General features: G+C 36.1%; 4 protein-coding genes, 1 long non-coding RNA gene and 1 pseudogene across 13 annotated transcripts; 3 read left to right on the top strand and 3 right to left on the bottom strand.

The window, feature by feature from the left end:
• Nucleotides 1–6,725: 6,725 nt before the first annotated feature.
• LOC127877251 (uncharacterized) lies at nt 6,726–10,041 on the bottom strand (annotated as a pseudogene).
• Nucleotides 10,042–15,094: 5,053 nt separating this feature from the next.
• On the bottom strand, nt 15,095–18,521 carry LOC127877253 (uncharacterized). Its single transcript, XM_052422934.1, has 2 exons — nt 18,362–18,521; nt 15,095–16,940 (listed from the first exon to the last, which is right to left on the bottom strand). The coding sequence occupies exon 2, from the start codon at nt 16,936–16,938 to the stop codon at nt 15,940–15,942; it is 999 nt and encodes a 332-aa protein (XP_052278894.1). The 5' UTR covers nt 16,939–16,940; nt 18,362–18,521; the 3' UTR covers nt 15,095–15,939.
• A 1,493-nt stretch (nt 18,522–20,014) lies between these two features.
• On the bottom strand, nt 20,015–36,858 carry LOC127877250 (paramyosin-like). 2 transcript variants are annotated; one of them, XM_052422932.1, is made up of 12 exons: nt 36,701–36,858; nt 35,743–35,869; nt 33,483–33,659; nt 33,098–33,175; nt 31,933–32,111; nt 30,091–30,202; nt 29,753–29,832; nt 29,188–29,308; nt 28,480–28,621; nt 27,620–27,785; nt 27,127–27,187; nt 20,015–20,325 (listed from the first exon to the last, which is right to left on the bottom strand). In XM_052422932.1, exons 1-12 carry the CDS (start codon nt 36,731–36,733, stop codon nt 20,165–20,167), a joined length of 1,437 nt encoding a protein of 478 aa, XP_052278892.1. In that variant the 5' UTR covers nt 36,734–36,858; the 3' UTR covers nt 20,015–20,164. The 2 variants fall into 2 exon arrangements, with proteins under 2 accessions (XP_052278892.1, XP_052278893.1); XM_052422933.1 differs by having other exon boundaries at nt 32,017–32,111.
• LOC127877249 (phosphopentomutase-like) lies at nt 36,818–80,344 on the top strand. 5 transcript variants are annotated; one of them, XR_008048326.1, is made up of 19 exons: nt 36,818–37,241; nt 41,469–41,568; nt 42,066–42,133; nt 50,394–50,482; nt 51,798–51,882; nt 52,980–53,063; nt 54,757–54,780; nt 55,896–56,065; nt 56,679–56,802; nt 58,936–59,001; nt 60,739–60,833; nt 66,847–66,941; nt 68,240–68,322; nt 70,433–70,656; nt 71,293–71,395; nt 72,707–72,793; nt 74,013–74,146; nt 77,454–78,950; nt 79,265–80,344. XR_008048326.1 is itself a non-coding variant. In XM_052422931.1 (18 exons), exons 1-18 carry the CDS (start codon nt 37,188–37,190, stop codon nt 77,557–77,559), a joined length of 1,791 nt encoding a protein of 596 aa, XP_052278891.1. In that variant the 5' UTR covers nt 36,818–37,187; the 3' UTR covers nt 77,560–80,344. The 5 variants fall into 5 exon arrangements, 1 of the variants encoding a protein (XP_052278891.1); XR_008048325.1 differs by having other exon boundaries at nt 79,108–80,344; XR_008048324.1 differs by having other exon boundaries at nt 77,454–79,107.
• Nucleotides 43,831–45,915, top strand: LOC127877254 (uncharacterized). Of its 2 annotated transcripts, none has more exons than XR_008048328.1 (3): nt 43,831–43,901; nt 44,676–44,718; nt 45,880–45,915. It is a non-coding gene; the product is annotated as an uncharacterized LOC127877254 (long non-coding RNA). The 2 variants fall into 2 exon arrangements; XR_008048327.1 differs by lacking the exon at nt 45,880–45,915 and adding an exon at nt 45,192–45,227.
• A 38,222-nt stretch (nt 80,345–118,566) lies between the features above and the next one.
• On the top strand, nt 118,567–131,481 carry LOC127879660 (uncharacterized). Of its 3 annotated transcripts, XM_052426634.1 has the most exons (8): nt 118,567–118,744; nt 121,992–122,290; nt 123,609–123,793; nt 125,126–125,380; nt 125,607–126,426; nt 126,935–127,127; nt 127,454–127,508; nt 129,204–131,481. In XM_052426634.1, exons 3-8 carry the CDS (start codon nt 123,634–123,636, stop codon nt 129,458–129,460), a joined length of 1,740 nt encoding a protein of 579 aa, XP_052282594.1. In that variant the 5' UTR covers nt 118,567–118,744; nt 121,992–122,290; nt 123,609–123,633; the 3' UTR covers nt 129,461–131,481. The 3 variants fall into 3 exon arrangements, with proteins under 3 accessions (XP_052282594.1, XP_052282593.1, XP_052282595.1); XM_052426633.1 differs by lacking the exon at nt 121,992–122,290; XM_052426635.1 differs by lacking the exons at nt 121,992–122,290; nt 123,609–123,793.
• The last annotated feature ends 4,718 nt before the right edge of the window (nt 131,482–136,199 follow it).

Genomic DNA, 136,199 nt, shown 5'->3' with positions numbered 1-136,199 from the left:
AAAATTTCGTTGGAACCAAACACGTTGGTGGTAGCAACAGCATAACTAGACCATTAGAATAATAGTGCGTTGTTTAAGGGATGCAAAAGATCGACTGATACAACGGAATCTATCATGACTCTGTATGATATGAATAGGAATCGCATGAATATAATTGGTTGATAATGCCACTTCCACGCATTAGTTATCTCGATCATAAGTGTAAGATATATCAATCCCATAATTTATTACGTCGTTCCCTCGAGTCAGCTTCGTCTATTTACCACTAATATGATACTTGTTCCCAAGAATGTATAAGTCGTTCACATACGTAAGTTATCTCGTTCTCGCAACTTCTTATCACAGCTCATCTCTTAAATCATTTCATGTATTGAAACGTTTTGAAAGATATCCATAATAGGAAATACGAAGATTTGATACATTTTGTTCAATATCTCAGACGGTGCATCGCTTCGCGTGTGTGACAGCGACATGTTGTACACATTCAAAAAATATAATTGCTCAACCAAACAAGCGAGAGTATTCGTCTTTGTGAAATGGTTTTATTGTCTGTATTTGATCAGGTTGTCTTGTTTATCTATGCGATCCAATAAACTACCGTGCGAAGACGAAAACATTGTTGCAACGTTGTAATTGTTTAAATATTACAAAGACTTAAGTTTATATAATTCAAGGCAGTATTGGCACGCAGGTGTGTTATAATTACATATACCAAAACATACTCGTTTCAATATATAGATTTTAAGAAGAAAAACACGGTAGTGAAAATCCTGTAAACATAAAAAGTAGAAACGGTGATCTAAAACATCTCAATTTACAATAGTTAGATTGAGCATGAGCGCAACCTCCTGTTATTAGCGCCAAATCCATTACATGAGCTCGTCTTTTAAAAAAATGAAAAATATGTCCAAGGTCGACCAAAAACACATTGTTTGTTAAGGCTTCAAGTTGTATATTTTGAAAGCATCTGTTTTTGTCATTACTGATAAAATAGGTTGGTTGCAATTTATGTGCATGAAAAGCATTTCTGAATCGTCACTGAATCGCACTTATTTATTATCGAAACCTTGGGAAAGTAAAATAAGCTTGAATGGTAATTCATCTCAAAAAAGAGGCGGCGCCTGTGATCTATGGCTGTGTAAGTGATCCGAGTGAGTTTATGCACAGAATTATGTTGTATGATCAGCTTAGCAGGCTACGGTTGTTAAACCTTTAATTGCCAGTTAAGACAAACTCTGTTACTGAAGAACTTTACATCATTATTGTTAAATCAATTTTATTATCAAACATTTTCAAATTGTAGGAGCATACAAATTAACAGGTATTGAAAAGTTTACAAGTAATTCACATACATAAATTGATTGCAAAAATCAACGGCGATTAACTTAAAAGGCCCTAGTCTTGAGCAACCAGGCCCTGTATTGGGAGAAAAGTCATGCAGGGTATGACTTCGTTACAAACGTCATGTCGTGTTCTTTGACGGGAACATGGGAATGATACTAGTAAAATTGGAAAAATAAACTCTTTTTTTAGAAAGAATATTTAATTGTGTAAATTTTTTGTTAAAAATTTCCGAATGATAAAAAGCACAATATATTTTATATGACCCGGTTAGGGAACATTGAATGTGTTTCTATAAACATTAATTTTTGATTGGTTTTGGTCAATGTGATTTTTTATCGCATTTTTTATAATGTTTAAGTTTTAGTTCACAGAGTTAGCACTGTACCTTCTCGCCTTCCCCGAAAAAAAGACCTCCTCCAAAAAAAACAACAACAACATGTTATTGAACAATTTATCGGATATCTTAACAGTTTGTGTTATTTACTTAATGTGAGATATTTTAATGCGTTACCTCTGAACATATAATCATATTTTATATTTGTATTGTACATGAACTATTATGTTATGACACAGTGAACTGTATTAAAATGAATACTATAATAATAAAAATACCATCGTATTTATAAGTCTCGTTGTTGTTTATGAATGCTGTTGTATGATAATTGTACCTAAACTGCGTTTCAGGTACAAATTTAAACACGTCGTAGACAAAAACACCTATTGTTTATACCGATGTTTCGTGTATTTGATCATTTTGATCATTGGATGTAATATATTCCATCAAAAAAATTATTTTTTTATTTTTTTTTAAATTAATTGCCATAAACAAAAACGCTTTCCAAAATTGTAAAAATTATATTTTGTTTATGCCATTTGTAAAAAACACAGTATTTTCTATGTTTATGGGCGGCCATTTTGACGGCCAGCTTGGATTTGGACCCTTTATGAACAAAAAGCATCTTTAACTCAAGACACTGGAGAGCATCAACAGCATATTTAAATAAAACCTTCCAATCTTGCACCGTGAGCCCCTGTTTCAACTAGTGCTTAATGTTAGAGATTGTGATGCCCGTTGTTGATTAATGATCTTTTTTTCTTTATTGTACTATTACCGGTAAAAGAAATGTATTTTATGTTTAAAAGCAGCGTGCATTCTCTTATAACTATATACACAGATTCACAAACAGAAACGTATAAAGTTAAAAATGTTAGTATATCTAAAAATATATCATCGTGTACATTAGGCATATTTTTTCATATGTGTCATCTACCCCACCATATTTACTTGTTTCTTTTATATCACAATTATGGCCATATTCCCATTAAATAGTATATTATTGTATTCCTCAGTCTCGTAGTTGTGTTAACATGTAGTTAGGGTGATAATTATATCTAAACTTCTTTGCAGGCACAAACTGAAACATGTCATTCTAAACAAAAACATGGTTTTTACCCATAAAGTCATTTTTTCATTACATGTATAATATTACAACTTTTCTAAATAAAATAATTTGTTTGCGATTGTTTAAATTAAAAGGCTTACCAAAATCGTGGAAAATATGTTGTTTGTGTCATTTGTTAAAAAAGTATTTGCTAGGTTTTTGGTCTGTCATCTTGGATTTAGATCCCGTGGGCAGAAAATCGTTCGTTATAACAAACTTTTCCTTGACCTAATGACAAGGGTAAAATTTAATCAGCATATTAAAAACCACCTTCAAATCATGCACCGTTGGCCTCCCTTCTTTGTATGTATTGATGTGTTAAGTGACAGATAACTCTCTCAGATAACCCTAGTAAAGCATTGATGGTTTCTTTCTCTTAAAGTAGCTTTCACATACTAAATAAGAACAGAAAGCTTCCATAAGCTTGTTATGATAGCGTAGGCAGACTGTCGCGAGGATAGCTACCAATTCTCAAGCAGTGAATAATAAGTAGTCTACATTTAAAGAAACATCTGTTTTAGTGACACTATGTGATTTATCACTTCCCTCCCAGCAAGTTAATCTAAAAATACTAACCACTAACATACAATCAACTTTATAATATTTTATAGTTTTACTTGTGAATCAATAGTTATTATATGCCGCATTATGACTGCTAAGTTAAATACATACTTTTTTAAATAACGCAAAATGCGGTTATACGCCAGGGGGTAATGACTTATAATCAGCACAAACTGGAGGCCACTATGCCTTTTGAAATAAGCATACCGTAAATGTGTGTGTTGGTTAGGAATAAAAAAAGATAATTATGATTAACGTTTGTTACTTGTTTAAGTCCGATCCAGTATTGTCGTATATTCTTAGAAATTATCATGAAAAGCAAGAGATTTTCTTCTCTTAGATGATTATTCACATACAAAAAATAGTTGTTTTTTATTGTAAACCCAGAATATTTTTTCGACCAAACATGGGATGGAGCCCGGGCTCTCCTGATACCAATGGAGACGCCCTATCGCGTCACTATAAATGCTGATTGATTGTAGCAAGACAATATTGGTGCTCCTAATACATCATCATTCATGTTTGTAATTTAATGTGTTCAATCTAATGTTCGAGGAGATTGCATTGCGAATTGTATATGGTGTCCGCGATGTTCACGGCTCTTGCATTGTTTTCAAGATCTGGTAATTACCAGTCTCATTTAGCCTTAGACTTTCGATGCAATCGAACTAAAACAAATCTTAAACTAGTGTTTTAATACTAATGTTTATAGATTATATGACTGTGCATATTTTGTCCTTGTTAGTCTTGCCTCGGGAATTTGTTTTCTGCTTCACTCTTTGGTCATTTTGTTGCTTGTAATTAATAAAATAACACATGCCATGATAAGGTTTCCCTCCTATTAAGGCAGCTGTATTTTCATCTATTTATTAGAACAATGTCCGTTGGTCGAAATTATCCTGGCGATTAAATGATTAAATTAGACATTTAAAGAAAATTAACTTAAAAGTCTTCTATAAAAAGATAATCCACTTGAGCGGACTAGGACCTTATTGGCCCACTTGTTATTTTATGAAAATTATCAGTGTATTGCCAGCATTTAAACACAAATAACAGAAACATCCAAAATTAACCCGTCGTTACAAACGCTTTATAATTGTCTTAATGTTAACTGTTGGTTCCACATAACCCGAGCTTTATTAATATTTTAATTCTAGGTCCATAGCGTAATACAGTGTTTGAAAAATGTCCATACCATAATGGGACTTAAACCGTCACAAACATAAGCAAGAATACGGTTTTAGTTTCAAACGATAGGGAATACATTGCTAATTCAAGGTATGTTATATATTCCAAGTCGACTCGATGATTAATACATTTTATATACTAGTAAAAAGTACTTTCTACATTTCACCACTATTTCAAAATAATCAATGCAGTTCATTAAGTAAGACGTCACACACGATCAAAGTGACATTGTGCGCTATCAATACGGCAGATAGCCAGATACATAGAGTAAAATCATAAAACTATGTGTATATGTGCAACAAATTGAAGATAATAAATTATCATTCATGATACAGGAAATTAAATCATTTCAAAATATGTGAATGTTACAAGAAAACCATTCTCATAAAGTAGTTCATCAGTTATCACAACCAGAATACTTTACTTCTACTTTACTTTAGACTTTAACGTTGTGATAAATACAGTCTCCGCGGCCAAGTTGCAGTTAATGCGTGGAGAGGTCTCATGTTAAACGTTCACACAGGCTTTATCTGGTGTGGATGGCTGCTTACCATCAACTTGTTAGATCAAAGGGCACCGCATGAGTTCAAGTCAACTTCGCTCAAAATAGGAGATGAATAAATAGTTAAACGTTCATCAGTTTAGGAATTAGGTGTTAAAGTTGAATGCGTTCATCGCAATGATGATACAATAGTAAACAGTCATTCTAAACGTGTTCGTGCACTCGATTAATTTATGTTTTCTTTTAAACGGTTGCAAGCAAAACCCGACCCGTAAAATCCGGGCTTTTAAAAGTATTATACAAGCATCCTATTACAAATAATAAGACAAATTTAACAACATGGTGTTGTTTGATATAGTTATATGCTCTTTAAAAAATACATTCCTCAACTTGGTTCGCATTCTTAAGGTCGTGTAAGCGTTCATAAAAAGATATTATTTAAAAATATTAAGACTAATTAGAGATCTAGTTCCACAAGTGACGTAAAAAATATCCCGGACGCAATGTTTTTTTTATTATGAATAATTAGTTCAAGTGAATATATTTAAAGCGTCTGTAATGCAAAACAATGCAGTTACTGACTCTTGTACAGGTAGTTAAACGAAACACATATACAGTTAGTCAAGTAACATAGAGAATAACAGGTCACTGCAATATCGTTATGTTATGTATCAAGTGAGGCTTAAAAAACGGCGAGGCTTGCAGAACGGTTATTTAATTTGTACCGTAACCTTTTGAGAAATATGTCCTACTTTCCAACATTGACTGATGTAGACCCTGTTGAGGTGCTGTAATAATTACATGGGGCACTTTTATATAAGGCATTTATCAATGTGGTGGTATGACAAAACGAAATACAAATTGGTTATCTACTCAAATGCGGTGTGCCTTATGTTGATAAAACGCTTATATCGCACCATTTCAAATAGTGAACTGATAGCTGGATAGGATTGAAAACATTTTCTTAAAGGCATTGCTTGACGATTTTGCAGTAAATGAATTGAATTCATTCTAATTGAAATTCAACAATGCATAAAACAGCAAACAATGTTTGTTCTACAGACCGATTACAGATAACAATGTAGTGCGAATGCTCGCGATACCAAAAGTGATCCATGTTTGTTGAACTTTTTTTTTCAAAATAAAAAGTCTGTATAAAAACATGCGTCAAATTATATATATGTTTCGTACACATTTTGAGTTTTAAGATTTAAAAAAATTCTTAAAGAAAAATTAAAGATAATACGTTAAGCATTTGTTATTTTCTCTGGATGGTAATTAATTTTGCACACATTTCACGTTTTGATACATATGGAAATAAAGGGGACGTTCCCTTTTAAGAAATTGTACTGTGAAAACATACTATATGCATTTGAACTTTAAACCTTAGCACCAAACAGAGCTACGTTTTACACATGCTGTAGCTGGGAAAACAAACTTATAAAGGTACTTAAAATTGTTGAATGCGTTCATATGTTAAAGAAGACTTTAAGCCTGTATAGCAGTCTTTTATATACTGCGGCCACGCAAAGCAGTATTGATGATTTATGATATTGATATAGTTAGTACATTGTGGCTATGAAAGGCGTATTTATGTACCTTGTACTTGTACTTTTACATCGTAGATATTGTCTTCTCCCACGTGTACATTGTTTGTTAGTAAAACTAAAGATAATTAAAAACATTCATTAATGTTTTGTCAACTGTATTAAAATCAAGCGATTACATTATGAGTTCTTAAAAATCATTGAAATTACCGTATGTTTTACAATAATCATTAAAATTAAACATTACATGTTAGAAATGAAAACAAGTTTGAAAACGTAAATCGTTTTATATATGTATATTAAAAAAATTAGAATGTGCATTTACAAATAAATAATTGTATACACGATTATACTATTGTATACGTATCTGTTTGTGAGGATGCATGGGACATAAGTAAACAATAATCCCTTTTCATAACTTTTGGGAGGAATATATTAATCGAACTAAGATGACATAGTTTTCTGTAATATAACAAGTATTAAGTGGAAACTTAAAAGCTCAAAGTTGCCCCTCGTAGATGAATGCATACCATATAACAAAACTCAAAAACGTTTTCATAAGAGTACAAGATTGAAATATATTCATGGAACACGAAAGATGCACTATGTATCACAAAGTGTCTCAAAACTCTGGTAACACTTTGTATTCAAAGTACTTTTTTTATGTATTTCACTTGCTGAATCATCCACGGCCCGTATTTTTCCACTTTATGTTCCGGCCCTTGTCCAGTAGCAAGCGACATGAAATTCACCCCAATGTCGCCGTCATAAGACGGTTCAAAAAAGAAAGGCACGGAGTACCGGTCGACTCCAATATCAAGTACACGGTGGCGAGTGGCCTTGAACCTCCCGCCCATCATGCGGGAGAATACGTCCCCAATGTTCATGACGAAACTGCCGGGTCGCGGTTCCGGGGCACTCCACTTCCCATCCGCCGTTAACACCTCCAGTCCCGTGTAGTGGAAAGTGTACAACATTGTGAGGAAGTTGGAGTCCGAGTGTTCCGGCGTGGTGATGATCTTACCGTCTTCAATCTTTGCATTTGCCGGTGGAGCGTCGTTCCAGGGAGGGTAATGCATTAAACGGAAAGTTGTGACTGGTCGGTCAGCGAATATGGGATCGAATGAGTGTTCGTCTATTCCCAGGCCGACTGCTGCTAGTCGCAAAACATCAAGACTGGCGTTGTGTAAGATCTCGTAATAGTTCTGCAACAACTCCTTGAATGGAAATGACCCATTCTCTTTTGGCCAAACAGACGGCTCATAAAACCAGTTTCCGGTCTGGACAGTAGGGTCATTAGGGTCATTAGGGTCAATGTCCCGCCCAAACTCGAAGCCCTCCTTGCGACTGGGATCGCCTTCCACAACCGGGAAATAGCCGCGGTATACGTTCTGGTTTTCCGGTTTCCAATGTTTTCTCATCAGCGACTCTTTTACCTCCTTTGGCTGACCGAAGAACCACTTGCAGCACTCCATCAATTTGTCGAAATCGATGCCATGGATGTTGTCAACGTAGAGAAAGCCGATGTTTTCCAGTGCGTCGACCACCTGAGCTGCCACCGCCTGCTGGTCAACCTTGGCCTTGTCTAGGTCAATGATCGGCAGACGGAACTCCGCAGTCTCTTCACTAATCTCTGAAACTAAACCATTGTTAGCATAAAATTTATAAATGTGCGTATTTCTTAGTGCACAAATGCCTTAATCTTGATTTAAATTGTTCTTTTTTTGCTATTTTTTGCAGCTCTTTTGATCGGTTAAATTCCTTTCATCGATTCGTCCTAGTCGGTTTTAATTAACGCTGGTTTTAATAATATTTTATCTTTTTTCAGTATTAAGTGCCCTGCTCATGTATTGTCATAACAATCGCTCACGTGCCTTACATAAAGACAAACATGCGGTTACAATGATTTCTTTCCTGGTCATTGTTCTTTAGTTTAATTGTCCGTTCATTTAAAATGCAATAATGCAGTATGTTTCTAATGCGCAATAGCCTTAGAATGAAGGCTCTTTATGTAAGGACGGCTTGACGGACTACCTGGTCAAGTGTTCTTCCCCCCTTCTTTGTACTTTGGGTTTTATAGAGAAATTATTGTATTCAGTGTTAAAATATTGAACTTACTCATAAAATGTTTCAAGTTATCATTCGTGAGAATCACAGCAGTAGTTGCAACCAGCAACGCCAACACAACAAACAGGAATGTCTTGTGAACGGAACTGTTTGACGAGTCTGGGTTTGTCACTGGCGACTTGTCTATTTTGGTATAATTGTCCTGTCGTTGCTTCTTCATTTGCTGTGATTTTAACGTTTTACTAGAATCAGCATTTTCTATGTTCTTGACTCCTTTGTTGGAATAATTCCGTACTTTTTTGGATCCCATTTGACTGCCTTATCTACAATTAAATTGTCTATGTTATGCCATATTAATCTAGTATTAATTTAAAATGTATCTAGGTAATCCGGATGCAAAGCTACCCAAAATGACACTTATATGCGTTCAATTCAACATGACGTAAATATAGTAATACCTGTTTAAATATAAAGCTTTGCTTAACTTTATTTAGGACAAAACGATTCCAGTGAAATAAGTGATATACATGTGTAAAATGTTTCCATTGACAAGATCACGTGACCGAGATGCGACCAGGCCATCGTTTTAGTTTTATAGAGAAGAAATACCTCGTTTACTATTGATACCGTAATTACTCTTAGTTTTCGGACACTTATTTTTTTCTGAAAATATAGATACGAAAAATAAATATATATAAAACATACAGGTGTCCGAAAATTTAGACACAAAATAAAGGTGTCCGAAAAATATAAGTATATTGCAATAAAAGCAATAAATAAATGTACAATGATTTTATTGTGATTTACTCTTCTTTTTTTTGCTTAACGAAAATAAATACAACTTCACAGCTTTTCTAACTCTTGCCTGAAATGATATAGAACAAAAAGGTAAACACATATAGTAGTCTGCTTCCTTAATAAGACGAAACTGTTTCAAATGCTGTTGGTTCAATCCATTGTTTTCTACCGATATCCAATGTTATTTACGCGAATGTAATGGTCCATTGCACTCAGGCATGCATCTTCCAGGTTTTATGACCTTAATCCGGTTGTAAAAATCCATGATCGAAGTGTCACAATATGAGTGGAAACAGGGCTGAAGTATGTAAAATAGCGCTGTAACTGTCCGAAAATTAAGAGAAATGAATGTTGGACGAACACCCGTATGTCCGAAAATTAAAAGTCACAAAAAATAATTATATTTGCCAAAAAAGACGGTGTCCGAAAACTTACGGTAATTACGGTACTCATTATTCCTTGTACATCATCCACTTTGATCGTGTTTACATCGATATAACTTTCGAATTGTATATTATAGATCAGGCGCCCTGCATTTACATTTCGATAGACCGAATAAAACAACGTAAATATTATATTTGTGAGTTATTAGGCATTAAGTTTAGAATAATTACTGCTAAACGTACGTCCTTCCAAAGGGTACGAACTTTCCCTCCGAATTTCACAATTTAGTTGCCGTGTGCTTTAATCTCCCATCATTATATGCTCTTACATTTGAATGAATGTAGTGTAACCGTCTCGCTACAGATTGCTTCCTTTTCATATCTGGCCGCAATGTAAGGCTCTTGTGTATTGGTCAATATAATCAGCTCTTAAATTTGATATAGCGTTAACCTTACACCATTTATTATATATTCGTCGGATAAAAAGTAATTGTGTTTATAACAAATATCAGCTTTACACTTACTACGACTATAAACACTGCCAGTGGAAATTTTTTCAGTAGAATGTTAGTCTTTTTGAGGGAAAATTTTCTGAGAGTGGAATTCTACGTAAAGGGAAACCTTTGCCAGTGGAATCCTTTGTTAGTTTAGCCCTTTGTGACGGTATCTTTTAATAAAAGGAATCCTATGTTTAGGGAATCTATTGGCATGGGAATCATTTGTTAGAGGAATCCTTCTAAAGTGAATCCTTTGTGAGGGGAAACGTATGTGAGGGAATCCTCAATTCGAGGTATTGGTTATCAGGGTAATCAATTGCCAGAAGAATCCTTATTCATGAAAATATTTGTCAAGTGAATTCCTTATAAGGAGCATCAGTTTTCCGAGGAATCCTTTTTGTTTTTGTCAAGGAGAATATTGTATTAGGGGATGAATCATTTTTGAAGTGAATCAATTGATAGCGGCTTTTGTCATGGGGATCGTTTGTCAGGGGAATCCTTTGTTACGGAAATATTTTATCAGGAAAATCCGTGGTCAGTATTTTCAGGGCAATCATTTGTCAGGGAAATGTTTTTTCATTGGGAATATTTTGTCAAGAGAAAAATAATTTATTTGATGAAACCATTTGAAGCGGAATCGTTTGTCAGAGGTATTTTTGTCAAACATGCGTTTTCCAAAAAAATGCTTTTGATGGGAACTCCTTTAGAGGAGAATCTTTTGTCTGAGGAGACTAGTGTAAGTGACATCCTTTGTCAGAAGAATCCATTTTCAGATCATTCCTTTTACAGAAAAAAATATTTGTTTGTGAAATCCTCGTGTAGGGCATTTTTTTTTGTCAATGAAAACAGCTGTAAAAGAAATCTTCTATCAATGTTATCCATTGATAACTGTAGCCTTTGTAAGTTGAACCTGTTGTTAGGTGTGTCTATTGTCAGCGAAATTCTTATTCAACGAGATAATAAGTCAGGTCATTAATTGTCACTAGAATACTTTGTAAGGGTAATCCTTTTTCTGGGGTATCAGGACAATCCATTATCGGCGTAAATCTTGATAGATTATTATCAGGGAGTTCTTTATCAGCGGAATCTTTTGACAGATAAATCCTTTGGGATAACTGTATCAATCTAATCTTTAGCAAGTGAAGCCATTTGTCGAGAACATCCTTTCCCATGGCAGTCATTTTTGTCATTGCAATACTTTGTCATATGAGTCATTTGTCAGGGTTCTATTTTTTTAGTGGAATCCTATCTTATGGGAGAACTTTGTCAAGGAAAATTTTTGTTAAGGGAATCTATTGTCAGTGGAGTGTTAATCTATAAAATCCTTCGAACTTATACTCATTTAGCAATTTATTCTTTTGTTATTGGAAACCTTAACAGTATAGTCCTTTGTCAGTTGAGTCCTCGGTTATAGGATTTTTTTTTATAAAGGGTGTCGTTTATCAAGGGTTCACTTTTCGCGGAATCTAAAGCAGGGTCATAATTTGATAGTGGAAATTTTTGTAAGTTGAGTTATTTATCAATGGAATCCTTTGATAGTTGAGTTATTTATCAATGGAATCCTTTGTAAGTGAGTTATTTATCAATGGAATCCTTTGTAAGTTGAGTTATTTATTAATGGAATCTTTTGTAAGTTGAGTTACACAATGTATTTATCAATTTAATCCTTTGTAAGTTGAGTTATTTATCAATGGAATCCTTTTTGAGTTAAGTCCTTTGTCTGGGAAGTCATTTCTCTCGAGAATTCTTTGCTATGGGATTCTTTGTCAATGGAATCATTTGTAAGGAGTAGTCCATATCAATGGAATCCTTTAGAAACGGATTCATTTGTGAGGGGAATCAAGAGCATCTTTTCGTTAACGAAATGTCGTGTTCAAGCAATAACATGTGAAGGGAATCATTTGTAATGGAAATCGGTTTTCAGATGAGTCGAGGAGACTTTTGTCACTGTAATCCTCTTTTTATGTAATCCGTTGTGAGCGGATTCCTTAATCAAGTGATTATTTTTTACAGGAATCCTTAGTAAGTATAATATTTTATTCAGGGTAATCCGTTTTAAGTGTTATCTTGTTTTGCAATTGTGTGTCAGCGTAATCGTATGTCAGAAATATATTGTCAAATCAAGGCCCTGCAAGTGAGGAAAGTTTACTTATGGATGGTATTATAAGCTATGTGAACATGTATATAAAATGTCATGGCCACTATTGCACAAATAGTTTTACAAAAGCATTGTAGTTAATCACATGAGACATCACATGTACGATCTACGTGCCAAAGAAACCATTTGTGCTATAAGTTTAACACAAATATACGCTAGATTGCTAGTGCCTACGTGCAATCATGCAACAAATAAAATATAAATACGTTATAACTCGTGATCAAATGTAAATCGGCGCACTAGTGACATGTGATAATGAAAACATGGTCAAAATATACCTCATGATTTATCACCAACTGAATACGTAATCATGATTGAGTATCTATGTGCTTAACAACAACACTGCGATACGCACAGGTACCGAAGCGTAGTAGTTGGGCGTTCGTCAACTGAGCGAGTGGTCAAAGGTTCGAGTTCGGCACGAATATGACTCTGGTAAAGACAGCTCATCACCTTGAGCTTGGTGAAGTCGATCTGTAGCTATTAAGGTGACATTATATTAAATAAGTGAGTCATGTAGGACTGTACTTGCGTAGTTTATCATAGTTTACTTGAATGAATGTTTTACACTTTAGACAATTGTTCTGATTTTATCTTTTACATTAATAGGGCGTGAATAGGCGTTCACTACTTATTCTTGAAGACCATAGTTAACAATTGCACTGAAAACAGCCGGAAAAAAGGTGCAAAAACACTCGATGTTGATTTGTGTCACGTTTTTTCCTGGTATGTACATTACATATCTTTTATATTGCTTAAATCGATTTAGCTTAGAATGCCCTTTCTATGTGCAAAATATTGCATTTATCTTCGCTTAAATTGTCGCTTTTTAATTGAATTTATAGGGAAAATATTTAGTATATTGTGACCTAAAGGATCTTAGTTGCTGTACTATGATCTCCCTTGGCAGACAAAGACCAATGAAGACCGAAGTTTACATAGGGCCAACCATTTGATTATGATATTGTAGGGCGTACTATCATTTGTTTACTCTGTCATATGTTTAGTCACTTAAACAGGTATTAATATCATATTTTATCTAATAATGATACGTTTCAGAAGCTTGAATGCTTACGCAAAGTCTAATAACTTTATTCATTACAGAGATATTAATACAGGTTACAGTATTGAATTGAGTTACTCTCGATATGTTATTCTTTACCCGACCTGTGTGCAGGGTAAACATCGGTGTTCATTAAAATCACTGTTACGTTTTAAGATTAGAGACTTCAGCGAATTTGGGTTACAATCAACTAAAAAACATTTGGAAAAACAATGTTGGTTTTCATTCTATACATAGATGGTGACGTCACTACGTTTTTGTCAGAAAGACCGGTGTGTACACAATGTGTTGGTTTTTGATACGTGGCAATAATTTAACGGGGTACTTACGTATTACATGCCATACCTTTTTCATATCTTGATAGCGTTCAACTTAGAATGTTTTTTAAGAAAATTAATGGTTATGGGGGTCTTTATGAAAATGTATGGTTATTAGGTTCCGTACCTTTATGAAAGGTGAAGTTGTGGCTAAAGTTGAAGGTTTGCTTTAACATTAAATAACATAGAGATTGGAATTGCACAGTGTGATCTACATAAGGATCAACAATAAAATCCGAGTAAACCAACTGTTAGGACCTGTTTCTAGTGAGTATTAACTGACTAAGTTATCCATTTACCTTCCTGACAAGCACCACGAATGTATGGCATAAATCAAAAGTCAAAATGTTTTTAGTAATGGTGTCTCATAAGTCAAAATTAAATGTTACTTAGATATGTTTTTGTCAAGAGACAGGCCGAAATTGATTTGATATGACGTTAGAAAAATTGGCCAAAACTGTATAGTTGGCACATCGATTATTTCTGTTCAAACACAAGTTTTCATTCACCTGATCGGTTTACTTAAGAGATATGCTCAGTGATAGCAATTAACATAATTATCATCACATATTAATTGCCAAAAAAAGCTTATAGAAAGGAGCCAACATGTACTATGAGACATAGATTTATTAAGTTTATAAATATCAATCAGTTCACATTGATATATTAAAAATAATATATATAATTAATGTTATTAAACATGTTTTCTAACGCCAAATGATTGAATCTGTGCTTTAGTTTTGATGACATGATACTAATTCGCATAATAGTGAGATCAAATATAATTGGTCATGTTAATAAATTGTCAAATCCTTTCAAAAGAACAAAGGAAAGATAAGCATGTTAGACTTTGATCAGGTGGTCTAAGGTTCGAACCACAATGGAAGCATATTATCAATTGAGTGCACGCTTTTTCCACACCCGTAAGAGAGCTATGATATAAAGTACCATTAAACGACTCTCAAATACCGTACGGGACGATAGCATATTTGAACTTTGTTTGATGTCAATTTCGTTATCATCTACAATATGACTCAATCAGTTTTATACAAACACCGACTGTATCGTACTTTTCAAACAGCAATATCAACAGCTCAAATACACTTCTCCATAAGTTTGTAATAAAAGTCATTTATAGCTTCAGACGAAAATCCAACAAGGCATAAAACATGTTGAACAACGTTTTTTGATTTTCATAATAAGAATAACGCTGAAATATGTGCGTGGTATTTTTATATAGTTTATTATTCACCATAATTTATACTGATGTAATATGGTTGAATACAAATATAGGTCAGGTTTATATTTCGAGGGCGCTGGAAAAATAGTAATAACACCTGCTGTTGCAGTATTAATACTAGAAGTAGTTGCAGCCGCAGTCAACGTGGTAATACTTACAATGCCATAATTACAGAGGCACTTGGTAATGCTTTGCATTCGTTTTAATTGTTCAGTAACACAAAATATATCAGTAAATAATCAGCCTGTAAAATACATGAGCCAGCCACTTCAGTATTGTTGATATAGTAAAGTCTAACAAGTTAAGTAAACCAGCGTTTAATAAGATATAGCACGTGTACATGAATACGTTGGTCGTAACTTGTGATTTATCTCGCTGAAATGTACATATACAGTTTGCGATATTTCTCAATACACACTTTCGTTTATTGGCGGTAAATATAATTTTAAAATGTAATTTGCACTTTGTATTTCATTTTAAACCATCGTTATTGTCATATGTAATACAACTAACACAACTATTACAAAAAATGTTAATTGTTGATACAATTTGTAGAAGTATAATGTTTAATGCATTTTCTTTTACAATCATTTATTTAATAAAATGATATGACAAAAATGATTATATACATATTAAAATGTCTTACATTTCTTTATAAGTGAATGTATGTTAGAATGTATGCAACATCACTAAACACTAAAATGTATTCATAGAGTACACATTTGGAAGATGTATATTCTTTGATGGTATTGCATTGCTCTTTATTAAAAGTAACATATTGAAATTTAGTAATTGAACACGAAAGTTGCAGCATGTATCGCCAAGCAACATCTCAAAACTCTGGTAACACTTTGTATTCAAAGTACTTTTTGATATATTTCACTTGCTGAATCATCCATGGTCCGTATTTTTCCACTTTATGTTCCGGCCCTTGGCCCGTGGCCAGTGTCATGAAATTCACCCCAATGTCGCCGTCATACGACGGCTCAAAAAAGAAAGGCACGGAGTACCGGTCGACTCCAATGTCTATAACGCGATGGCGAGTGGCCTTGAACCTCCCGCCCATCATGCGGGAGAAGACGTCCCCAATGTTCATGACGAAGCTACCGGGTCGCGGTTCCGGAGCACTCCACTTCCCATCCGCCGTTAACACCTCCAGCCCCGTATAGTGGAACGTGTACAACATTGTAAGGAAGTTGGAGTCAGTGTGGTCCGGTGTGGTTACGATCTTACCGTCTTCAATCTTTGCGTTTTCCGGCGGAACGCCGTTCCAGGGAGGGTAATGCATAATACGGAAAGTTGTGACTGGTCGGTCAGCGAATATGGGATCGAATGAGTGCTCGTCGATCCCCAGACCGACTGCTGCTAGTCGCAAAACATCCAGACTGGCGTTGTGTAAGATCTCGTAACAGTTCAGCAAAATCTCCTTGAACGGAAATGACCCATCCTCTTTTGGCCAAACAGACGGCTCATAAAACCAGTTTCCTGGCTGGACAGTCGGGTCATTAGGGTCAATGTCTCGCCCAAACTCGAACCCCTCCTTGCGACTAGGCTCGCCTTCGACCACAGGGAAATATCCGCGATAGACGTTCTTGTTTTCCGGTTTCCAATGCTTTCTCATCAGCGACTCTCTCGCCTCCTTTGTCTGACCGAAGAACCACGTGCAACACTCCATCAACTTGTCAAAATCGATACCGTGGATGTTGTCGACGTATAGGAAGCCTATGTTTTCCAGTGCGTCGACCACCTGAGCTGCCACCGCCTGCTTGTCGACCTTGGCCTTGTCAAGGTCAATGATCGGTAGGCGGAACTCCGCAGTCTCTTCGCTCATTTCTGAAAATTGAACATGACAGGCATACAATTTCGAGGTGTGCACTTTCCGTGGTGTACGTCTGAAGTTCAGCATATCTCAATTTTGAAATATATGTTATAAAATTTAATTATGTCTATTCCACTGAAACACCGTATGCTACCCATGGTTTTAAACTCTTCGTACACTAATGCTCATACTCGACAAACGTCACCGTCTGTCATAATCAGAAACTTAACGATATTTTTTGTTATTTAATGCTAGGTTTCTTATTTTAATCGTACGATAGAAACGATTTCTGTAAAGTATCATTCTAACAATGTCCATGGACTAGTGTGTCAATCCGCCCGTTAGCTGTGTGTGCGGGGCCATGATTTATCTGTCCGAACGCGATGTATTTACTGTCTTTGTCACTACATCTCGGAACAAAATTTGTATCGTATTGATGCTATCGTCGTGTACGTTAATTCATATACGTAATCTTGCACACGAACACATACATATCGCATGTTTACACCGGCATCATGGGTTAACACATACATATCGCATGTTTACACCGGCATCATGGGTTAACACATACATTTCGCATGTTTACACCGGCATCATGGGTTAACACATACATATCGCATGTTTACACCGGCATCATGGGTTAACACAAACATACCGCATGTTTACACCGGCATCGTGGGTTAACACATACATATCGCGTGTTTACACCGGCATCGTGGGTTTACACATACATATCGCATGTTTACACCGGCATCATGGGTTAACACATACATATCGCATGTTTACACCGGCATCATGGGTTAACACATGCATATCGCATGTTTACACCGGCATCATGGGTTAACACATGCATATCGCATGTTTACACCGGCATCATGGGTTAACTATTGATCACAAGCTTGATCTAATAACTCTTTAACAGAAGATGCCACATTATTATAGTTAACCGATACACCTTTAAAATGTTCTTGACTGTGTCTTTCATAATGATATGTTATTTGTAATTCAAAATAAAATAACCCAAGGTATTTGACAAAAGCAAGTGCGCTTTTGCTCTAACCGATTTATAAAGTTGCATCACCTGGAACAAAACCTTTTAAAAACATTTCTTTCAATTATTTGACCAAATTAACCTAAAAAAATAGAGATGAAATTAAACAAATACACGTAAGAAAATTCTTTCACGGTTGACATTATTATAGAAGGCTCTTCGTTGCTTCCATTTAACAGCTATCTCAAGTTCAGTATAATATATAACGATCAATACACTTCACATCTTAAAATCACACATATTCATGGAAATAGCGACAAAAGATTCAAAAGGTTAAAATTCAGAACGCACAAAATGCATTTACATTTTAGGCGTTAAATGCATTAACAACAACATTATGAATATATAATTACTCAACTGTGCTATTGGGTAAAGAATACTTACTGATGAACGTGCGTCGATCCTCTAAGTACAACCTTTCCCACGTAATTTCTCAACTTATGTGTCGTCTACTCCAACCCGAGAAGTACGACTGAATCTTACATCGGTATTGGTTTATGTAAACAGCTCTTCGATTGGTCGACGTTAAATCCGTGATTCAACGATAACATTATTCGTTATACAGTTTCTTTAGTGGTAATTATTATAATCATTTTGTTACAATTATCACTACCACCACCACTACTAGCGCAACTACCATTTATATGACCAATGCTAAACTACTTCTACTACTACTACTACTACTACTACTACTACTACTACTACTACTACTACTACTACTACTACAACTACTACTTCTACTACTACTACTACTGCTACTACTACTACTACTACTACTACTACTACTACTACTACTACTACTACTACTACTGCTACTACTTCTACTACTACTATTACTACTACTACTACTACTACTACTACTACTACTACTACTACTACTATACTACTACTACTACTACTACTACTACTACTACTACTACTACTACTTCTACTAGATCTACTACTACTACTACTATTACTACTACAACAAGTACTACTACGACTATTACTATTACTACTACTACTACTACTACTACTACTACTACTACTACTACTAATACTATTACTACTACTACTACTACTACTACTACTACTCTCTACTACTACTACTACTACTACTAATACTACTACTACTACTACTACTACACTACTTCTACTAATTATTATTACTACTAATACTACTACTACTACACTACTACAATACTACTACTACTACTACTATTTACTACTCCTACTACAACTACTACTACTACTACTATACTACTACTACTACTATACTACTAATTATTAGCTACTTAGCTACTAACTACCACTACGACTGACTACTACTTCTACGACTACTACTTACTATTACTACTACTACTAACTACTACGACTACTACTACTACTACTTCTACTACGTCTACACTACTACTTATACTACTAATACTATTACTACTACTACAACTACTACTACTACCGATGCTGACCGTACTTCAATTACAAGTAGTAGTGGAAGTAAAGGTAGTTCTAGTAGCACTGGTGGTGATGGTTGCGTTGGTGTTAGTGGTGGGCGGTGGTGGTGGCTGTGGAAGGGGTGATTGTCGTAGTAGTTTTAATAGAAGTTTAATTTAACATTTTATTAAGTGTCCTTAATAAAGCTAAGAACATTATCCAAATCAGTGTCAGTTAGTGATTTTGAAAACAAAATGCATGTTCCATAGCGCTGTGTGTGGAAGCAAATGTTAGATTGAGCACGAATCTAGTGTCTAGGCTTAATAAAAATTTGCATACAAGATACGCCAGTTTTACATTTATCCGTAGTAATATATTAACGCTCGCCATTTGTTGAATTTTCCCTGTAACATATCGGTTGCCGTCACCATGGTCACTTGCTTAATATTCAAAAGCTCGGTTCATTGCAAGGTCGTTCTTTTGGTCACGTTGGCGTCTGTAATATCACGGGTTCGTAAATACCTTCAGGTTCAATTTTATCTATAATTTGGAATATGAAATTGTCAGAGAAATGGAAATTACGTTGAGGTCGAATTCATGCCAATAGGATACAAGAAATCAATCGAGTATTTGTAATTTAATTGTCGTAAGTTATATAGAAATATTGTTTACACATATAATAATACAGTATATTTACTTTAAAATAAATTTACAATATATAAAAATCTATTTTTATGAAAGAACGGTACAATGAAACCAAACAATCGATCATAATTATTTTCGTCGTTTCATAAAGTTGGCTTGATTGAATTGTCGCATGGAGCCCGAGGCTGCCAGTCTAAAGCCGGTGTTAAACCTCTGCGATGCTGTGCGCGAGATTCCACCTACGCGCTTCCGTAGTTTGTTGATGAATGACGCCTCTGGTGATTGCTCGCCTGAAATCGATATTATAAGCATAGGAAAAGGGTGCTTATGTAGAAACTTTGCATGTAGGTTTTTCGTCGTCAATGTAAGAATTTTCCCCAAAAGGTTCGCCATAGTTTGATACGAATATCCGCTCATCTCAATATGTCTTAGGTTCGTGTCCGTGAAGAGGAATATCATTTTTATGATTGTTAAGTGCAGACACTTACATTTTCGAAATTAGGGCCCTCGTGGTGACAGTTTTGCAAAAATAGTATGATCACACGCCGGGTATGCGAATACTTCGTTGACGGATGGCACTTCACTAACAGAGAACAACAAAAGCCACGCGCGAGAGGTGAGTTCTTCAGCTTTTTTGTATTTATGATCTGTTTATTTGGTTTTTAGACACAGAACATTGTTTGGGTGATTAATGGTTTAGCACTTCGTATTGCGAAGAAAGAAATTCGCGGAAAAACGGTGAATTATTAAAAAAAACGATAAAATTCCATCGATAATCAGCATGAATTGAATGATCAGTACATATTTTAACAAAATAAACATACTTGAAAATAAATCAAGAACGTGCTTACTATTCGAAATAAAAGATCAATATATCCAGTAATGTTACAACATGTTACATTTTAGTTTACTAATGTATATGAGAAAATTCAAATGTTTTAAGAGTCGCATGCACATTTTTCATCTGCACTTCGTTTACCGATCATCTAAAAAACAATGGCACTTCCCCGACATCTAGACACTTTTTTACAGATATAACACACTCGTTTTTTGTGAATCAAAAATGCAGAATTCGCTGTGGAATACTGTTAAAGTAAGCAGGCAATAAATAAAAATATATGTACTTAGTACGCAAATAAAAAACGAATTACCGAAGCATGTTCTTATCCCTTTAAAATATGATTATGATTTGGTACAAATGTGAAAGATAAATGTTAAACAAATTGGATATGTCTAATGAGTAAAATCTATATGACCATATATATTTTAAATTACGTTCTAAACGGTTGATCTAAAGCATTTATCTTTATGTCCAAATGAAGGTACTAAGGCGATTTACTTATATATTAGATAGCATGTCATGAATAATCACTCTGCTTAAACTGCCTCTCAGAGATTAATATCAGCAGCGATGGAGGTCCGAAATTCTATTGGAACTTTTTGAATCAATGCCAGTAAACGAAAATAGCAATAAAAGAACGGGCGGGGTCGATTTAATCACACGACAGTGGTGTAAAAAGTTATGCATACCCGTCTTTGTTTTAAATATAAACACAACACATGCTGCATATGAAGTTACATATTAGTGACAGAATTATTTATTACAGGATGAGTGAATCGGAGCTGGCCCGGCATGGCCCATGTTCAAACTTGGCCTAGACACCATCTTAATACAACTTCTTACCAAGTTTGGCAAATATTGGATGAACACTACTTGAATTAGAGAGCGGACACCATGCTGAATGTTTAAAACGCACTAAGTGACCCCGTGACCTAGTTTTTGACCCGTCATGACCAATACGGACCGACTGACAGACAGACCGACAGGCAGACAAGTTCTATCCTAAATAGCACCCTAAACTTCGTTTGTGGGGGTATACTAAGTACTGACTCCATAATATGACATTTAAACATTTTATGTACGCATTCCTTTTTTCCAAAATCAGTTGTTTTTACGATTTAATTTTACCCGTGTTTCTTTAAACTCAACCAATACAGTGATTTAGGGTCAGGTGAATCGCACTTCGAGCAAACGTTAGCGTTGCGTAAAGGGAAGTGCTGCCTATAAGCAGGGCTCAAAATTAATGGAGTTTTACCATTCTCTTTTTAATTTTGTTGCTACGCATAGGTATCGTCTTGATGATGCGATTCAAATAAGCACAACCGACATAGGATTTTATGAAGAACAAATGTGTATTTGCCTCATCAAGACCCCTTCACTACCGTTATCTAGAGCCCTGCTATAAGTAAAATTAAACACGATTGTGTTGATCCGCATTATCCGTTGTATTTGTATTTCTCTGAATCTCAAGTTACCAATAAAAAACAAGTTCATTATGTACACATTTATATAATAATAAATATTATCTTATTTGAAAATTGCAATTATAATAAACATAGTAAAAATTAATAGTAATGTGATTTTTGAAAATTATATTTTCAAAATGTTTCGTATGTATAGCCGTAATATAAATAAATGAATTAAAGGTAGAAGATAAAACTCAGTTATTAGAGTGCCCGCTTTGTTGAAAGTCTCCGTAATCTGAAGTGCCCTTTATCGGTAAACAAAGTGCCTGCAACTTTATGTATGCCACCTATAGACGAGTTAACGCGTGACGTCACACGCACCTGCAAAGTTTAGACTCCGCCCACTGGTTGGCAAAAAGAGGTGGAATTCATATAAGCGCATATAGAGAAGGTTGACATAATCATCGTTTTTATTGATAATCATGAACTGTATCAAATATAATTTTACTATTTATGTCTGAATAAAACATAAGCATGCGTTGAAATTCATTTTTGGAACGATTATATTGTTGTTATTATTTGTTTTTACTAAAAACGAGCTCTTGAGTGGAACACTATCTACGGGCTCGGTATGTGGTTACCACAAAAATCTCTACTAAACGCATCTTCACGTCCATTTTAGATACACAATTTCAGAAATGGAAATTATTTTAGAATAAATTAAATTTAATGAAAGAACACAAATAAGGATGAAAACAAACAACAAATAGATCGCTTTTTGTTCGCAACATATAGTAACTGATTTTAGCCCTAATATATCTGTACCAATTTACCTTGATACACAGCAAATAAATTCATAAATCTAATTGTTTTATTTAATTGTGCATACCAATTTTGACACTTTTGTTTCAGCATTTCTAACCGTGTTTAATTGCACCGTTGTTCGTCACAAGCATATTATCTCGTTATGATCGGAGACTGCCCAGACAATTACACAGAAAACATGCCGGTGTCATAAACATAGGGACCTATTCTTTAATTGGGTCCCTGCATAGACCACATGTGGCAGACTTTATGATACCTCCATGTCATCTCTTGGCATATTTAGCAGTCATATTGAGCAAGCCAAATATTAAAGCCAAAATACATAACATTTGCTTTAATAAATAATTTAATATATTAAAAAAAGAAGATATTTGTCCGAAACGGATTAACAGGAACATGTGTTTCTATATGTTAGCCAGTTTAATCATAATAATACAGTGCTTTATAACTTTAAATTTAAAATATTGTGCAATATTACTGCTACACAATTGATGTATTTAACGCGGGTACCGGCAAATGTAAACTCGGCAATTTAGTGTAAAGATTGTACGTTCTTGCAGTGCACGTAACACCATCATGAAACCAAGCAATCACAATGGATAAACAATATATGCGTTAAAAAAAAATATATTTATCATAAAATGCTAGATTGTTACATGTATCACTCCTTATTACTTGTTAAGAGATTTCAATATACATGCAAAGACAGTTCAATTTGCACAAGATGCAGGTTTTATTTCCATTTGTATATTAAAATTTATTAATATTGTAATTCAATGGAAACGAAACGAAAATTCAATCCATGGAAAAGAAAATTACCACAACATTTAACGATTGTAATGTATTCCGTTCTTATGGCTTTGTTTTATAATTGATTAAATGCGCCTCTTATAATACACTTTCGATCGCTGATGAACAATAACAATATCCACACCGTTTATATTTATAATCAAATTAATATATGTTTTATAAGTTTTGAAATATCATTTTTTAAAGTCTTACTGTACAAAAGAATACGGCTAATTTATTGTTTTGTTGTGTGGTATTGTCAGTATTTAGTCTTCCGACCACGTTTACTCTGATGCTAATAACAAATTTGTATTTTATAAAGAGGAAATTATATATATGAAAATACATTTGTTGGTACTAAATATGCTATATTTGCACTATTGTTTAAAAGTTGTAATGTTTATTTCGGATTTTTTATCGTTTAATTGACTAAACAAAAGCCCTTTATACATGTTTTACGTGACTGTAACCAGTGTTTTTGCCAACCAATCAGTGCGCATGCGCGGAAAATCCCGAATGTAAACAATTACAATTAACATGCACTATCTGTGTTTATATTTCATTGAATACTATCAAAATTTCAGTATGTGAAGCACAGTGATTACTCTACATGCTGGAATAGCAAACAATTTCTTGCAATAATTCTAAGTAGTTTTATTTTGTTAAAATGTTTACCGTTCATCCAGTTTATGCTGTTTTCCGATCGAATTTTCTATTTTTTGGGCAAAACTGTACCATTCTTCCGTGAAATTGTGTATTCCCAATACAGAAGGATACACCATTTATCAACTCGACCATGTGTCTTGTCTTAAAAACTAATCTTTAGAATATAACTTTAAATAAAACAGAGGAACTTACCTCTCGCGCGTGGCGTTTGTTGTTCTCTGTTAGTGAAGTGCCATCCGTCAACGAAGTATTCGCATACCCGGCGTGTGATCAGTGTCATGCGAAAATGGATCCAATGTCATATTCAATCTTGCAGTCTGCGCAGGAGCTACGGGTAACAGGGTAACTCTTGCCCAGACTGCGCGGCTTCGCAGGTTAGTCTTGAGCTACGTTGGGGGCATTTGGCATAAAACCAATTAAAGCATGACGCGTGTCATATTCTTTGTTTTAATTGTATTATTCTATGATTTTTATCATTAACCCATTTATGCATAGCGTCTAGAAAAAAGGCCTTGGCAAACAGCGGAGACCCAGATGAGAAGCCGCATGATGCGGCGTCTCATCAGGGTGTGCGCTGTTTGCTTAAAGGAATTTCTGTAAGAAATATTCTAAATATAGAAATAAGTATACTAGTAATCCCTAATTCTTTTAATAAATTGGTCCAATTTTGAAGGATGGGAGAGTCCACTAGGCATAAATGGGTTAACAGTAATTGGCATTCCCATCGTTTCATCACTGGAAGTACCTTTAAAATTTCAAATGAATAAAACCGTTTGTTATTATCCAGTAGTGCGTTCAGTTACAGCGAACGTTCGCCAATGATGGTTCGTTTGCGATTCGGTCTTATTGAACGATAAGTTCGGCGCGAACGTTTCAAGATGGCGGCTCCCAGAAAATTGATTGCGATGTTGATGGCGGAAATCGCTAATAACACAGAAAGTACTTATCTAACAGATATTTCAAAAATAATAAAACATATAATAATTTGATTATAATTATAAGTGGTGTGGATGCGATAGTGTTATGTTTCATTAGCGATCAAAATTTAGTGTAAGAGGTGCATTGAATCAGTTATAAAACAAAGCCCTAAAATAGCGCAATACATTACAATCTTCAAATGTAGTTGTAATTTTCTTTTACATTGAATGAATTTTCGTTTCGTTTACATTTAATGAAAATATTAATAAATTTTAGCATTCAAATGGAAAAAAAACACCTGCATATTTTGCGAATTGAACTGTCTTTGAATGCACATCTATATTGAAAACTCTTTTGTAGTGATAATGAGGGATACAAATCTGGCATTTTATTATACCATAATCTATACATTTATTTTACCCAAGTATTTTATATCCGTATTATGATCAAACGCGATTGCTTGTTTTCACGATGATGTTTCGAACACTGCAAAAACGCACGATCTTTACACGTTATTACATCGGAGTTTACATTTGCAGGTACCCGTTAAATACGATAATTGTGTAGCAGTAAATTTTTACAATATTTTAAATGTATTTCATTATAAAACACTTAAGTGTTATGTTTAAACTGGTTAATATACATACTTAATAGTTCCTGTTAATCCATTTCGGACAAATGTACGCCTATTTTTTAAATATGTTCAAATGTTTTATTAAAGCAACTGTTAAGTGTTTGGCTTAATATGCCAAGAGATGACACGGAGGTATCATAAATTGTGTTTAATGACCAGACACATGTGGTTAATGACCCCATACTGAGTCATACAAATATAGGTCCCTGGGTTTATGACACCCTGTTTTCTTAGTAATTGTCTGGACGGTATCCGATCATATCGAGATAATCGGTTTGTGATGAAGGGGCAATTAAACAATGGGTGGTTAAACATGCTGAAATAAGGAGTGTCAAAATAAGTGTGAACAATTAAATAAAAACATTTACATGTATCAAGAGGATTTAGTTTATCTGCAACAAGGTAAGTTTTTACGGACATATAGGTTCAAATAGTTTCTTTATGTTGATTACATAAAATCAATCAATTTGTTGTTTGTTTTCGTCCTTATTTGTGTTCATTCATTGGATTCTATTTAATCTGAAAGAATTTCAATTGCTGAGTATTTTGTTGTTCTTAAAAAGGGTCGCGAATATGATTGAAATCTTATCACGATGCGGATCATCAAACGCAAACAAAAGCAGAATGGCCGCAGTGTTGACGGCCAAAATTTGAGGCTGCGCAAACGCGACGTCATTATCGGAATCCCCAAAACCTCCTATACACTTTGTTTATTGTTCAATTCATTTTTGTACTACAAAAAAAGGAAACAATATCGAAGTTACACTGAACAAATACAACATATTTATTTGTCCGCCATCTTGGTTTCGCTAGCGAACTATAGCGAACTACCTCCCAAGAGGGTTCGCTTCGGTTCGCGAACGTTCGCGGCGAACCGAGCGTTCAGTAGCGAACGTTCGCGACCGTTCGCGAACTATAGCGAACGTTCGCTGTAACTGAACGCACTACAGTATTGAAGTGGCACTCTGACTTTTAAGAAGTTCTTATGTTTTCTGTACAGACGTCTACTCACTTAGCTCCCGTTGTGTCGGAACATCTGGGGGAACTTCCGGCTCCGTCTCGGGACTTGGCTCCTGCAGAGAGCACCATAGCTAGTCTCTATTCCTGATCATTTCACGAGAAATCGTCGAATAACGATTATAGAAAATATAAAATTGACAGCCAGTCCGGTGTTTCAATATAAGATGCCAATATTTTAACGAAAATCCTGTTATATCTTATAATAAATGCATGTAAAAAAACGCTCCAAACAGAACAACCTTCAGCACCTTTGTCAACTTTTATATTATAAAAACAATTCCTTATATAAATAACGCGAAAAATACACTATATATTGTATAACTAGCAAATTACGTTCATAGTTAAAACGTAATATATACAAGTCTGGTAATCGGCTGTTCATTTGTGACAATGCTGTATATATTTGAATTATGGCTGAACATATGTCTGCAGTTCAATTTTAATTAGACTTAGCCCCATGATATAGATTTAATACTTAATTTTACCTCTTGATTAGTTTCGCGCTCCTGAGGATGCTCCTCATCACCGCCCTGTGTGACGTCATCAATGACGTCATCAGTGGAAGCGCGCTGCCCAACGGCGGACTCGAGATGCTCCGTATCGGCCTCTTCGTCGGACATACCAACCACCAAATGTGTCGCCTTGGTGCATCTGACACAACATGGATACATTATAAATGTAAAAGACTTGTTATAGTAGACTGAAATGCCATGTAAATAGTCATACAAAAACAGTAGTCAAAAACAACATCCACTTTACAAAGACGCTAATTAACTCAGTAACAGAGCATAGTTTTAAACTGTTCCATCGTTACGAATTTTTTAAATAACGGGGAATGAAAATTTCGTTAATAATTTCTTAGTATTAAAAAAGAACAGAAAACAAAGCACGTGTTTCCTAATTATTACTTCGCCAAATAAACAAAGTATGACACATTTCATCTCGAAGCAAATACATAAATATGACACATTTCACCATTATGAAACGGTAGAAACATGCAATCAAAACAATTAACCCATGAACCTTTGTTTATTAGTGGAATTTGAAACAGCTAATTTATTATTGCAACAATATGAAACGCAAATTAGCAAACTATGTTATTTCATCGAGACTGATTTATGCGCCGCGGGAGTATATAGTATATATTGTAATCATACATGTTTTTATTAAAATGAACGCCAAATAAAAATGCACTACCTTATATGTTTTTTTGAACAAAGAAATCGGATGATTTCTTTTGTTTAATCGTATTTAATTAAGCTCGATCGTGGAGCTAGACGTGCCATTCAACACACATCTACAAGTACAGCAATAATGCACGTGTATTTATTATGTTCTCGCTTACCTGTGAAGCAGGCGACCATGGTGCACTTGTTCGTCTGTCAGATCAGTGTCGCTTGTCGCGCGCGGCAGACGTTCATTCATAATGTCCGGTAGGTCGCTGTAGGCTGCGGCGGGACGGAGCATGTTGCCTTGATCCTCAGTACCTGGTGTAGATAGTGCATTATTTCAGCCGCTCTCTGGGAAAACTGGGCTTTATGTATGTGCGTACAGTACAATCCCGTATTAGCCTGTGCAGTCAGCACATACTAATCAGGGACAACACTTTCCGCATACACTTGAGTTCCCGTTCGTATAGAACTCTTTTAAACAAAAAAAAACGGTATGTTGTTCATGATTAGCCTCATGATGACAGCACGGGCTAATCAAGACGACACTTTACTCACATGCATAATTGCCAAGTTTTCCCAGAACGTGACTGATTTTGGTAATAATTTGGATATGTTTTATGAATGTATTTACCTTCCCATTTCAAGAAATATGAACACACTATTGTGTTTGAATATGTTCTCTTCTTAAAATAAGTTTTTGAAAAGATAGATGAAATGAACAAAAACCAACTACCATAATCTCAAGTCCGTTGTGCATATATACAGAGTGGCAAAATACATGTATATGTTAATGTTATGATGAATCATATACATATAGTTATTAGAATGTGATTGTGGTTGCGTCGCGGTGTTGATTTTATCGAGCTGCTCGTGTCAGTCACCTGTGATCTCCTCTAGCAAGTTCTCAAGGTCGAGACAGCGCCTCCAGAGGTCCCTCTTCTCCCGGGTCAGCTGCCCTATCTCAAACTCCATGTCTCGCTCCTGCAGGCGCGCCTCCATCAGCTGAACAAGCACATAGCGTCACGCCATCAAGTCATTTACAGTGATAAGTGGTCAAAATAATAAAATGAGCTACATTTAGCTTTGCTCTAACCGCGGTCTAAATTAGTTCAATAGTTCATACAATAGTTCGGCACACAATATAAACGGTCTGTCATCATTGGCGTGATTTTTTCGGAGATGCATTAAAAAAGCCAACTTTACTTCCGCGGTGACGCTAATCACAAGAAAAAAGCATTATCGACATAAGAAGACGCCAGTGATTACAAGCCGGGGTAATAATGTGTATCGAATAAATGAGCATTACCTATTGAATTATTTAAGTCAGCGGGGTGGTTACAACCGGCAAGTAACATCAAATATATTTTTTACTATTCTATTGATATTTTACTTAAAAAATCGTCTAAACTTTACTCCTAACAACATCGAAATAAAGTGATGTCAAACCTTAGAAAGAAGCAGTTTTTGCTCCATTTGGTTGTCATGGTAACTGATCATCCTCTGTACAAGAGACCTAAACTCCGCGTCTGAAAGCACAAACATTTCCATAATATAGGCGTTGCTAAAGTAAGTACGGGTTATCGCGGATTTTCTTATTCGGTTCGCAAACTCAAGTAAGTTTACATTTAACGCCGTCGGTTATAAATTGTATGCAGTCTGTATAATATGTGTAAAAGGTTGTTTGTAAAAAGAGTAGACGATTGATCAAGAAAAAACTGCTTTTCATCAAGTTTTCCTCTACAGAGCTTGATTTCTTGTTTATTCAAATTTGTTTATACGCCTACCGGAGTTGGAGCCTGCACACCTGGCCAACTTGAGCTCGTGCAGATGTTCCAACATGGCCTCGTGCTTTAAGACCTCCTCGTTTGTCTGCAGCGTCTCCGCCTTGATCTCGTGCTGTCACGTGCAATCATCAAGACGTAAGCAAAAGTATTCTCAATTTGATTGATTATACATGGACAAAATGCTGTTATTGTTACAGAAACGCGGCTTTATTTATTCGTACATTGTAGTTGAATATTTGCTATCTTTGCAATAATGTCACGTTACGCACGACCATACACTAATAATCGCTTTCGAATATTGTTCTTTAGAGACTAACGGGGTCATAATTCTTTTTGGGGGCATACATATATGGTTATAAGCGAATTCCGGCTAATTTGGACGATGTATTGATAACTTATTGATGATGTAAATATATTATATACAATGTTTATACCAACGTCATGTCGCCTTTGACATAAATACATTATACACAATGTTGATACCTACTTCATGACCCCTTGACACAAATAATCAATAAATAACTCAATCTAAAACGCTCTATCCCATATGATTATAACTACAGCTAACGCTACATGCCAGTCCCCATTGTGTGTCGCACTCGGCCAGGGTGTCGGCGAGTTGCAATCCCATACGATCATAACTACAGCTCACGCTACACGCTAGTCTCTATTGTGTAACGCACTTGGCCAGGGTGTCGGCGAGCTGCCGTCCCATATGATCATAACTACAGCTAACGCTACATGCCAGTACCCACTGTGTGTCGCACTCGGCCAGGTTGTCGGCGAGTTGCTGTCCCATATGATCATAACTACAGTTAACGCTACATGCCAGTACCCATTGTGTGTCGCACTTGGCCAAGGTGTCGGCGAGCTGCCGTCCAATATGAGCATAACTACAGCTAACGCTACATGCCACTACCCATTGTGTGTCGCATCGGCCAGGGTGTCGGCGAGCTGCCAACCCATATGATCATAACTACAGCTAACGCTACATGCCAGTACCCATTGTGTGTCTCGCACTCGGCAAGAGTGTCGGCGAGCTGTCATCCATATGATCATAAATACAGCTAACGCTACATACCAGTACCTATTTTGTGTCGCACTCGGCCAGGTGTCGGCGAGCTCCGTCCCATATGATCATAACTACAGCTAACGCTACATGCAAGTACCGAGTGTGTGTCGCACTCGGCCAAAGTCTCGGCGAGCTGCCATCCCATATGAACATAACTACAGCTAACGCTACACGCCAGTACCCATTGTATGCCGCACTCGGCCAGAGTGTCGGCGAGCTGCCGTCCCATATGAACATAACTACAGCTAACGCTACATACCAGTACCCATTGTGTGTCGCACTCGGTCAGAGTGTCGGCGAGCTGCCGTCCCATATGATCATAACTACAGCTAACGCTACATGCCAGTACCCATTGTGTGTCGCACTCGACCAGGGTGTCGGCGAGCTGCCGTCCCATATGATCATAACTACGGCTAACGCAACATGCCAGTTCCCATTGTGTGTCGCAGTCTGCCAGGGTGTCGGCGAGCTGCCGTCCAATATGATCATAACTACAGCTAACGCTACATACCAGTACCCATTGTGTGTCGCACTCGGTCAGGGTGTCGGCGACATGCCGTACCATATGATTATAACTACAGCTAACGCTACATGTCAGTTCCCATTGTGTGTCGCGCTCGGCCAGTGTGTCGGCGAGCTGCCGTCCCAGTATGATCATAACTACAGCTAACTCTACATGCCAGTACCCATTGTGTGTCGCACTCGGCCAGGGTGTCGGCGAGCTGCCGTCCTATATGATCATAACTAGAGCTAACTCTACATGCCAGTACCCATTGTGTGTCGCATTCGGCCAGGGTGTCGGCGAGCTGCCGTCCTATATGATCATAACTACAGCTAACTCTACATGCCAGTACCCATTGTGTGTCGCACTCGGCTAGGGTGTCGGCGAGCTGCCGGTGGAGGCTGGCTAGTGTCTCCATCCGCTCATCGAGGTCCGCCTCCACGAACCCTGCAACCAACATGGCGGAACTAAGGGCCCGTGTATACTAAGCTACTTAGGGAAAACTCCCTGAAAGGGGCCTTTTAACAGATTTTGGCATTTTTTTAACTTATTCATTAAATGCTTTATATTGATAAATGTAAACATTGGATCGTAAAAGCTCCAGTAAAAAAAATCAAGAATAAAATTAAAAAAAGGAAAAGAACATTGCCCGGAGCAGGTTACGAACCAGTGACCACTGGAGTCCTGCCAGAGTCCTGAAGTAAAAACACTTTAGCCTACTGAGCTATTCCGCCGAGTACACATACTTGCCGTATTTTATACCTTATATAAGCAATCTTCGTAGTTTCACAAAATTTAACGACAAAAAACAGAACTCTCCAAATTATTCAATCGTTTCGCGTTGCAACACTTTATAATTTTTAGGTTTTAAAATCGTCAAAAGATGCATTTAATGGCTATATTAGACCATGATAAATGTTCAGTATTACTGTTTCCTCACAAATATCATAACTAAAACGAAAATGTGCGAATCTGAAACAACTTTTTTCAATTTTGTCAATTTACCAAAGCGTGAAAAAATCCCTTTAAAATGTCTTAAGTAAATGTTGCTTGAATGGCTTTAATGGTTGGTGTGTTTTTTCATTAGGAAAGCAGAAAACGTTTGTTTTCACATAGAAAAATGGTGCATGGAATACAATGTATACAAAACATTTTCATTGGTCATTGGTAAATAATTAAAGTTTCAATTAGTACCGGGATGAATACATTAGTACTGGTTAAAACTTGGTTTAGTGGAGGCATCTTAATAAACTTGTAGTTTTGTAAGCGACCATAAAATTAAATTATTCCAATGATGATTGCAGTGACATGCAATCAATGAATCTAATTGGTTTTCGGTAGCAGATCAACAGTTTAAATAGCAACGTTAAACATTTTCTATTTCATGGTTTGAGCTACCTAACAAGTAGCAGTGACATATTTAAAAAAGGCACCTGTCAAGCGCTGTTCCATCTCCAGGTCCTTTGCGGTCACGTGCACCTCGTGACCTCCGACCTCGAGTTCAAGACGCTCTGAAAACAAAGACAGTTGGTACCAGGAAGGTGTACACTACGGTTAGGAAAACATGAATGGTTTTCTGTTTAGCGAAAGAGAAAAATGAATGGGATTTTATTATTTACAAAAGACATGCATTACATGGTTATTTTTGTTAATGTTTTGCATTTTTATACAAGAGCTAGTCCGATCCAGGCATTGTTAAACCAAACATGCATTGTATTTTTGTTTCTCGGTTGATTGATCGTCTTTGTTTTTCTTTCTTATAATAGATAATAATAGACGATTATAAAATTCCCAAAATATCAATGGTTTTAAACCCACCGTTTTCATTTATTAGATCTTCGAGTTCCTTGCTGTACGCGTCGATTGCGCTCTTGTCGTCGTGCAAAATGCTTTCAGTCGTCTCCGCGCGCCTGATCAGGTCGTCGATCTGTTCCGACAGACGCTCGGATAAAGTCGTCGTGGTATCGAGCTTCGACTGGCGCGCGTTCTTAAGGTCTGGGACAAATGTTAATTAGAATAATCAGGGACGTATAGGTCCTTGAAAATTAGTGTCTTATTTCATGATTGTCGTATATCGAACCCAAAATGGAAAAAAAAATAATAAGGAGTTTTTGTGTGTAATTCATATTAATAGACACAAATATGGTAAATTATGAAAAATCTGTCGATTATACACCAGCGTCAATAAGCACTAAAACACTTGCTATGAATGAGCCAAATTCTAGTACGTTGAGTCCTAGACTCGTTTTGAGAAAAACGCTTAAGATTAATTTTTTACTTTTGAATACGGGCATTGGAATGAATTGCGAACACTTTTTGTTAAAATCGAAGACTTATTATTATTTGACCTCGGGAGTTGTTTGACATTGGACGTAATTTCTTGTCAATGCAGACAAGTGTTTGCATAGAAAGTCGATGGATTTATTTATAAATTACATGTATATGCTCAGAGATAGCTCAACAATTATCAATTCATCGTCCAACCAAATGTTTTCTATTCATACAGATATAACTGTGTACATTTCATTCAAACAAACATTAAGGTAAGAACTTTAAATATCAGTTTTTATTTGTTATAATTAAAAATAGTATTATGCTTTTTGGTCCTATAATTATTGACAGCTAGTGTTACATCCATGAAGACTTTACTAATGATTTTTTCCTGTCAGTTTTTTACCTATAATTGCTTTACCTTTAAATGTTTTACCTTCTTGTGTTTTACAAGTTTGATGTGTTACATATGAGTGTTTTAGCTATGAGGGTTTTACAAACGAGAGTTTAACCTGTGTATTTTGGGTGTTTTACCTGTTAGTGTTATGCCAACGGATGTAAAATCTATGCGTATTTAACGTATGAGTGTAGTGCTCATGAGTATTGTATGGACTTTTTTGTTTGAATGTTCTATCGAAAGATCGATCGATTGATCGATCGATTGATAGATCGGTCTGTCTGTCTGTCTGTCAGCCTGTCAGCCTGTCTGTCTGCCTGTCTGTCTGTCTGTCTGTCTGTCTGTCTGTCTGTCTGTCTGTCTGTCAGCCAGTCTGTCTGCCTGTCAGTCTGTCTGTCTGTCTGTCTGTCTGTCTGTCTGTCTGTCTGTCTGTCTGTCTGTCAGCCTGTCTGTCTGTCTGTCTGTCTGTCTGTCTGTCTGTCTGTCTGTCTGTCTGTCTGTCTGTCTGTCTGTCTGTCTGTCTGTCTGTCTGTCTGTCTGTCTGTCTGTCTGCCCGCCCGCCCGCCCGCCTGCCTGTCTGTCTGTCTGTCTGTCTATCTGTCTATCTATCTGTAACTCAGCCATAAAAATCCCCAACCACATCTATCTATCTATCTGTTACTCAGCCAGAAAAATCCCCAATCACAATGGGGATTGAAACCTGTAACTCACGGTTATAAGCAGTATAAGTTCTCCTTATACCGAACCCTGCTACACACTCCCCCTCCCATTGAGAAATTCTTCCATGAATTTTCCCATGCCACGATATCTGAGGGACGTCTGACACACATGTAGGTTTTTTACGTTTGGCGCCAATGTAACTCAGCCAGAAAAATCCACAACCACAATGGGAATTGAGCCCGGTACCTCCCGGTTCCAAATCAGGCAGACACTCTACCGCATAACTATAAAAGCTAGCTCATATAGCAAGGCAGTATAAGTTCTCCTTATACCGAGCCCCGCTACATATCTATACTGTCGAACTCACCATGCGGGTATTATTGACAGGTAATAACATGTTTAACATATTCATTATCATGAATGATGTGCCAATTAGTGTGCAATCTTTGTGTGGTGTGCCAATGAGTGTTTTGTCTATGAATGTTGTATCTACGAGTGTGTTTGCAATATATGTTAAACTTTTGAGTGTTGTGCAAACGAGTATTTAACCTATGAGCTTTGTGTCTATGAGTGGTGTGCCATCGGTGTATTCATACGAGTGTTTTACTGGAGTCTTTTTATCTGTGTTTGACATATGATTGAGTCATATATGAGTATTTCGCTTATGGTTGCTTTACTAATTAGTGTTTGACCCCTGAGTTATTTGCATAATGAGTATTTTGCATCGTAGAATTTCGCCTGTTTGGTTACCTATGAGTGTTTGGTTTAGTTGCTGTATCTCCACCATCTGCTCCCGGAAGGAGCGGATAACTCCTAGGATTCCTTCGGGGTCATTGACGTCTGCTTGAACACCAACAGATGTCATTGTCATATTGCTCTGAAATAGAGGTAGACGCTTCAAGCTTCCACTGCGATAATATTAGTAGCGCGAACCTTAAGGTTTACAATTACACAATATTACAATAAAAGATGTACGATAAATATTATTGTTTCACGAGTTCAACTGATCTACATACGATATAAGTACGATATGTTTCTGCAATTGAATACATTTTTATCGACAATGTACGAGTTTGGGCGAGTCTTTGCGAGTTTTTACGACGTGCCCAAGAATAAATGACGACAATTTTTTAGCAGATGCAGTTAGCAAGTCTTCCGAAGTCCCAGAAAACTCATGTTACTTGTGAGAAAGGTACAAAGCAAAGAAGCGCTAAGACGAGGAAGACATGTGGGTTCAGGATTTTGCGGGATGCCTTTTACATGACCCTGTATACGAAACGAATAAAAAGCATTGAATCGAAAAGAATATTATTTTTTATATTAAAAAATTTAAACCTAATTAGCGAGATCTGGCGATATAATTCGACAAAGAACAGCATTTGCACAAAATCTGCAAGACACCAGGCACCGCCTCGCCAGAATTCAATCTGCATGTGTACAGAAGTGAAAGAGCTCAGAACCAGTAAAACCTCTGTGCACAGGTTGTTCACAGGATGTGAAAAATCCTGAGCTCGAAGGGGGGATTCAACCAAGGTCTTCCGAGTGGTAACCAGAGACACTAACCCCTTCGCTAAAGGGCTATCCCACAGCAAGGTTGCTGTAATTGACCTTATTTTACTACATTCCATTTTCATAGATAATATAAATGCACATTAAAACGTAATATTTAACCCATTTAACACCTTGACAATCTTGAAATGATACTTACGGTGTCCGAATTATCTGGTAAAATTATAGACATGCATTTCGTGTTTCGAACCGTTGTTGCTAGTGCGGGGAATGAAGGCTGACGTCATAATAAATCATTTTTTGACGTCATAACGTTAATTGCTTACTTTCTTTGTAATAAACAAAGATTAAGATTTTTATGATTAAATTAACATTCTGAGCAAAATATTCAATTTAATTAAATTTATTTAACAATGAAAACGGTTAAATTATTCATATCAAAACGTACTTAATCCTTCAGATAGGTCATTTAAGTTGTTAACTCGTGTTTCTATGACAATAACTACAGGCAATATCCAAAATTTTAATGTTTGAGTTAGTGGATTTTAACCTGATTCCTCTAGTCTATAGTTTCTTGTGGATACTTTCTGAGACCTTGACCTGTCAAATGTTGACATTTTGAACACATTTTGCATCCGACTCAGTGAGAGAGGAATATCTTATTGATTAACTGTTCATTTGGAGAAATGGAGGATCCTGTGCTTCAACGGAAAGTGGAAGAATGGCTAAAATGGAGCAAGGTAAGCAAAACAATACAGGTAGCGTGCCATAGGCGGATAAAGAGCACTACATTCGAGTTACATGTACTGGTCGAGGTCCTACTCCTATAAATATGAGGTCGATTTACATCGACGTAAGCGGGGAAGCTTACGTCTAATTATTTGGACTAGTCGAGGTCCGACATTACCGATAGCCGAATGAAAATATCAAAAAATATATCTGAATTAGCGAATGTCTGATACTATTGTTAATACTAGTCATACTCAAATATGCAATTTAATTAAATGAAACTGCCACTATTTCGAAATAAGTGCTTCTTATTTATTTTGATATTATGACATGAATGACGTCGAGCATTTAATATTAAGGCCACTAAATTATGCCATAATTGCCAAATGGAGGATCAATAACCTAATAGTAAGACAAGAATTTCTTGTGACGTTGCCAAGATAACTTATGAATTCATCCTTCCAAATGCTTCATATGTATTGATTTGCAAAGGCATTAATTGACTAATTGTTTATCTGTAACCATAATTTATAAGTTAAATATAAATAAATTCAGAGTGATGCAACCATTTTGCATAGACTTTGAATGGATAGTTATCACATATTCAAACAGCATATTTGAAAACACAATTATTAAATGGGTATCATGTCATATGCACCATCACGCACTATGGTCAGGAGCTAACCTGTCCGCTAATGAGACCACAAAACCTTGCCTAACTTAACAAACTGTGTGCATGGCATAAAATCAATTTTTGCATTATTTGAGTCAAATGTTATTATATAAAAAGGAAACAAAATGTTTGCTTTCTCCGCTTTTACTGAATGGTATTTTTTCTTTATATGAAGTCTCCTCTTTAAAACATTCAGTCTAGACAGAAGTGTTGTGATATATTATCCTGTGCAACTGTGCTATTCTGATCACAGGTGGTTAGCGTGTGGCTATGATATTAATTAGTGAAAACATCATTTTGAATGATAAATAATCATATTATAACGAAAAATTAACTTTTCTGAAAAAAAAAATATTTCACTATCAAATATATATATAACAAGGTATGCAACTCAAAATCAGCCCAAAACGGGGTGCATCGCTTTGAACAGCCATATCTTCATAAATTTTGCAGCGATTTTCACGATCTCGGTCTTATTCAACGCAGAAATGAATTTCCTTTCTGGAAATGTATATGTCTTGCAATATTTTAACAAATGCTGGGTCAACTTTTAAGAAATAACACGATACACAACACGTATGACCCAGTTGACAGTGATCATGCTGTCTTTAAGACTGAAATCTTCACGGAGTAAAGGGCAACTTCCCTACAAAGTTCATGTAGTTCGATACCATAATTCAATAAAACGTATGAAAAAACATTATTACCGTTCTTGTCGTTACATTCTGCATCAAGACTAACTGTCCAGCGCCGTTTGAAACCTTTGTTTACATACATTTCAACTAACTGACATTTTAAACATACGAGTGATTTCATTGGTCCAATGCGGAGGTGTGTCTTTACAACTGGAGATTTCATTCATAAAGAATACATGATCACTGTCAACTGGGTCATGCGTGTTGTGTATCGTGTTGTTTCTTAAAAGTTGACCCAGCATTTGTAAAAATATTGCAAGACATAATATACATTTCCAGAAAGGAAATTCATTTCTGCGTTGAATAAGACCGAGATCGTGAAAATCGCTGCACAATTGATGAAGATATGGCTGTTCAAAGCGATGCACCCCGTTTTGGGGTGATTTGAGTTGCATACCTTGTTATATATATATTTGATAGTGAAATTTTTTTTTTCAGAAAAGTTAATTTTTCGTTATAATATGATTATTTATCATTCAAAATGATGTTTTCACTAATTAATATCATAGCCACACGCTAACCACCTGTGATTCTGATATTCACATGAATTAAGCCAAGTTTTCATAGATTCTAATGGAGTGATTCCTCTGATGATTTCAATTTTGCTTTTCTCTATATTTTATGAGTATTGTTATAATTTGATCAAGTTTTTAGGAACGACTAGTACATTTCAGCTGATCTCTTGTGAAATAACTTTATGTCATCAACATTTACAGGGTACTGCACCTGAAAAGTCACTAGCATTGATAATTTTTTTTAGAAGCTCGGAAGCAATAATTCAATGGGGTTTCGCTGTCGATCGCCATTGGCGCCAAATGGCGCTAAATTTTTAAATGTGGCTCCAATTTTTTAAAAGTGGCGAATTTAAAAAAATCGGTAAAATCCTATCCGAAAATGTACTTCAAGTCGAAAGCACGCGACCGAGCATTAGCGGCCAGCGTCTGTCAGTTGTAAATATTGATTTACGACGATGTAAGCGACCTACAGTGCAGAGTGCATTAGAAATCACCGAAACGTGTAAGTGTTACAAACGGTGTTTTTACTGCTATTGTCAAGTTTTATGGGGGTTATTATCGGATTAACGGCTCCTTTATGATATTGAGCAATAAGTTAAGTAACACGGGGACAAACTGTCACGACGATCAATAATTATAATGATTATTAGGGCCGCTCTTTCTTTGTTAAAATCAAAACCATGGGGCTGGCAAAAGCATTTAATTGCACCACATCAACAAATAAAAACTTGTTTCAACAGGTATTTGTGAGCATTTCTGTTTAATAGATTCATTATTGTAATGTACTGGGAAGGATATAAATAGATTAAGATAACAACAATTTCTGAATTAAATATAAAACATTCACTCGATGTACTATATTTCGGATATATTAAATTCGGACATTTAAAGATAGGGACATTTATGTGTTGGTTTGATGTTGATAGTTTGTAAAAATATGTTTTATGTTATTTCAGGCAACAAGAATGGATTGTGGCAATTAATTGGGCCTTTCTGTCAGGAAAAAGGCGTGAACAACAGTAATTTAATTGAACCTGGAAATCATCCACCACTAACAGAAAACTTGCTAACAACAGAAGCTGATGTATATCATGTCCAAATGACCAAATATAACTGTTAAACAATTTGACATGAGATGCTTTATTTTCTGATTCCCTTTCAAATGATGAACATTGGTGTGATTTTTTATGTTTAAATAATTAATTTCGAAACATTTATGCAGCATACTGTTTAATACATTGATGTTAACATTATTATATTATTTTGGTTATCTGTGTTTTTTATCAAGTTGAAAAAAATGTTATTTATATACAAATAAAGCTTATTAATACTTATGAAGGTATGACTTATGAAGGTACTTATTTTTTTTTATGAAATAACATACTTTTTAAAGTGATAATATAGTCAATGACATTAATGTAGTAAGGTTTCTTAAAATGATTGTTCTTATAAATAAGGTGGAATAACCAACAGTATTCACGCCGCGAAAAAGTGGCGACAACTTTTTTTGGGCCAGTGGAACCCCTGAATTGTCCCAGGGACAATTAATTATGATGTCTCTGCCCAGTTTAACTTGCTCATGTGGGTTAAATATATATGGTCAGTAGGTGCATTGAAAAAAGGGCCTGTTGTTGTTATGAATATAATTAATGTCAAGTAATGTAGTTTTCAGTTGTATGTATTGTATGTATTTATTTTGACCTTGCGGTCAAGGATAACCCATGAAAGTACAAGCACTTATTTCCAATGGGGTCCTTTGGTTTTGCTGAAGAGACAGCAAGCAGAAGAGACAGTATTGGGATACAAGGAATCTGGGTGCGATACCCTAGCTCTTTGCGAATAGATACCTCGGTTCTTTTACGTGCTCAGTGTATAGCACCGATACACACGATAATTACCTGGGTTTACAAGGTCGCCGTGGTGTAATGGATATGGTGTCCGCCTTGCGACCGGGAGGTCACGGGTTCGATCCCCGCTGTGGGAGCGTTCTTTCGATCTCCCATATAGACACCAAGTACTGGTTCTAGGCCCAGGAAACGGACTCGAGAGCATTTCAAATAAGTAGGAATTACTTTCTATGCAATCGAGCTAAAATAAATTGGTTTAAACTAATTACCTGGGTTTCATACCAGTACATCTCTAGTTGGGTGGAAAACACTTAAAGCATTTCTGAAATTTCCAGTGCCCCAGCTGGGATTTGAACCGGGAACCTCTGGAATGGTAGACCAGAGTGTTACCACTCGACCACCGTACCTGTGGCAGCAAATTCTCCTAAAGAAGAAATGTAAGTGAGGGCTTAAGTTACTTTAATTGTATACTCTGTTTCTGATGTGAAAAATGATACTACTGTTTCAGAATGAGACAGATAACAAAGAGATTCAAGCCCTGGTTGATGAAGGCAATGCTGATGAGCTCCAGTTACGGCTGTTTCACAGAATGGAATTCGGAACTGCAGGTAGTGTTTATTATTTTATTGAACATACTTTTACTAGACATCATGACTCATATTTATAAAATAAGTATGGTTTAGGTAAAGATTAAAATAGGCTGTAAATCATTTAAAGCATCTATTTTTAATTGTTGAAGTATACATATATATGTTGTTAAAACAGTTAACATCACAGGTGTGTAAAATTCCAATGGCCCGTTTGTATATTAATAACTTACTTTTTACTGCGGACACATATGATATACTTTTCAGGAAGCAACAATATTGTACCAAGATAATGCTTGATACTATATAACGCTTTTATCATCCTCTTGGAAACAGAAATTAAATAACGTTGAAATTGAATGAAAATTTCCCCCACAAATTTCAGGAAATGGCCGCTTTAAACTCTGATGATAAGGTCTAAAAAAGGAATACTTTCAAAAAGTTTTTTTTGTGCATGTACGTGTTATGATCTAAGAGTCTTCATTTGAATGGCAGATATAGCCTGTTGTGCTATGCAGGTCTCCGTGCAAGGATGGGTGCAGGATATAACATGATGAATGATCTCACAGTCATACAAGCTACACAGGTAAGGCCAACTGAATGATCTCACGGTCATACAAGCTACACAGGTAAGGCCACCTGAATGATCTCACAGTCATACAAGCTACACAGGTAAGGCCACCTGAATGATCTCACGGTCATACAAGCTACACAGGTAAGGCCAACTGAATGATCTCACGGTCATACAAGCTACACAGGTAAGGCCACCTGAATGATCTCACAGTCGTACAAGCTACACAGGTAAGGCCACCTGAATGATCTCACAGTCATACAAGCTACACTGGTAAGGCCACCTGAATGATCTCACGGTCATACAAGCTACACAGGTAAGGCCAACTGAATGATCTCACGGTCATACAAGCTACACTGGTAAGGCCAACTGAATGATCTCACAGTCATACAAGCTACACAGGTACATGTAAGGCCACCTGAATGATCTCACGGTCATACAAGCTACACAGGTAAGGCCACCTGAATGATCTCACGGTCATACAAGCTACACAGGTAAGGCCACCTGAATGATCTCACAGTCAATCAAGCTACACAGGTAAGGCCAACTGAATGATCTCACAGTCATACAAGCTACACAGGTAAGGCCACCTGAATGATCTCACAGTCATACAAGCTACACTGGTAAGGCCACCTGAATGATCTCACAGTCATACAAGCTACACAGGGAGGCCAACTGAATGATCTCACAGTCATACAAGCTACACAGGTAAGGCCAACTGAATGATCTCACAGTCATACAAGCTACACAGGTAAGGCAACCTGAATGATCTCACAGTCATACAAGCTACACTGGTAAGGCCACCTGAATGATCTCACGGTCATACAAGCTACACAGGTGAGGCCAACTGAATGATCTCACAGTCATACAAGCTACACAGGTAAGGCCACCAGAATGATCTCACAGTCATACAAGCTACACTGGTAAGGCCAACTGAATGATCTCACGGTCATACAAGCTACACAGGTAAGGCCAACTGAATGATCTCACGGTCATACAAGCTACACAAGTTAAGCCACCTGAATGATCTCACGGTCATACAAGCTACACAGGTAAGGCCACCTGAATGATCTCACTGTCATACAAGCTACACAGGTAAGGCCAACTGAATGATCTCACAGTCATACAAGCTACACAGGTAAGGCCACCAGAATGATCTCACTGTCATACAAGCTACACAGGTAAGGCCACCTGAATGATCTCACGGTCATACAAGCTACACAGGTAAGGCCACCTGAATGATCTCACGGTCATACAAGCTACACAGGTAAGGCCACCTGAATGATCTCACGGTCATACAAGCTACACAGGTATGGCCACCTGAATGATCTCACGGTCATACAAGCTACACAATTAAGGCCACCTGAATGATCTCAAGGTCATACAAGCTACACAGGTAAGGCCACCTGAATGATCTCAAGGTCATACAAGCTACACAGGTAAGGCCACCTGAATGATCTCACGGTCATACAAGCTACACAGGTAAGGCCACCTGAATGATCTCACGGTCATACAAGCTACACAGGTAAGGCCAACTGAATGATCTCACAGTCATACAAGCTACACAGGTAAGGCCAACTGAATGATCTCACAGTCATACAAGCTACACAGGTAAGGCCAACTGAATGATCTCACGGTCATACAAGCTACACAGGTAAGGCCACCTGAATGATCTCACGGTCATACAAGCTACACTGGTAAGGCCACCTGAATGATCTCACGGTCATACAAGCTACACAGGTACGGCCAACTGAATGATCTCATGGTCATACAAGCTACACAGGTAAGGCCAACTGAATGGTCTCACGGTCATACAAGCTACACAGGTAAGGCCACCTGAATGATCTCACGGTCATACACGCTACACAGGTAAGGCCACCTGAATGATCTCACGGTCATACAAGCTACACAGGTAAGGCCACCTGAATGATCTCACGGTCATACAAGCTACACAGGTAAGGCCAACTGAATGATCTCACAGTCATACAAGCTACACAGGTAAGGCCAACTGAATGATCTCACGGTCATACAAGCTACACAGGTAAGGCTACCTGAATGATCTCACGGTCATACAAGCTACACAGGTAAGGCCACCTGAATGATCTCACAGTCATACAAGCTACACTGGTTAGGCCACCTGAATGATCTCACGGTCATACAAGCTACACAGGTGAGGCCAACTGAATGATCTCACAGTCATACAAGCTACACAGGTAAGGCCACCAGAATGATCTCACAGTCATACAAGCTACACAGATAAGGCCAACTGAATGATCTCACGGTCATACAGGCTACACAAGTTAAGCCACCTGAATGATCTCACGGTCATACAAGCTACACAGGTAAGGCCACCTGAATGATCTCACAGTCATACAAGCTACACTGGTAAGGCCAACTGAATGATCTCACGGTCATAGAAGCTACACAGGTAAGGCCAACTGAATGATCTCACAGTCATACAAGCTACACTGGTAAGGCCACCAGAATTATCTCACGGTCATACAAGCTACACTGGTAAGGCCAGCTGAATGATCTCACGGTCATACAAGCTACACAGGTAAGGCCAACTGAATGATCTCACGGTCATACAAGCTACACAGGTAAGGCCAACTGAATGATCTCACGGTCATACAAGCTACACAGGTAAGGCCACCTGAATGATCTCACGGTCATACAAGCTACACAGGTAAGGCCAACTGAATGATCTCACAGTCATACAAGCTACACAGGTACGGCCAACTGAATGATCTCACTGTCATACAAGTTACACAGGTAAGGCCACCTGAATGATCTCACGGTCATACAAGCTACACAGGTAAGGCCACCTGAATGATCTCACGGTCATACAAGCTACACAGGTAAGGCCACCTGAATGATCTCACAGTCATACAAGCTACACAGGTAAGGCCACCTGAATGATCTCACGGTCATACAAGCTACACAATTAAGGCCACCTGAATGATCTCAAGGTCATACAAGCTACACAGGTAAGGCCACCTGAATGATCTCACGGTCATACAAGCTACACAGGTAAGGCCAACTGAATGATCTCACAGTCATACAATCTACACAGGTAAGGCCACCTGAATGATCTCACGGTCATACAAGCTACACAGGTAAGGCCACCTGAATGATCTCATGGTCATACAAGCTACACAGGTAAGGCCACCTGAATGATCTCACGGTCATACAAGCTACACAATTAAGGCCACCTGAATGATCTCACGGTCATACAAGCTACACAGGTAAGGCCACCTGAATGATCTCACGGTCATACAAGCTACACAGGTAAGGCCAACTGAATGATCTCACTGTCATACAAGCTACACAGGTAAGGCCACCTGAATGATCTCACGGTCATACAAGCTACACAGGTAAGGCCAACTGAATGATCTCACAGTCATACAAGCTACACAGGTATGGCCACCTGAATGATCTCACTGTCATACAAGTTACACAGGTAAGGCCACCTGAATGATCTCACGGTCATACAAGCTACACAGGTAAGGCCACCTGAATGATCTCACGGTCATTCAAGCTACACAGGTAAGGCCACCTGAATGATCTCACAGTCATACAAGCTACACAGGTAAGGCCACCTGAATGATCTCACGGTCATACAAGCTACACAATTAAGGCCACCTGAATGATCTCAAGGTCATACAAGCTACACAGGTAAGGCCACCTGAATGATCTCACGGTCATACAAGCTACACAGGTAAGGCCAACTGAATGATCTCACAGTCATACAAGCTACACAGGTAAGGCCACCTGAATGATCTCACGGTCATACAAGCTACACAGGTAAGGCCACCTGAATGATCTCATGGTCATACAAGCTACACAGGTAAGGCCACCTGAATGATCTCACGGTCATACAAGCTACACAATTAAGGCCACCTGAATGATCTCACGGTCATACAAGCTACACAGGTAAGGCCACCTGAATGATCTCACGGTCATACAAGCTACACAGGTAAGGCCACCTGAATGATCTCACAGTCAATCAAGCTACACAGGTAAGGCCAACTGAATGATCTCACAGTCATACAAGCTACACAGGTAAGGCCACCTGAATGATCTCACAGTCATACAAGCTACACTGGTAAGGCCACCTGAATGATCTCACAGTCATACAAGCTACACAGGGAGGCCAACTGAATGATCTCACAGTCATACAAGCTACACAGGTAAGGCCAACTGAATGATCTCACAGTCATACAAGCTACACAGGTAAGGCAACCTGAATGATCTCACAGTCATACAAGCTACACTGGTAAGGCCACCTGAATGATCTCACGGTCATACAAGCTACACAGGTGAGGCCAACTGAATGATCTCACAGTCATACAAGCTACACAGGTAAGGCCACCAGAATGATCTCACAGTCATACAAGCTACACTGGTAAGGCCAACTGAATGATCTCACGGTCATACAAGCTACACAGGTAAGGCCAACTGAATGATCTCACGGTCATACAAGCTACACAAGTTAAGCCACCTGAATGATCTCACGGTCATACAAGCTACACAGGTAAGGCCACCTGAATGATCTCACTGTCATACAAGCTACACAGGTAAGGCCAACTGAATGATCTCACAGTCATACAAGCTACACAGGTAAGGCCACCAGAATGATCTCACTGTCATACAAGCTACACAGGTAAGGCCACCTGAATGATCTCACGGTCATACAAGCTACACAGGTAAGGCCACCTGAATGATCTCACGGTCATACAAGCTACACAGGTAAGGCCACCTGAATGATCTCACGGTCATACAAGCTACACAGGTATGGCCACCTGAATGATCTCACGGTCATACAAGCTACACAATTAAGGCCACCTGAATGATCTCAAGGTCATACAAGCTACACAGGTAAGGCCACCTGAATGATCTCAAGGTCATACAAGCTACACAGGTAAGGCCACCTGAATGATCTCACGGTCATACAAGCTACACAGGTAAGGCCACCTGAATGATCTCACGGTCATACAAGCTACACAGGTAAGGCCAACTGAATGATCTCACAGTCATACAAGCTACACAGGTAAGGCCAACTGAATGATCTCACAGTCATACAAGCTACACAGGTAAGGCCAACTGAATGATCTCACGGTCATACAAGCTACACAGGTAAGGCCACCTGAATGATCTCACGGTCATACAAGCTACACTGGTAAGGCCACCTGAATGATCTCACGGTCATACAAGCTACACAGGTACGGCCAACTGAATGATCTCATGGTCATACAAGCTACACAGGTAAGGCCAACTGAATGGTCTCACGGTCATACAAGCTACACAGGTAAGGCCACCTGAATGATCTCACGGTCATACACGCTACACAGGTAAGGCCACCTGAATGATCTCACGGTCATACAAGCTACACAGGTAAGGCCACCTGAATGATCTCACGGTCATACAAGCTACACAGGTAAGGCCAACTGAATGATCTCACAGTCATACAAGCTACACAGGTAAGGCCAACTGAATGATCTCACGGTCATACAAGCTACACAGGTAAGGCTACCTGAATGATCTCACGGTCATACAAGCTACACAGGTAAGGCCACCTGAATGATCTCACAGTCATACAAGCTACACTGGTTAGGCCACCTGAATGATCTCACGGTCATACAAGCTACACAGGTGAGGCCAACTGAATGATCTCACAGTCATACAAGCTACACAGGTAAGGCCACCAGAATGATCTCACAGTCATACAAGCTACACAGATAAGGCCAACTGAATGATCTCACGGTCATACAGGCTACACAAGTTAAGCCACCTGAATGATCTCACGGTCATACAAGCTACACAGGTAAGGCCACCTGAATGATCTCACAGTCATACAAGCTACACTGGTAAGGCCAACTGAATGATCTCACGGTCATAGAAGCTACACAGGTAAGGCCAACTGAATGATCTCACAGTCATACAAGCTACACTGGTAAGGCCACCAGAATTATCTCACGGTCATACAAGCTACACTGGTAAGGCCAGCTGAATGATCTCACGGTCATACAAGCTACACAGGTAAGGCCAACTGAATGATCTCACGGTCATACAAGCTACACAGGTAAGGCCAACTGAATGATCTCACGGTCATACAAGCTACACAGGTAAGGCCACCTGAATGATCTCACGGTCATACAAGCTACACAGGTAAGGCCAACTGAATGATCTCACAGTCATACAAGCTACACAGGTATGGCCACCTGAATGATCTCACTGTCATACAAGTTACACAGGTAAGGCCACCTGAATGATCTCACGGTCATACAAGCTACACAGGTAAGGCCACCTGAATGATCTCACGGTCATACAAGCTACACAGGTAAGGCCACCTGAATGATCTCACAGTCATACAAGCTACACAGGTAAGGCCACCTGAATGATCTCACGGTCATACAAGCTACACAATTAAGGCCACCTGAATGATCTCAAGGTCATACAAGCTACACAGGTAAGGCCACCTGAATGATCTCACGGTCATACAAGCTACACAGGTAAGGCCAACTGAATGATCTCACAGTCATACAAGCTACACAGGTAAGGCCACCTGAATGATCTCACGGTCATACAAGCTACACAGGTAAGGCCACCTGAATGATCTCATGGTCATACAAGCTACACAGGTAAGGCCACCTGAATGATCTCACGGTCATACAAGCTACACAATTAAGGCCACCTGAATGATCTCAAGGTCATACAAGCTACACAGGTAATGCCACCTGAATGATCTCACGGTCATACAAGCTACACAGGTAAGGCCACCTGAATGATCTCACGGTCATACAAGCAACACAGGTAAGGCCAACTGAATGATCTCACGGTCATACAAGCTACACAGGTAAGGCCACCTGAATGATCTCACAGTCATACAAGCTACACAGGTAAGGCCAACTGAATGATCTCACGGTCATACAAGCTACACAGGTAAGGCCACCTGAATGATCTCACGGTCATACAAGCTACACAGGTAAGGCCACCTGAATGATCTCACGGTCATACAAGCTACACAGGTAAGGCCACCTGAATGATCTCACGGTCATACAAGCTACACAGGTAAGGCCACCTGAATGATCTCACGGTCATACAAGCTACACAGGTAAGGCCAACTGAATGATCTCACAGTCATACAAGCTACACAGGTAAGGCCAACTGAATGATCTCACGGTCATACAAGCTACACAGGTAAGGCCACCTGAATGATCTCGCGGTCATACAAGCTACACAGGTAAGGCCAACTGAATGATCTCACAGTCATACAAGATACACAGGTAAGGCCACCTGAATGATCTCACGGTCAAACAAGCTACACAGGTAAGGCCACCTGAATGATCTCACGGTCATACAAGCTACACAGGTAAGGCCACCTGAATGATCTCACGGTCATACAAGCTACACAATTAAGGCCACCTGAATGATCTCAAGGTCATACAAGCTACACAGGTAAGGCCACCTGAATGATCTCACAGTCATACAAGCTACACAGGTAAGGCCACCTGAATGATCTCACGGCCATACAAGCTTCACAGGTAAGGCCACCTGAATGATCGCAAGGTCATACAAGCTACACAGGTAAGGCCACCTGAATGATCTCACAGTCATACAAGCTACACGGGTAAGGCCACCTGGGGATTGGCTTTAATGTTGCATTTGAGCCTCACTATGGAAAAATGGGGCTTAATGCAGGTGTATAAAGTTTTGACCCAGATCAGCCTGTGCAGTTTGTATATATTGATCAAGGACAACACTTTCCGCCTAAACTTGATTTTGGCACAGAAGAAACTTCCTTTAAACGAAAAATTCATAAAAGTTTCATCTCTTGTTAGCATGTGCAGACTGCACAATCAAATTTTGAAGGAAACATTTCCCAGAGCGAGGCACATTTTTCACATGCAGGAAGATATTATTATTCTTTTTTCTCTGTGATATCTATCCCCACTGTGCCATATTTTGTTTTCATATGTAAATGGTAAACATGTCTTTTAAAATGTAAGCATTATATTTTTACTAAATGAAAACAGTGGTCCAATTTAGGTTATCTAGCATGTTGAAAGTTCAACATCATTCTTTGTTTTTGTTTGTAAAGATATTTGATGTTTAAATGCCCTTTATTGTTACATTTGTAGTGCAAGTACAAGCTGTTTTGTCAAACCAATTGCTATGTGTTCAGATTTCAGTATACAAACAGCATGCAGTATTAATTAAGCAAACTATTGCAAAAAACAAATCAGTTATATCATTTTACACCTTTTATTTTCAGGGGCTCTGTTCTTATGTGATAGAAAACATTCCAGATGCAAAAGCAATGGGAGTGTGTGTTGGCTATGACGGGAGATACAACAGTAAACGGTAAAATAAGTTTCCAGTATGATAATATGTATGCAACATCTGGGTATATGTTGACGAATGAGTTGTGCTTGGTGGAAACCAGGCTTATAGGCTTATGTGTTTATAGTATTGTCCCAGATGTTTGAACAAAAAAATTCTATAAAGGCAGAAGTACCATCCCTGATTAGCCTGTGCAGCCTGCACATCTGGGACAATGCTTTCATGCATGCATTACGCCCGGTTTACCCAGAGCATGGCTCTAATGTATTCAGTGTTCACATGTGTGCAGTAAATGTTACTAATTATGTAATCATGTTGCCATGGATGCATAATTATCCCCCGCCATAGGCGGAGGGATATTGTTTTGGCGTTGTCCTTCCTTCCGTCCATCCGTCCGGCACTTTTGTGTCTGGAGCCATATCTTGGAAGTGCTTTGGCGGATTTCATTGAAACTTGGTATGAGTATATAAATTGATAAAGGTTATGCACGCCAAATGGCATTGTACGCCATCTGTTAGTAATGGAGTTATGGCCCTTTGTATCTTGAAAAAATGCTTTTTTGAGTGTAAAATATAACACTTTTTTGTCCAGAATATATTGGCGGGGGATATCAATTCAATGAATTTGCTTGTTTGTTTGGCTGTTGTGTATGTTGGCTTTAACAATTTGCAACAACTATCACAGTGGAAAAAATCAAAATTGTCATAATTAATTTACTCATAACAGTTATTAAATTAGGTATTATAACTGGAGCTAAGTATTGGGATACAGTATCTGTTTGGAACATTTTTGAGTCATAAGGATGCAGTGACATTTTTTTAAATTGCTGACACTGGTAATGTAATTATGAATTAAATGTTTGAGCTTTTAAATTATATGTGGGCTAACACAAGAACACTTTTCAACACTAGCCCAATATGTTAGTATTTTATTATCTCTGTATACAGTATCGAACAAACATTTGAACATTTTTATGCCCCCGGATCGAATGATCGAGAGTTTATTGATTTTAGTCTGTCTGTCTGTCTGTCTGTCTGTCTGTCTGTCTGTCTGTCTGTCTGTCTGTCTGTCTGTCATAAACTTTAATTTTTGGTCATAACTTTTGCAATATTAAAGATAGCAACTTTATATTTGGCATGCATGTGTATCTCATGGAGCTGCTCATTTTGAGTGGTGAAAGGTCAAGGTCATCCTTCAAGGTCAAAGGTCAAATATATGGCTTCAAAGCGGCACAGTAGGGGCATTGTGTTTCTGACAAACACATCTCTTGTCAAAATTGTTATTTTTTCACTAGTTTTTTTGCTGCATTTTATATAAATGCTTATGTTTTTTTCAGGTTTGCTCAGTTGACATCCACAATATTTCTAAACAAAGGCATCAAAGTGTATCTGTTTTCAAAGCTTTGCCCAACACCCTATGTTGTGAGTAAGATCATTATATTTTATTATTCATTGGTTTCTTTTAATGAGATACAAAGAAAAACTTATTTTATTTTTAGCTCATAGAGAGCTTATGAGATTGCCTTTTTTCTCTTCATGTTGTTAATAACCTAGAGGCCACATTTATTTATCTCCTTCAAACTTTGTCAGAACATTAGTCCCAATTAATTTTGGTCAAGCAAGAAACTAAGGAAAAACTAGGCTAGTAGTTTAAATTTAAGAAAAAGTTGTTAAACACTCACAAAGTCACATGTGGAGTCCTATCTTCTTTAAACTTGGTAAGAATATTTGTTCTTGCAATATCTTGGCTGATTTAAAAATGGTTGTGGTCTTGTTTAAAAACATCGCTGCCTGTGAATACTCTCTATGTCGTATTTTTCATTTAATCTGCATGAAATCTTTTGAAAAACATGGCTTCCATGGGGACCGCAAGCAGTTTTCCTTATATGACATTGAGGAAACATTATGAATCTTATAAGCACTTGTTTTTCTGCTAATGTTTATCATGACATTTGCTTAAAAGCTTTATATGCATTTAATAAATCATTTTGTTTATATAAAGGAGCATTTCTTTTAAGGAATTCAATCTACCATCTGAAGGTTTTGTAATATTATGACATTTATTGTCTTAATGCAGTTATCTGAATATTAATTCTGCCTATATAATATAGTGTAAATTTTCCAACAATATTGTTGATTTTGTTTCTTTCTTAAGATGATAAATTAATGATAATGATGTTGATTGGTGATGATGTTGAGTGGTGATGACAATGATGATGATTGTTGATGAACAGCAACAAACACTTAGGGAGCAAAATTTTACTTTAGCTTCTAACATTGCTGCTTGTTTAAAGCCTTCGTAATACATGCATACATTTTGGTATATTTGGTGGGAAATAATTTTTGCCTAGATAATTCCTTTTTAAACCCATGTCTCAAATAAGTCAACTGTGATCAACTGGGGTAGTATTGAACATGTGCTCTTTGTTGACCCTAAGACTGGGCCACTGAAGAGTTATTGCTGCATTTAGCCTTTGTGCATACTGTTGATGCTCATGATTATCAGTATTTATCTACAGGCGCACTGTACCCGCCACTACAAGTGTGCATGTGGGGTCATGGTCACAGCTTCACATAATCCTAAAGAAGACAACGGGTACAAGGTGAGAACATCAACCCTCACAAGTTTGTTTAATGTAGTGGTTGTTATTTAAATTGTATGTCCAGTTTATAGGATTTTAGCCAATTTGACATTGTCTTCAGTCAACTTCTCATTGTGTTGCACAGGGCTCCATTAATTATAGCTTTATCCTGAATGAGACTAGATTTATTTGAGCCTTAGGGGCCTAATTCATATGTGTAAAGTGTCCGTCTAGACTGCATTTTCGTTAAGAAATGACTAAATTTTTAACAAACAATTCCATTAAAAGGGGAAAATGTTGTCCCTGATTAGCCTGTGCGGACACTTTAGACACATGCATTAATCTTCGTTTTCCCAGAATGCATCTTATCTATTACCTACTGTATAATAATTGATACTTGTGAATAATCTTTTAAAATTTCTTGCAGTACATACAGTTTGATTCATTATCAATTTCATGTAATTTTTTATTTTTATCCCCACGCTTTTTGAAAAAAAGGTGGGGATATTGTGGTTATCTCCGCCGTCCGTCCGTCCGTCCGTCTGTCCGTCCGTCCGTCCGTCCTGGCCACTATCTCCTCCTACACTAAAAGCACTAGAACCTTGAAACTTACACACATGGTAGCTATGAGCATATGTGCGACCCTGCACTATTTGGAATTTTGATCTGACCCCTGGGTCAAAAGTTATAGCAGTTGGGGTGGGGCCGCGTCAGAAATTATCACTCATTTTTTTAGGTTATTTTACATTTACTTCTTTATTTCTACACCGATTCACTTCAAATTGATACTGGACCTCTCTTATGACAATACGGTCAATCTCAACCATGCATGGCCCCATTCCCAACCCTGGGGCGCCCCGCCCACATAGGCCACACCCACCAAAAATTTCCATTTACTATAATTTTTTCATTTCTACACCAATTCACTTCAAATTGATATCGAACTTCTCTTATGACAATACAGTCAATCTCAACTATGCATGGCCCCATTACCAACCCTGGGGCGCCCCGCCCACATAGACCACACCCACCCAAAATTGCCTTTTACTATAATTTCTTCATTTCTACACCGATTCACTTCAAATTGATACTGAACATCTCTTATGACAATACGGTAAATCTCAACTATGCATGGCCCCATTACCAACCCTGGGGCGCCCCGCCCACATAGACCACACCCACCCAAAATTGCCTTTTACTAATACTTCTTCATTTCTACACCGATTCACTTCAAATTGATACTGAACATCTCTTATGACAATACGGTCAATCTCAACTATGCATGGCCCCATTACCAACCCTGGGGCGCTCCGCCCACATAGGCCACACCCACCCAAAATTGCCTTTTACTATAATTTCTTCATTTCTACACCGATTCACTTCTAATTGATACTGAACTTCTCTTATGACAATACAGTCAATCTCAACTATGCATGGCCCCATTACCAACCCTGGGGCGCCCCGCCCACATAGACCACGCCCACCCAAAATTGCCTTTTACTATAACGTCTTCATTTCTACACTGATTCACTTCTAATTGATACTGAACGTCTCTTGTGACAATACGGTCAATCTCAACTATGCATGGCCCCATTACCAACCCTGGGGCGCCCCTAGGTCAAACATGCGGCGTGGGGATACGCGTCGGCCTCTGCCGCGCCATTTCTAGTTAAGTTTTTTCCTGTTATCAAATGTGATGTGAATTGTTTTTCAGGTGTACTGGTCAAATGGAGCTCAGGTAAGAGACTTATCCTTTATGTGTAAGCAACAAAACATGTCCAATATCTTGAATATTAAACAACATAATATGATTAAAATTAGAATACTTCTTTAAGCTAACGGTAGGGTATCATATAGCTGTCGGACTGTCCGTCAGTGTGTCGTGCATTCTGTTTTTCGGAAGTTTTTTACGCAACACTTTCTGAAATTGAGCTGATTTTTGGTATGTGAGTCTATCTACATGACCTACAGATCAAGTGTGAAATTTGTTCTGGTCCATTGATTTTAACGAAGATAAGCCTTAGACTGGTCTAAATTTATGCAAAAAAAAGTTGTAAGCTTTAAAGGGAGATAATTTATATAATTTGTTTGGCAAGCACAATGTCTATCTTTGAGAAGGGAAGAATGTTTTTACACAACACTTTCATATATTGGGCTAATATTTGGTATGTCTGTTTACCTACATGACCTACAAATGAAATGTGAAATTCTGTCCGGTCCATTGATTTTTGGCAAAGTTATGGGCCTTGGACTTAGAAATGTTCTCTTTATAACTGTTTTCCGGAGTTATATTATGCAACGCTTTCAGATATTCAGCTGATTTTTGAATCTACCTGTATGACCTACAGATGATTGGTTCCAGTCCATTGACTTTTGGCAAAGTTATGGGCCTTGGACTAAACAATTTTCTCTATAATAGCTGCGATGTGGCTTCAAAGCGCTGTAGTGAGCATTGTGTTAAAAGAGAAAATATTTATTTATTTATTTTTCTTCGTTGGGATAATTTTTTCAAAAGTTTTTGGAACATATGAATAATTTTTTCTTGGGGAATGGGTCCTTATACAGGACCCCAATACAGCTTGACCCTTCACCACTCAGATATGCTCTTTCACACATTTTAAGTCCCTAATAAAATCTTATTAGATTTAAGACCTTTCTTACAAGATTCAAGATTTAAAGCCTGCATTTGCATTCCTAACATACAGATGAGCAACAAAGTGCATACACCTGATCAGCTGCTAGTTACTGTCAGGCTGTTCTGGTTTCATGCGGGTTGCATATGGTCATTTTGAATTTGTGTCTGAGCGAGTAAGGTTTAAAAAAAAGGCAGAATTCTATGTACCACTCATACAGATTATCTCCCCGGTCGACAAAGGAATATCTGCACACATCCTTGGCAACCTAGAGCCCTGGGAAACGTCTTGGGACGTTGACTTCACAGAGACAAGTCCGTTACGCAAGGACCCGTTTGACGACATTCACACCAGATACCAAGAAGATGTGAAGTTGTTATGTCATTTTAGGTATGTATGTGAATTCCAATTAGGTAATTGATGGATGCATTTATAAAATGATTTCTTCATTGAAACTTATTAATAAACTAAAGTAATACACATCATAATCAGAGGTCTTTCCATGATACTTTTCCAAATGTAATCAATATTTCTATTAATTTGTAATGAAAATCTACAGATTCATTCAGACAAAAACGTTTGCCTGATGCCCAAAAGGACAAAGACTTCTACAAAATGTATTTAATCCTACACATATGTACACTTTGTGTATTAGCTACATATTTGAGCCTCTTTCAAGTAAACCAGGGCGTAACGCATTTGCGTAAAATGGCGTCCTATTAGCCTGTTCAGTTGGCAAATGCATATCAAAGACAAAAATTTCTGCTTTTATGGAATTTTTTATTAAAGAAAAGTCACTTCTAACTGAAAATCTAGCTTAGGGGGAAAGTGTTATCCCTAATTAGCCAGTGTGGATAGCACAGGCTAATCTGGGAAAACACTTTTGGCAAATGCATTAAGCCTTTATGTATGTGCAATTTCGTTTTGATCATAGATACTATTGGCAAACTTGTTTTTGTTTTCAATTGTTAACTTAATTATTTATATAGTATGTTTCTAAAAGTGAGAAAAACAAATGTTCCCCGGTGAAGTTCACATACACTGCCATGCACGGCGTTGGCTACTTGTTCACTCGTACATCCCTGGAGCAGTTTGGATTCCCTCCTGTCATACCAGTAAAGGAACAGGTAGGTGTGCATAGTCTGGGATCAGTGTGAGCCTAAAACTGGGAAAACTGGATTAAATGCATATGCGTAAAATGTCCTCCAAAACTAGGTTGTGCAGTCAACACAGGTTAGTCAGGGATGAAACCTTTTGCTGTTATTGTATTTTTGTGTAAAGGAAGTCTCTTTAAACAAAAATCTAATATGAATGGAAATTGTTGTCCCTGATTAACCTGTGAGAACTGCACATGCTAATCTGGGAGTACTCTTTACACACATGCATTAAGCCAAGTTTTCCCAGATTGAGGCTCATATGTATGTGTCAGCCTAGCAATTATTGTGCTCATATAGCCAGAACTGCGTTATGCAAAAATGGGTCTTATGCCATATTTGGCCAGCATAGCTCCAGACCATAACTCAGCTTGGTCAGGTGGTGCATTGTCTGTTTTAAAGTCACTGAAGGTTTTGTGGTCTTATAAGGAAGGGTAGCTCCTGAACAGACTGGAGCTCCACTGGACGCATATTGAATAAGACACATATTTGCACAAAGTGACTTGTATTATAGAATTACAGTTATACTTTTGCTAAAAAGTATACGGGAACATATAGGATTCACCATCTCAGTCCATTGTCTATTAATCTTTAGATTCACAACTGTGGTACTTCAATGTTTGATATAAAACATTTTTAGTATGGCAATATGATGTGCTTCATCTCAACACTGCTATTCTGGGATGATGTTGTGTTGTTGGATATGTGACAGCTGTAATATGGAGTTGTATATTTCCAGGTGGAGTCTGATCCTGATTTCCTCACTGTAAAGTATCCCAATCCTGCAGCCGTAATATGGAGTTGTATATTTCCAGTTGGAGCCTGATTCTGATTTCCCCACTGTAAAGTATCCCAATCGTGCAGCTGTAATATGGAGTTGTATATATCCAGGTGGAGCCTAGTCCTGATTTCCCCACTGTAAAGTATCCCAATCATGCAGCTGTAATATGGAGTTGTATATATCCAGGTGGAGCCTGATTCTGATTTCCCCACTGTAAAGTATCCCTATCCTGCAGCTGTAATATGCAGTTTTATATTTCCAGTTGGAGCCTGATCCTGATTTCCCCAGTGTAAAGTATCCCAATCCTGCAACTGTAATATGAAGTTGTATATTTCCAGTTGGAGCCTGATCCTGATTTCCCCACTGTAAAGTATCCCAATCCTGCAGCTGTAATATGGAGTTGTATATATCCAGTTGGAGCCTGATCCTGATTTCCCCACTGTAAAGTATCCCAAACCTGCGGCTGTAATATGCAGTTGTATATTTCCAGTTTGAGCCTGATCCTGATTTCCCCACTGTAAAGTATCCCAATCCTGCAGCTGTAATATGCAGTTGTATATTTTCAGGTGGAGCCTGATCCTGATTTCCCCACTGTAAAGTATCCCAATCCTGCATCTGTAATATGCAGTTGTATATTTCCAGGTGGAGCCTGATCCTGATTTCCCCACTGTAAAGTATCCCAATCCTGCAGCTGTAATATGCAGTTGTATATTTCCAGTTGGAGCCTGATCCTGATTTCCACACTGTAAAGTATCCCAATCCTGCAGCTGTAATATGAAGTTGTATATTTCCATTTGGAGCCTGATCCTGATTTCCCACTGTAAAGTATCCCATTCCTGCAGCTGTAATATGGAGTTGTATATATCCAGTTGGAGCCTGATCCTGATTTCCCCACTGTAAAGTATCCCAAACCTGCAGCTGTAATATGCAGTTGTATATTTCCAGTTTGAGCCTGATTCTGATTTCCCCACTGTAAAGTATCCCAATCCTGCAGCTGTAATATGGAGTTGTATATTTCCAGGTGGAGCCTGATCCTGATTTCCCCACTGTAAAGTATCCCAATCCTGCAGCTGTAATATGCAGTTGTATATTTCCAGGTGGAGCCTGATCCTGATTTCCCCACTGTAAAGTATCCCAATCCTGCAGCTGTTATATGCAGTTGTATATTTCCAGGTGGAGCCTGATCCTGATTTCCCCACTGTAAAGTATCCCAATCCTGCAGCTGTAATATGGAGTTGTATATTTCCAGTTGGAGCCTGATCATGATTTCCCCACTGTAAAGTATCCCAATCCTGCAGCTGTAATATGGAGTTGTATATTTCCAGGTGGAGCCTGATCCTGATTTCCCCACTGTAAAGTATCCCAATCCTGAGGAAGGCAAGGGGGCGCTGGTAAGAATACACACAACTTTGTAAATATCACCTAAGGCTCTCTGCCATTTACACAAAGATCAGAAGACAAATTAAATTAAAGTCTTATATAGGGGGAAATCAAAATTTTGCTTTTTATCACAGAATATCAACATATTTTATATTTAAAAGATGGTGTAAACAGTTAAGTAGGATATTTTTTTCATTCAAAGATCAGTATCACAATACTACAGCTGTTGCTATTTTAAGATATGTGACGCGTCAAATTCTGAGGCTGAATGTTTAACTTTCTTTGGTGGAGAATATCAATGGTTATATACCAGGTCATTGTTATAATACTTTAATTATTTTCTGTTTTAATGTGCTCTGACATAGGTTACAATAACGTCAAACATATGCATACAGGCATATGTTTAGTAAATGAATTGATAAGTAATTATAATATAAACATTCTAATACCGGGCAATAAAACCACAGATCTATCAATAAACCACAAGATTAAATGCAGTAAAAATGCTCAAACGAAGTGTGCCAAAGTTGAGCAAGCAATTGAATAAAAGCAAGTACCTAAATCAAGAGCATTTATATATATAAAGTATGAAAACTTAAAATGGGAAATATATATATTAATACTTATTCTGGAAATGTCATCTTGTGTTGACAATATCATTATGTTGCTAAATGTTCAAAATAGTGAAGGGTTTAAATAAGATGAGGTGTTTTGTGACACTCTTTGAAATACCTACAAGTTCAGCCTCGTTCTGGAATTCATCAAGTCATGAGACTTTGCGCTCTTATCGATTTTGACTTATTGTGAAAAGTGTCTATTGTAATATTTTCAGGAAGAAAACAGACAATAAGATACCGTGTATACTAATAAATATACAGCTTTTTTCTTAGAGTACATATTTCATATGATGTAAGCTCAGTCATGTTGTTGTTTTTTAGCTTGACTATTATATATGAAATATATAAAGTGGAGCTATCCTACTCTCCCCGGCATCGGCGTTCCTGTTAGCGTAAGCGTGCAAATGTTAAAGTTTGCATACTACCCCAAATATTTCCTATTTCCTTTGACATATTGCTTTTATATTTTGCATACTTCTTCACCAACATGACCCCAATCTATAAACAAGAGCAGACAACTGTATCAAGCATTTTGACAGAATTATTGCCCCTTTTATACTTAGAATATGCATTTATTATTGATAAATCTATGTTAAAGTTTGCGTACCACCTCAAATATTTTCTTTCCAGAATTATGGCCCCTTTTATACTTAGATAATTGAACATTTTGCTTAAATTGCCATAGCATCTTTATTTATGATAACATTTGATTCATACATTGACAAAACAACACTTATCTGACATACCACAATGCACTCCACCCAAACCATCCCCCATGTCCCCCCAGACCCCCCCCCCCCCCCAAAATAAAAGTAAATAAATATTTGTTTTCCTTATTTTTGAAAGATCATCTATTAAATGACTATCTACATATCTATCTACATGATGGCTTAAGTTATACTGTCAAGCACTCGAATAGTTGAGCGCGCTGTCCTATGACAGCTCTTGTTTTGTTTGTTATATGGATAAAATAGGTGTCCAACTTAACATTATGCAGTGTTCTGCAGCTATGTTTCCTATTTCATTGCTTCATCACACATGAATGTTGTTTGCAGACACGAATATTGATTGCTGATGTGAATGTTAATAACAGATGTGAAAGTTGTTTGTCGAAGTGAATATTGATTGCAGACGCTGTCTATGAAAACTGCAGATGAGAATGGTAGCACTGTCATTCTGGCCAATGATCCAGACGCAGACAGACTGGCAGTGGCAGAGAAAGCCAAGTGAGTTCACATGATTGGCAAATAAGTTAGTATTACTCTGGGAACTGGGAAAAGGGGCTTAATGCAAGTGCGTTAAGTGTTGACCCAAATAAGCCTGCACAGTCTGCATCGGCTAATCAGATATGACACTTTTTGCTTTTATGGTATTTTTATACCCCCACAAAGGAAGTTTAGGGGGGTATATAGGAGTGAGCCTGTTTGTCTGTTGGTTGGTCGGTCGGTCGGTCCGTATTAAGTGTCTGCTCTCTAATTCAAGTTGTTTTCATCCGATCTTCACCAAACTTAGTCAGATGTATGTATATATATATATATATATACTATATATATATTTTCCTTTTTTTATGGCATACTTTACATACTTCCTCATATATATATGTATGTACATTTTTTATATATGTGTGTGTGTGTTTTTGTATATATATTTTTTAAATACGTGTGTAAATAACCTACACAATCTTGTATAACTGGTATAACTGTTATATGATAAACAATTATATATGTAAATAAGGAACACTGATAAATGTACATTTTAAACTGAAATGAAACGTTTTGCATGATCATGTAAGTTTTTTCTTTATTTTTGGCTTTCTTGTAAGAAATATACATTTCACATCTGAACAATTTATTATTATTGCTCTGATACAGATTAGGTCACCTAGATCTTATAAACTTTTTTCGTGTGTTTACTCATCTTTTGTATTCCGATCCTCACATTTGGAGCATATAACATATATTTATGCCCCCCCTTCGAAGAAGAGGGGGTATATTGCTTTGCACATGTCAGTCGGTCGTGTCGGTCGGTCGGTCGGTCGGTCCGTCCACCAGGTGGTTTCCGGGTGATAACTCAAGAACGCATACGCCTGACTCACAGATGACCCCTATTGATTTTGAGGTCACTAGGTCAAAGGTCAAGGTCACAGTGCCAAAAAACGTATTCACACAATGGCTGCCATTACAACGGACAGCCCATATGGGGGGCATGCATGTTTTACAAACAGCCCTTGTTTTAAAATGTGTTTGAAAAATACTTTTCAAATTTTAAATGTACATTTTCAATAAATAATTCCATGTCATTAACCTATAATTTTACATTTTTTTTGGTAAGAACCCAATCTTTGTTCAAAAAAAGATAAAAGTTGCTTTTTTACTCCAACTACTTCCAAACGTGTTTTATTATCAAAACCAAATGTTTCTGTATCTTTAATTTACAATATGTATGTACAGATATCTAACATGACGTAACATGCCTCACAATTGACCAGTTTTATATTTCTTTGTATTGTTTTGTATGTGGAATGATGGGCTTTTTGCCTTTTTCCTGAATATTGCATATCTATCTATCTATTTAAAAGAAATGCTTTTCATATAGCATATGTAATAACAAACAGCTTGTTTATTCTTATATTAAGAAACAAGGGACATAATTGTCACCAAACCAGGTTTTCAATAAAAACAAGAGCTTGTCACAGTAGTGCCAAATCCCCACTGAAATGTGTTTGCTTGTATGACAACATTTGTTTTAGAGAGTAGAATAATATTTGTAAAACATGGCACCTGTGTCATCTATTTATATTTCAAGGATCAATTAATTATATAGTTTTGGAGTTATGCTGTAGAGAATTTAATATATTGAAAAGCTAAATATTTACTATGAAATTAAATTAAATATAATTTAAAATAAAAAATAAATAAATAAATAATATATATATATATATATATATATATATATACATACAAATAAAGGGAGATAATTCAAAAACTATGGCTGAAAGAGTGATGGTTCATGTTCACTGCACTTCTCCTAGTTGCCATCTGTTTATATTTTTAGTTTCAAGTAAATCCCTTTAGAAATTTAGAGTTTTGCTCCGGACAAAAATTTACTTTGAAATTAAATACCGTATTTTACCATGTATAGCGCGCTACCATGTATAACGCGCATGCGATTTTTTAAAGCCAAAATGGAGAAAAAAAAAATTCAAGACCAAAAACCTGAAAATTTGGCAGAAAATGGCCGCCATTCTTATATTGCGCAATCATTTAATCTGAGTTTTTCGGGCGCTTAATTTTTTGTTTTAAAGTAGGGAGCGTTTATACGATCAGGAGCATGGGTTGCAAAGCACTATATTTTCGACAATTTTTAAGATTATTCTCTCGAGAACACCGTTATGTCCTTATTTCCGCTGCGCATGTTTGCGTTAAATTCGAACCACTATTACCTATTCCTCACATTTGAACAGTGTAACATTTTCATTACCTGCCGCTCACAACATCGTATGACATCTTCTTCTGCAGACCCGCAACATCTCAATGTCCAATTTTACGCAAATCGTCCGTGGATCCCATTTTATTTTTCATCGACTTAAATATTTCCCCATTAAGAGATGCTCCCCAATAAATCCAGTTTGACCCAGTATTTCGCGCCTTCACTGCGTCTAGTTGATAAGTATTTATAGTAAGACAAACAATACACCCGAACGCTCAATTCCATACAGTTGGCGTTATCCGCGTAAAGCCATTTGACAAATATCATTTGCTTGTCTCTATTGAAAGAAAATAAAACGAGTCTATATCTCTATTGTTGGTTTGTAACCTACGTAGTATACTCGCACAGTAGCATATTTATGCAGAGATCGGAAAATCATTGATAAATGTATTCGTCGTTTCAATGCTTAGGGATCGATATACCTCGATTTTTTTAATGAACAATCAATGAAGAAGTGTGAAAACACCAACAAAGACATTTTTTTTTCATCTTTTAATTTTTGTCAAAACAATTACTACCCCGTTCATTCCTAACCTTTCCCGCTATTTGTTGTTTCTACAACGGCCCCTTCAGTCTATAACATTATAGGGTGTAGTTTTTATACGCCCGTATAAATACGGGACGTATTATGTGAAACCCCTTGGCGGCGGGCGGGCGGCGGGCGGCGGGCGGGCGGCGGGCGGCGGGCGGCGGGCGGAAGGCATCACTTTGTCCGGACTCTAATTCAAATTGTATTCATCCGATCTTCACCAAACTTGGTCAGCAGTTGCATCTAGTTGATATCTAGGCCAAGTTCGAATATGGGTCATGCCGGGTCAAAAACTAGGTCATAGGGTCAATAAGTGCATTTTCAAAGGGGCCACTTTGTCCGGACTCTATTTCAAATTGTATTCATCCGATCTTCACCAAACTTGGTCAGCAGTTGCATCTAGTTGATATATAGGCCAAGTTCGAATATGGGTCATGCCGGGTCAAAAACTAGGTCATAGGGTCAATTAGTGCATTTTCAACGGCGCCACTTTGTCCGGACTCTAATTCAAATTGTATTCATCCGATCTTCACCAAACTTGGTCAGAAGTTGTATCTAGACAATATCTAGGTCAAGTTCGAATATGGGTCATGCTGGGTCAAAAACTAGGTCACAGGGTCACTTAGTGCATTTCAAGCATTTAGCATGGTGTCCACTCTCTAATTGAAGTAGTTTTCATCCAATCTTCACCAAACTTGGTCAGAAGTTGTATCTAGACAGTATTTAGGTCAAGTTGGAATATGGGTCATTCCAGGTCAAAAACTAGGTCACAGGGTCACTTAAACCATTTCAAGCATTTAGCAAGTGCTCTCTAATTGAAGTAGTTTTCATCCGATCTTCACCAACTTTGGTCAGAAGTTGTGTCTAGACAATATCTACATGTAGGTGAAGTTCAAATATGGGTCTTGCCAGGTTAAAAACTAGGTCACGAGGTCCCGTAGTGCATTTCAATCATTTAGCATGGTGTCTGCTCTCTAATTGAAGTAGTTTTCATCAGATCTTCACCAACTTTGGTCAGAAGTTGTGTCTAGATGATATGTAGGTCAAGTTCAAATATGGGTCATGGTAAAGTTATCAAGTTGTCCAAAGTCTTAAAACGGGCGTATCTTGTGACAGTTTGGCACTCTTGTTTTGCAATAACAAAAATGGCGGCAATTGTGAAGATTTACGATTACGAAATGGATTTTTTGCAATTTAGCAACCAGGAAAGCGTTGTGTCAATGTATTACGCGCACTGAATTTTTATTTTGAAATTTGAAGGTAAAAAACTGCACGCTATGCATGGTAAAATACGGTAAAGGGAGATGATTAAAAAACTAAGGTAGATAGAGTTATGCCTCTCAGCCACTGCACTTCTCCTACTTGCCATCTGTTTATATTTTAAGTTTCAAGTAAATCCCTTCAGTAGATTTAGAGTTATGCTCCGGACAAAAATATACTTTGAAATTAAATAAAGGGAAATAATTCAAAAATTAAGGTAGATAGAGTTATGGTTCTTAGTCACTGCACTTCTACTACTTGCCATCTGTTTATATTTAAAGTTTCAAGTAAATCCCTTCAGTAGATTTAGAGTTATGCTCTGGACAAAAATTTACTTTGAAATTAAATAAAGGGAGATAATTCAAAAACTAAGGTAGATAGAGTTATGGTTCTTAGTCACTGCACTTCTCCTACTTGCCATATGTTTATATTCAAAGTTTCAAGTAAATCCCTTCAGTAGATTTAGAGTTATGCTCCGGACAAAAATATACTTTGAAATTATATAAAAGGGGAGATAATTCAAAAACTAAGGTAGATAGAGTTATGGTTCTTGGTCACTGCATTTCTCCTAGTTGTCATCTGTTTATATTCTTTTAAAGTAAATCCATTGAATAGATTTGGAGTAATGCTCTGGACAAAGTTTCAGACGGACGCACAGACGGACGGCCAGACAGACGGACAGGACTAATTACTATATCCCCTCCGAATTTATTTTCGGCAGGGATAAAAAAGTCTGATAAAGGGAGACAACTTCAACTCAAAATGTGCATTGCTACTGATTGTTCATCACAATTACCCCCCTTGTTTCAAAATCAATCAGTTTTTCGACCCTGTGACCTAGTTTCTGACCCGGCATGACCCATATTCAAACTTGACCTAGATATTGTCTAGATACAACTTCTGACCAAGTTTCGTAAAGATAAAAAAACTATTTGAATTAGAGAGCGGACAAAATGCTCAATGTTTATAACGCACTTAGTGACCCCGTGACCTAGTTTTAAACCCGGCATTACCCATATTCGAACTTGACCTAGATATTGTCTAGATACAACTTCTGACTAAGTTTTGTAAAGATTGGATGAATACTATTTGAATTAGAAAGCGGACAAGCTTGTTCCGCCAGCCAGCCCGCCAGCCCGCCCGCATTCGCCAATCTAATAACCAGTTTTTTCCTTCAGAAAACCTGGTTAAAAATATTGCAGCACACTATGTTCTGTTTGAATCTAAGTTCAGTACATTTCACTTTGTGTTATATGATTATGCAAAAGTTGTTCTATGTAGATAGAACAGGTTTTGTCAAAGATGTAGATCAATTATGTTGCTAAAATCAATTACTAGATTATCACCCCACTTCTGCTCTTTGTTTACCGAATATGGGTCATGCCAGGTCAAGAACTAGGTCACGGGGTCACTTAGTGCGTTTTTAACATTGAGCATTGTGTCTGCTCTCTAATTCAAGTAGTTTTCATCCCATCTTCACCAAACTTAGTCAGAAGTTGTATCTAGATGATGTTTAGGTCAAGTTTGAATATGGGTCATGCCGGGTCAACAACTAGGTCACTGGGTCACTTAGTGTGTTTAAAACTGTTTTTTGTGAAGACAACATGCAAAATATTCTGTGTCAATACGGTATGTGGGGGTATTCGTCATGTCTGTGACAAAGCTCTAGTTCATTTTTGTCATATCTGGTTTCAAAGTACATTTTTATGACTTCAGGCTAAGTGGAGATGCAGAATTACATTTTAGAAAAACTGGATATCAGTCATTGTATATATTGTCAAACATAAGGTAAACATTAAGTTGCAAAGTTGAATATATGTACCTGATATTTTTTTTAAAGACTTCCAAAGAAATAAAAGGTGATAAAAAGTTGGTAACTCACTAAAATCTTGCACAATGTAGCATCATTTATACATGAATTTATGTGGCTTTACTTTGCTGGACCTGCTTTGCTTCTGCAGTGGGGAGTGGATCATCTTTACAGGCAATGAGATTGGTGCCCTGCTTGGCTGGTGGTCCTGGTTTACATTCAGACAGAGGTGTCTGGACACACCAGGTGGGTACCAATGTACACAAATGTATATAAGCATAATTATTCCCATCAGTACTCAGCTAAATTCAGTTGATTGTAATCCAGATCACCTGTACTCCAGTACACAGCTGTACATAATTGAACTTATCTGTATGCAAGTTGTTCAGGTTCGCGTATTTACGGAAAAAAATATGAATATTTACTCTGCTGTCTGCGATTGTATTCAACTGTATCCAGTTGTACTCAGCTTTAATCAGTTGTGGTTTGCTGTGGGAAATTGTTCTCTGATGTACACATAGATGTACACTTCTGAGGAAACAGGGTGTAATGCATGTGCATAAAGTGTCGTCCCTGATTAGCCTGTGCAGAAGACACTTAAATGGATTTTTGTAAATTAGATGAACAATACCAAAAAACCTGAAAGTGTTGTCTCTGCTTAGCTTGTTCAGTCTGCACAGGCTAATCTGGGACAGCACTTTACCCACAAGTATTTCCCAGGTGGAGCCCGATCCTGGTTTTCTCAGAGCGAGGCCAATTTGTGTTCAGCAGTACACAATTGGAATAAGCCATACTGGGAAACACTAAAGTTTGCTACACTGTAATCAGCTGTTCTCTATAGCTGTATCTCAGTTGCACCGATAAAGCCATGATCACAACCAATTGTCTCATAGACAGACTGCAGATCAGACATAAGGGTTCCCAATATAAACAGCTCTATTTTTAATATGGCAAAAATGTCAAATCATTTGTCTTCTTTAGTTTATGAATGCATATAAATTGTCTTTTTCCCACCTGATTTTCTTACAATGTGTGCACAATGCCTTAGCAACAGGGGTTTGAGGAACAATCAATGCATCAACTTAAAGGCTTGCACTTAAGTCAGTTTTGCTGTAAGCGGAAGCCTTGCGATTGATTTAAAAAAAGCACAATTGATGTTTGTTTTACACATTTTTTTAAGAAGAATCTCAAAGCAAGCTAGATGTTAGGTCAATGTGGCCCAGTTGTGTCTATGACTAAAGGTTTGTCTACATACTTAAATGGTGTTTTTCCTCATTCAATATCTACACACTATTGGGCTGAAATAAGTTAACTCTTACGAAATCTCAGAACCTTTAGAGAAATATATCTAGGACTGTTTCATATATGATTTGATCAATCAGTTAAAGATTATGCAACACAATGCAATATATTTTACTGAAAACAGATTCAGAAATAAAATGAATCTTCGAAAATAAAATATATTTTTAGTCCTTTTTGTGAATGCTGTTGCCAAAATGTTTTTACAAATAGCTATTTTACTAGTAAAATAAGGTTCCTTTCAGCGTCTGAATGCTACATGTTCAGCAGCACTGTTAGTTCAAAGATTCTAGAGACCATTGCCAAGAAAGAGGGATTTAACTTTGAGGTAAGCAACTTGTTTATGATTTGAGCTTACCTGAGCACTTTGAGATTAGAAACTTGTTAGTGAATTTACCTCACCTGAGCACAGAGTGCTCATGGTAAGCTATTTGTGTCAGCCTTAATCCTGTGTAATGGGTCATGCATCCTGTGTCGTCAACTTTACGATTGCTATGAAACTAGAGGCCACTTTAGTATCCAACCTTGATGAAAGTAGTACAGAATGTTTATCTTGACAAAAGCTTGGCTCTCTTGGAATCTGTGTCTTGTGGGACAAAGAAATTGAGCCAGCTTGTCAAGTTTTGTTACCAGTCTAGAGAAATTAAGTTAGCTTAAGTTAGCTCATTCTTAATATTAGTTTGGCAGAATGTTTTTAATATCTTGAAAAGATCTGGCAGAGTGTGAATTTCGGTCAGATGCCCTTTAAACTAGGTCACCAGATCAAATTGTTACCACTATAGAGGACAGATTCATCTTAAATTAGTGATCGGATTGGTCAATTGGCTTGATACTTTCAATATGAATTGGCATTGGACAGTAGATGGCCCCTATTTAAATTGGGGTCACAAGTTAAAAGGTCTAGGTCACTGTCACACTAATTGTGTTTTTTTTCCGATCAATAACTCATAAAATAATCACCGATTGGCATGATACTTTCCATGTGCATTAGCCTTGGACAGAAGATGACCCAAATTGAAATTGGGGTCACTAGGTCACAGGTCAAGGTCATTATCGCAAAAGGTGTGAAAATTGTTTCTGATCAATGACTCGTCAATGAATTAACTGATATGCTTGATGCTTCGCATGTTCATAGGCCTTGGACAGTAGGTGACCCTATTGAATTTGGGGTCGCTAGGTCAAGGTCATTATGGCAATGAGTATGAAAAATGTTTCCCATCAATAACTTGTCAATAAATTGACTGATGGGCTTGATACTCCACATGTGCATTGGCCTTGGAAAGTAGATTCCAAACTTGAACTTTGGGTCACTAGGTTAAAAGTCAAGGTCACTGTGACAATTAGTGTGAAATTATTTCAGGTCAAAAATTCTTCAACAAAGTGACCAATTGGCTTGATAATAAACATGTGCATTGGCCTTTGACATTAGATGACCCCTATAAAAAGTTTATATGAAGTATTGACATAAGTGCACTATTCTGTGTCAACTAAAAACTATTTCAAGCGGCTTATATGATTAGATTAACTCTTATGGTCAGTTTTGTTTCAAGAAATCCTGTGTCAAGGCCCTGTTTGGGGCAGCACCTGTCTCCCACTGCAAAGCTCTTGTTGATCTAGGCTCTTGTGTGTCAAACATTTACTAGTATGTCACTATTAAATATCGTAGGAAAACCTTGTAACAACTTTAGAAGCCAAATTTATGACTCAACCTTTATAAACATTTATCAGAATGTATTTTTATGCCCCAAGATTGAATGACCGGGGGTATATTGTTTTTGGCCTGTCTGTCTGTCATTGAATGTGTCACAAACTTTAACCTTGGTCAAAACTTTTGAAATATTGAAGATAGCAACTTGATATTTTGCATGCATGTGTATCTCATGGAGCTGCACATTTTGAGTAGTGGAAGGTCAAGGTCATCCTTCAAGGTCAAAGGTCAAATATATGGCTTCAAAGAAGCGCATTAGGGTGCATTGTGTATCTGAAAAACACATCTCTTGTTTACTATATCAAAGCGAAATTGGATTTGGGTAATGTGTGTCCAAAAATTAGGTCGAGAGGTAAAATCTTAGGAACTTTGGAAAATTACTGCCATAGAAGCTACATTTTTTACTCAATCTTGATGAAAAATGATATGTATGTTAAATTTGACTAGGTCAATGCCATGTTTAAATCTGGGTCAAGTGAGGTCAAAAGTCTACCTTGAAATCAGGTGAGCGCATCTGGGACATCATGACCCTCTTTGATGGATTGTCAGAATGTTATGTTGCATGTGATACAGATCTTTGTGAGGAAAGCAAGATAAATTGACTAAATTGACATGTGTTAAACTTTATACTACAACAGTTCAAATGTTTAACAAGTTTGAATGAATGTTTGTAAATTGCAAAACACTTATATCTCAGGGGAGTAATAACTAATTTTCTCTATTTCCTCAGGAAACGCTGACTGGTTTCAAGTGGATGGGAAATCGTGCGGACACAGTGTTGAAAGAAGGCAAGACAGTGCTGTTTGCCTTTGAGGAGGCGATAGGGTTCATGTGTGGCTCCACTGTGCTGGACAAGGACGGGGTATCAGCTGCAGCAGTCTGTGCTGAGATGGCCACATATGTGTACAATGAGGGGAAGACTCTGAAGGGGCAACTCAATGATATATTTGATGAGTAAGTTTTAATTTTCATTTCATATGTTTCTAATGGAAAACATTTGAAAATTGTATTGTTAACTGATTTACAAGGTATTTGCAGTTTGCTGATTTGAGTCAAGGTTTGTGTATGAACAGAAAACTCAATGGAATATTCGTAGAGTAAGTTAAGCACTCATAATATATTTGCAGTTTGGAAAGATTTGAGTGAAGACTTTTAGTGACAAAACAGAAAACTGATGGTATATTTACTTGGTATTGTATTTGATAGTGCTTTCAATGTTTAGGGATTTTCAGTCTGACGATAATTCATAGTTTAGATAATTTTGGGTTTGGAAATGAAACTGGTATAGTGGTGTTTTTATGGCTTCTATCATGTGTAAGTTTCAAGTGTTTTTAGCTTCTGATACTATTTGATCCCTGCTCTGGGAAAATAGGGCTTAATGCAGATGTTGAAAGTGTTGTCCCTGATTAGTCTTTGCAGTCTGCTAATTAAGGACAAGATAACACTGTCCGCTTTTATGGTATTTTTGTTTAAATGAAGCCTCTTCTAGTGAAAATCCACTTTAGGCGTTAAGTAACCTCCCTTATAAGCCTGTGTGGACTGCATAGTCAAATCTGGGACAACACTTTATGCACATGCTCACGTTCCCAGGTATGGACTTCATGTGTCGAACAACTCCTACTATATCTGCCATGATCAGAAGATAATCAAGTCCATGTTTGATGACATCAGAAACTACAACAATACTGGCAAAGTAAGTTTGTAGAGTAATTAACATAAAATAGCATGTTTCTTTAGAAATTTAAGAATTCTGCTAAGATAAAATTGCAGATGAATGTCTCTAAAATTGTTACCAATATTCCCATGTCTCCTTAAGATAAACTTAAGTAAAGTCACAAAATTATGTAATCCTGTGGCTGGTTTAATGATATTTACATGATTTTAAATGGCCTTATCTTGTTAAGATTTATTAAAAAAACATCTTAGCTCAACTGAGCACAAAGTGCTCATGTTGAGCTATTGTGGTATGTTCCGCAGTGTGTGTCTTCAACTTAATTTGTTATCCTTATTGTATTAGAGGTCACATTTGTAACGCAATATTCATAAAACTTCAGAATGTTTATCTTGACAATTTCTAGGTTAGATAGATAGATAGATTTATTTCTGCATAGGAAGCATATACACAGTTCACAACATAACATAGAATAAAATAATAAGCAATTATTAAAAACTATATCATGTACAATAAACTATGACATGCTCACCAAACCAAGGATAACACAAAAAAGAGCAAGCCCTTATTTCCATTGTGGTCCTTATTATTGGTGGCATGACAATAAGAGGCAGTTGTATTGTGGGTTAATTGCAATAAAAAACTGGGTCATCAGGTTAAATCCCATAAAAACCTAGTTACTACTCTAGAGGCAACATGTATAACTCAATCTAGATAAAATTTAGTCAGGGTGTAAATCTTGACTATTCCTAGGCTGAATTCGAATTAGAGCACTTCTGAATAGGCCATCTTTATGACTCAATCTTCATGAAACTTTTTCTGAATGTGTATTTTTACAATCTCTAGGCTGAGTTCAAATCTAGGTCAAAATAATAAGTCCCAACTATAGAGGCCACATATTTTAGTAAAAACTAACAAAATGTTATAAAAAGGACACATTTATTACTCAACTTTGAAAAAACTTTGTCTGAAGTAAATCTTGACAATATCTAGACTTAATATTAATCCAGTTTATGTGTGTCAATTACCAATTACAATATTTCAAGCAATATTTGAAACTTGGTAATGTGGGTTTAAGAACTAGGTCACTAGGTCAATGATGAACAAACTTATTAAACCACCTTAGAAGCCACATTTATGAAACAATTTTGATTTAAAAAAGGTGATGCTTGAATTTTGGTTAGTGGGGTCAAATATGTACCTTGAAATCAAGTGAGAGCATCAGGGCAATGATTGCCCTTTTTCTTGAAAAAAAATAAAGTTGAAAATTTTATGTATCCTCCTGCAATTTCATTCTGTTATATGTTATAATATGTATCATTTGTTGAACAGTACCCTGAGAGTTGTGACCAATATAAGATCAAGTACATTCGTGATTTAACGGCTGGATTTGATAACAGCTGTCCTGATAACAAACCAGTAAGTGCCAATTTCATTTCACTTGTAATTTACCTTTAAGTATATTTATTTATTATTGTTGGGTAGAAATATGAAAATAAATGAAGAAATACAGATTCAATTTGATAAAAACAGTTTTCATACCAGTGTATAAAATGTAAGTTTCTCTTAAACAGACAACCATAAACTAATAATGTAAGAACATGATTAACATACAACTGCTATGGGAGAACAATTGCTATTACAATATAATATGCATAAATATTTGAGCGACTATGTACCAGTTACCATTAAAAGATGATTGACATATAAACAGGCAACAATTGACCTGTTGATATCAGAAAAGTAAAGACAGATAAACATTTGACCAGTTACAATTATAAGATGATTGACAGATATATATGCTAAATTTTACCAGTTACTGATATACATGCTACATTTGACCAGTTACTGTTAGAAGATAATTGACATATATACATGTACTTTCTACAATTTACCAGTTACCGTGAGAAGATAATTGACAGATATACATGCAATATTTTACCCATTACCATTTAGAAGATAATTTCTTCGTTCAACCAGTTACCATTTAGAAGATAATTGACATTTATACATGTACTTTCTACATTTTACCAGTTGCCATAAGAAAATAATTGACAGATATACATTCCTTATTTTACCAATTACCATTTAGAAGATAATTAACAGATATACATGCATCATTTGAACATTTACCATTTAGAAGAAAATTGACTGATGTACATGCTATATTTGCCCAGTTACTGTTAGAAGAAAATAGACCGAAATACATTCTGCATTTTACCAATTAACATTAGAAGATTATTGACAGATATACATGCTTCATTTGACCAAAAGAAAATTGATGGATTTACATGCTACATTTGACCAATTACTATTAGAAAATTATTCACAGATATACATGCTGTGATTGACCAGTTTCCATAAAAAGATAATTGACAGATGTATATGCTACATTTGACCAGTTACCATTGGACAATAATTGAAAGATATTTATGCTTGCCTCTGTCTATTTGTCAAAGGGAGTGTGCAATCATGAGTTTAGTTCAATACATGATTAAAAAACCATAATTGATCATTGATTGACATAGAAACTGACCAATTATTTACAAATGTTATAATGCAAACTAATTTAATGTATGAATGTTTAATGTCGAGTAAGTCAAAATTTCCCATAATATAGTTATGTACCCATGTATAGTTGCTGCCAGTGAGCAAGTCTAGTCAGATGATCACATTCACGTTTGAGAACGGTTGCGTGGCAACTCTGCGTACCAGTGGAACAGAGCCAAAGATCAAGTGGTACACTGAGCACAGACCAGACCCTGCGTCCGGGTAAGATACGGAATAATTGCGTGGTTTTTAGCTCACCTGTTTAAAGAACACTTAATAAGTCATATTTGCGTCTCCTTCTGGATATAGATAAATTATTTCCATTGAATAACTTGAGACGAAATGTGGTCATGAAACTGCAAGGATAAATATCTTGTATCAAAACTTTATCAATATATTTGAGTTGGCAGTTGTCTAGGTCAACTAAATTAAATATAGGCAATTGTTTTTTTTTCCCCCGGATCGAAAGATCGAGGGCATATTGTTTTTGGCCTGCCTGTCTGTCATTCATTCATTGTGTGTGTCCCAAAACTTTAACCTTGGTTAAAGTTTTGCAATAACTTTTGCATTATTGAAGATATCAACTTGATATTTGGCATGCATGTGTATCTCATGGAGCTGCACATTTTGAGTGGTGAAAGGTCAAGGTCATCCTTCAAGGTCAAAGGTCAAATATATGGCTTCAAAGCGGCGCAATAGGGGAAATTGTGTTTCTGACAAACACATCTCTTGTTAGTAAATAATTTGAAAAGAAATTGAACTGATGTAATAATAATTATTTCATGAAAAAATGATGACTTATCGTGGGATTGCACATGGTCTAATGGGTTATCTGGGTCGAAGGTCACTACTTTTGTATAGAGAAAAATGTGAACCCTGATTTTGAATACAGCTTGTTAAGGTGTAATAAAACTGAGGCCATTAGGATTTTAATGTTATATGAGCCACCATCTGGGAAAACTGGGCTTAATACATGTGCTGAAGTTTTGTCCCAGATAAGCTTAAGCATTCCGCACAGGCAAATATCGGACACCATTTTCTGCTTAAACTAGATTTATTGTGTGGGGAAGTTTTGTTGAAACAAAAGATTCCATGAATGTGGAAAGTGTCGTCCCTGATAGGCCTGTGAAGACTGCACATACTTATCTGGGACTGCACTTAATACATGTGCATTTAACCATTTTTCCCAGCAGATTGGGGCCCAAACAAAAAGTGAACGCTGTGACCTATGTGAATCAATGTTTCTGTCTACGAGACTTATGTCAATCAAGGTCTCTGTCTAGGTGACTTATGTCAATCAAGGTCTCTGTCTAGGTGACTTATGTCAATCAAGATCTCTGTCTATGAGACTTATGTCAATCAAGATCTCTGTCTAGGTGACTTATGTCAATCAAGGTCTCTGTCTAGTTGACTTATGTCAATCAAGGTCTCTGTCTAGGTGACTTATGTCAATCAAGGTCTCTGTCTAGGTGACTTATGTCAATCAAGGTCTCTGTCTAGGTGACTGATGTCAATCAAGATCTCTGTCTAGGTGACTTATGTCAATCAAGATCTCTGTCTAGGTGACTGATGTCAATCAAGGTCTCTGTCTAGGTGACTTATGTCAATCAAGGTCTCTGTCTAGGTGACTTATGTCAATCAAGGTCTCTGTCTAGGTGACTTATGTCAATCAAGATCTCTGTCTAGGTGACTTATGTCAATCAAGGTCTCTGTCTAGGTGACTTATGTCAATCAAGGTCTCTGTCTAGGTGACTGATGTCAATCAAGATCTCTGTCTATGTGACTGATGTCAATCAAGATCTCTGTCTAGGTGACTTATGTCAATCAAGGTCTCTGTCTATGTGACTAATGTCAATCAAGGTCTCTGTCTATGTGACTTATGTCAATCAAGGTCTCTGTCTATGTGACTCATGTCAATCAAGATCTCTGTCCATGTGACTTATGTCAATCAAGATCTCTGTCTATGTGACTGATGTCAATCAAGGTCTCTTTCTAGGTGACTGATGTCAATCAAGATCACTTTCTTGGTGACTGATGTCAATCAAGATCTCTGTCTAGGTGACTGATGTCAATCAAGATCTCTGTCTAGGTGACTTATGTCAATTAAGATCTCTGTCTTGGTGACTGATGTCAATCAAGATCACTTTCTAGGTGACTGATGTCAATCAGGGTCTCTGTCTAGGTGACTTATGGGAATCAAGGTCTCTGTCTAGGTGACTGATGTCAATCAAGATCTCTGTCTAGGTGACTTATGTCAATCAAGGTCTCTGTCTATGAGACTTATGTCAATCAAGGTCTCTGTCTATGTGACTTATGTCAATCAAGATCTCTGTCTAGGTGACTGATGTCAATCAAGATCTCTGTCTAGGTGACTTATGTCAATCAAGATCTCTGTCTAGGTGACTTATGTCAATCAAGGTCTCTGTCTATGTGACTTATGTCAATCGTGATCTCTGTCTATGTGACTTATGTCAATCAAGATCTCTGTCTATGAGACTTATGTCAATCAAGATCTCTGTCTAGGTGACTGATGTCAATCAAGATCTCTGTCTAGGTGACTTATGTCAATCAAGATCTCTGTCTAGGTGACTTATGTCAATCAAGATCTCTGTCTAGGTGACTTATGTCAATTAAGATCTCTGTCTTGGTGACTGATGTCAATCAAGATCACTTTCTAGGTGACTGATGTCAATCAAGGTCTCTGTCTAGGTGACTTATGGGAATCAAGGTCTCTGTCTAGGTGACTGATGTCAATCAAGATCTCTGTCTAGGTGACTTATGTCAATCAAGGTCTCTGTCTATGAGACTTATGTCAATCAAGGTCTCTGTCTAGGTGACTGATGTCAATCAAGATCTCTGTCTATGTGACTGATGTCAATCAAGATCTCTGTCTATGTGACTGATGTCAATCAAGGTCTCTGTCTATGTGACTGATGTCAATCAAGATCTCTGTCTAGGTGACTGATGTCAATCAAGATCTCTGTCTGGGTGACTTATTGGAATCAAGGTCTCTGTCTATGTGACTTATGGGAATCAAGGTCTCTGTCTATGTGACTTATGGGAATCAAGGTCTCTGTCTATGTGACTTATGGGAATCAAGGTCTCTGTCTATGTGACTTATGGGAATCAAGGTCTCTGTCTATGTGACGTATGTTAATCAGGGTCTCCGTCTATATGCATTGTGTGAATCAAGTGTCTCTCTCTATATGAATTATGTGAATCAAGTGTCTCTTTGTCTATATGCATAGTGTGAATCAAATGTCTCTGTCCATGTTCGTTATGTGAATCAAGTGTCTCTGTCCATGTGAATAATGTGAATCAAGTGTCTCTGTCCATGTTCATTATGTGCATCAAGTGTCTCTTTCTATGTGCATTGTGTGAATCAAGTGTCTCTGTCTATGTGCATTATGTGAATCAAGTGTCTCTGTCCATGTGCATTATCTGTAACAACTCTATGCCAATGTGCATTATGTGAATCAAGGTCCTTGTCCATGTGAATTATGTGAATCAAGTGTATGCCTTTGTGCAGAATGACGAGATCTCAGACTGAGGCAGAGCTGCAAGACATGGTAGACAGCATCGTGAGGCACTTCTACCAGCCGCAGAAAAATGGACTCATTGCTCGCACGTCCTAAACACCAGGAGGAGAATGGAAATGAAAGAATCTCACACCAGTAAACTCAACTGTAATTAGCATTTGTGAACATTTTAACAGTTATGAAATATAACGCTTTAGATTTTTCCTTTTGGTTGAGGTGATGTTATTGTTACAAAGTCTCCTTTCGGTGTAAATGAGTTGCTCAGTGCACCATTAATATAAGTGAAAAGAAAATATTAGCGTTACAAAAAATAACTTTTTCCTTAATATATTTTGGTGTTTACATGTATACAATGTGATTATCTTTTTTATATGCATATGTAGACTTTACAGCATTATTCTTAAATTAATAAACCAATATTACTCAGATTTTTTTTGCATTTTGCTACAAATGTAGGCAGTTTTAATGTTCTATTTATGTGATGTGTTAGTCTCGTTTACGCCTTTGTATTGTTCAAAGAGTGCTTTTTTACCAATAGTTTGTAAATGAAAGCAATGAGCATTGTTTATCTATTTGAAATATGCGCAATAATATATGTACTGAAACACAAAAATGCATTAAATATCTTCTGAGAAAAACAAACTTGATGCTTATGATGTAAATAATAACGGCAATTAGTTGTTCGTCCAGTCCTTTGACATAATAAATACTGACATATAAAGAATCTTGACATGCTTTCATTGAGTGATTAAACATGATGTTTACATTTTTATCAATTTTTAAAAGTTTCAAATTATTTAACCTTTCAATTGATAACAGTTTCTTTGCAGTGACTAAGTATATAAAAACCTTTTAGAATTAGTATGAACATGATGTTAAACTATACACTTGTCAACATAAAGTATCAAAGGCTTGTTTTTTAGCTTTTGTTTGGTGATTGTGTACTTAGAATGTGTACACAAATGTAAATCTGTATTGGCCTATATGGAAGTGCTGTAGGTGTGTGTCGTGTGTACCTTTGCATTCTTATATTGGTTTTGCTAGACAATATGTTAATAATGAAAAGAAATTGAAAGCATACATTTTTAACTATATTTGTGCTAATATGATGCCATCTGTTGAATTTAATTAATGCGTAGGGATCATATCTGTTGGAAATATGTACAGCAATAGCGGTTATTTAATATTAAATCTGCATTGACATTGTTGTTTTATCGTTTGTACATATTCTCAAAATTCTCACAAGCAAGGAATTCCATTTGAAAACTGTATTATGTAATTATACCCCCACAAATGAAGTTTAGGGGGGTATATAGGAGTGAACCTGTCGGTGGGTCGGTCGGTCTGTCTGTCTGTCGGTCCGTATTAAGGGTCCGCTCTCTAATTCAAGTAGTTTTCATCCGATCTTCACCAAACTTGGTCAGAAGTTGTATCTACATGATGTCTAGGTCAAGTTCGAACATGGGCCTTGCCGGGTCAAAAACTAGGTCATGGGGTCACTTAGTGCGTTTTAAACATTCAGCATGTTGTCCGCTCTCTAATTCAAGTAGTTTTCATCCGATCTTCACCAAACTTGGTCAGAAGTTGTATCTAGATGATCTTAAGGCCAAGTTCAAACATGGGCCTTGCCGGGTCAAAAACTAGGTCATGGGGTCACTTAGTGCGTTTTAAACATTCAGCATGTGGTCCGCTCTCTAATTCAAGTAGTTTTCATCCGATCTTCACTAAACATGGTCAGAAGTTGTATCTTGATGATCTTAAGGCCAAGTTCGAACATGGGCCTTGCCGGGTCAAAAACTAGGTGACTGGGTCATTTAGTGGGTTTTTTAACATTCAGCATGGTGTCCTCTCTCTTATTCAAGTAGTTTTCATCCGATCTTCACCAAACTTGGTCAGAAGTTTTATCAAGATGATCTGAAGGCCAAGTTCGAACATGGGCCATGCCAGATCAAAAACTAGGTCACAGGGTCACTTAGTACGTTTTACACCATGAGCATTGTGTTCACTCTCTATTTCAAGTAAATTAAATCCGATCTTCACCACACTTGGTCAGAAGTTGTAACTAAATGATGTGTAGGTCAAGTTCGAACATGGGCCATGCTGGGTCAAAAACTAGGTCACGGGGTCACATAGTGTGTTTTAAACCTCACCATGTTGTCTGCTCTCTTATTCAAGTAGTTTTTATCCAATCTTCACCAAACTTGGTCAGAAGTTGTATCTTGATAATGTCTAGGGCAAGTTTGAATATGGGTCATGCCGGGTCAAAAACAAGGTCACGGGGTAACTTAGTGCGTTTTAAACATCACAATGTTGTCCGCTCTCTAATTCAAGTAGTTTTCATCCAATCTTCACCAAACTTGGTCAGAAGTTGTATCTAGATGATGTAAAGGTCAAGTTTGAATATGGGTCATGCCGGGTCAAAAACTAGGTCACGGGGTATCTTAGTGCGTTTTAAACCTCACCCTGTTGTCCGCTCTCTAATTCAAGTAGTTTTCATCCAATCCTCACCAAACTTGGTCACAAGTTTTATCTAAATGATCTCTAGAACAAGTTTGAACATGGGCCATTCCGAGCCTAAAACTAGGTCACCGGATCACTTAGTGCGGTTTTTAACATTCAGCATGGTGTCTGCTCTCTAATTAAAGTAGTTTACATCCGATCTTCACCAAACTTGGTCAGAAGTTTTATGGAGATGATCTTAAAGCCAAGTTAGAACATGGGCTATTCTGGGTTAAAAACTAGGTCAAGGGGTCACTTAGTGCATTTTAAAAATTGAGCATGGTGTCTGCTGTCACGTCTGTGACAAAGCTCTAGTTTTAATTATTATTGAACATTACTTTAATATTTGTATTAATCATTTTATGTTCGTGTTTCCAGAAGCCTAGTTTAAAGAAAAACACCTTTTTAATGCTTTTCATTTGTAATGAAAAACATAAAAACATGACTTGAGACTTTTTATAAATACGGGCCCTTGTTTCATCAGTTTTGTGCTACCAAATATAACATATAGCAGTATGAGATAATATGCAAGGAATAGTTTTATCAGACATTATCACGTGCATATTCCTATGGTTTATTCATGTGAAAATGGACCATTTCATGATGGACTGTCCAGAGCCCTTATGAGAACGTCCGTCATCACTTGCCATACGTTTCGATCATTGAACGCCACTTGTCTTCACTGATATATGTATTTATGTTTTTACTTCAAGTAATATCGTTATGTGCTAAGGTTTATATTTATGCACGTTTATCATTTCTTTTACTTTTTTTTTTTATGTTTTGCCAGTCTGATAAGAGTATGGATGCTTTATTAAATGCTATAACACAGCGATCTTGTTGTTTTTGGTTAGTTTGTGTACAAGAGAGTTACGTTTATCATTTTTCTTGGCTACCTTTCCGTGCCTTTCAATCGTGATTCTAAAAATAACCCAACCACTGTGTACATTACTCTTTTGTTTGTAAGCCAGTTTTCAACAGGTATATGTTGTTCGATGCTACATATGCACACTGTCTTGAATGCAGAGTCGTCTTCCGATGTCCTGATAATGACCAGTCGTTAAATTGAAAGTTGAACACTTGGAAATAGACAATTAAGGTAAATTAAATGTACTTCGAAAACCCCTGATATAAATAACTACAAGACTTCGTGATAGGAAGGACTCAGAATTGATGTCTATCTTGAGCGGGAACAAGATCTTGCCTTATGAGGAGCAAACAATAGGCAGTTTAAAAACATGATGTTAGACTACACCTTACTGAATAAGTATGATTTTTGATGAACAATAAGTAAAGTTAACATTCAATGATCGTGTGATGTTCAAAGGTGATAGAACATTTTTAGTCCACCCCTTTCAGGTGCGCCCCTTGGAGATGTTTCTATTCGAAGTGATAATACGTGCCTGTAGATAGACAAATAGTTTTTAATGATCTCTTCATCTAAAGGCACATCAACACAACTAATAAATCTATTCAACCTAGTCAATATACTGACAAATGTTATTTCATGCTTTCAAACTATCCATGGTTTATCCAACCCAAATGTTGACAAAAGCTCGAACAATTAGTCTGACACTTCAGAGTGTAATTATTACAACTTCTACATACGTTGTGTTGTAATTAATAGACTTGAATAACACGTCTGGGCACTTCATTGCGGTATGAGCAGTCTGGAAACAACGCCATATTTTTCCATAAACGCTGTTCATAAACCAATTAAACACATACAAAACTTCCCATTCTTAAATAAGTGTTAATCTATAAATGTTGGATATTCACGTTTATATCAATGTGTCATTAAAAGTACGAGAAAATAAAATATTTCCAACAATGAAAACGCCAACGAATTTTTCAAACGATGTTTTTGTTCACCAAGTGAACCAAGTTTGGAACAGTGTTCAGTCGTTTGTATTGTCCCTTCCATTAAAAGAAATTGATCACTGGTTTTCAATAAAGTATTTTTTCAGATCATATTTCAATATTCCTCTTCTTGATACATGAAGATTTTGGTATCCACTCTGCGTTCACGTTTCGTAGGTATTACATGAATCCCAACTTCTTAAACCTTAATCACAAGAGCTCGCTCTTAAAGCATCAACAATTAACATGTTATGATTTTTTCATCAGTTTTTATATCGACGTTATTTTAACCTCGTACACATTTTTTTTACCGGAGTTTCAGTTGATGTTTTCTTGAAGGATACGTTCGCAGTTGAAATAAATAATTGGTTATGTTCACTTAAAGTAGCATAAATGCTCATAATTGACGAATATTTCGCAATTAATTTGAATAAATAAAGTAAACCTTTAACAAATCAGAGTTCCTTGAAGCAATAGCCACAATCTCAACGCTAAATGTGGTATGGTAAAACAGATTTAACGAGATAAAAAATGCTCGTTTTATTTTTTGGCTGTACAATATATTCCAGTTTAATTTCCCGCAACGATATCTATTCCTACGACAAACGAATACTAACATGGTTCATGAACATGTGTTGAAAATATTGTGCGACAAAAAAGGGCATCTTGTATCTTGTTGAATCTATGTTAGCAGGCTACATCTAACGTTGAAAGTTTGGCTTTTGCTATAAAAAACATTTAATGATTTTATTTGGAGCTTTATTTATCGAATTATTGTACGAAATATTCGTTGATTTTGAGTATTTATGGGCTATAAAACACGCACCATTAAATATATATATTCCACGCACGCAAATACCCTAACATTTTTGGATGGAGAGTAAATTGGTTCCTGTTTCCTTGTTCATTATTCCTTTTTGGAATAAGGAATAAGGAACAGTTCCTAAATGCATACAATTCTTCGCGCTTGCATAAATCTTTTTTACACCGAACCGGCATTTTTTACTTCGCATGCTTACTTCACATAAACAAAACTTAAAGCCTAAAGCATTATTTTACATTTTTGATATATAAATGTTCAATCCAGTACATTTCAACATGTTTAGTTGTTATATTTATAGTCCCATTCCCTTTTCGGGGCTGAATTAGAAAAAAGGAACCAGTTCCTTATTCCTTAATCAAGCCGAATTAGGGACTGGCATTTTCTTACTTAAACATCAATGAAAAGTGATCCAAAATGTACCACATGTATATTAACAAAATTGTATTTATAGGTTTGATATTTAAAAAATTTACTGCAATACATTTCTACTAAATTTAAGGTAGCGCACCCGTAATGGGCACCTTTCCAATTATAATCTAATTTAGTATATTCTTAATCAGCCTCATTTCACTGAACAACATGCAAATTTTTAAGTAGGCTTTCCATGCTTTTTAAAGATATATACTGATTTTTTTTTTAAACCACCCCACGCTCGGCTTTTCCACTTTATTTGCACCCCTGGGATATATAAAAGTTGCATAATTCATCCAGATTTCCAAATATGGGCATATGTTGGTGTGTACAGATGCAGTAACGGTGTTTAAAGTTAAAACAAGATAAAATAAGGATTCTTTTACAGTCATTTATTATTTATAACTTGTTATCTATGGAAGAAGCGCCATGAAATGTAAGTGGTTTCAGCAATTGGAATGGTTAAAAACAAAGTGTCATACAATTCAAAATAGTATTAGTTAAGTAATATTTTGAACTAAGTTTTTATAGATACATTATATACAGCAAAAATACCAAGAAATAGACAGATTTACCGTTTACTTTTTGAAATAGAAATAAAAATGCAGCATGCATGATTCGTATTTTTAGCAGTAAATTTCCGAAATTAACCATACCGTTGTTTTAATTTAAAAAATTGAAGAATGTGCATAAAAATTGCAATATATTTATCAACAAACATAGCTTATATGCTATATTAAATCAAATTACGTCAGAAAAGAAATAAAACGCGTCGCAAAAAGTATGCGTTGTCGGCAGGATTCGAACCTGTGCGAGAAGATCCCAAAAGAGTTCATGTCTATCGCCTAAACCACTCGACCACGACAACTTCACATTAGTACCTGCTTAAATTAGATATCCATAAGTAAACAGGTAAAAAGGCTCTTCGATTTTTGAAGAAATCGCGGGAAATCATTACGGGTGCGCTACCTTCACTTCATGATAACCCAATTCCTTATTTGGTTTGAATAAGGCAAATGAACTGGTTTCTAATTCTGTATTCAAATCGAATAAGGAAAACTGGCATTTATTTAACTTAACATAGTTTAAATTGGACCAAAAGAGACAAATTAATCAATTAAATGCAAAACATTTAGTCAAGTACATGTCTACTTTGCTCTTTTAAAGGATAACACAGTTCCTTATTCGTTTTCAATAAAATAAAATTAATAGATTCAAATGAACCAAAAAGACACATAAATCAATGAAAATCATTGTAAATGGACGTTCGGTATCACAATGTTTATTGCAGTAAATTTCGATTTATGGTAGTTTTATTTCATAGACAACCCTGTTCATTTTTCGAGACTGAATAAGTAGCCAGTTGCACTAAAGTCGGAAAAATACAGACTGGTTACCACTGAGATCAGAGCCAGTGTGTCTGTTCCAACGACCTTTGATCGCGCGCCAATGTTTATAGTTGCCGGATGTATCGCTTGCATCAAAAAGTGAAAATACGCGATCGAAGATGAAAAGCTATTTTAATTAAACACTCAATTTCAGCAGAATACGATATGTTTGTACTTGAAAAAACAACAACAACAACATAATACAGTGGCATCTCGGTGGACCAAATATTGATACATCTCGATTAAAACATTAAAGTCTACCTGAGGCACCTCGACCCTGCTCACAGTGCTGTATTGCTACATGATGACCCATTTAAAGCGCTTTGAATCCTTAATAATTCCCCCTCATAACTGTGTACGTATGAGAATGGAATGGGATAGCTACATGTTCAGCAATAGGATAGTCTTGTCCAGAGGTTAGGCTCAGATAACACTCAAAGAACTGTATCAGAGATATAAATAGAAAATCTTACATAAAAGATAGGCAATCATAACAAATATAAAGCTGAGCTATGATATAGTGATCCGAATTTAAATATCCGAAAGTATGGCCCCTGAATAAGGAATTGGTGTGAAGTGATTACCTTATTCGGAAGCCTGCATTTCGGACGATTACTTTCGGATATTTTATTTTCTAAATGTTGTGTTTTATTTAAGCCCCATTATGCTATATGAAAATGTTCTGTAACATTGCTACTGTGTAACTTATTTGGCGATAATAATAAACTGGCATTTTCAAAGATAAATTTACAGTAACCAAACAGTACTTAATGTCAATCATAATTATGGAAAATGTAAGTTGGAAAATGAAAAAACTTAATGCAATACATTTCGACCTAGTTTTATATAATAAAAAACCAGTTCCTTAGCAATAAAAGTCTTGGTTTATATGTTTCATAGTGACTATTCTTGCTGGTGGTAGAGATATAAATAAATGCGTAAGTAATGGGAAAGGCTATGATTTAACAATTGTTATTGGTTTGTTTGTTTGTTTGTTTTATTTGTGCATACATGTCAAGCAATTTACAATTCAATGCAATCAAGGCAATAAATAACGTATAGATTGCATTATTATTAGAGCTGTAACGATTCACTTATCATTCGATTCGATTCGATTTCGATACTAAATGGTCCGATTCGATTATTTTCGATTCGATTCAAATTAAACTATATGCAGCTAATTTTGCAAACTATTTCATGTTTGGTTTGTCCAGGGCATGAATTAATATGTTTGGTATTTGTTATTGACGTATTTAGTCATTATGTTGTACATTTAAAGTGTTTAATTTTTTAAATAAAATTTAAAAACGCACATTGTGTTATAAGAACACATTTATTGTACAAAACTTCTTGTTGAGTTATTCTTAAATAACATAAAATGCACAATATGTCATATGTACTAAACAGTAAAACAAAACAAAAACAAACGTGTAATATAAAGAAGTGAAACTCCAAGTATAAAAACAACTTCCAGTTGACTTCTTAACAGAATGCACACAGTTAAGTAAACAAACCAACTGACTGATTTCAACTGACGTCAACAAAACACTTTTTGCCAGTTGCCTTTGCATCAGAACCTTCGCGAAACACAAAATGTTCCCATACTTTTGATTTTTATTTTGACGGTGCGTCTTTCAGAGTGGTTTAAGAAGCCATTTTACCGGCTTATGTAATGCTCAGCATGTTATTCATGCATTCATTGGATGCCAATTTGGCTACTGAACAATCACAAGACGAATTACAAATGACAAGACAGTTTAGACGACGGATTTGGAAAGTAAGGTTTAAAATGCGGATCAATCGGGATTGCAGTGAATCGAATCGAAATTGGCCGTATTGGTATCGGAATCGAATCGGCGTCGATTAACCGGTTTTTCGATGCATCGAACGGAATCGTTACAGCTCTAATTATTATCATACTCAGAAACATGCATTACATGAATGTTGCCATTTATCACAGATCCAAATAAGATTACGACATGATGTATACACAGGATAACCCGTAAAGCTTAGACATGTAAACATGAAAAAGCTTATTTCCAACGGGGTCCCCGGATTTAGTCAAACAGATCTTATAAGTGACTATAAATATATTGTTTTTTCAGTTCTTAATATAGAATCGACATGACCCTACACATGATTTCTTCTACAAATTAAGTGAATCTTTCAAAAGTTGACATGATAATACACTGACACAAATAAATAACATAAAAATAATGAATTACATAAAATAAAACAAATCTAAAAGTAAAAATACATGGAATTCTCGTCTACCTTCATATCATTTAATAGATGTGTCTTAACAAGTTTCTTAAAAGTAAATTTCGATTCGATGGACTTTATATTATCGGGTAATGCATTCCAATCCGTAATACCATTGTAGTATAATGAAGAACTAGTAAAGCCATCAACTTGAGGTACATAAAAATTAAATCGGGATCTATTCCCATACTGATGGACATCAGTACATTTGACAAAATTGTCTTTCATATAGCTTGGACATTTATTGTAAAAAAATTTGTGGATGTGGTTAAGCCGAAGTTGCTTGCATCTTTGCTCAACGTTCAATAAACCAAGTTCTTCAAAATGCGATACAACAAGTGATGTCCTACAATGGGAATTGTTAATAAAACGAACCATTTTATTTTGGACTATTTGTAACTTGTGCTTAAGCTGTTTCGTGAGTCCACAATACCACGAAGAGGATACATAATCTAAATGACATTGTATTAAAGAATTACATAAGCGTTTTCTAAGACTTTTATTTAAAAAAATCACGTTGTCTATATAAAAATTTAAGTCTAGAGTTAACCTTCTTGACAATATTATTTACAATAGAAGTACCGGACAAATCAGCATCTAGAATAGAACCAAGATATTTTACATACGTCTGAGATTTTATAACATGATCATTACATTGTATATGAAAATTGTCCACCTTGGTGAGTTGACGTTTCGAACCAAAAAGAATACATTCTGTTTTGCCTAGATGGAGGGATAGCTTATTGTCAATTAACCACTTACTACATGATAGTAAGATAGTACTATGTGTACCATTATTGGATGATCCTGATCCGTAGAGATGTGGAAGAGATGTATCATCAGCAAATTGAGATATTTTATACTTTATATCTTTTAGTGTTATTCCTTTTATTTCTTTGCTTTCCCGAACCTCTAAAGCAAGAATTTCTGTACATAAAATACAAATGTACGCATTTATTGGGTCTCCTTAACGACAACCCTCTCTATACATTAAGTGTTCGACAAGAATCAATCTATTTGTATTAAGACCATGGTATTATGCAAGAACATGGATATCCATTTTTGAAACATTGGTCCGAAATTAAACAGACTTAAGGTAGCGCACCTCTAATGATTTCCCGCGATTTCTTCGAAGGTTGAAGAGCCTACTATTAGGTGCCGTAGCCTAGTGGTTAAGGCGATAGACTAGAAATCTTTTGGGATATTCCCGCGCAGGTTCGAATCCTGCCGATGACGTATACTTTTTTGCGACGCGTTTTATTTATTTTCTAACGTAATTTGATTTAATATGGCATATAAGCTATATTTATTGTTAAATATGTTGCAATTTTTATGCACATTCTTCAATTATTAAAATTTAAACAACGTTATGGCGAAATTGGGTGATTTACTGTTGAAAATACGAACCATGCATGTTGCATTTTTATTTTTATTTCAAAAAGTAAACGGTAAATCTGTCTAGTTCTTGGTATATTTGCTGTATATAGTGTTTCTATAAAAACTAAGTTTAAAATATGACTTAAATGATACTTTTTTGAATTTTATGACACTTTGTTTTTAACCGACCCAATTTTTACTTGGCTGAAATCACTTACATTTCATGGCGCTCTTCCATAGATAAAAATTTGTAAAAAATAGATGTCTGTAAAAGAATACTTATTTCACCTTGTTTAAACTTTAAACACCTTTACAGCATCTGTACACACCAACTGCATGCCCATATTTGAAAAATTTGAATGAATTATGGAACTTTTATATACCCCAGGGGTGAAAATAAACTGGACAAAAGCCGAGCGTGGGGGTGGTTTTGAAAAAAATCGGTATATTTTTTTAAAAAGCATGGAAAGCCTACCTAAAAATTGGCATGTAGTTCCGTGAAATGATGCTGATTAAGAAAATAATTAATTAGATTATATCTGGATATGTGCCCATTAGAGGTGCGCTACCTTAAGTTTATTTTCTATAAATTGGAAAAACGAGTAATCGAATGCTTTTTCAAAATCGGTTTTATTAGTAATCTAGGTATATTATTATCATCAGTATATTTCAGGATGTCATTAAGTAATCTTGTGTTTTAAGCAATCCTTTCATAAAACAAGTTTGATCTTTGGAGATTAAAATATCAAGTATCGGTTTTAGTCTATTTGCAATTGATCCCGATGCTAGTTTGTAAACAACATTTAATAAAGTTACTGGTCTTAGTTTTTTCAGATGACACTTGGGCTGGTTTTCGTTTGGTATGCAAGGTATAATTCTAATTCCATGTTTTTGTGTTATGGATAATGAGTTTGTAATATTTGTTATAAAAGCAAAATTTAGACTTCTTACAACAAAGTGACATAGTTTCTTTACCAAAATACTTTAACGAATTCGGCAGTGCAGTGAATCCATCCGAGCCTGGTTTTTGTCATGTATACTATTTTTAAGCGTTATGGATACTTCCGCAATATTAAACATTTCTTCTAGAGTCAGATTGAACTTTATTTAATTTCGGTACATGAACATCAGATAAATTTGCGTTTATGCCCAAATTAATTTTATTGTCATTCTTTTTGTATAATGTTTTATAGAATGGAACAGCTTAATTTAACATTTCATTTTAAGCCTGCAATTAAACACAATTTTATAGTTTAAGAAAAGATATAGACCTGTTAACATAATGACTTGATTCCAACGAGCAAAAGTATTTGGAGGGTTTTTCCCCCATCTTCTATTCTCTAAATCGAATAAGAGACCCTTTAAGTTTATTTCAGTTTTTTCTCTTACATTCATTGATTCATATTGTAGGTCAATAAGTTGGTCTTTATTAGATTCATTAATACTTGTTTAAGTCTTTTTTTCTGGTTTTTGTGTGACGATAATGTGTTTTTCCTTTGTTTTTCATCAGTAATGTTTCTAGTAATAGCTGTTTATTGATAACAAATTATATGTTATTATTGTCAATATTTTCAACGTTTTCAAAGTTGTAGTTGTTTATAACATTTTCTATAAAGGTATTAATGCAGTTTAAATAATCTATATCCTTTAACAATGTATTGTTGAATTTACATAGCCCTTTTCCATGTGCTATATCTTCAAAACTTATCTAGGTCAATAATAGAGAGATCTGATTTATAACATGAAACAATAGTAGATTTTCTTATTAAAGATGACAAACCATTCGATTTAAGGACAAAATCAAGTCTAGCCTGCTGTAATGCTGTGAATCGTCTCCATGTATACTGTTGGGTAGTGCCGTTTATATATCTAAAATTATGAATAAAATTGTTATCTCTAATAATATTATATTGTATTGATTTTCTTTCATTTTTATTATTATTATATTATTATCGATTTATAATTTTGGTAGTCCAAGTTAAGGTCTTATACAGAACTTACGTCTCCGCATATAATGAATTCATATGTTTGAAATTCTGTTAACTTTTTAAAGAGATCTGTAAAAAAGATGGGCGTGTCTTTAAAAGGTCGATATGATGAGCAGAAGGTAAACCTGTTTGGTCATATATGTTAAATCCAATAAAATGTAGTGACATAGAGAGTCATTTTCAATTTTATTTACTGCGATTTTTAGTTTTTTTTTCTAAACACGACGCATATTCCTCTAGAGTTTGATTTCCCAAAACTAAAGTGACATTCCCCGTCTGAGTAAATTTTATGTTTCATATCAGGAGTAAAATGACAGTCTTTGAGACAGTAATGTGTGCTTGTTTCCCTTTAAACAAATCAAAAACATATCTATGTTTTTTTACTGTTATTTAGGCCCCATACAGTTGTATGAGATAAATGTAGGATTATCCATTTATATATAGGTATTATGGAACATGTGATGTAATACATACATTATTTAACATGTATCTTGGTAGACAGTATACATCAACATAATTTTCATCTTTAAAATTATGCAGGTTATGATTCAAGTAATTCAGCAACTTAAGTACAAAAATACAAAGCAACAAGAACAAAATCAACAAGACTATTGCCAAGCAATATATGTCCCCTACCGGCTCCACCATTGTCAGAAATTCCACCATTGTCGGATTTTTTTTATTTGTTGCCATAGCAACCAGAATTGTTGACGTAGGAACAAAATGAAATGATGTGCATAATTTCCATATTGCCATCTATCCATGTTTCATGTTTTATGAAAAAATATGAAGAACGTTTAAAGTTATCGCAGGATCCAGAAAAACACCATTTTCAGCAGTATTTCTAGTCTATTTGTTGCCATAGCAACCATAATTTTTGACGTAGGAACAAAATGAAATAACGTGCATAATGTCCATATTGCCATCTATCCATGTTTCAAGTTTCGTGAAAAAATATGAAGAACTTTTAAAGTTATCGCAGGATCCAGAAAAGTGTGACAGACAGTTAGACTCACAGACAAACAGACAGACAGACACACAGAGCGCAAACCATAAGTCCCCTCCGGTGAAACCGGTAGGGGACAACAATAGGAGTTGCAAGGTAAAACAAATAATTGTGATTACAAGCAAACAATTCGGCTTGTTTACATTAAAATACATGATTTTACAACATATATGTTTTTTAACATAATATTGCATTAAAAGTGTTTCATCGTATCACCTCCGATTGAGGACATATAAAAAGATAACGAGAACGAGACAAAAGCAACCGATTCTTACGCATAAAGAAATTTTATCACATATAAAGCATACAGTCTTAGGTCAAAAGCAAGTAAGTATGAGATATTTTCAAGTAATTTACATATATTATATATTTACATCTATATAAATACTGACATCCACAATCACATTGCAGTACATTTCTACTAATTGTAGTTTTGTGTAATGATAACCCAGTTCGTTTTTCGCGGCTGAAGAAGGAAAAGTAATAAGTTGCACTAACTTCAGTAAAATGGGACTGGTTACCACCGAGACCAGCGCCATTTTGTCGATTTCCTAGAAAATTAAATCGCGTGCCGATGTTGAAAGTCGCCGGATGTAAAGTTGGCATCCAAGATCGAGAAGACGCGTTTTTGGATATAGAAAATATATTTAAGTATAAGCACTCAATTACATAAATTGAAAAACAAGATACGGATGCGTTTCGATGAAACTTTTAAGGTTACACACGACATTCAAGCGACATTCTCTCGACGCTCTCTCGACGCGGGACAAATCAGTCGACAGTCAATATTTGAGTGTCGCATATCGCGCTGGGTTTTAGAGCGTCGAGAGAATTTCGCGAGAATGTCGCGAGAATGTCGTGTGTCGACCTTCGAGCGCGACACCCGACATTCTCGCGACATTCTCTCGACGCACGACAATTCAGTCGACAGTCAATATGATATATCGCGAGAATATCGCCTGTCGACCTAAAATCATCGCGTCGAGAGAGCGTCGAGAGAGTGTCGTGTGTCGACCGGTGTGGGAGTAATTTTTTCATCTGCAAGCAAGGTGTTATAGTAAATTTTTCAGCTTAAGTAAAAATAGCGGCATCTAGTAGCAGCAATAACAGCAGCAGCAGCAACAGTAGCAGCAGCAGTAGCATCAGCAGCAGCAGTAGCAGCAGCAGCAGTAGCAGCAGCGGCAGCAGCAGCGTAGAAGCAAGAGGAGCAGCAGCTGCAGCAGTAGTAGCAACAGTAGTAGTAGTAACAGCATTAACAGTTGTTGTAGAAGTAGAAGTAGCTGCAGTAGAAGCGGTAGCAGCAGCATCAGTAGCAGCAGCAGCAGTAGCAGCAGCAGCAGTAGCAGCAGCAGTAGAAGCAGCAACAGAAGTAGCAGCAGTAGCAGCAGTAGTAGCAGTAGCAGCAGTAGCAGGAGTAACAGCAGTAGCAGCAATAGAATGAGTATTTATATAGCGCCCTTTGCATGCAAGAGTGCACGTTCAAAGTCGCTTAAAGTAGTAGTAGTAGTAGTAGTAGTAGTAGTAGTAGTAGTAGTAGTAGTAGTAGTAGTAGTAGTAGTAGTAGTAGTAGTAGTAGTAGTAGTAGTAGTAGTAATAGTAGTAGTAGCGGTAGGGGTAGTGAGACTGGTAGTAGTGGTAGTGGTAGTGAGACTGGTGGTAGTGGTAGTAGTAGTTGTAGTAGTAACAGAATCAGGAGTAGTAATAGTAGCAGAAGCAGTGTAGTAGCAGTACCAACACCACCAGCAGGAGCAGTAGTACTAGTTGTTGAAGTAGGAGTATTATCTGCAGTAGAAGCAGTAGCAGCAGCAGCAGCAGTAGCAGTAGCAGCAGTAGCGGCAGTAGTAGCAGCAGCAGCAGTAGCAGTATTATTATTATTATTATTATTATTATTATTAGTAGTAGTAGTAGTAGTAGTAGTAGTAGTAGCAGTAGTTGTAGTAGCAGTAGTAGTAGCAGCTGTAGCAGCAGCAGCAGCAGTAGCAACAGTAGCAGGAGTAACAGCAGTAGCAGCAGTAGCAGGAGTAGCAGTAGTAGCAGTAGTAGCAGAAGTAATAGGAGAAGTAGTAGTAGTAGTAGTAGTAGTAGTAGCAGTAGTAGTAGTAGCAGTACTAGTAGCAGTAGTAGTAGTAGTAGTAGTAGTAGTAGTAGTAGTAGTAGTAGTAGTAGTAGTAGTAGTAGTAGTAGTAGTAGTATCAGTAGTAGTAGTAGTATTAGTAGTAGTGGTAGAAGTAGTAGAAGTAGCAGCAGCAGTAGTAGTAGTAGTACCAGTAGTAGTAGTAGTAGAAGTAGGAGTAGTAGTAGTAGTAGTAGTAGTAGTAGTAGTAGTAGTAGTAGTAGTAGAAGAAGTAGTAGTAGTAGAAGTAGCGGTAGTGTTAGTGATATTGGAAGAAGTGGTAGTGGGATTAGTGGTAGTGGTAGAAGTTGTTGTAGTAGTAGCAGAATCAGGAGTAGTAATAGTAGCAGTAGCAGTGTAGTATCAGTTGCAGCACCACCAACAGTAGCAGTAGTAGTTGTTGTTGTAGTAGTAGTAGTAGCTAGTAGTAGCTACTGTAGAAGCAGTTGCAGCAGCAGCAGCAGTAGCAGTGTCAGCAGTAGCGGAAGTAGCAGCAGCAGTAGCAGTATAAGTAGTTGTTGTAGTAGTAGTAGTGGCTGCAGTAGAAGCAGAAGCAGCAGTAGCAGCAGCATCAGTAGCAGCAGCATCAATGACAGCAGCAGCAGTAGCAGTAGTAGTAGTTGTTGTAGTAGTAGTAGTTGCTGCAGTAGAAGCAGTAGCAGCATTAGAAGCAGCATCAGTATCAGCAGCAGGAGTAGCAGCAGCAGCAGTATCAGCAGCAGCAGTAGCAGCAGTAGCAGGAGTAGCAGTATTAACAATATTAGTAGTTGTTGTATTATTATAAAAAGTAGCTGCAGTAGAAGCAGTAACAGCAGCATCAGTAGCAAAAGTAGCAGCAGTAGCGGTAGCAGTATCAGCAGTAGCAGTATTAGTAGTTGTTGTAGTAGTAGTATTAGCTGTTGTAGAAGCAGTAGCAGCATTAGCAATAGTATCAGCAGAAGCAGCAGCAGCAGTAGCAGTAGCAGCAGTAGCAGCAGTAGCAGTAGTAACAGTATTAGTAGTTGTAGTAGTAGAAGCAGTAACAGCAGCATCAGTAGCAACAGTAGCAGCAGTAGCAGCAGCAGCAGTAGCAGTAGCAGCAGTAGCAGGAGTAGCAGTAGTAGCAGTAGTAGCAGTAGTAGTAGTAGTAGTAGCAGTAGTTGTAGTAGTAGAAGTAGTAGTAGTAGTAGTAGTTGTAGAAGTAGTAGTAGTAGTAGTAGTAGTAGTAGTAGTAGTAGTAATAGTAGTAGTAGTAGTAGTAGTAGTAGAAGTAGTAGTAGTAGAAGTAGTAGTAGTAGTAGCGGTAGTGGTAGTGAGACTGGTAGTAGTGGTAGTGGGACTGGTGGTAGTGGTAGTAGTAGTTGTAGTAGTAGCAGGAATAGGATTAGTTATAGTAGCAGTAGCAGTGTAGTAGCAGTTGCAGCACTACAAACAATATCAGTAGTTGTAGTTGTTGTAATAGTATAAGTAGCTGCAGTAGAAGCAGTAGCAGCAACAGCAGCAGTAGCAGTTGCAGCAGTAGCGGAAGCAGGAGTAGCAGCAGCAGTAGCAGCAGCAGTAGCAGCAGTAGCAGCAGCAGCAGTAGCTGCAGCAGCAGAAGAAGCAACAGCATTAGCAGCAGTAGTAGCTGCAGCAGTAGTAGCAGCAGCAGTAGCAGCAACAGCAGTAGCAGCAGTAGGTGCAGTAGTAGTAGTAGTAGAAGAAGTAGAAGTAGTAGTAGTAGTAGTAGTAGTAGTAGTAGTAGTAGTAGTAGTAGTAGTAGTAGTAGTAGTAGTAGTAGTAGTAGTAGCAGTAGTAGTAGTAGTAGTAGTTATGGTAGTATCGGTAGCGGTAGTGAGACTTGTAGTAGTGGTAGTGGGACTGGTGGTAGTGGTAGTAGTATTCGTAGTAGTAGCAGGATCAGGAGTAGTAATAGTAGCAGTGGCCGTGTAGTAGCAGTACTAGCACCACCAGCAGTAGCGGTAGTAGTAGTCGTTGTAGTAGTATTAGTATTAGTAGATAGCAGTAGTAGTAGTAGTTGTAGTAGTAGTAGTAGTAGAAGTAGTAGTAGTAGTAGTAGTAGTAGTAGTAGTAGTAGTAGTAGTAGTAGTAGTAGTAGTAGTAGTAGTAGTAGTATTTAGTAGTAGTAGTAGTGATAGTAGTAGCGGTAGTGATAGTGAGACTGGTTATAGTGGTAGTGGTAGTGAGACTGGTAGTAGTGGTAGTGGGACTGGTAGTAGCGGTTGTAGTATTTGTAATAGTTGTAGTAGTAGAAGTTATAGTAGCAGTAGCATTAGCAGCAGCAGCAGCAGTAGCAGCTGTAGCAGCAGCAGTTGTATTAGTAGTTGTTGTAGTAGTAGTAATAGCCGCAGTAGAAGCAGTAACAGCAGCATCAGTAACAGCAGCAATGGCATCATCAGCAGCAGTAGCAGCAGCAGAGTAGCAGCAGTAGCAGTAGCAGCAATAGCAGCAGTACTAGTAGTAGTAGTAGTAGTAGTAGTAGTAGTAGTAGTAGTAGTAGTAGTAGTAGTAGTAGTAGTAGTAGTCGTCGTCGTATTAGTAGTAATAGTTGTTGTAGTTGTAGCAGCAGTAGCAGCAGTTGCAGCAGCAGTACCAGCAGTAGCAGCAGTAGCTGCAGTAGCAGTAGTAGCAGTAGTAGCAGCAGTAGCAGGAGTAGCTGCAGTAGCAGTAGTATCAGTAGTAGCAGTAGTAGTACCAGCAGTAGTAGTAGTAGTAGTAGCAGCAGCAGTAGCAGCAGTAGCAGCAGTAGCAGCAGTAGCAGCAGTAGCAAATAACTGCATAAACATTGCATGCTATGCATTTTCCAGATTTTACATCAAGAGTCAATAACATGAACTGGAATTGTTATCTCTTTTAGGTATTATCTGCCTATGGCAATGTTGAGTGCGAGATGCACATCATTATTATGATATTGGTTCTTATTCCATGAATAATGAAATCAAAGCACAATGCTCTATAATCTGTAGATTATGTAACTTTTTCAATTGTTTATCAGTCTATTAACAACCATTTATTGTAATAGCCTTACATATAGATGATACAAGTGTTGTTTATTCATAGATAAATAATTGATGGAACTTAGAAATAATTTGATCTGGAAAAATTTTCAAAATTGGGAACCTTGATTCTGAATTTTGCCAAGCATAGTTTTGTTCCGTGAATATAGGGTATCATGTTTTGCGTTCATTATGTTATGGATTTTGTTGTTCTTCTGGTTTAAAATATATAAATAAATCACATGAAGAAAAGAGAAGCTAGTTGTTAAAATTTTATTTATTATTATATAATTATATAACACAGCAAAACATAACTGCAAGAATGTTGAGTGGACACATTATTAAAATAAAAGTATCGTTCAACCCAGTACAATTAAATATGCATCATTTAAAATGGACAAATCATAAATTATTACATGTAACTGTGTCATGAATCAAAAGTAAAGAGCATTTAGAAGGCTATATTCTAATTAATGCATGCGCCTAAATTGTTTTACCAGATTGCATGTTCAGTCCACACTAATCAGGGAGACACTTTCTGCTTTTGTCGTATTTTTCTATGAGCGAAAATCCAGTTATGGCAGAAAGTATCGCACATGAAAAGCCTGTGCGGACTACACAGCCTAATCTGGGACAACACTATGTACATGCATTAAAATCTCTTTTTACAGAGCGAGCCTCAAGTATTTATTAAATGATTAATTAAGTCTTCTTACATGATTTTTTTTAAGAAACACTCAGAAATCTCTCAGTAAAACATGATTTATTTGATAGCAGGCGCAGGAAAATTAGTTGAACTTGAAGTAAAATTATTCAGGAAATGTACATGAAGTTCCAAGCTTAACTAAACAGCACTGTCATTTCAAGCAATATATCGAATAAATGTCATGTTACTCGATAGTGTGCACGAAAATCGTCGATATTTTCTGGTAGTCCCATGTAATTTGGTACTCTTTGATGTTCTTGTTTTGAGAAAGTATACTCAAAATAGTAAGTATACTGTATTCTTAAATAACCCATCCAAACTAAAGCGCATTCCAACACTTACCCTACCGCGTATTGCAACTTCCGTTTCCAGACTAAAGTGAGCGATCGAAGTCGACCATAGTTTACAGTAAAGATGGTTTAGTTTTACGGCAAACGAAGTTAAACTCCTTGTCTCTATTATAGATAATAGCATATACAAATAAAAAAATAACAAAAATATGGGCTTCCATCCTGAGCTTAGAACCAGGAGAAAACATGTGTTTATTGCATGGAATTTCAGTCGAATAAACATCTTAATGTGACTTGAACACTAACACGTGGGTGTAAAATAGCGTGAACCCAAACGACCATACTCGCAACAATCACGCACCAATGACTGAATTTTGACTACTGCTCTAGTAGTGCTATTATTACTGCTGCAGCTACAACTACTACAACAACTACTTCTACTGCCAATGCTGGTGGTGCTGGTGCTGCTACTGCAATGCTAATGCTAGTATTACTTCTACTACTTCTACTACTACTACAAATATTACTGCCACTACTACCAGTCCCACTTCCACTACCACTATAACCAGCCTCACTACCACTACCGCTACTACCATCACTACTACTACTACTACTACTGCTACTACTACTACTACTACTACTTCTACTACTACTACTACTACTTCTACTACTACTACTTCTACTACTACGACTTCTACTACTACTACTTCTACTACTACTACTACTACTACTACTACTACTACTACTACTACTACTACTACTACTACTACTACTACTACTACTACTACTACTGCTACTACTGGTGCTACTTCTGCTGCTGCAACTACTGCTGCTACTGCTGCTTCTGCTGCTGCTGCTACTGCTGCTGCTGCTACTGCTGCTACTGCTGCTGCTGCTGCTACTCCTGCTGCCGCTACCGCTGCTATTGCTACTGCTGCTGCTACTGCTTCTACTGCAGATACTACTATTATTACAACAACTACAACTACTGCTTCTGTTGGTAGTGCTGCAACTGCTACTTCATTGCTACTGCTACTATTACTACTCCTGATCCTGCTACTACTACAACTACTACTTCCACTACCACCAGTCCCACTACCACTACTAGTAGCAGTAGTAGTAGTAGTAGTATTAGTAGTAGTAGCAGTAGTAGTAGTAGTAGTAGTAGTAGTAGTAGTAGTAGTAGCAGTAGTAGTAGTAGTAGTAGTAGTAGTAGTAGTAGTAGTAGTAGTAGTAGTAGTAGTAGTAGTAGAAGTAGTAGTAGTACTAGTAGTAGTAGTAGTAGTAGTAGTAGTAGTAATAATAGTAGTAGTAGTGGTAGTAGTAGTAGTAGTAGTAGAAGTTGAAGTAGTAGTAGTAGTAGTAGTAGTAGTAGTAGTAGTAGTAGTAGTAGTAGTAGTAGTAGTAGTAGTAGTAGTAGTAGTTGTTGTTGTTGTTGTATGTACAAATCCAAATCTTTCAATTATATACTTAAAATCGAATACATGTTAAAATATTATATGAATCTTGCAGCAAATGTGTCTGTTTCTACAATTTCTACAACGGAGCGTTATCAGGACCATTCTGAAGCTGGAAAGTCTTTTTCTGAGAAATCGCATAACGCCTTATTTGCTGCAACGTTGGCTCTATCTTCGGTCCTCGGAGTTGTGTTGCTGGTATAATATATTTAGTGGTGTACATCAGAAGAAGACATCGCAAGCATGTATTAAGATTCTTCTTTTAATCGCAAATTTCTCAGCAAATCAGTTGCGATCCACTCAATTTGATTATAATCATTACTTAAATAAATACTAATGTGTTATTTGCGTGCATATGTCAGCAACATGTTATTAGTTCGATTAGACTACGTGAATTTGACTTTATAAACAAATTTTACTTGTATAACAATGCATTCTTAATTTACCTATTTAGCGATATTTATTGTCGAAGAATTAATAGTGAAAGGCACATATATATTCCGTCATTAAAATGCCACATAGGAATCGATCTTTTTCTGAGTTAATTTCGATTTATGTATATATATATACATATATACATTAGCCTTCCAAGCAAACATATGAGTACAACGTCATTCTGTTACTTTCCTGGTATAAAATACTCCTACATGTATCTACGCGCTTAATGTCAAGACCTACTAAGTATAAAACATGCAATGATATTTATAACATAAACAAAATAACATATTATATACATACATGAATAAGTGTATATGGTGTACAGAAAAGTTGGTTACGATTGAAATCAACGAACAAAAACGTTATAATGACGTGTATGAACAAATTGGCATACATACATAAAACATTAAGACAAAGGGAAACTAATAATAAGATGTCCTTTATGTATGGGAAGTGGCACATTGGCAAAATGTTCGAAACCACATCAACGCATTTTAAAAAGTGCATACACACATACTAAAACTCAAACAAATGACTTTGGCGTAATGTCCGTTCCTGGGGTACGTTGTAGTATAGTTAAGGTACCCATGGCTCTTTTAAGAAGTGCCAGCATTGACAATGGTCAATTAACGCATAGGCAACAAACCTGAGTAGTCCACTGATTATATCAAACCACTATAACCTAATTTTGCTTTTAATAATATCTTTATGGTATGTTCACTGCAAAGTATGGTTCAATCTGACGGTTTATGACTATGTTTAATAGTACAATATAAATAATAAGTATAATCATTTACCAATAAATCATAATGAGCAAATGTTTCATATTATTATGTTTTGATTTCAGCTGGCAAACAGGGATGCACATATAATGTGGAATATTCGAGCGTCACTTTGGTGAAATGATTTGGTCAATAGAATTTGCGGTCAGAGAATTGTCCACATCCAGTGTACACTTTTGTACATAAATATATCCTTTTCAAATGAGTCATCAATTAATATAAATAATATGTATCTACTTCAAAACTCACAGATAAATGCAACTGTTAACTGATATGTGTAAACTTGTATCATATCCAGAAAGTGATACTATGAACGACACAAATGACACTATCACACGCGAGTATCTCGACAGAAAAAAGTAAACACCTTTACTACAGACAAAATAACGCACGCAAGCACACTAGTCTGATATTAAAACTACTACTGATAGTTCTTCAACCTTATTATAGTCTCTTCTATCCAATCTTCACATCATAAGTCCAAGCACTTCAGTAGTGATGGCGCAGTAGCAATTACACATCAGCGGGTCAGACAAAATGCTTAACCAACAAAATCTACCAACACATAGTTAACTCTTGTTCAAGGGATCGGAAATGCAAAATAATGTGTCTAACGTTGACAATAGTAAATGTAATGTATGGGGAATATATGTAAAAAGTGTTTTGATCGCTTATCTCTGTTCATCAACCATCGTTGACATATAAACATCATCAATATACAGCAACGACCTCTCTAATAATGTGTGTATGTGTTTGATATATGATTTCCATTATTTGATTTCGGAGAAATTTTTATAACCATTGTGTCATAGTAGTATGCACAATACTTTGCTATGCATAGTAATATCTTAATGTATAGCTCAAACTACTTTGATCATCTCGATACAATAACATACACATCAGCCTAACTAACAGTAATAAATAATTGTATCGCTGATTCTATTCGTATCAATGATTTGATCATTGCTGATTGTTTTTACATTCTAGCAAATGGAGAGTTATGCATATTTATAACAGTATAATATTCCTTATGTATACGTTTTGTGCATGACGTATAATATAAGAGTTTGTTGTTGTGTTATATATAGTGGACAAAAACGCAACAAAATTATAATGATTTTATAAAGGATAACTGCATGACTTTGTCATCAACTGGTGTGTTGATGTAAACAGATATGTATTAATTGCATAAATATTATATTATTTTTTTCATTTATATATTATCAATAACTGTTTATATTTTTACTCAATTTGTGAGTATATGCGTGGATGAGTAGGTACGTATGTGTGCTCTTGCAAATGGTGTGACCTCAGTGGCGATGCATAATAACGAGTGGGTTCACATTGGCAGAATGAGGACGCCCTTACTTTTCAAAATTCTGGTATAAATAACTGTTGTTTTCATGCCTATATATTTATATCCCTTATTATGTGTAAATATGTGCATGTAAATAAAATAAACTAGAACAGTAGTTTATCTGGGTCATATTTTTTTTATGTCGTCATTTACAATTTTATTTCAAATATAAATGAAGCAAAACTTCAGCTGTATCAGGAGGGGATACACTTATTACAACGTGTGGTCGTTTATGCATTATTATTTATTCCAGAAAAAAGCACACACAAATTAAGCACGAGGCGTTATATTATATGATAAACCCCAATATATGAGAGGTTATATTTGGAATTCGTCATAAAATGCTTAGCCTTGACAACGTAAGTCAAACAGCCTTAAGGTCACCACTTAACAAGGCCATGCTGTTTAAAACAGATTTATATAGCAAAATAACTGCACACTATTGCTTACATGACTTACAAGGCCTTGAGGTATTAAATACCATGCTTGCTATGAGACATAATTGTGTGGAGGAATTCGACTTTATGAGCAAATAACTTTAGTTTTTTCTGTATCTACATGCAAACATCTAGGGTTGTCATTACCCTAAATTATTTGTCATCATAATGTGCACCTAAACCACTGAACGGTTGTACATATGTAGTTCAGGACTTTCCCTATGATACAAGAGGTTTTTATTGCTAAAGTAAGACATTTACTGAGTAATGTTTTACTGCGCTCAGAATGTGATTATAACGAAAATATTACACTGCAATCCATAATTTAAAAAAATACTGAATGCGACTAAGGTTTCCTTAGCTTTCGTTTAAATAGCAACTTTTTTAAGCGTTACCATTGGAAATACTTTTCGCTGCATCGTCGATTATGGGCTAGTATGCATATATTTGTAGTTCTGGCACGTACAAGTTAAATTCCGATGGCTTTAGCCCAAGCCACGAATTTCGTAAGACAATGACCTGGGGGGATAAATAAATAATGTGAATATTAATTCGATTTTAATATCACATAAGAAAAAAATAATTGATAAATAAGTCTTCAAGTAATAACTCATGGATATGCACAGGATCTTAATCAGATGCATATCGGAATAAAAACCTATGAGTAAGATCCTCATCTGAGTAAAATCCTCATCAACTGTTCAAATCAGAAGGAATAGTTGTGCACTATATCTTCATCAGAAGTTCAACTCTTCATCAGATTTGAAAATATAAATACATAAAATGGTTCCAGATCTGATAAATATTACATTTACTCTTATGCGTTAATAATATGGTTTGCACTGCGTAGTTTACAAAAGAAAATAGCCTTGGTCTCTTCCAGAATAACAATCTAGTTTTATTTTTGTTATTTTTAATGTAAACCAAAAGCGAAATCCAATGACTGAATGGACAACCATATAAAAGAATCATGAAACATAAAACATTTTTGGTGCCAAATAAATTTCTACTTCATGCCATCACAGCTTATCTACATATTTACTAGAGTTGCGACACCTTAAGGGTTTCGCGGGATGGAATGAGTGGGGAGATCATATACACTTTTCAGCTTTCCGGAAGCAAGGACCGTCTGGACGTGAAAAACCAGCTTTCCAACACTATGTGATTCCAGTTCCAAAGCACATACTGCATTAGTTCAATGAGATGAATTCCCAATTCCCCATAAAACGGCATATTCACAAATCTCTGAAAAATCAGTGCTAACACTTGTATTTTAAGTAGTACCAAACTGTTTGATTGACTATGCCCTCTGTTTGTTGCATTTTTAAATTTATTTATGTGTTCCTGTAGCATTTATTGTTGTATTGACAGTAGGTGAATTGTCTCCTAAGGGTGAATTGTCTTAGGATGTCCATTCTAAGTTTGCTGTCGATGCAACATGTATCCCTATTATAAAACCTAAGACATCTAAGCTTGCTGTCTTGAGTCTTCCCTCAAACTATACATGTTTCTTGCATAATTTAATTTTTAAAAACTGCATACTTTTAAAGGTATTGTCAGAGTTATTTGGTTAAGTTAAGGACAAAGACAAGCAAATACATTCATTTTTCTCAAAATGAATCATCCTCTGAAGCCCCCACGGCATTCAAACCCAGACCTCTTTCCTCTGGCAAGGAAAGTATTCTATCTCGAAATACAAGGGCATGTAAGAGGATAATAAGCAATTTTAAACCTACCAACATATAAACTAATAAACTTATTTTTCACATGACCTCAGAAACAAAACAGACATTTCTGAATCTGTAAATTACGGGCAAATACATTTCTGTCATTTACAGTTCAGGTTTTTAGTATTGTGCCCAGGTTTTCCAAGGAATCGGAACCATCTTCAAACTCGTCCAAGATATCATTGGAACACATGATCTGACCAAGCTTCATGAAGATTGGACAATAATATCAAGAGTGTTAACAAGGTAAATGTTGACGACGCACAACAGACAAAAGGCGATCACAAAAGCTTCGCATGAGCACGTTGGGTCAGGGCACTATCTGCCCATCAGGGGAAGGTACCCAGGTCCCCCATGAGGGGGAATTTTCCCTGTGTTTCTCTTTTATGGGGAATTTTTTTTATTACTCTCTCATAACTTAATTTGTACATGTTTGCACTATATTAATTTTTTCCTCATAATTTAGTATTTTTGAATAGATGAACTTGAAATAAAATTGAGATAAATCATCATTAGAAACTTCTTTCTAGAAAAAAAGTTTTTTTTCCCTCAATAAGTGCAAAAAAGTATCTTTTTTTATGGGGGACCAAAAACCCAGATCGAGGGCCGTTTGTGCTCAGGTGAGCTAAAAAAATTGGTTGCTAAAAATGTCATAACAAGAGCACCGCCTAGCGGATGCAGACCGCTCATCTATTTTTCTTTTTAAAGGTGAAGGGACCTATCTCAATACTTTCATAAAAAAGGGAGAGGGGTGGGGTGGAGAGGGGTGTGATCATTTATTAAATTATCTTTCAAAAATGAAAAAAAGTGTTTGTGTGTGGGGGGATTATTGGGTGTGATGGTTGGACAGTCTTTCAAAAATAGAATAATACAAATTTGTGTTTAATAACTATGTTTCAAAAAATATATTAGGGGGGTCAGGGTGGGGGTGAGAGGGGAGTTTAGCGTGGAATGTGGTCATTTAGTAGAGGATCTTTCAAAAATAAGAGAAAAATTGGGAAAAAATGGGGGGGGAGGGGTTCTGGGGTGGTGCATGGGGGATGGTTTGGGTGGAGTCTATTGTGGTATGTCAGGTAAGTGTTGTTTTGTCAAAGTATGAATCAAATCTGATCATAAACAAAGAAGTTATGGCAATTTTAGCAAAATGTAATACTTTGACCTTGACAGTCATGGTCATTCAAAGTCAAGGTCGAATTCAACTTGCCAGGTACAGTACCCTCATAATAGTAAGAAAGAATTTGAAGTTTGAAAGCAATAGCCTTGATACTTTAGAAGTAAAGTGGATCTAAACACCAAATTTAACCAAATATTCAAAGTCAAAAAAGGGGCATAATTCTATCAAAATGCCAGTCAGAGTTACATTACTTTGCCTGCACAGTCCCCTTATGATAGTTAGTAAGTGTTGCAAGTATGAAAGCAATAGCTTTCATACTTTAGGAATAAAGTGGACCTAAAGACAAAACTTAAAAAAAATTAATTTTCTTAGCACAAAAGGGGCCATAATTCTGTCAAAATGCCAGTCAGAGTAACATTACTTTGCCTGCACAGTCCCCTTATTATTGATAGTAAGTGTTGCAAGTATGAAAGCAATAGCTTTGATACTTTAGGAATAAAGTGGACCTAACAACAAAACTTAACCAAATTTTCAATTTTCTAAGTATAATAGGGGCCATAATTATGTGAAAATGCCAGTAAGAGTTAAATTGCTTTGCCTGCACAGTCCCCTAATGATAGTTAGTAAATGTTGCAAGTATGAAAGCAATAGCTTTGATACTTTAGGAATAAAGTGGACCAAAACACAAAACTTAACCAAATTTTCAATTTTCTAAGTATAAAAGGGGCCATTATTCTGTCAAAATGCCAGTCAGAGTTACATAGCTTTGCCTGCACAGTCCCCTTATGATAGTAAGTGTTGCAACCAGAAAGCAATAGCTTTGATACTTTAGGAATAAAGTGGACCTAAACACAAAACTTAACCAAATTTTCAATTGTCTTAGTATAAACGGGTCCATTATTCTGTCAAAATGCCAGTCAAAGTTACATAACTTTGCCTGCTAAGTCCCCTTATGATAGTAAGTAAGTGTTGCTAGTATGAAAGCAATAGCTTTGACACTTTAGGAATAAAGTGGACCTAAACACAAACTTAACCAATTTTTAAAAGTTGTTTAACTTTGCCTGTCCAGTCCCCTTATGATAGTAAGTGTGCCATATTTGAATGCAATAGCTTTGATACTTTATGAGAAAAAAGGATCTAAACACAAAACTTAACCGGACGCCGACACAGACGCCGACGCTCAGGTGATGACAATAATTCTTTTTTTTCAAATAGATGAGCTAAATTTTTTCCATAAGATCCCTTTAAGGTAAATGATGAAAGGGACACTTGCTACAACACTCCTTTGTTTAAGTCTGATGCCACACCGTTTCAAGTCGCAACCATCTCCATAAGCACATGGTGTGAAAACAATACCAAATATAAGTTAATTGTAAGTTAACAAGTAGCAAATAAACTCAGCTGGACTGCATAAATGCTCAGGAATAAGGGTAAACCTGTTTAGAGCCAACTAACGCTGCCAACAACGCACAAGCTTTACGTGTCATGACGTGGCACTATTGATACAAACTGCATAAGGAATTATACGACGGTAAGGGTTACAGGGACCCCAAACCTTATTATGACAGTGTTCCACACGTTAAGCATCTAAAATATTGATTATTCCTATTTGCTTGTGTATCTGATAATAAATTTGTATTATTACCTGTTTTGCCATCAACAACCTTTATCAATTGGCCCTCAGATTAGCCGCACCTGAAAAAGTTAAAATACCCAATAGAAATAGATATAAAATATAAAAAACACATATAAAAAACACATGCATTTCAGGCCTTTCCCCCTCCCCCCCCCCCTTTCCTATGCCACGGGTCCGAATATGGGCCCCATGCCCAATGCAAATCTGGTTGTTTTGTTCTCAATTGAAAAAAAAATCCCAATTCCAACTTTAAACTATTGCAAGTTGATATTTTTCAGCCGCTAAAAAGGCGCAAACTGTAATTCAACAACCAGATGCGACATAGGATATTTTATTTTGATATCTGAAATTGATTATAGATCGATTCATTTGTTAGTAATTGTGTAATAAAATATCTTTGATATTCGTCTTATTTTAAGGCATTAAAGCAGTCTTAAAACCTTTAACATGCATGCATTATGCCCAATTTATATTTTATTAACATATGCATGGTAACGTACACTAATCACAAATGTTCATAATATTTTGTAAATTTTAATAATATGGTTACAAAATAGTCGTTATTGACCAGTTAACGGCTTTTTTTTTCAAATATAAGAAAAACTATTAACATGCGATTATATTTCCCAATTGAGTCAGTTTTGCGATGAATTTTTTCCACAAAATGAGATTTTTCACGACGCGAAATTCCAGTGTGGCGATTTCCCAAAATAGAGCAGAAAAGGCCTGCATTTATGTATTTTAAGAGTATTTTTATGAATAAAAGGAAGTCATAAAGCTTGGTATATTCATAATTTTATGAAATATGCAGAATGGCTCAATTGAATGCCTGCTGCAATGTCCATATTGTCAAAATGTCCGCCATTCCATGTTGGTGGAATGGGGCTCTGTTTAAATGATCATGCTTTACGCACAAACTATTGTTGCGTTAGTGGCTCACAGAGTCACTGGCGTTCCATTCCGACTTCATGTACATAAAAGCTTCATCATTTCAATCGTATTCCTGTTGTCACATTGATATTAATTGAGTCTCGGAAATCGGTGTGTATTGCATGTGCCTAAAGTGTCGTCCCAGATTAGCATGTGCAGTCCACACAGGCTAACCAGGGACGACACTTTTCGCCTTAACTGGATTTTCGCTAAAAATACTCATTCTTTAATCGAAAATTACAATAAAAGCGAAGTTTCGTCTCAGATAAGTCTATGTTGACTACACAGGCTAATAAAGGACGACCCTTTACGCGCATGCATTAAACCCTGTTTTCCAGACGACGCTATATACTTATCCATACACGTTGCTACTCTTTCCATGAGTGCTCACAACTCTGAGCGATGCTACCACACAGTCACTCGAGGCGGACTGTAACTTATATTTTGTAAGAGTATTTAAAGTTTCAAGCGAGAATATCATTTTAAAATAAAAAAGGTTTACTTTTAAACACAAATATACATTATGCAAATCGTCTACCATGAGGTCATTTTGTAGACTACTTCAAGTGGGCCTTAGTATTATTGCCTTATATCATTATTACAGGGCTCTTAGTAATTGCAGAAAATAAGCAATATTTATAAATTAATCAGAAGTTATATTAACGAGAAAGTAACTTCGTATTTAATGATTAAGTAAATTGTTGTGAGAAAGACAAGCGCATACGAATGTATGATCTGTCACGTCGTAATTAATGTCGATAAAGTAGTTTAATATTGTATATTCTTATTCATTTGTAAATGCCACTACAATGCAATGGTCGTGACGCCAGAATCCTTTTGTTACGTTACGTGCAAGCGTGAAAGAGTCTTCATGTGCGAGCATGCAATTCATTCGGTGTATAGGAGAGCGTCACTGTTAGTAAGCGTTTAGAATGTCAACAAACAGCCTCGCGGGAATCACATAATTTGAGGCTTTCTATGTCGTTCCTATGTCAGACGTTCAGATGAGAGCGTGCATACTTCATGCGCATATGAAAATCAGAACGTGAAAACGTGAAGACTATCACTTTTGCATATGAAGAAAAATAATTGCCCCTACCGAGACACTGTAGTTCATGCTTGTTTAAACATGTAAATACAAAATGTGTGTTTTTGGGAAGACTGTGACTGGGAAATGCGTAAGTTTAATGTGAGTCCCCACATTAAACAGCTTAATCGCCTTGCGTTGGTCACTAAGATCCTATTTTTCATATTTTGCGAGTTTCCATAATTTTCTCGCGCTTTTATAATTGTTTCTCATTAGGGAGCTTCAAAATTTAAGCGTGTGCCCCAGACGCAATCTTTTCGATTGGGGGGCACGAGATATTAAATAATTACAAACCATTAAAACATAACACATTGCACACATCGTTTAATAGTATGTAACTGACACAGACTCACAATTATACAAACTAGCAACAACACACCCGTAAGCTTAAATACCAAGGAGCAAAGAGTTGTCCTGCTGATGGACTTTTTTAAACGATGGCATCGCTCGCGGCATATGTGTTGTTTTTTTGTTAGAGGGGGCGGAATATTTAACAATTTCCAAGTGTTCAAAAACAGAAAGCACATCACGCAACATACAATCTCGTTGAATTAACACATACTCACATTTACAAACAAATAACAATAAACTATATGTTTATTTCAGTATTAAACCCAATGATAAAAAATGCTGATGAATAAACAAAAATGTTTCATCGCTTTTCAACAGTTTTCAATCCGCGTTATCTAGAATGCGATGCACTTGCGGGACTGGGCCCAGCAAACATTTGATATTTTTAACATTCTGATGTATTTGTTTGTCGCTTCAATAACAAATTGAATGATACAATTTAAATGACCTATCACAATCAAATGTGATGTCGGTCCTAAGACTGCAGAAAAAAAGACTTATATGTGTCGCGTTCTAAGAAAACTGGGCTTAATGCATGTGCGCAAAGTGTCGTCCCAGATTAGCCTGTGCAGTCCGCACAGGCTAATCAGGGACGACACTTTCCGCTTTTATGACATTTTTCGTTTAAATGAAATCTCCTCTTAGCAAAAATCCAATTTAGGCGGTAAGTGTCGTCCCTGATTAGCCTGTGCAGACTGTGCAAGCTAATATGGGACGACACTTTAAGTACATGCATTATGCCCAGTTTTCTCAGAACGCGACTCTATTGATTAGAATGATGGGAGTTGAAAATAGAGAAAGAATTGCAACCAATTTACAGTTGTTATTTAATTCATTAAATTGTAATATATTAAGCACGTACTTTGTCAACAAACGCATATGAGAGATAACGTTAAGAAGCGAAAAGAATTAACAATAAACGCTATGGAATCATCATCGAATGTCTGAACGAAATGAACAACATTTTTTGACAATACGACAACTTGAGATGAAAGAAAGTGGCGAAAAAGTAGGGAAAACTTAGCCCTATATCACGTGCAACATTCATTGTAACAAATGTGGACATTTAATGATGGCTTCAATTAACTAAACCTGCGGAAACAAACAATTAACTTTTGCAAGTAAACCACTCGGACATATACTACGTGGAAGTAAACTTACTCGCAAACACGAGACATTTTTTGAAAAGCAATCTCGATTTCTCCAAGTTAACGTGGTTACATTTAAGCAGGAAGACAAATAATCCAGCAACAGTCGTTAAACAACCAACATAAGTATGAATTTGTTAAAATTGGAAATGCACATGAAACTATTTCTTGAGTTGAATCGAACGTGACCTTGTATTTTGTAGTAACAACAGCTTCGTTTTAAGACTACGATTTATCCTACAACGTACAATTGTTTAAATGTAATATCTTGTTTATTAAGTGACAAACTGCAAAGCGAAAGTAAACGTTTAAATTTGCAAAGCGCATCAACATTATTAAAATAGGACCAATCAACATTTACAAAACTTAATGTGTCAAATCTAAACATACTAACTGAAGAGTTACATTACTTTCAGGTATTTTTATTTTTGTACACACTGGTTTATTTATTGTTTGCGTATCCTGTAGGAAAATCTGCATTTAAGAACAATATTCCTGTGTTTTGCATTTAGAACATGGAAAATGCGGAAATAAATCATGCTTACACATTGAGTTTTTTTTAGCAAGGACCTACGGTATACATTAGAAATATACGGTAAGATACATGTACGAGATTATAAAATGAGCCTTGTTCTGAGAAAACTGGGCTTAATGCATGTTCGTAAAGTGTCATCCAAGATAAGCCTGTGCAGTCCACACAGGCTAATCAGGGACGACACTTTCCGCTTACATGGTATTTTTCGTTTAAAGGAAGTCCCTTTTTACCGAAAATCTAGTTTAAACGGAAAGTGTCGTCCCTGGTTAGCCTGTGCGGACTGTTCAGGCTAATCCGGGACGACACTTTACGCACATGCATTATGCCCATTTTTCTCAGAACAAGACACAAATGATTAACAATGTACACAATTACTTTGCGTGTATCGAGAGTTGACTCAGCTGTGTTTTAATAAGCCTCGTTCTGGGGAAATTGGGTATACCGGTAATGTATGTGTCGTCCCAGATAAGCATATGCAATTCGCATATTCCGCTTTGATGTTATTTTAGCGAACATCCAGGTCATGCGGAAAGTGTCGTGCCTGATAAGCTTGTGCGCACTGCACATGCTTATCTGCAACGTCATTTTTCACACACGCATTAAGCATTGTTTTCCCAAATCGCGACTCAAATGTTATTACCAGTAAGGCGGAAGCTAGAATAAAATGATGTCAGCATGATGTTGTTTTTTTTCCGTCGAAACTTTCAACGCGTTATCGATTGACCTATTCAGATCTTGAACTGTTCTTAAAGTGGAAAACTGGGCTCAATGCATGTTCGTAAAGTGTCGAAGATTAGCATGTGCAGTTCGAACATGAATTAAGCCCAGTTTTCCCAAAACGCGCCTCTCATGTTATCACCAATAAGGCGGAAGCTATATTAAATTGCTCAAAATGCTGTTGGTTATATCCGACCAACCAACAGATATTTTACTGTTTTCAAAGATCGTTTCCGGCTTGATATAGACACGAATATACCGAAAGTATGTAATGTTTGAAGTGCAATAGGTTACCAATATTTGTAAATGTCTCTGTAGTTCCCATTAGGGTGACCTAGTGTTTGTCATCTTATTATGAAAAACATTGCAATTTCAGTTGCATTAACACGATGTTAATGTTTATATACTATTGATTTTCTTGTGATTGATTATCTTAAAGTCTCATATTCGGCATGCTTTGTAATCGTCTAAAAACCCAATGCTTTAAATGTATCGTTCCCGGGTGGTGGCACCAGCATTGATCATGCCTTGTAATCTTCTAAAGAACCTAATGCTTTAAATGTATCGTTCCCGGGTGGTGGCACCAGCATTGATCATGTTTTTGTTTAATACTGTTTGTTATGAATTCGTCATATAGTGTAAACGCTTGCGGATGATTACAGCAATTTATCTCCTGATAATCGTTATGGAGTGACATTATTCTTATATTGGAAAAATGAAAATCGTATTCAAACTATTTTTGTTCTGCTCTATATATCTTAAGTAAGTCAGTTTAAATTAGAATATGCATTGAAATAAAACATTAAAAGCGCTCGATTTCTGTTTCAAAACAGATTTAACTGGAAAACACTAAGCAACACATTTTAGCAATAAATATGTTGTTTTGTTTACAATTTGTACACAACTTCAATATATTACATAACGATATCTGTTTACAAATCAATGTCACAACGTTTAAGATGCACGTATTCAAACACCCCATTACTTAAAGCACTAGCAGCCGACAACCTCCGTTTAAGAATGACGACTTACAGAAATATTCAAATATTCAAATTTATATAATAAAATTAACTTCGTGTAAACGCTCAACCACATATATTCTGGATCGTTAGTGTAAACTTACCGATATGACATATAATCAACATAAATAAATGACCAAACACATCCAATAAAATCCCATGTTAATATTATTCTTTTTAATTCTCGATAATTACCCACATCGTCTCGGACAATCTAAATTTAATTAAAAGCGTATTATTACAAAACAAATATCACATCAAAATATATATTGAGTCGAATTCGAAACGGGACATACCAAGGCAATAAAAAGAGGGATAGTAAATGGATACTCTGATACACAACTTAGATTACTGATTGCTTATGATTCAACTGATTCTCAATGTAATATTTTCAGTTGATAGCTAATTTTTGTGAAAGTTTTAAATCCGTTTATTGTTTATCGTTTATCTCAATTCTCGATTCGATCCAGCTATCCTTATTCGTCAACATTAATTAATTTAGTGTTGTTGTTGTTTTCATAGAGAATTCTAGGTTAGCGTTGAATACAGAGAAGTTTATGTTGCGAGGCTTAGAACGCCGGAAGCGCGAGCCTTGGCGAGCGCTTTCGGTGTTCGAGCCGAGCAACATAAACTTCTCTGTATTCAACGCTAATCCTAGTATTCTATTTATCCCATTTGATTTTTTCAACGTGACATTTAACATAAATAGATCTAATAACCTTAACAATAATTTTAATTCAGTCATAAAAGCGCTTAAAATCTAACAAATGTAACCATGCGTAGTGATATACATGTATTTGTTCTGGTACGCAAAATAGTCTTTAAAAAATTCACACACAAACTGTAAAACAAGTAAAAATATCACCATATGCCTACATTCAATTTTACGCAGTATGCGAATTTTAACACATTACGACCGCGAAAAAAAGATTTTACTTTACTATAATTCATTTTATTTTCGAAAGAAAATGATCAAAATCCAATATGGCGGCGATTGCTCCTGACAAAATGCTGTCGATGTCAACATACATGTACACCATCGACGACCTAGTTCTGGCTACCATAACTATAAATGTCGCTTTTTATGATTTTTGACTGGCGCGACTTTGTACAGGTCTGTCAATACTAAATAAACTGTACGCTGAAGTTTCTTTAGCTATCGAAGACCTTGACAATTTTGACGAGTAAACAGACAATTGCAGCGACTGACACTTTATTTGACAAAATATACAGGGCAATACGTTTTCCGACTTCGGACGATGAATTTAAGGACGCGCAGAACGTGTTTTTTATATAATGTTATGGGTATGCCGTGTGTGATCCGATGCATCAATGGCGCCCATGTTAAAATCATTTCCCCGAGAACAGGGAACGACAAAAGTACAAACAAAAATCAAAACACGTAAGAACTAGTATCTTACCTTTAGTTATCCTTTAAAATCCATCTAATAATCCATTTAACTCAATAATTGACGATTTTGCATCTAGGGTCATTAATAATTATTTTAGCATAGTTAAATAAAGACCCTTATGCCATTCTATCACTTTATTCAAATGAGTTTATGAACGCGATAAACTTTCTTCTTCGTCACACGCTACGTCATGTACTCTACATTACTGCTGTTCAAATGAACCGGAGCAGTTTATCTAATAATAGCCGTTGGTAAACTCGGTTGCATTTGCAGATTTCTGCATATAAACATAATTATGTTTAAACTTGCACACTGTTTTATTTATCTATGGTAAATGCCCTTATTGTACGAAAAAATAATCTAATATATAAATACACAAAGAATGGAAAACATTCAAGTACACAACAGATGAATGAGTAGAAAATACCCGTGTACAAATGGGACGTTCCCAATTCCAGTGTGGTGCTATTTTTACCATCTTATACTTTACACAGCTCTATGCCTAACGTGAATTAAATAGGAAAGCAAACATAGCAGATTATTCATGAACTGTGCGATATGTGTATGGCTTGTTGTACATTCTTAATATTTAAGTTGAATGTCAAAAGTATATGCTTTGGTTATAAACAATGCACATTACACTAAATAATGTCATATGACTAGATTTAAAGGTTGAAGGTCGTATAATTTTGAAGCTCAAGTTTTGTCGACTTTGTTTCTTATGAAAAATCATTCAGTGGTAAAGTAAATATAAATAAAAAAATAACAAAACAAAAATCGTGTAATTTTATATTTTATTTCAACATTTCTTTTGGTGAATATGTCATATATATTTTTTTCTGCAAAATATGCACATTTTCTTTTCATGGGTGACCTTAAAATTCGATCAATGAACCAAACAATATCGACCTAATTTTAGCGCATATCGCATGACGTCATTTAAAAAGTAGTCCGTGCACGCGACAGGTATATTCCACAGTGTTGAATACAAGAAAGTATATTCCACAACGTGTTATACCGTCAATGTCGCGGTGAAAATGGGATAAAAATTCGTTCCAGTTTAAATTTGTCGCTAAATAATCCAAGTATGTGTTGCCGCGCATTCAATAATTGATTAAATAAATAAACTGATTACGTCACAAATATTAATTGGCACACCTACATTCATTTCTACTGAGCGGCCACATTTGCTGTAAACTCCTAAAAGAGATTTGCCTGGTGTTGAGCAACCGCCTTCAGGTGCGTTTTCTTTAAATTATTCTGTGCTGGAGCATAACATAAGAGTACACGACGTCATTAACCCATTTATGCCTACAGGACTCTCCCATCGTTCTAAATTGGAAAAATTTATTTCCAAAATTAGGGATGTCTAGTATATTTATTTCTATATTTAGAATATTTCTTACAGAAATTCCTTTAAGCAAACAGCGCAGACCCTGATGAGACCCCGCATCATGCGGCGTCTCATCTGGGTCTATGCTGTTTGTCAAGGCTTTTTTCTAGACGCTAGACATAAATGGGTTAAGACTTACACACACCGACGTAGCAAGCTATTAACAACACGTGTATCATTGTGAAAAAAATACTTTTTAAGCCCAATTGTATTGACGACATTTATATTACAATTGAGTATACGCTATAAATGCATTTTCTGACCATCGCGTGTCAAATGATGGATTGATTCATTTAAATTCAATAATTATGTATGCGGCACATTTTAAACAATCGTAGTAAAATTCATCAGTTAAAAGAGGTACCCAATATGTACATGTCTTCTTAGTGTCGAGGTTATGGACGAGTGTTAGAAACTGGGCTGGGTATTCCCATTAAGGTTTGAATCCACAATCGGATTGTGTTTTAGTTTAATCTACATTTCTTGTTCAAACGTTATCAATTTGGTAACATTTTTTTTAATAATTATTTTAATACATTATTGTATGCATTTTTATGTCCCCCAGTCTATACTGGAGGCATATTTTTTTCGTCCTGTCTGTTTGTTGGTTTGTTTGCATCAAACTTTAACATTTGCCATAACTTTTGCATTATTGAAGAAAGCAACTTAATATTTGGCATGCATGTGTATCTCATGGAGCTGCATAATTTGAGTGGTCAAAGGTCAAAGTCATCCTTCAATGTCAAAGGTCAAATATATGGGGGGGGGGGGCATAGTGTTTCACAAATACATCTTGTTTCTACTGACAATAATTTGAAGCAATGTTAAACAAAAAGGCATATTGTATGCCTTCGTTATTTCAGAAAAACATATCAACATTAAAGCATACCACAATCATACTTATACATAGAAATTATATTTCAGCCTCGCTCTGTGAAAAGGGGGTTTAATGCTTGTGCGTACAGTGTTGTACCAGATTATACAGTGCAGTCCGCATAGGCTGATCAGGGACGACACTTTCCGTCTAAACTGGGTTTTCGTTTAGAAGAGACTTTCTTTAAACGAAAAATATCGAAAAGGGGAAGTGTCGTCACTAATTTGCATGTGCGGACTGCACCAGCTAATCTGGGACCACCCTTTTAAGAATGGAATTAAATTTCAATCACAAGCACACAACCGGAATACCCTATGACTGTTTTAATTCCGAAATTCATCCACATTTGGTTTTATCGATTTCGTCAGTGAAGCATTGTAACGGAGAACTATTTCTTCATTTTGGGAATGGGCATACACTTCCTTTTCTAGGAATAATATATAGACAACACTAAAACGGTGAAGACATTTTCTAAGACAATCTTGAAGCGTAGGGAAAACTGCATCAATACAAAATTCTAGGGAAAAGGATCCTATATCAGACCATTCAAAAGAAAAAAAATGTGTATGGTCAAATTATTTTGGTTTCATCATTTCCATTTAATATACTACACCATGTCTCCGTAGCCGTTCCAGCGTTACAGTATTATACGGAAGTTTCGGCAGGGTAGTACACACATCTTATTATAGTATTCTATATTTGCTGAGGATGTACAAACAACATATAGAGAATACTAGGTTAGCGTTGAATACAGAGAAGTTTATGTTGCGAGGCTTAGAACGCCGGAAGCGCGAGCCTTGGCGAGCTCTTTCGGTGTTCGAGCCGAGCAACATAAACTTCTCTGTATTCAACGCTAATCCTAGTATTCTATTTATCCCATTTGATTTTTTCAACGTGACATTTAACATAAATAGATCTTATAAACTTAACAATAATTTTAATTCAGTCATAAAAGCGCTTAAAATCTAACAAATGTAACCATGCGTAGTGATATACATGTATTTGTTCTGGTACGCAAAATAGTCTTTAAAAAATTCACACACAAACTGTAAAACAAGTAAAAAATATCACCATATGCCTACATTCAATTTTACGCAGTATGCGAATTTTAACACATTACGACCGCGAAAAGAAGATTTTAATTTACTATAATTCATTTTATTTTCGAAAGAAAATGATCAAATCCAATATGGCGGCGATTGCTCCTGACAAAATGCTGTCGATGTCAACATACATGTACACCATCGACGACCTAGTTCTGGCTACCATAACTTTAAATGTCGCTTTTTATGATTTTTGACTGGCGCGACTTTGTACAGGTCTTTCAATACTAAATAAACTGTACGCTGAAGTTTCTTAAGCTATCGAAGACCTTCACAATTTTGACGAGTAAACAGACAATTGCAGCGACTGACACTTTATTTGACAAAATATACAGGGCAATACGTTTTCCGACTTCGGACGACGAATTTAAGGACGCGCAGAACGTGTTTTTTATATAATGTTATGGGTATGCCGTGTGTGATCCGATGCATCAATGGCGCCCATGTTAAAATCATTTCCCCGAGAACAGGGAACGACAAAAGTACAAACAAAAATCAAAACACGTAAGAACTAGTACCTTACCTTTAATTATCCTTTTAAATCCATCTAATAATCCATTTAACTCAATAATTGACGATTTGGCATCTAGGGTCTTTAATAATTATTTTAGCATAGTTAAATAAAGACCCTTATGCCATTCTATCACTTTATTCAAATGAGTTTATGAACGCGATAAACTTTCTTCTTCGTCACACGCTACGTCATGTACTCTACATTACTGCTGTTCAAATGAACCGGAGCAGTTTATCTAATAATAGCCGTTGGTAAACTCGGTTGCATTTGCAGATTTCTGCATACAAACATAATTATGTTTAAACTTGCACAATGTTTTATTTATCTATGGTAAATGCCCTTATTGTACGAGAAAATAATTTAATATATAAATACACAAAGAATGGAAAACATTCCAGTACACAACAGATAAATAAGTAGAAAATACCCGTGTACAAAATGGGACGTTCCCAATTCCAGTGTGGTGCTATTTTTACCATCTTATACTTTACACAGCTCTATGCCTAACGTGAATTAAATAGGAAAGCAAACATAGCAGATTATTCATGAACTGTGCGATATGTGTATGGCTTGTTGTACATTCTTAATATTTAAGTTAAATGTCAAAAGTATATGCTTTGGTTATAAACAATGCACATTACACGAAATAAGGAAAATGTGATCAATTGACAATTCAGATATGTCGACATACAGTACATGTAGAAAAAATGTGAAATAAGTCGCGTTTATAATAAATCGTCAATAAAATGGGGAAAATGACGAAATAATATGTCATTTTATGACGCCATCAATCAGCTGATTCATTTTACGGATGGCGAAAAATTATGTCATATGACTAGTTTTAAAGATTGAAGGTCGTATAATTTTGAAGCTTAAGTTTTGTCGACTTTGTTATAAATAAAAAAAAAAAAAATCGTGTAATTTCATATTTTATTTCAACATTTCTTTTGGTGAATATGTCAGATATATGTTTTTCTGCAAAATATGCACATTTTCTTCTAATGGGTGACCTTAAAATTCGATCAATGAACCAAACAATATCGACCTAATTTTAGCGCATATCGCATGACGTCATTAAAAAAGTAGTTCGTGCACGCGACAGGTATATTCCACAGTGTTGAATACAAGCAAGTATATCCCACAACGTGTTATACCGTCAATGTCGCGGTGAAAATGGGATAAAAGTAGATACGTATGTCCAGTACGAAACAAATACTAATGTATACAAACAAAAAATATGCCCCGTTTGGGGCTCGAACTTACGCCAGTAGAAAACACCCTGTAATCCCTTTTTTGCAGACGAGTCCAATATTAAAAAGAAAATACAAACGCCAGTGTAAGAACTTCAACATAAAAAGGTCATAGTCATTATTAATTTCTAAAAATAAAACCAGCGCAGATATGTCAACTGTGGTGAACGCGATTTGCGCAATTTTCTGGTTTACCAGATATGTTGAATACAATTTTGTAAATTTGCCATTTTTTGTAAGGTGATTGTTGATTGGATTTGTTTTTGAAAATCACACGCAAACCGACACATGTGATAAATCAGGTATTTATGATTACAACTTTGAAGTTTAAACTTCTAGGACTCGTTATGTAGCTGTTCTTTATTTCGAATGAATACGTTTACTTAAAGGGATCTTTTCACGTTTTGGTAAATTGACAAAATTGAAAAAAAGTTGTTTCAGATTCGCAAATTTTCATTTTAGTTATGATATTTGTGAGTAAATAGAAATACTGAACATTTACTATGGTCTAATATAGCCATTATATGCATCTTTTGACGATTTAAGGTTCATGTAGAGGCTTCATTTTGAAAAATGTGGAACCCCAAGCATTGAACTCAAATTTGACTAAAGGAAGAGTGCCACATTGAAAATGTATACATATATGCTTTAAAGGATGTTTTTCCTTCAAACTGCTACCAATTCTGTACATCAACGTATCATACCATCCACAAAATCAATCAAAATACAAAGCGATTTTAACACTAAAATATACATTATTTTCAAAAATCTGAATCATGTTTATTCCACGTATTTCGGCGGAAAATTATATAACTAGTGAATAATATCGACATTGACGAGGGCAAGTTACGCTTAAATAGTAAAAAAAGTTTACATATCTAGAAATATCAAAACTCGAACCCATGTCATTTCATCACCATGGGGGCAGCCATTTGTAAATTCATAACATAGAAAGAAACATGCTAAAAACTAACTCATCGCCTAATTGACATTCCAAACGGTTGACGATGACAAATGCATTGGATTGTAATCTTTCCATTGATGTTTGCAAACTGCACGATCAGACCTCATAAACACTCAAAAGAATAACTATGTAAGAAGCATTTCACCAATGTTTACAATTGTTGTCGAATCACCATACTTATGTTATTGCGCATAAAATAGTACGCTTACAGACTGACAGAAAGATCGATACGTAACTCCGTTAAATTCATCACGGTATACTATTCTATTGATAATATATAATAACACATCGCTTTAACAATCTAAAAGGAGAAATAATTCTTTTAAACAAAGTTTTTAATAACGAAAGTGAAAACAACGGAAGTTAGATGGATATTCTGTGAGATGCACTTCGGCTCCAGAAAAAACAATACAAATAAACTAAAAAAGACGTGTGGGTGACAATTTTCAGCTGGCAAATATTTGAAATAGGGTAAGTGATGATATCTCTACGTGGTCATTTCTGTTATTGAGTGCGATCTCTTGCTGATTAATGTTAATAGTTGTTTTACTAGTTGCGAACCAACTGTCAAAATATGTTTGTGTTTTCTCAGGTATGTGTATACACATACCCGGTTTTCTCACTACTGCACGTGGTTTCGACCGATTTGTTTTGCACGTTTTTCTACGGTGCACAGCGAGGGCCACGCTTTCAAAATGGGTAGAAGTAATCGAAATATAAAATCAATCGGTTTGCCAATTTCTTTATAATTCTTTACAATTTTATATGTCGTCTGCAATCTATTTCAATTTTAGATGGTTTAAATTTGCAATTTGGTTGAGAGGTAAATAACAAAATTGTTAAGCCTTTGAAGAAGAATTGTTACCTTACTATCCAACATACCTGGATTTTTAAAAAGTATTTACGTTTTAGTTATTTTTAGAACTTTGTTTAGGAAATTTATCCAAAATAGGCAGTTGAATAAAAACTCATTTGTTGTTTTATGACAATAATTTTCTGTGAAATGTTGCTAACTTGACCTTGTATATGTATATAGCTTTGTATTTATTCAACTTAAGGTAGTGCATATCCTTCCTAACTTTAGATTAAGATTTTGTAAATTGGTGTAAAAATGTATTGGTTTTAAACCAAAATATGAATAAAGCACACAAATATTGAATGTCAAAAATGTGTTTATGTTATTCTATCCGTCTTTAGCTTTAAAATGATATATAGTTTGACCATATTGTACCACATTGAATGAAGAAAAACCAAAGCGAATTTTTAATGAATTTTATCCCCCCCATGAACCTTAAAAACCTGAAAATTATAAAGCGTTGCAACGCGAAACGATTGAAGAATTTGGAGAGTTCTGTTATCGTTTAATTTTTTGAAACTACGAAGATTGCTTATATAAAGTCTAAAATACGTGACACGTACATACTTGGCAGAATGGCCTAGCGGTCTAATTGGTTTTCACTCCAGGACTCCGGGTGTCACTGGTTCGAGCCCTGCTGCGGGCTACTTTTCTTTCCTTTTTTTAAATGTTATTCTTGATTTTTTACTGGAGCTTTTTAGATCCAATGTTTATATTTATCAATATAAAGCATTTAATGACAAACTTCAAAACATGCCAAAATCTGTGAAAAGGCCCCTTTAATGTCTGGCTTAAACAGTGATTAACTCAATGTGAGATCATATAAATACATCATGTGAAACACGAAATAATCTGGACCTTTGCGCGTTCATCTTTAACTCTGTGTTGCTTCAATTTAGTGTTTCTTTAAAATGCATTGCTTAAATAGTGAACATAACAATCTTATTTAACAATGCGCTAGTGTATACAATACAACGGAAATTTAACTGCTAGCATTGATTTCATCGATTAAGTCATTCATGGTCGTAAGGATTTAAATAACTCGACCCTCATATCTTAAACGTTAAAAGCTATTATATAAATTCGTTTTAATGACACTTTCATTACTTAGCAGTGTAATTATCATCAGAGCAACAGACAACTTTCTTAAGTTTGAAAGTAATATCTCAAGCACAGGAGGGAAGACCTTATTATTATTATTTATATATATATATATATATATATATATATATATATATATATATATATATATATATATATATATATATATATATATATATATATATATATATATATGCTATAATAGAACTATTATAGCATATATATAATAAAAATACTATGGGCTTCCCTCCTGTGATCTCAAGCCCTTCCGAGGAATCCAGATATGATACAGAAAACGCCTAAAATGTGTCAATTTAGCTAAATTAAACATATATGTCGAACTCCGATATTTATGACAAATTTCAAGCTTGACATGTGGGTCCAATTTAATATGGCAAATACGTGGTTTAAATAACTATGAAATATCTTATGCCTTAGAACTAAAGAACCAAAAACATTTACGTACACTGTATGCTGAAGTTGACAATTACGCCGGGACGTTAAACTAGCCTGTCGTTTTATGCGAAGTCTGCCTTACAGCAGTTTATTCTTTATTATCTGTATTATAATCTTGTGCCTTAAACCAACTTTTTAAGTACGCATAGTTAAGTGGTGTGTTTATTTTTAGACACTGGCAAACACAGAAGGTTATTTCCCTATCTTTTCTTGCAATTGAACGTGAATTTTTCATTTGAAGTTGAGAAAACAACAATCATTTTCCGGTTGCTCTTATGCTATAATCTACGATGAATTCATGCAATTTTTTAAGACAATCGAGAGAAAGTGAAAGTAATTTATTTGAAGTGTTGTGTTACCACTACACAGTGGTGCAGTCGCAAGCTTTACTTTGCAATTAATGTGGAAATTTAATGAAGAGGACCAATAACACGAAAGGAATATGGATACATTTGGAATATTTTAGTTGAAGTAAGATTTTGTCATGCAATTTTACCTGTGTTTCCACCTTTTGGTTGTGTTTGCATTTATTTTCAAGCGTTGTAATGTTAGTGAAACAAAATACTTGGAGCGCGTGCGTGTGACGTATTCAGGAGAGGCTCGTTCTTAAAGTAAACACAATGATGGATACCAGGCGACGCTTGACATGAGGGAATCGTTCGAAACTTAAGTGTTAATAGTTTACCCAGCACTACAACGTATATGCCCAAAGTTTGTGTTAAAACTCATATTTTTTCACAATATTTGAACATTTGTAGTATACATGGTGTTATTGTTCGTTATGCGATAAGACAATGACAAACTATTGTACCAAGAATTTATTCTACTAAATTTCAGGCAAAATCTTAGTGTAGCTAGTAAATAGATTAAAATACCGTCTGTTAAAAATGACCGCAGAGATTCGATAAGCATAACCGCTTGAAACACTTTAACACAAATTAACACATTGAACGCATAGAATCGACGATTCAAAGAAATCCGCTTTTTTTTTCAAATGAATGTAGCATAAGACACACACGAGGTCACATACACGATTATTCAAACCTCCGTGGTCAAAAGTCCTAAATGAGGTGATGAAAGAAACGTCAAAATACATTTGTGAACATTTATCACAATATATGCGAAAAACATTTATCACAATATTTGTGGTGAACATTTTTATCACAATATATGCTTTAATTTGACATGTTTGTATATAATGCTTCTGATCGTCATGGGAATCAGCATAATTGAAGCAGTATCGAAATATATGTTGCCTGATTGATATATCATTCGATAAAGGATGGTTCAATAAAAAAAGCCGATTGAACGCCATTTTGATTTGGATAGTTGTGTTGGTAGGACATTGTGTTCCAACGTACATCACTATGACTACATGTTATGGGCTAGCGACACGTTAACGTGTAGTAATATGAGTAGCGTTCTGAGAAAACTGGGCATAATGCATGTGCGTAAAGTGTCGTCCCAGATTAGCCTGTGCAGTCCGCACAGGCTAATCAGGGACGAAACTTTACGCTTTTATGGTATTTTATTTTCAAGAAAGTCCCTTCTACCAAAAATCTAGTTTAAGCGGAAAGTGTCGTCCCTGATTAGCCTGTGCGGACTGCACAGGCTAATCTGGGACGACACTTTTCGCACATGCATTAAACCCAGTTTTGTCAGAACACGACACATATAGTTCTTTTGATTGGCACCTTCAACCAACAGTTTAGGTCAAAACGGTCACTTTCGGAAACTAATTCTGATTTTTTGTCCCAAAACTCACGTGAATATTTCTTATTTTGAGCAGTACAGTTTAGGGTAAATCTCCATTGATGATGCCTCCTAAAGCGAGTAAATCCACATGCAAACGCGGCCAAAAAAACGATATCTACCTTCTGTATGACGAAGACGACAGCAGTCGTGTTATGGAATTTGCAGAGCAATTCAGACAGTTTTACAAAGTGTTTGATCCTCACACAGATGGTGTACCAGGTAATTATACAGGCCCATGCCGATGTTCGTCGTTTTGTTCCTTCTTTCTTTAGTAAAGCGCTGAAATTGTGTTCCAATCGACTCCTTTAATATCACGCTTTCTTTAACCATACTTAGTGCAGTTTTTAAAACGGCCATGCCAAAGAATTAGACGATTGATGGGAGAGTAAAACGTTCGTTCGATCTTCCTAGCATTGAGTGACATGGATGGTTCAAGTAGCGGTTTGGCTTCGGTGTATATGAACTAGGATGAAACTTTGGCTTTTTGGAGACGAACTGCGGGGTAAACAGGGTCAAATATCAATTAACAACAATCATCAACAAGTTCCTCACCGATTGTTTGAAGAATAAAGAACTTGTCCAGTTTCGATGGTTTAGCAAAAGTTAAAAGCTATATTATACGGATGTTGAGCACAGGAATCCGATTGATTAAAAAATACTTGGTGTGTCGGCGTTTTGCCCGCCACAACCACGCCCACATGTACAGCATTAGGGTCAAATCTCAAACACTAATATACGAAATCAATTCATAACCCTTTGAGATAACTTAAACTTTTTACAACCTGAAAATACTTCGTCATAGGTTTATAGCATTTTAAACATAAGTATTAGTGTTAGAAGATAATAAAAACCGTGTCAATCGTCTATTGCACAATTTGCGGTTTAAGGCATAATATAATAATTCAAACTTTAAAGCGAATATATACGTTCGTATTCCTTTTTTGAACAGATAAAACACTGATCAAGTTAAAGCCCCATTACAACTAAAAATCAACGAACATGTACAATATTTCCTAAAATAAAGTTAAACAATTAAAAAGCAGTGTTCCTTATAGCAATTGCCGAAATTTCAACGCTGGGTGGTGTCTGGTAATACAGATTTGTGTAGATACAAAATGCTCGTTTTTATTTTGTTGTGACACTAAAATGGTACCATAAAAGAAAAACAATTACACACAAATTTAGTGCTGCAACACATACGAGTTAGCGTGTCGGTATCGGCATAAACATGTTCGTTATAAATTTCAATAAAGTAAACCGTATTTGATTGATGGTGTCATATTGAGATAGTTAATTATTTTATGAAATATTCCTCGTTCATATTCATATATTGGTTTATGAATGTGAGAATTACATGTTGACATAGAAATCGTATATACTTGCTTTAACAATAATTTTTCCAGGATTGAAGTATGAACAATAAAGAACAACGATATGCCGTGTTTAACACTATAAAGTATAAACAATACTTATACGTTGCCTTTTGAATGCAAGTTTGTGTGTCCAGCTTTATTATTTGCAGATTTACCAACCCGTTATATATAATTTTAGGGGAAATTAAACTTAGGTCGTGGTTAGAAAAGGGCATATACAACTCGAAGATGACAGTCGTATTCTTTTCAAAGAAATCTATAACAAAAGAAGCGTACATTCAGCTGTCTCATGCGATAAGAGAACACAGAATCATCGCTATAATGGTGCAGTCGTGTAAAATTCCAAAGATCTTAGGACATTTTAATATTGTCTATGCCTACCATACGGACAGCTTCGATCTCACATTGAATCACATACGGCAAGCGATAGAAGGTTTGCATACAATTTTTACCTAAAACTTCTATTTATAAACGAGCTATGGAGCTATTTATTGATTCGTACACATATCATTCTCCAACAAACATTATGTTACAACTTCAAACGGTAAACACTGTTTATAATAAATATACTTTATTAAAACAGGTTCAGATATTGAAACAAATGTTTGGTATATTATTGAGTAACACGTGTGTGCACATTATACTTTTGTTTGTTTTAGCGCCAAAAGAAACGTTTAAGCGTCTGGATTTTCCGTATCACAATCCTGGAAAAGTTACACAAACTGTAGTTGGTATACCAAAGTTCGAAAAACGGACGCTCCAAGAAACCCCCAGAAAAACAACAAAAATCACTGTTCTGGATGTTATCTTGAATGCACACATTGTTTGCAATGTTTTTAACAATTTCACTCTTCGATGCGACAAACCAGAGTGCACATTTAAATGCAGAGCGAACAATTTTCAAGAGGTTCATGCGCACACCAGATCGTGTAAATTTGAATGGGTGCAATGTAGCTATTGTAAGCAAAAAGTGTTTCGAAAGAATATGCAAAAGCACGAGCAAAGAAAATGTCGGTTTCGGAGATTAAAATGTTCCAACGAAGGCTGCGTCTATCTGACCTCTTTATGCGATGTCGAGTCACATAAACGGTCATGCGTTTATCAGTTGGTCAATTGTCGAAACAGTATTAACGGATGCAAAGCAGTTCACCTGAAAAAAGATGCAAACCAACACAAACGAAAGTGTGACTATGAGACACTTATGTGCAATTTGTGCAAAAGAAAACTGTTTAAGCTTGATTTTGACAGTCATCACTGTCAAAACAGTGACAAACGAACTTATATATTTTCATGTGAAAATACTGGATGCATATATGAAGGATCTGCGAACGACATGATAGGACACAATCTTGTTTGTGAATTTCGGAAGCAAACATGTCGCCACTGTTCCAGATTGATACCTGTAGGGATGTTAACTGCACACACACAAGAGTGCTCTGATCTTACATCATGTCATCAATGCGGCGTAACGATACCGAGGTTTGGAATGGTTATAAATTGTTACATGCAATAAATGTTTTGGAAGAGCCAGTCATCCGAAAGAATGCTTATCGAATCTCACACAAAAGTATTGTTCAATGTAAAATTTAAACTAAAAGCTCAAGTATAATGCAAAACAAGTCTATTGCAAATTACGTAATTTTCAATACTATTTTGAAAATCCATTGTTCTTTTATACTAGCCGTAAACAACTACAATGATTCGTTTGTATTTATGATACAATGCTAGGTGGCAAAAACAGTCATGTTTTATTATTAATTTGAGAGTTATAAAACTAGAATTCAAACGTGTATACGCACTTGATTTGTATACACACTTGATTTGTATACACACTTGGTTTGATTTAAACGCTCCACAAATTGCAAAGCGGAAATCAGAAGTAAACATATCGAAACAGAAATGACAAAAAGTATGAACAACTGATTTCTTTCATATATTGCAAGATTTGTTTAATTATTAAGGCATATTTACGTATTTTTCCATATAGGTATTTACTTGAACGTCATCGACAGATATCATGCAGTGTTGGTGCCATGACAACAGTATGCGACACGTGCTATTCTATTGTTGATGAGGTCTCTATGAAAACGCACACAAATAATGACTGCATCAATTACAAAAGACATTTTTCCATGCAAAACACAGCACCGAATGCCAATACAAACGCGAAAGAGCCAAAGGTAGTATATTAAGACGACAAAACGTATAAAAACATTGTTAATGTGAACATTCATTTGATGATATATTCCTTGGGTTGTGTTTACTTAGAATGTCTTATAATTTAACCGTATTATAGAAAATTTAAAATATACCAGTATGTTTCTAAATGAATGTGGTGTGTGCATTTAAAAAACGATTACATAAGGTTAAAAAGTTGATAAAAGCTTACCGTCTGTTTGTATTTATCATGTAAAAAGTTACAAAATTGTGTTCATGTGGTCTTTAAGATTTAAATATATACGTGTTTACAGCATCATTAATACGGTCTGTAATGTTTTGTTAAAAGCATCAGAGCGAAGAGGTTTCTCAGCTGGTACCGATTGTACGCAGGAAACAGAGAGGTCAGTGCACTAACACACACACGCACGCACGCACGCACGCACGCACGCACGCACGTACGCACGCACGCACGCACGCACGCACGTACACACACACACACACACACACACACACACACACACACACACACACACACACATACACAAGCAAACCTATTTTCCCGTTTATTGTTAGGTTTAGTATTGCATTAATGGTGTGGACTAGAGATGCATTATCATGCGAGGCGTTGACTGTTTTGATTAAAAACTCTTCCAAAATTCCATGTAACGGTTTGGTGTTTGAAATAACATAACATGTATAGCGAGTTCCGTGAGATTATTGTTGTATTCACAGGAGGAAAGCCCATATTTTATTTTTTAAATATATGCTATAATAGAGACAATGAGTTCAACTTCGTTTACAGTAAAACTAGACCATCTTTACTGTAAACCATGTAACTCGAAAACAAAAATTAACGAATCAACTACACACCGGTTGTTTTCGAAAGCTAATAAAATAATTTATCATTAGAAATGAACATCAGTACCATTGATCAAGAAGTATTTCGATAACAGCCCTCAGAAGTTTACACTCACGGTACAATTTTTGTTCGAACACAAGTGTATCCAAATTAGTTTCAATTTCCGCTTGTTTCAAACAGCAGAAACACAAAGATTACATGACTGTTCGTCATTTAAACGGTTATATCCCGTTCAATAAACATTAATGAATCGATAACAATACATTTTATGGTCATTCACATACCATCAAAAGTGTTTTTCACTCCGATTTGTAAATAAACTAACAAGAGGTTTAATTTTTGAAGGAAGTATCGGGAATCCTCTGACGTCATTCAATAAAGAAATGTGTTCGCATGCGTTTGCTACGGGTCTTTTATAAGTTGGGCGGAATTTCCAGAGGATCTCCGTAAAAAGGTGAGAGAGAAATTGATGAAAACCGACCAATCTTATTTTGTGTTACAAATTCTCTGACGTCATCGAAGGGTTTCCCAGAGTCAATTTTTTTCCGTTTACATTTTGTACTCGCGGATTGAAAGACGCGATAAAATGGTGTTTACCATACTTTTTCGATAACAATAGGTATTGTAACCGATTGAAAATTGTTTAATGTGCATACAGGTGCTGTTTTTCTACCGTTTAAATACTTGGTTTTTGAGTTTTAGCTCTTTAACATGTTTAAAGTGATCGACATGGAAAATCTCTATGTGGACATATTTGTATTCGACCAAACACCATTTTGGAATTGGGTCAACTTTTTATAAGGGCTGGTACCGAAATACTGCTGGATAAATGGTACTGATTTTAATTTTTCCTGATAAATTATTTTATAAGCTTTCGAAAACAACCGCTGTGGTAGTTGATTCGTTAAAAAAATATTCGAGTTACATGGTTTACAGTAAAGATGGTCTAGTTTTGCGGTAAACAAAGTTGAACTCCTTGTCTCTATTATACCGTATACAAAATATGGGCTTCCCTCCTATGGTTTTATTATTATACTGAGAATATGTCATTCTGTAAAATATTCCTCTAAAGCAATAATTGGAGTGATAATCATATCGGCGGTTAATTCGGATAATTAAGACAACTGGTAACATATAAACGTTGTTTCAATTACTTCACATGTATCAGTTTTAAATGACAATATTTTTTTATTATTTACTACCATATTACACAAAATGATTTAAATGTTCTTGATAGGAAGACGGTTATCAACCATTATGCGCCTGCGTGGGCGTGATAGCTGCGGCAACTCGGATAATAGCAAAGTCAGCAGTCATTACGTTAACTTCGAAGACCACCAGAAACTTGGGATAATGACACCCGAACGTCGGGACTGGTTCAACAGCATTGGCAATCCTGCCTCGCCCTGTTCATCTGAAAGCGGCGACAGTCTGCCTTCGCCGTTTTACACTGAGGGCTTGTGTCATTCATCTTCGTGGTATAACCTAACCTAAGGTTATTTCAACAACAGTCCTTCTCAGAATAGACAGTACACTGATCTATGTCCAGGAATAATATCGAATACAATACCGTTATTATGACTGTAGACGTTTCCAATTAGGAATCGATGAAATGACGCCAATATAAATTACGGGTATGACATCATTACAAAGGACCTGTTTGCAGATTGTTATACTTTTGAAAAAAAAAGTATAAAGGAATTCATTATTAACGGTATGCCTGTAGATGAGCTCCAAAAGGAAGGCGCACACAATGTTGTAATCATTGAGCATTAAAGAAGTGGTATGTATCGATCATAACATAGGTTTTTAATGCTATCTATTGTATTAGTTGTAAAAAATGACTCGACAAACATTCAATTAATATTTGTTATGAAAAAACGTGATAAAAATGCAAAAAAAATGGGAAGAAGTTATGTCAGTCCTTGGTCAGAAGTTACGGTCAGACTTAAGGCCAAAGGTCAAACATGTGCATGTCTAAACTTTTTAAATAATAAACAAATATAATGATCATTCGCTTGACGTGTTGCCGACATGCATCAAATGTCGTCAAGTGTTTCGCAATATTTTGATTTATGGAAATACACATAACATCAGTAATATCTACAATGACGTCATCAGTCAGGTTTGAAATATTGCATGACCAAATTTAATTAATAGTTTAACAATATTAAGTAAAATCTTATGAAGCGGCGGAACGGGTCTGTTCGTAGCCGAAAAAAAAAATTGACGTAATATTATCGAACTCACTAAGACTATAACCGACGTTTGTATTAATAAAACAAGTGTATAATTAAAGGATGAAACTGTGCATTGCTTGATTTATTTGAATTTTTAAAGTGCAAATACTTACCACGTGAACTGATCCATAACACTATCGTCCGACTTCAATCTTTTACCATTACTTATAAATTGTGTAATGCATATATAATGTAGGGTATGTATAAGCTTTACTGCTGAATAAAAATGTTGTTGGTGTATTGATCAGGCATTTGTATTTCACTAGAACATTTGTACTGTTGATTTTACTAGAACATCTGTACAGTTGATTTCTAAATGTAATAATGATTTCACGTACTTTTTAGAAGGTCTAGTTAAAAAATACAAATGCCAAAAACACTGAACGTTATTATCATGCTCTTAATGATTAAGTGCTTTACCCAAAGTGTGCAACCTAGCCATTTAATTTGATCAAAATGAAGGTTATAGTTTAATACAGTTATAGCTGTTTACCGGGTACTGAATAAGAGATGTTACTTATTGATGAACAACTACTGCAAAGTGAAAATTGTACAGTGTGGATGAACATTATTGTCCCTTGACAATTGTATATAGATAAATATTTCTGGAAAAGACCAACATGATGAAATTTATTGGTGTGATGCAATCTGATAATACAAGTACCAACATAAACTTTGTAATGGATGTAACACCATATACTTTTTAACATATAACTTATATACTGCATTTTATTGGAATGTTTATTTTAATTCAATGTTATTTTTTTAATGAGCTAACATCTGATACTACTGTGCTTCTTGTATTGTTAATTGTTTATCGTTTTGTCATCAGCTTATATTTTTAATTCAAACTTGCATTGTATGACATAATTACAGAATACTTCAGGGCACTGCCGTTGACACAGTTCACAAAGTATTGATGCATTCCTTTATTCTTATACGCAATCATAAATTAAAACTTGTATTGATAAAAATATAACCTAACTGATTCATCACATCTTAAAGCCTCATGACTACTCAAAATCAACAAAAAAATCGTACACTATTTTGTAAATTAAAGTCAAACAATAAACAAATCAGTGTTCCTTATGGCGATTGCCGAAATTTCAACGCCAGATGTGGTCTGGTAACATAGATGTTTGTAGATACAAAATGCTCGTTTTTATTTATGTATTGCCTATTTAATTCCATTTTAATTTCCCAATTTAGTGTTCGTGTGTCGTATGCATAGATGTTCCCGGGAAATGAAAATGGAATTTATTGTGTCACAAATAAATAAAAACAAGCATTTTGTATCTGCACAAATCTAGGTAATTATACCACATATTGCGTTGAAATTGTGGCGATATGCTATAAGGAACACTGATTGTTTAGGTGTTAACTTTATTTTACGAAATACTTAACGACATTTTCGTTGATTTTGAGTAGTAATGGGGCTTTAAGCTTACATGTGTGTTGTTGCTAGTTTGTATAAATCTGAGTCTCGGTTAGTTACACACTATAAAATATTGTGTGCAATGTGTTGTGTTTTAAATGGTAATTAATATTATATTAATATTACAAAATTACTTCGAAAAATTACGAAGAAAAAAACATACAGAAAATTATTTTCCATTAATTGCGGAGTTATTTTTTATTGTGAATGAAAATATTTTAAATATTAATAATAGTTGAACTAAATTGATTGGCTTGTAGTTATGTTTATAGTTCACTAGTGTGGTTATATTTTTTTAATTTTGGCAAAACATACGCGTACATTTTCACAAAGTCACACGGGTAGGGCGCCTTTATAAATGTTTATAAAAGTGTTGCTTGTATCCCACAGATAAGGATATATTTATAGACTTGTTAAAAAATCAAGGGAATGCGCATTTAAGCACCAATCTACAAATAGTAACAAAAGACTTTTCTGAAAGAAACACTTTCCATTTTACATCATTTGTATGCAAATGCAAAACATAATGTCTAAATATAAGTAAAAAATAAGTAAAAAAGGCACGAATTTTCCCCAATCCAAAATGCCCCATCTGAACCAGCATGCGCAAAACGACATCGCGGTCGTCCCAAAACCGCAGTCAACACATTGTTAGCATTGAAAAGGGCAAAGCAATACACAAAACGTGGTTACCATCTACCATTATTGCTTGTTAAGAAAGTAGTTGGAGAAGAGTATCAACGTCTGCCAAAGTCCTTTGAGGACACAACGTCCGTATTGAGACAACGAATAAATACAGGTTTGAGTACCACAGGACGTTTCGTGATCAAGTCCCGATAAGCATCTATCTTAAGATATTAAAGTGTGTGCTATGCTAGCGTCCTTTTGCATGATTACTCAGAGTCACATTGAAGGTAAACTGACATTTGATTATCTTTTCTCCCATTTAGGCATTGTACAAACATTTTAAATAAACAATGTGTATGAAAATAATGATGGCATATCTTTAAAGAACAAGAGATTATGTGCTTTTTATATCGTTATTTTCTTATTTAGAATTGACAAGTCTAATATGATATGTACTAACAGTGAAGAAACAAAGCGTTAGCCATATAGTCTTTGTACAGGAAGTTATATTTCCATGTAAAACAAATTAAACAGTTAATACATTTAATGTGTATCGCTTTAGTGTATTATATATATATTTTTTTAATAACAGGTTTTTATAAAAAGACATGCGTGACAGGTCTTTTTGAAACAATAGTTAGAATTTTTCCAGGATATTCTAAGTCGTTCACATAGGTTAGTTTTTTTCGTCATCACGACTAAATCAATCGTTTCCATGACTAACTACGTCGTTCTGGTCGATTGGTTTCCGGTTCACGAGACATAAGACGGGGTTATTTTGCCATTGAGAACCACATGTCGTCACCATTTAAGTGGAAATTTGGATTGTTTGAGGCAGCCATATATAATTCATAAATCTTACTTATGTACCGATATATGTTTTAATTATAACTTCTAATAAGGGGGGGGGGGGGGCGTAGTTTAAAAAAAGGCGCCAACAGGTTTGTTTTTGCTTCAAATATCGTCTCATACTCACAAAATATCATCCCATACAATTAACTTTGAAGACAATTAACTTTGAAGACGGTAAGACTTTGAAGAGTCAGCATGTCGGTTGGTTGGTTTGTACGATGGTTGATCTGTAAGTATTTCGTGTGTTTCCAAATTCTTCTTTAAATCTTAAACTTTGAATAACTGTCTTTATAAGTCCTAACATATAATGACATACTGATTTCCGAAAAAATCATACCCAATAACTAGGTGGCAGCCATCTTGGATTAAGTTCTAAACGCTTTATCAGTATTTTAAACCACTGCGGTAGAGCGGAAGGGGATTTATTTGAATGTCCTTTGTTCGTCCATCCGTCCGTCCATCAGTACTACGTTCTTTTCCACTTCATATGTAGTATACCCTGTGACATTTTTCCATGACACATGCCTGAAAGATTTCTGCCATGTGTCACTGTGCAGAAAGTACGATTAAGTCAGGCATGTTCAAGGTCAAGGCTGCACTTCACGGTCATATATTTTAGCATCTTTTCATTGTCCACTCAATATCGTATATGCCCTTTAAATAAAATTCTTGAAACTTGGCTTAAATGTTAAGGTCATTCAGATGATGTGTAGACTGTATGAGTGAATCGCGCCGGCGCATGGTCTTGGTCATACATAAATGTCGAAAGCTTGAGCTATCATTTTCGTGTCAACTCCATATCTTATATAACATTTATCAATTTTTATCAAACGTGACCACGATGTTAAGTTATTAAGACAATATACTTTAAAAGGCTTTAGTAAAGCATGCCGGTACAAGGTTAAGCTCCTACTTTAAAGGGGCCTTTTCACGTTTTGGTGAATTGACAAAATTGAAAAAAGTTGTTTCATATTTGCAAATTTTCATTTTAGTTATGATATATGTGAGGAAACCGTAATACTGAACATTTACCATGCTCTATAATAGCCATTATATGCATCTTTTGACGACTTAAAAACCTGAAAATTATAAAGCGTTGCAACGCGAAACGATTGAATAATTTGGAGAGTTCTGTTGTTGTCGTTATATTTTGTGAAACTACGAGGATCGCTTATATGAAGTATAAAATACATCAATCGTTGTCTAAGGAAGGATGGTCGAGTGGTATAATGCGTAGACTTTTTACTCCAGGACTCCAGGGGTCAGTGGTTTGAGTCCTGCTCAGAGTTACCTTTTTTTCTTTTTTTAAATTGTATTCTTGATTTTTTACTGGAGCCTTTTAAATCCAATGTTTACATTTATCAATATAAAGCATTTAATGACAAACTTCAAAACATGCCAACATCTGTGAAAAGGCCCCTTTAAGGTCAATGGTTTGGGCCTCGACGTTTTGTCCGCATCAGATCTCTTTATTTCATTGAATTTATTTTCATGCATAGATATTGCGTTAATTGAGATGATGTGCAAAGGGAAAGGTTCAGTCACACTGGCTTTAGAGCATACTTCAATTCGAAAGTTTCAGCTTTTTTGTCTCCGATCCATATATACCCATTTAAAAAATGTTCATGAAATTTGGCGACCATGTTTAGGTCTTCAATATAATGTGCAGAAGGCACGAATCGTTCACGTCCGCTAAAAGACACTGTTATGCTTTAATTTAAAAAAGATCTCGAATTATTTGTGTCCACTCGAAATCTCCTATTCACTTTGAATGAGTTGCATTAAACTGTGCCACAATATTTAGGTCAATGCGACAGTGTGCGAAAGGCATAATTCAGTTGTGTCGGTTGAACGTCAAAATCATACTTCAAGGTCAACTGTGTGCGAGTACATGTTCGTGTCCGCTCTATATCGCATATACTCATTGAAGGGTTTTCCTAAAACTTGGCTACAATGTTAGGTTAATCGCGACAATGTGCAGAGTAAGCCACACCGGCTAAATGTCAAGGTGGAAATTAATAGTCTATATTAGATAATTCATTGTTATTTGCATGAAATGTTTATGTCTTTCAAAAAATGGCCATCTGTCAGGTGTCAATCAGGCTGACAACTTCAAGGTCTGCACAAAATCTCTGCGGGGGATACGGCTGTCCAATTTAATGCTCACACTTAATATTGTAAAGGAATATACGTGCATGATACTGTTTGTGTTTATCAGATTTTTTATGGCGGACGGGCAGTTTATGTCACATTTTAATTAGAGGACACGAGTTAAAATTGGGTTTAGAATTTCGTGAACGCACTTTAAATATGTAATCATTTTGGACAAATTGTACATTTCTTGGAATGTTTGAAAGAGAGAAACGAAGCCGTAGCAAACCAGTAATATCCACCATATGTGACGCCATTTACGGATGTAATGGATTAACGTCATGATATATAATGAAGACGACAGTTGTGATTATCCAAATAAACCAAACAAGAAGATCAATAGAATTATTTGTTAACCCATCTGGGACAGAACTTCCTTACTTACTTTAATGACAAACTAGTACGAACTTTAACGAATTATATTGTGAAGCCATACAAGAAGAAACGAATCGGATACGGCTAGACAAACAATAATTGTGAATCTGCAAATCATATACTAGTACTCAAGGCCGCCATGCATTGAAGACAAACAGAGATACCAAAATTAAAAGTAGTAGTAGAATAGCTGGTGGTTGCCGGCCGGGTGGTAGCAGTGATGATGATATTGATGGTAGTAGTAGTTATATGTATGCGTCATTCTTCATACAAGAAATCAGACAAAAGGATTTATATATTTCTCGCTTTGGAAGTTTTTAGAGTTTTTGGTGGGGAGTTTCAACGAACGCCATTCACATGTTGGAACTGCTTTTATTGAACTACGAGATTAATGCGCGACTAAGGTTCCAAACCACTAAATCATTATAACATGTAGATCGATCATCACAACATTCCTCCCTACAAGACTTGTCTTTATCTCATCAAATTTGAAATCACATAAAATTGCCAAACATCTATCTTTTCATATTTAAGATAACCCATTTAAGAATGT

The sequence above is a fragment of the Dreissena polymorpha genome, chromosome 4, assembly GCF_020536995.1.
Source record: "Dreissena polymorpha isolate Duluth1 chromosome 4, UMN_Dpol_1.0, whole genome shotgun sequence".
Lineage (NCBI taxonomy): Eukaryota > Metazoa > Mollusca > Bivalvia > Myida > Dreissenidae > Dreissena > Dreissena polymorpha.
Note: the sequence above shows the minus strand (reverse complement) of the source record. Positions and strands in the feature narration are given on the sequence as shown.

What these genes read in the sequence shown, in the direction of transcription:
- LOC127877249 (XM_052422931.1), top strand. Translation starts at nt 37,188, where the DNA reads ATGGAGGATCCTGTGCTTCAACGGAAAGTGGAAGAATGGCTAAAATGG. An exon ending in ACTACAACAATACTGGCAAA is followed by an intron (nt 71,396 to 72,706) that starts GTAAGTTTGTAG and finishes TTTGTTGAACAG; the next exon opens with TACCCTGAGAGTTGTGACCA. An exon ending in AGACCAGACCCTGCGTCCGG is followed by an intron (nt 74,147 to 77,453) that starts GTAAGATACGGA and finishes GCCTTTGTGCAG; the next exon opens with AATGACGAGATCTCAGACTG.
- LOC127877250 (XM_052422932.1), bottom strand. Translation starts at nt 36,733, where the DNA reads ATGTCTATAATTTTACCAGATAATTCGGACACC. An exon ending in AGATCTAATAAATGAAAACG is followed by an intron (nt 33,176 to 33,482) that starts GTGGGTTTAAAA and finishes CTTTGTTTTCAG; the next exon opens with AGCGTCTTGAACTCGAGGTC. An exon ending in AAAAACTGCTTCTTTCTAAG is followed by an intron (nt 29,309 to 29,752) that starts GTTTGACATCAC and finishes GTGCTTGTTCAG; the next exon opens with CTGATGGAGGCGCGCCTGCA.
- LOC127877253 (XM_052422934.1), bottom strand. Translation starts at nt 16,938, where the DNA reads ATGAGCGAAGAGACTGCGGAGTTCCGCCTACCGATCATTGACCTTGAC.
- LOC127879660 (XM_052426633.1), top strand. Translation starts at nt 123,634, where the DNA reads ATGATGCCTCCTAAAGCGAGTAAATCCACATGCAAACGCGGCCAAAAA. An exon ending in TCACACAGATGGTGTACCAG is followed by an intron (nt 123,794 to 125,125) that starts GTAATTATACAG and finishes ATATAATTTTAG; the next exon opens with GGGAAATTAAACTTAGGTCG. An exon ending in TGTACGCAGGAAACAGAGAG is followed by an intron (nt 127,509 to 129,203) that starts GTCAGTGCACTA and finishes TGTTCTTGATAG; the next exon opens with GAAGACGGTTATCAACCATT.